The following is a 121,896-nucleotide window of genomic DNA, read 5'->3' on the forward strand; positions in this document are numbered from 1 at the left end:
CAAAATTTTGTAGTTCCAATACACTTTTGGAGAGGTTGAGTGGATGATAACGAAGAAATGATGATACGAAATGATCGGGAAGAAACGATTTTAAACTAATTCGATGCAAAGTTTGCAGTTTTCCCAGAAATCAAAGTACAAAATTTTGTAGTTCCAATACACATTTGGAGAGGTTGAGTGGATGATAACGAAGAAGTGATGATATGAAATGATCGGAAACTAATTCGGTGCAAAGTTTGCAGTTTTCCGAGGAATCGAAGTACAAAATTTTGTAGTTCCAATACACTTTTGTAGAGGTTGAGTGGATGATAACGAAGAAATGATGATACGAAATGATCGGGAAGAAACGGTTTTAAACTAATTCGATGCAAAGTTTGCAGTTTTCCCCGAAATCAAAGTACAAAATTTTGTAGTTCCAATACACAGTTGGAGAGGTTGAGTGGATGATAACGAAGAAGTGATGATACGAAATGTTCAGAAATAAGGGGTTTAAACTAATTCGATGCAAAGTTTGCAGTTTTCCGAGGAATCGAAGTATAAAATTTTGTAGTTCCAATACACTTTTGGAGAGGTTGAGTGGATGATAACGAAGAAGTGATGATACGAAATGATCGGAAAGAAGGGGTTTAAACTAATTCGATGCAAAGTTTGCAGTTTTCCGAGGAATCGAAGTACAAAATTTTGTAGTTCCAATACACTTTTGGAGAGGTTGAGTGGATGATAACGAAGAAATGAAGATACGAAATGATCGGGAAGAAACGATTTTAAACTAATTCGATGCAAAGTTTGCAGTTTTCCCAGAAATCAAAGTACAAAATTTTGTAGTTCCAATACACATTTGGAGAGGTTGAGTGGATGATAACGAAGAAGTGATGATACGAAATGATCGGAAAGAAGGGGTTTAAACTAATTCGATGCAAAGTTTGCAGTTTTCCGAGGAATCGAAGTACAAAATTTTGTAGTTCCAATACACTTTTGGAGAGGTTGAGTGGATGATAACGAAGAAATGATGATACGAAATGATCGGGAAGAAACGATTTTAAACTAATTCGATGCAAAGTTTGCAGTTTTCCCAGAAATCAAAGTACAAAATTTTGTAGTTCCAATACACATTTGGAGAGGTTGAGTGGATGATAACGAAGAAGTGATGATACGAAATGATCGGAAAGAAGGGGTTTAAACTAATTCGATGCAAAGTTTGCAGTTTTCCGAGGAATCGAAGTACAAAATTTTGTAGTTCCAATACACTTTTGGAGAGGTTGAGTGGATGATAACGAAGAAATGATGATACGAAATGATCGGGAAGAAACGATTTTAAACTAATTCGATGCAAAGTTTGCAGTTTTCCCAGAAATCAAAGTACAAAATTTTGTAGTTCCAATACACATTTGGAGAGGTTGAGTGGATGATAACGAAGAAGTGATGATATGAAATGATCGGAAACTAATTCGGTGCAAAGTTTGCAGTTTTCCGAGGAATCGAAGTACAAAATTTTGTAGTTCCAATACACTTTTGTAGAGGTTGAGTGGATGATAACGAAGAAATGATGATACGAAATGATCGGGAAGAAACGGTTTTAAACTAATTCGATGCAAAGTTTGCAGTTTTCCCCGAAATCAAAGTACAAAATTTTGTAGTTCCAATACACAGTTGGAGAGGTTGAGTGGATGATAACGAAGAAGTGATGATACGAAATGTTCAGAAATAAGGGGTTTAAACTAATTCGATGCAAAGTTTGCAGTTTTCCGAGGAATCGAAGTACAAAATTTTGTAGTTCCAATACACATTTGGAGAGGTTGAGTGGATGATAACGAAGAAGTGATGATACGAAATGATCGGAAAGAAGGGGTTTAAACTAATTCGATGCAAAGTTTGCAGTTTTCCGAGAAATCGAAGTACAAAATTTTGTAGTTCCAATACACATTTGGAGAGGTTGAGTGGATGATAACGAAGAAGTGATGATACGAAATGATCGGAAAGAAGGGGTTTAAACTAATTCGAAGTAAAGTTTGCAGTTTTCCGAGGAATCGAAGTACAAAATTTTGTAGTTCCAATACACATTTGGAGAGGTTGAGTGGATGATAACGAAGAAGTGATGATACGAAATGATCGGGAAGAAACGATTTTAAACTAATTCGATGCAAAGTTTGCAGTTTTCCCAGAAATCAAAGTACAAAATTTTGTAGTTCCAATACACATTTGGAGAGGTTGAGTGGATGATAACGAAGAAGTGATGATACGAAATGATCGGAAAGAAGGGGTTTAAACTAATTCGATGCAAAGTTTGCATTTTTCCGAGGAATCGAAGTACAAAATTTTGTTGTTCCAATACACTTTTGGAGAGGTTGAGTGGATGATAACGAAGAAATGATGATACGAAATGATCGGGAAGAAACGATTTTAAACTAATTCGATGCAAAGTTTGCAGTTTTCCCAGAAATCAAAGTACAAAATTTTGTAGTTCCAATACACATTTGGAGAGGTTGAGTGGATGATAACGAAGAAGTGATGATACGAAATGATCGGAAAGAAGGGGTTTAAACCAATTCGATGCAAAGTTTGCAGTTTTCCGAGGAATCGAAGTACAAAATTTTGTAGTTCCAATACACATTTGGAGAGGTTGAGTGGATGATAACGAAGAAGTGATGATACGAAATGATCGGAAAGAAGGGGTTTAAACTAATTCGATGCAAAGTTTGCAGTTTTCCGAGGAATCGAAGTACAAAATTTTGTAGTTCCAATACACATTTGGAGAGGTTGAGTGGATGATAACGAAGAAGTGATGATACGAAATGATCGGGAAGAAACGATTTTAAACTAATTCGATGCAAAGTTTGCAGTTTTCCCAGAAATCAAAGTACAAAATTTTGTAGTTCCTATACACATTTGGAGAGGTTGAGTGGATGATAACGAAGAAGTGATGATACGAAATGATCAGAAATAAGGGGTTTAAACTAATTCGATGCAAAGTTTGCAGTTTTCCGAGGAATCGAAGTACAAAATTTTGTAGTTCCAATACACTTTTGGAGAGGTTGAGTGGATGATAACGAAGAAGTGATGATACGAAATGATCGGAAAGAAGGGGTTTAAACTAATTCGATGCAAAGTTTGCAGTTTTCCGAGGAATCGAAGTACAAAATTTTGTAGTTCCAATACACTTTTGGAGAGGTTGAGTGGATGATAACGAAGAAATGATGATACGAAATGATCGGGAAGAAACGATTTTAAACTAATTCGATGCAAAGTTTGCAGTTTTCCCAGAAATCAAAGTACAAAATTTTGTAGTTCCAATACACATTTGGAGAGGTTGAGTGGATGATAACGAAGAAGTGATGATACGAAATGATCGGAAAGAAGGGGTTTAAACTAATTCGATGCAAAGTTTGCAGTTTTCCGAGGAATCGAAGTACAAAATTTTGTAGTTCCAATACACTTTTGGAGAGGTTGAGTGGATGATAACGAAGAAATGATGATACGAAATGATCGGGAAGAAACGATTTTAAACTAATTCGATGCAAAGTTTGCAGTTTTCCCAGAAATCAAAGTACAAAATTTTGTAGTTCCAATACACATTTGGAGAGGTTGAGTGGATGATAACGAAGAAGTGATGATACGAAATGATCGGAAAGAAGGGGTTTAAACTAATTCGATGCAAAGTTTGCAGTTTTCCGAGGAATCGAAGTACAAAATTTTGTAGTTCCAATACACTTTTGGAGAGGTTGAGTGGATGATAACGAAGAAATGATGATACGAAATGATCGGGAAGAAACGATTTTAAACTAATTCGATGCAAAGTTTGCAGTTTTCCCAGAAATCAAAGTACAAAATTTTGTAGTTCCAATACACATTTGGAGAGGTTGAGTGGATGATAACGAAGAAGTGATGATATGAAATGATCGGAAACTAATTCGGTGCAAAGTTTGCAGTTTTCCGAGGAATCGAAGTACAAAATTTTGTAGTTCCAATACACTTTTGTAGAGGTTGAGTGGATGATAACGAAGAAATGATGATACGAAATGATCGGGAAGAAACGGTTTTAAACTAATTCGATGCAAAGTTTGCAGTTTTCCCCGAAATCAAAGTACAAAATTTTGTAGTTCCAATACACAGTTGGAGAGGTTGAGTGGATGATAACGAAGAAGTGATGATACGAAATGTTCAGAAATAAGGGGTTTAAACTAATTCGATGCAAAGTTTGCAGTTTTCCGAGGAATCGAAGTACAAAATTTTGTAGTTCCAATACACATTTGGAGAGGTTGAGTGGATGATAACGAAGAAGTGATGATACGAAATGATCGGAAAGAAGGGGTTTAAACTAATTCGATGCAAAGTTTGCAGTTTTCCGAGAAATCGAAGTACAAAATTTTGTAGTTCCAATACACATTTGGAGAGGTTGAGTGGATGATAACGAAGAAGTGATGATACGAAATGATCGGAAAGAAGGGGTTTAAACTAATTCGAAGTAAAGTTTGCAGTTTTCCGAGGAATCGAAGTACAAAATTTTGTAGTTCCAATACACATTTGGAGAGGTTGAGTGGATGATAACGAAGAAGTGATGATACGAAATGATCGGGAAGAAACGATTTTAAACTAATTCGATGCAAAGTTTGCAGTTTTCCCAGAAATCAAAGTACAAAATTTTGTAGTTCCAATACACATTTGGAGAGGTTGAGTGGATGATAACGAAGAAGTGATGATACGAAATGATCGGAAAGAAGGGGTTTAAACTAATTCGATGCAAAGTTTGCATTTTTCCGAGGAATCGAAGTACAAAATTTTGTTGTTCCAATACACTTTTGGAGAGGTTGAGTGGATGATAACGAAGAAATGATGATACGAAATGATCGGGAAGAAACGATTTTAAACTAATTCGATGCAAAGTTTGCAGTTTTCCCAGAAATCAAAGTACAAAATTTTGTAGTTCCAATACACATTTGGAGAGGTTGAGTGGATGATAACGAAGAAGTGATGATACGAAATGATCGGAAAGAAGGGGTTTAAACCAATTCGATGCAAAGTTTGCAGTTTTCCGAGGAATCGAAGTACAAAATTTTGTAGTTCCAATACACATTTGGAGAGGTTGAGTGGATGATAACGAAGAAGTGATGATACGAAATGATCGGAAAGAAGGGGTTTAAACTAATTCGATGCAAAGTTTGCAGTTTTCCGAGGAATCGAAGTACAAAATTTTGTAGTTCCAATACACATTTGGAGAGGTTGAGTGGATGATAACGAAGAAGTGATGATACGAAATGATCGGGAAGAAACGATTTTAAACTAATTCGATGCAAAGTTTGCAGTTTTCCCAGAAATCAAAGTACAAAATTTTGTAGTTCCTATACACATTTGGAGAGGTTGAGTGGATGATAACGAAGAAGTGATGATACGAAATGATCAGAAAGAAGGGGTTTAAACTAATTCGATGCAAAGTTTGCAGTTTTCCGAGGAATCGAAGTACAAAATTTTGTAGTTCCAATACACTTTTGTAGAGGTTGAGTGGATGATAACGAAGAAATGATGATACGAAATGATCGGGAAGAAACTGTTTTAAACTAATTCGATGCAAAGTTTGCAGTTTGCCAAGAAATCAAAGTACAAAATTTTGTAGTTCCAATACACTTTTGGAGAGGTTGAGTGGATGATAACGAAGAAGTGATGATACGAAATGGTCGGAAAGAAGGGGTTTAAACTAATTCGATGCAAAGTTTGCAGTTTTCCAAGAATTCATAATTTTTAATAAAATTAAATAAAATTTGGTAGTTCCAACACCTTTGGAGAAACACACATCCATCAAAAAAAAAAAAAAAAAAAAAAAAAAAACTCTTAGCGGAAACACTCTTTAACGATATAGCTGGAACAAAGTGGAGTTGCATACGAACTTTTAAATCGTTTTTATGTAGTAGTGCGGAAAAGAAGTTTAAATGAATAAAAATGATAGTTTAAAACATAAACATAGCTATCACTAGAATAAATTTTTACAAAGAGCGTAGAAAGTTGGCAGCCTTGGAATATTCTGTTGAAATCTGTCTTTGTTGATATCACTTACGATATTCACGCGATGCCATTTTAAAACAACAATAGTTTGTGATTTCTAATGAAATGTCTTCAATACAAATTTAAATGAAAACAAATCTCGTGCTTCTTACCTTCACGACTTCCGGTTAGAAAGCATACGACCAGGGCTAAAGAGAATAGAAGGGCTGGTTCACTCCTTTGAAGTAACTCTTGCCGCGCCAATCCTCCGATTTTCTCTAGTGACGTCACTTTGGCGCAAAGCTCGCACTTTTACTTAAAGAACGGAGCGTTCGGCCTTACTAGCTCTAGCTAATATTGGATCATTTCTTTTTACGAGATATTCTAAGACATTTGTTATTTTCTATAATGACTTTCCTCAGTTTTTGCAGTGAATTTACAAGAATTTAAAACTATTATCGAAATGCCAGTTTGAGCGATTGCAACTTGCAAAAGTTCTGATACGAAAACAAAAGGAAAAATTATAATTTTCCGCTTGTTCCCTAAAGTAAATGGACAACTATGTAAATAATGGATTCCGAAATGACACAGTTAATATAAAACAGCAATACGTTTATTCTGTCGTTAAGAACTTTAATAAAAATTCATTATCTAAATAGAAACCGCCTCGTTACTTCAAAAAGAAAGGTAGGTGAAAAAAATTAGAAAATGGATAAAGTCAAAGAAAATTAAAACGTAAGTAAAAAGTATAAATAAAATATATAGTGTACAGTTGAAATTCTCCTAATTTCATAACTTATTTTTTTAATGTAGTTATTCTAAATATTTACGATTCTTTTAAAAATTATGTTCTCTTGAATTTAAATATCTATAAATTATATCATCGTAAATTTAAATATCTATAAGCAATTGCAAAATTTTTAATGTCATTATGAACCTAAATTATTATTTTGTTTCAGTAATTAGCGTTTAAGGTTGATGTTTCCTAATGATTAAGTATGAACAAATTGCTATTAACGACATATTTTAAAATCAGGGATTCTAAATTTAACTCAACTTATCGTTATAAAAGAATATGTAGATAAAAAAAGTGTCGATATAAGCTTTCATTTTTCTTAATAATTGAAGTTAAAACTGAACTTTTTAAAATAAAGTATTTATGTTGTCATTTTCGCCAACTAGTAAAACATTTTTATAAGTTTAAAATGGTATTTTTTTTAATATAATAAACAAGAAAGTTTTTTTGAACTATGTTTATGCACGAAAATAATGTGTTAATTACGTAAAGTTTGAAAGCTAATAACCAGAAAAAGTCTAACTTATTTTTGCAAAGAGAAAGATGCAAAGTTATCACATCTTTGCTTGCGATCTCCGAGATCTGTGGACACAGTGACGTCATGAGGAGGGAAATCGTAGCTTCAGCTCTAAGAGCGGAGTGAACTAGCCCTTCTATTCTCTTTAGCCCTGGCATACGACAGCTTATTGTGCTAGGGAATAGTGTCAAACAGATAATTTTGTTTTCAATAAAAGAAGCAAATAATATAATTTCTGAGCTCAAATCTGCAGCATTTCACATGAGATTAAGTAATTATGAGTTTAAAGTGAAATTTTGTTTTAGTTATTTATAGATATTTTATTTAAAAAAGCGGCACAAAGAGCTCTCTTTTTTGGCAGTCTTTATTTTGCTTCTTTTCACTTATTTATTTCGATTTGTTCTTGTTGCAAGCAGTGCACCATGCATACCCTACTGTTTATAGTGTTTAGTATTCAGTAAGAGTATTGAGACTAAGTTTATTTTGCAAATAATCCTTTAGAACAGAGAACACACTTAACACAGTGAAAACGCGTTGAGTCGAAGAACCTCAAAATACTTCGGATAAATACACCAGATACGGAAATATGGGCAGTAAAGAGCTTGCAGCGCTCCCTAGTGTTAAATAAGTTAACAAACAAAAACGTTTTATTTACAAGTTATAAATTGATATTTTAAGTGACACGAACTGTCAATACTAAGCCTACTTTGGACAATTCCACTTAATGCAACTCATCCCAACTTCAAAATTAAGTTAAGCTTTTAACTAAGTTAAGTTAATTAAATTAAGTTAGTTAAATTCAAACTTAAGCTAAACTCCAAAATTAGGCTAACTCCCACTGTGTGGGAGCAATGGCTCAGATTAGCTGGCATGATAGCAACACCTCCTAGAAGAATGAAGACCTCTACACGAATAAATTTAGTAGTACAACGTAACAAACATAAACTGCGCAGTGGGGATAAAATACGAAATGTTTCACTACTTGCGGGATACTAAACTGAGTAACGAGAGAAATACGAAAGATGTCACAACCTTCGAACTACTAAAGAATGGGATTTCCCGTTTATGGTAACCTGTGTGGAGGCCTTTTCTTTTCTAGAAGGTGTTGCATGAAGTGTTACTATCACTACGTAACATTAATGCCAACTATTTTGCATAATGAAACATGCACTTGGTTTACTGTAAACTGTTTATAAAGGCACAAAAAAAATGTGATTTTACTTTTTTATGCTATAAGTTTAACTGCTAATGAAAACTCTAATCTGAAAGTTAGAATTTGCGATGTTTAGCTTCTGGGTATCTGGCGAAAATTAAAGGGAAAGAATTAAAAAAAAAATTATTATTTTAGATGTATGAATTTCTATACAGCCACGGTTGTAGTTAACTGTTATACACGCCAAAAGACGATTCTGTCGAGACTTTATGATAGCGTTTTATATATAGAACAAGAAAACGATTGTTTGTTTCAAAGTAAATAAAGCTGGGTTACCACGGGCAACTAAAAATGGAGGAAGTGGTGACTAATAAAATTCAAAATTTTATTGAAATTAGCTACTTTTTCTGGCATATTTTTTAAATTTTTTATTGAAACTCCATACAAAGAATGTTTTTGTTTTAAATATAAATAATTTGAAATGTAAGACGAAAGTTACGACTGATTAATTAAAGAGATAATAAATAAACAAGATGAATTTAGTTTTTAATCTTCACTTTTTATATCGCCTGCGGCATTCCTGAAAATGGATCATCGATTATTCTGATATTAACCATAGTGGTAAATACAAACTTATTAAAATATATTTATATTAATTTTGCAACCAGTTTCTAAATTTTTTCAAGAAACTTATTAACACTGAAATAAAATAAGCAGTTGTACAACCCTCTTATCAAAAATCCCCCCCCCACACCATGTTGAAGAAGAACTAGAAATTTCGTCAAGCATTTGGACGAAGTAACCTTATTGAAAGACTTATTGAAACCCCTATTTGAGTTACATGGAGAGGAAAACCACGAATATCTTACACAAGTAATTCGGCGGCAAGGAGATTCTAACCTATGATTCGTCTTATTTATGTCATATTTTACGTCAGCACAGCGGGTGGTGCGAGCCGGGAGCAGAATTCGTATCAATCAGCCACCGCTGAAATTCGAACCTCGGTTACCTCATTGGGAGGTGAATGCTCTATCCATTCAGCCTCAGCAGCTCCTTTAACTTTTATTTTATTTTATAAGCGTCGTTGAACAGCAGACCCAATTAGGGTTTACGAGTCAATCCAGAAGACAAGGGAACTCCTGGATCAAATATTGGCAGAAACTTGCCTTCATGGAGGACTTTTTGATGGAACTAACCCGCATTTGCGTTACATGGAGAGGAAACCACGAGGACCTCCCACGGTTAGCCTGACGGCAAGGGAACTCTAACCCATGATCTACCACAAAGGAGATTTTACTTCAGCATGATAGTCGGTGCGAGCTGGGAGCTACCGCTGAAATTTGAACCCGGGGCACCTCATTGGGAGGCGAATGCTCTATCCCTTGAGCCATCGCAGCTTCTTTTACTTTCATTAGAATTAACAAATTAATGAGAAAAAAAATCGAGTTTTATTTGCATATCTTTAAATTATTATCAACTAGCCGCCATAGGCGGCCAGCTGTCCGCTACGCTAAAGGTTTTCACAAATAAAGTTAGTAGGAAATCTGAAGATTAGTGGACAATTAAAGTGTTCCTGTCCTGCAATTTTGTCTTCATATCCAGTTCTTCTGCAGATGTGTTATAGCTCTTGAGGATGTTTGAAGATGTAACTTTGCTATGGTAACCTAAGGCCTATGGTAACCAAACCTATAATATAACTATCAGGTAGAGATTTTTTTTTTTTTAAGGGCCTCAGAAATTGTAAAAACATACAAAAGTTGCTTTCGAAATCATCATTGGCCAATAGCTGAAAACCTCTTCTAATCTTCTTTGACGTTTCTCTGATACTTCTTGGGCTCTAGAATTGCTTGTCGAAATTCGGTCATGTTACATCCTTCTTTGACGTTCCACAGACGTTTCTTGGGCCCTTCTTCTTCTTTGAGAATCTCTTAATATCTTTTTCTTTGACAAAATACAAAGTTTTTTGGAAGGCGGTTCTGCCATGTCAGTAATCGGGTTTTTAAGAAGTCAACGAATACTTTAGAACAACAATTACCATGAAAGCAAATCGTGAAACTTCAATATTAAAATCTAAGTGCTTACCTACAAACTGAGACTTTCAGAAAATAACTAATTACATTTTATAAAGACTGTTAAAATAAAGAATAGAAAAACCAAAGAGAGATCCAAGGTAAGTATGACCGTTCCTTCAAAAGCAATTAAATTCCTATTTTATATATTATATAGCTACAACGCTTAAGAAAAAAAAACTATACATGAAAAGAACACGAAAACGAATTAATTTTTTATGGTATCAATTTCTATTTCTATATAGTTTTTTACGGTATCAACTTTTATTTCTATATAATTTTTTATGGTATCAATTTCTATTTCTATATCGCTACAAAAATTATCGTCTTCGCTTAAGAAAAAAAAAATAGAGCATGGAAAGAAGAAGAAAAACTTATTATAACAATTATGAACAGCGACAAATATACGAGTATCAAAGCGAAGCGTTCTATTTACTTATCGAATATGTTGCCACATTTTTAATACAAAAGTTAAACTTTTCTCCACTTTAATAAATGTAAACTAATGCGAACCTTACAATTAAATTATTAATTCCTTCATATATTATTCGTTTAAGTTGTCGAAAATTAATATTTCAATTGTAAGGTTCGCATTAGCATACATTTATAAGAGTGGAGAAAAGTATATGCATTTTTTAATAGTTTTTTGAATATGGCTCTTTGAAGACGAAAAAGCATAGATTTTCTTACAAAATGACTAATAACTAAAAAACTAATCCAAATTTTTGAAAAAGAAAAAAAAATACTTCTTCATTATGTCAAAACACAATTATGTTCAGAGTTTCATGCCTGGGCGAGGCTTCTGGGGCGATATATTGTGATTACAAATACAGATATATTGTGAACACAGCCGCGTTTATTATTATGTATAGATAAACTTAAATTAAAATAGTTTCGCTAACTTAAATTAAGATTTCTAATTGACAATTAAACTTTATAAATTTACGTAAATTTTGTTAATGAATCCTAATTTGTACTTATACTACTACTGCACACACTTTTTTTCTGAAATCTTTAAGCCTTTAAAATTTATTTATTTTTAACAGCGTTTGATTTTAAAGTTTTCGATTTAAGTATCATTGCTAAACAATAGAACGATTGTTACGTGACCTTTAAATTAGTTTAATTTACTTCATAAATTTACGCAAAATTTGTTTAAAAATACTATTGTATACTTATACTAGTATTACTCACACTATTTTTTAATATCGTTTAAACCTTTACAATTTATTTACTTTAAACTGCATTTGATGTAAAAATATTCGATTTATTTATTAAAAAGTGAATCATTCTATTGCTAAGCAATAGAATGATTGTAACTTGTCCTTTATTTTAGTTTAATTTACTTTTTAAATTTATGTAAAATTTGCTTAGTGAGTACTATTGTATACTAATACTATTGTATACTTACACTAGTATTACACACACTACTTTTAAATATCGTTTAAGCCTTCACACTTTATTTATTTTAAACGACATTTGATCTTATATTTTTCGATTTGTTGATTGAAAAGTATCATTGTCAAGCAATAGAATGATTTCTACATGACCTTTAGATTAATTTAATTTACTTTATAAATTTACTTAAAATTTGTTTAAAGAATCCTACTGTATACTTTTACTAATATTACGCACACTATTTTTTTAACGTCGTTTAAACCTTTACACTTTATTTTAAACAACATTTGATCTTAAATTTTGCGACTCATTGATTGAAAGAATTTCTGCTGAACAATGCGTGACTTTTGCATCAGTTTAATTCCATGGCTTCTATTTTAATCATAATTATTCAAGGAAAGGAAGAATTTAATTCTTGTTTCAGGTAAATAGATTAAGTCTTCCTCAAGGTTTTGGGGAATGAGCGGAAGAAAGCTTGGGCGCCATGAAAGAATTCCGGAAGGAAATTAGATTCAGCCGTCAATTCTCAGCGTCGCCGAAACACTGATGTTATTAATCAACTTAAATGAAGGAACATTAATCTAATTAATAGCTAAAAGCCGACTACTGTTTCAAAATGGTGAGAAACAATGAAGGGCTTAAAGGAGATTTCTTTTCTTCTTAAATATAATAAATATGTCACTGTTCGCAAAATTAAAGATACCATTATTAACCCGTTCCGGACTACTAAAGCTAAAACGCAACATTTTGTGGCGTTCTAAAAGAGTTCCTTCATGGAAAAGTGATTGGACATTTATGTACAAAAAGATTTGATATTGTATAGTTAATTTGATTTCATGGGAGTTGCAAAGTAACCAGAGATGCCAACTTTCTAAGTTTAGTACAGTGTTTCCCAAAGTGTGGTACGCGTATCTCCAGGGGTACAGGAACAGTTTAGCGGGGGTACACGTTCCTATGCCAAATATCTTGCAACTAACGAAAATTTCAAAAAGTTTTATTTAAAAATACAGCTAGTCATGAAAATTTACGATTACGTATTTTTCATTGGCTATTTTTGTGCAGAGTTGACAGTTAATAATTAGTGGTGTCAACAGCCAGTTGTGATTTTTAACTTTTGTGTAATTTTTTATAGTAAAAAATACATTCCTTTTTTTTTAGTGGTACACAGCGTTACGAAAAATTTAGAAAGTGTACACAAAAGTCATAAGTTTGGAAAACACTGGTTTAGTGGATAAATTTCTTCTAGTTTCTAGTTAATAAAGGTTAGGTAGCAAAGTTAATTTTGAACCGAATCCAGAAGACAAGGAAACTCCTGGATTAAGTATTGGAAGAAAGTTGTCTTCTTGTAGGACTTTTTGATGGAACTTACTCGCATTTTCGTAACAAGGAGAGGAAAACCACGAAGACGTCCCACGGTTAGCCTGATAGCAAGGAAACTCTAACCCATGATCCGTCTACTAAAAGGAGATTTTACTTCAACACGGTGGCCGGTGCGAGCGAGGAGCAGAATTCGTATCAATCAGTCACCACTGAAATTCGAATTTAGGCCACCTCATTACGAGGCGAATGCTCTTTCCTTTGAGCCATCGCAGCTCCTTTTACTATATCATATAGTTAATTTTAATTTTATGGGAGTTGCAATGTAACCAGAGCTCCCAACTTTCTTCTAGGTAGTAGAGGTCAGGGTAAATTTCTTCTAGGTCGTAGAGGTCAGGTAGAAAAGCTTATGCTTTAATGCTTGATTCTTAGTTAGTGAATTTTTTTTAAAGACATTTTTCACATCTGCATGTGAACTATTTAAAAGTTCATATAATAAGCTACCTTGTTACAGTTTTCTCGGAGTGAGGCTTCTAAAAAGTTAAGATTAAACAATATTCTGAGATCTTAAGATTTTGATTGTTTGTTGTATAAAATGTTTTGTTAATAGTTGACAGCCCTGTGTATGTATCCAGTGCTGCCAACTTTCTTCTCTTTTTGGTAGGTAGGTACATACTTTATTTACGTCACACTAAAGCTGCACAATGGGCTATTGGCGACGGTAGCACCCCTGAGGATGATCCGAAAACATGTCATCGCAATTTTAATCCTCTGCCGAGGAAATGGCTTCCCTGCTTTGGTAGCCCGGCGACCTGCGTGCGAAGTCAAGCACTTTATGGTAACACGAACCGATACCGTGCACCCCCGGTCACTACGCAGGCAGATCAAAGGGGTCACCCAACCGCTTACTGACAGCAGTCAGTGATGCTTGGCTTCGGTGTTCTACTGGGAATAGCCTCTTTACGAACAGACCACTGCAAAACTTGCGCTTTTTGAGAAAATTTCTTGTAGTTGTATATTAGTTTGTGTTTTAATGAACGATTCTCTTTGTATAGTAAATTTGATTGAAGTTTTTTTCCCACATCACTACGTGTAAATGATTCAAAAGTTCATTTGAAAAGCCACTTTGCTCTAGCTCTCTCGTCGTAAGGCTTTTAAAAAGTTAGCAAAATTACCAAAAATTCTAAAAGCTTTAATTTTTAATGCTACATTATTATACGTATATTAATTTTTTTTTAAAATGCATTATAAATATATTACAGAAATTGTATTTAAAAAAATAGTTAGATCGAAAAATTCGAGAAAATCGTCGAGTTTGGAATAAAGGTCATGAAATTTGCGATCGCAATCTCTGGTCAATCTCTGGCAGAAGACACGATTTTCCTATTTCGTTTCCTTTGTATTTCTTGATGTTGTTGTTATCTTATGCTACTTGTCAATACCAGCCTATTTTAAGGCAGAGGGACAAGCTTCTTCTTGTTTTTCAGTGGCGCCATCTATCAGCAGGAATTTGACATCAGCCGCACATTTACGTCGCAGCACGGGCACATTCACAAACCACCTGTCCATCTGTGGATAGTAATTTTGATTTAAGCCAGAGCCCGATCAATTTCTGATCCAGTACCCTCAGAGGTATTGGAAACTTGGAGGACTTTGTGACCCCGACAGATTTAGCGTGCACCAATCACCATTTTATACACGGAGTCTTCAGCCGGCGGGGATGGAACTCAAGTATTTTTTGGTGAATTTGGTAATAGCTAGATTTAGGATTGCCAACTGTTCCTCATCATGCAATAGATTTAGTAGAACGATACAGAATTGAAAACAAGAACTAGCTTTCCGAATATTGTTAATTTAGTCTCCACTTTAGATCTCAAAGTTGGAAGAGTTCATCTAAGAAGAGGGCAGCTTGGAACTTGCTTCTGATGAAGGCCATGGCTCACCCCGGAGCTGGTGCATCATTAACGAAGAAGAAGTCTCAACTTTGAAAGGATTACAGCAACATAATTGGAAACTGTGGAAACTAGAACTAAGTAGCGACGAGTACCCAGCCAACAAGGCCACCTCAGTACTTAAGTGATAGTTGCTGATTCAATGGGGGAAATTAGAATGAAAGAAATGGTTAAATAAGGGGTTAGTTGTAATTAAAAATATGATAAGTGAAAAGAAGAGAAGAAAGAGCAACATAAAAAAATGTAATGGGATTTAAAACAAGTATGGGGGGCCGGGGTAGCCTGGTTGGCAGGGCGCTGGACTCACGCTCTTGAGAACGGGAGTTCGAATCCAGCCAGCTGAAGACTCCCAGCGTAGAAAATGGTGCCTGGTGCACTTTAAATCTATCGGGTCACAAAGTTCTCCGTGTTCCCATAACAAATTATACCTTTGGGGGTACTGGATTGGAGATTGATCGTTCTCTGGTTCAGGTCAAAATTACGATCAGTGGATGAGTGATATATACGTCCGTCCTATAAACGGGTGTAACGTATGGGTGTGGCAGAAGTCGAATTGTTGACCAGATATAGTGCCACTGAAAAACAAGAACAATCGACCTACGACAACAGCAAAACAAACATGGGATTATTATTGGTTAGATTACAAACAATTTTTTTTTATTTATTATTTTTTTAAACACTTACGTGAGTCAGATAAATTGGGATTTCACAGTATTTCATTTCTAAGAGGGCAGACTAGATAACTGGAACAAAGACGCATTTTACATCAATTTTTGAAGTACTGATATGTAGTCGTGGACTAATGACTTAAAGTTAAACTTACTTAAATGGGACAAATGCATTAAAACATACATTTTGGCGCACCCAGAAAGAATTTGTCCTCAAAGAAGAGCAAGTTGGCATCTCAGTAGACTGAATCACGCTTCTATTTATTTATTTATTCATTCATTTATTGATACATATGCACAAGCAGGCTTGTGATCATTACAAAGACGGCTTATAAGCCCTTGACAAATTGAATAACAGATAGATCAACTTAAAGAGGGACGTTTCTGTTAGCTTTTACAGCAATTGTATTCTTTTATTTTCACTGATATACACAGACGATAAACAAAACATTAATTACAAGAGAAAGTCGTTTGGTTGCCTAGCAACCAGTCAGAGTTGCAGTTATTATATTTACAAGAGTTGGCAGACGATTTAAAACAATTATTTAAACGAACTGTCCATTGATGTCGCAACAAGTTCAAAGATATATCAAGAGTTAAGACGGGGTGATGCTAACACGGGACTGCTACATCCACGCTACAGAGCATTTGGCGTAGCAGCGAGATTGAAAATTTCGTCAACAGAAAATTTCTTCCAAAATTAGCTAAATTAATGTTTTAATGCAATATTTTTAGTTTTCTAAATTCGATTTAAAGTTATTTTTCACACCACTACATGTTAATGATACAACTTTTTATACAAGGTATCAATTTCCTTTTTACATTATTTTAAAGTATCTAATTTTACATGACAAAATACAAAACTTGAGTTAAATCGGTTGAACAGATCCTGAGAAATCGGATTTTAAATATACAACTTTTTCAGAATTCGATTTCTCATGTACCGAATTGCGGCTACCTCTTATATTTTGGGGGTCAGAAATCCAAATCTGTTGAATGAAAGATATATTTATTTAGAACTACAGGGATATGAAGCATGCAAAAAATTCATACAAAAAGGACCAGGATCTGACATGAAATTGGACTATATCAAAATAATGATTCCAAATTAAAGTAGGTTAAATACAAATTTGAAAACAAAAACATGTTTTTCTCCTGATAGAGTTGATGCCATCCTGATATTAGTAAAGATGCCCGAAGAACATCACGTTTCTTTAGAAAACACCGTAATCAAATAACGATCATACTTAGTGGAGTATCGATAAGGCAAATACATATCATGTTTAGTCTAAGAGAGAAAGGATTCAAGAACACGATACCAGAAAAATAGAATATTATTCATAAAGTTTAAAAATACAGTACAACCGATTTCATGCCGCTGTTTCTTATTTATTTACTGGTAGATACATTTTCAGGATTGTGAGCTAAATTTCGGCTTTAAAGCCTTTTGTATTTTATTTTATTATTTTACAACCGTCGTTGAACAGCCGACCCAATTTGAGTTTATGACTACCGAATTAACTCCGTAGCGTTGTAATTTTTAACCCAATCAAGTATTTAAAGAAAGTGTACTTCGTGAAGGACAAATTTGATGGAAATAACCCTCATTTGCGTTACAGGGAGAGGTAAATCAGGAAAACTCAAACGGTTAGCCCGACGATGAAGGGACTTTAATACATGATCCATCGAGCACTGAGTCTCCCACAGAGTCTTTTTATAATCGTCGTTGAACAGTCGACCTAATTTTGAGTTTACTATTACCAATGCTCAACTCCGTAGCCTTGTAATTTTGAATCCGCTCCAGAAGACAAGGGAACTCCTGGATTAACACTAGAAAGACGGAAACTTAGTATATACCTATATTGCCCAAAAGCAGTCAAAATGCCTGGATTGTAAAGGAATAAATAATGTGCAAAGAAATTTTAAAATTAATTTTTAATATTTTTTATATTATTTACAGTTATATAACAAGTTATTAGTAAATATTAACAATAAAAAAGTTACCTATATGTTGTACAAAATTCTTAGAAATTGTGTCATCATTGTTTTTCTAATTGAAATTAAAAGCAGTCTTCCTTAGGCAATCTAGTGTTAAGTATTGAAAGAAATTTGCCTTGGAGGAGAACTTTTGTAGGAAATAACTCGCATTTGCGCTATATGGAGTGGAAAACCTCTCACCGTAAGCCTCACGGCAAGGGGACTCTAACCTATGATCTGTCTACCCCTGAAGATATTTGACGTCAACACTGTGGTCGGTGTGAGCCAACCTCCTTAAAGAAAGAAGGTCTCACCACGGATCAATTTAGTAATCCGACGTAACGTACATAAACTGCGCAGTGGATGAAAAATATGAAAGATATCACTACGTTCGGGCTACTAAGCTGTGCAATGATTGTAAATATGAAAGATGTCATCACGTTTGGTTTACTAAAGGATCAAATTTCTTGTTAATGGAAACCTGTGCTGAGGCCTTCTCTTTTCTAGGAGTTATTGTATGATCCGGGAGCGGGATTCGAACTCGGGTCACCTAATTTAGCTGGCGAGTGCTCTAACCTAAAAAGATATGCTACACCATTTTTATGGAATTATTTAAGAGCACTTTTTGTGCAATTAGAATGCGATTTTCAGCCTATAATTTACATGTTTCGTGTTTCTAAGAACACATGCTCCCTAAATTTGTTCGCCTATTATAATCATGTTTCTTTAAAGAAGTTAGAAGTGCTATTTTTCAAACAAATACCTAACATTCAAGTGCATTGCGAAACGCGGAAGATATTTTTTTATTAAAAAGATATGCTGCACCATTTTTATGGAACCAACAAAGAACACTTTTTGTACAGTTGAAATGCGATTTCTGAAAATATGTTTTTCGGCCCCTAATTTACATGTTTCTCAAACATTTTCGGCACAATAATTATGTTTCCTTAATGGAGTTAAAAGTGCAATTATCACGTAAACAGGCCTGCCAACTTCTACACTTTTTGCAAAATGCTTCACAGAGCAGTGAACAATCAAAAACAAAAGCTTTCAGAATTATTGATTACTATGTCAACAGTTTGGAAGCTTTACCGCGTGAAATCTGGAATGACACGGCGTTCCATGTGAAGATTTGAATCATTTACGTGTAGTAGTCAGAGCCTGACAAAGGCAGGGGCATACGAGGCAGTTGTCCCCGGCCCCACATCAAGAGGGGGCCCCCAAATCAAATTAAAAGTCAATTTTAGGTTTCCTTCTTTAATGAACTTTTTTTAAACAAGATATCAGTACAGTGTAACATCCGTCTGCTTTATGTTAGCTTCTTCATTAATCTATCGTATGAACACAAAACATCTATTTTTCGTAAAACCATGGCTTTCTAGTGCGGAATTCAGCTGAATTTTTGCAATTACGATGGCAAAATTTGGCCAACCAAAAGCCTGTATTTTTACATATCGCAAAATGCGATATTTTACAAAAATACACGCTTCTGATTGGCTTAAATGAGCCATCGTAATTGTGAAAATTCGGCTGAATTCCGCACTGGATGAGATGAAAGTGAACATGGTTGGCTTATGGTTGGAATTATGGTTTTCAAAACCGTTATAAGCATTAAGAATGGTTATCAGCGAAGCATTCTTAAATTTGGTTATTTTATTTTGAAATGGACATTTTGATGGAAAATAGTAATAGAATTTTTTTCCTAATTTATTAGGAAATTTGGAAAACTATTTCCTAATTTATTTCCTAATTATTTCCTAATTTATTTCCTAATTATTTCCTAATTTATTTCCTAATTAATAAGGAATTTTTTTAAAAATTAATTTGCTCTTTCGGATTTCAATGGTACTTTACATAAATAATTACATATATAAAAAAAACTGAATGAATTATGAGTTATTCATGGAATATGGATGTAATTACAGTTTTTGAAAATCATTACTTGTTAAAAAGTCGAAGCTCTCGGAATAAATGTGATCTTTTCAGAGAACACCGTGGTTCCACGGAACACTTTTTGCAAACCTCAGCTCTAACGCTCAAAGAATAAAACGTAATAAATTGCGTGTCATCTCCATTCATGACGTAATGAGTGAAAGTGAACTACTTTTCTCACCAAAAAAACGAGTTATCACATTTTTCGCTTTCATTTTGAATAATCACGGATATTTTCTTCGATTTCCTGCTGCGAAAAATTCTACTTATGCCAACAAGATAACAGAAAAAATTCTCACCGGTAAACAGTGCAGAACTTGAGAAGAAAATTACAATAATTTTATCTATCTATAAGATGCGAATGAAACATCATCCTGTAAAAAAATATAAGAAGGAGGCTTAGAAAATAGAAGAAAGAATGGAAGAAGATGTAGCAGAAAAGATAGTTTAATATAACAGTTAAGTTTTTACATAAATAATTACATAAATTTTTACAAAATCCCTCTATTTACGCTTTTACCTCAATTTGCACTTCTGTTTTTGTATTTTGTAATCTGGTAATCTTATTCCGAAAATATTTTATATCATTCTTGAAAATTTTCCTAAATTCATTTGAATTCGTTACTCGCTTTAAAGATTTCGTTTGATGTTTTCTTCTGTTTTTATTAAATTTTATTTTTTGTTTTTTACGTGGCATTTATTACTTAATTTGTTCTATTCTATTTTGTTTTTAAAGAAAAAAAATTTTTTTAGTGTTCCTCACACTATTGTATCGATATATTTTGCGTTGACTATATTGATACAATATTAGAAAGCACTCCTTTTTGCTGATATAATCGTGTGGGCTGATGAAGAGATTACCTTTTTTTTCGAATTTTTCTTCTTTCTTTTTTTTAAATGATTTTCTTCTTCTCTTCTTTCATTATTCAGTAATTTTTTCCATGTTTTCTCTACATTTTCCTTACATTTTGAAACGTGTATTGAAAGAGATTCGTTGTTATGTGTTCGATGATCCTGCAACCAAAACGTTATCAATGATTAAAGTGATACATGGTAGGTGGATAAGGGCCGTTTTTGCGGCTCACCCGTCCAATTCTCAATCGATACTAGGACGTGTCTCGATGAATGGGCTAAACATAAACGAAAAGTGTGCTTATCATGTCAATTCAAATTTCATTCAATTACTACTATATAAAACCTCCTTTGAAGCGTGTATAAGTTTTCAGGTTTGTACATAAGTACAGTCGAAATTCTATTTAACGAACCATTTTGCGAATTTCTCTATTTTGCAATTTTTTTCGAGGAACCAAGAACATTTTGGAAATTTCTTCGTAAATTAACTTCCAAATATTTCTATTTGACGAACTTTGAGGACCTTTGAGATCCACTTTCCCTGTTTACCAAAATATTTCAGAACATTTGAAACTTGTTAACGCATTTTATGGGGGGAAATGACCATGAATTGATTTTCGAAGCCACTTAACTTTTAGAGAAAGCAGTAAAATCCCTTTCCCTTTTTGTTTGCATTTCAAACGAACGAACTAAGACAAAATTAACAGATTTTATCAGCAGCAATTTAACTTAAGAACGCACGAGGTAATGTATGTTAAAAATTACTTTTATAACAAATGCAGCTATAATTTTATACATATTTCTTTCAGTTGAAAATACATGTAGCCTGTAACACTGGATAATGTTGCTCTATTCTTGCATTCCTTGCAGATTTCTTTTATGGTTAAGATTTATAAAGTAAATAGTAGATACTAGTTTATAAGATAAAGATGTATCAATTGCTATTTTAATTATTTCTAGTGTTTATGAATTTAAAACCTGTTTTGTGTTGTTTAAGTATTTCAAAAAGGGATTTTCTATTTAACGAATTTTCTATATAACGAACATATTATCGGGATTTAGCGACTTCGTTAAATAGAGGTCAGACTGTAGTTATAACTTAGAATATTTCCTCCAGTAATTGTGAAAGTTTGCGTCCGATTTAAAACCTTATGAAATCCCACACACATTTTCATTAAAAATGTATTTATTTACCAATTACACATTTTCTATATCTGTCTCTCAAGTTTTTTCGCTATTTTAAAATTCGATTTTCTACATAAAATTTTTTTGTTACTAAAATTATCTTGTAGAGAATGCATGAAAATCCAAGGTCTTGAAATCAATATTATATCATTTATATTAACTGTTTATTTTAGCCATTAAAATTTAAACTTACAAGCCTATACACCAGCACTTTCATTTGGAGACATAGCAATACCATCACATAATTGTAAATTCTCTCATGATCTATGTGTATAGTTATCCTCTTGGTATATACAAATCTGTCATGTAGATGTATGTATGTAAGTTAATCATGCAAAAGAAATAAAAATTCAATAAGAAATAAACGAGCTTGAAAATACGTTGATTTTCTGTTGTGTAATTATAAGAGAAAAAATTAATGAAAAGAATGGAACATGCATGTACTTTTTTTAAACATGTATGATTTTTATTATATCTTTCAAAAAACAAACACAACTATTTATTTTGTTATTACTACATTGTAAATAGTTAAATAACTGTTTATTTAACGGCTATTTTGCTAGTCAATTTATAGAAATATATTTTATTAAATATACACAAAAATTAAATTTATAAAAAATTACATTTATAAAAAATGATTAACTAGTCCTGATTCGAAAATATGTTTATAAACATCTGTTGACATTTAATTGAACATATCTAAACATTAGTTAATAAATTTAAAATCAAAATATACTTACAATGCATTAATAAATAAAAATTAATTTTAAAGAGGCATTAATTTATTAATAAAAAAGTATAATATAATTTATTTATTAATAATATATTAATTAATTAATAAAATACAATTAATTAATTAAATATATTAAATACTATTAATTTATTAATAAAAAATATATAAATTAATTTTAAAAAACCATTTATTTATTAATAAATTAAAGACGTTAGTTAGTTCATTTATTATTGTATTTATTTCCGTTTCCTAAACTAAGCAGTTAAATCTTACAAACCGATAAATATGAAACCTGGCGAAAATTTCTATAAGTTCCTACAATATCCCTGCATTTGGCGATAAAGGATACAGAATTTTAATTTTTCTAGAGTGACTTATTAGAAAAATGATAAACAACTCGTAAATCTAGTAGCATTGTAGGGATAAAATACAAGACCTATAAATCAGAAAAAGAAAAAAAATGAAGCAATATGACTAGAAAAGATTTAGTACCGGGAAGAAGTAGAAAAAAAAAACAGCACTTGATCAGAATACTAATTTTCACTCTAATCCATTTATCCTACCACTTAAGCCTAAGCAAATGATACAAAATGGGTCATGTTTTTTTATCTTATCTTTCACATCATAGCCACCCTCTTGTTAAGTAGCCTTGTTAAACGCAGCCTCTGGAGCGAAGAAAAATGAGTCACTAGGACTATTTTAAGATCATCGATTAATCGGTCGTTTTAATCCTACATCGATTACTAAACTACTGACATTGGAATAGCAAATGAGAAAGAAACTGGGTGAAAGTTTCCATATCGTTGCGTTAACTATCAAATCGATCGTTCATCTGAATCGCTCTTGATTAATTGGTTTTTTTTTCTTTTGTTACTTTATAATAACATTGTTTTTTTTTTGCTTTCTAACCTTATTTTCATTTTTATTCTTCTAAATGCAATTATATATTTTTTTTCTTTCTTTCAATTATTTTTTCTTTTGTTCTATTACACGACTGAACTCACCGTGTAACTTTTTTAAAATCGTTTTCTTCCTATAAAACTTTTATTTCGTCTGCATGATTAACTTACATTATTGCACTGTAATAACAAAACCACTTTTTAATGTAAAATAATAAAAATAATTAAATTATTTTAATAAATAACATAAAATTTTGATGATTTGTGCTTTAATTTTATCAAATTACGTTTTCCTGTTGTAGTTTGTATTAAAGAGAAATTTTCAAAACGGAAAGACTTTTTATAAAACTTTTATCACAATTTAGAAACTTAATAAGCCTTTCCTAACCCTAAAAATCTGTTTAACGTACTGTATATACGTAGTGGTGAGCAAAGTGCTTTTCATATTTTAATTAGTAAAAGCTATATACTTTCTCTAGCACTTATATAAATTATATTTTAAATTAAATAAATTTCTTAATAGATTAAGTTGTTTTTGTTGTTGACGTATGCCTGTTTTAGGCCGAGGGGTGCGATTATTCTTGTTTTCCAGTGGCGCCTTCCTTGGCCAAGAATTCGACTTCTGCCACACCCATACGTCACACCCGTTTATACGGCGGACCCATTCAGACATTCATTCATCCACAGATCGTAATTTTGACCTGAATCAGAGAACGATCGATCTCCAATCCAGTACCCCCAGAGGTATGGATTTGTTATGGGAACATGGAGGACTTTGCGACTCGACAGATTTAACATGCATCAGTCACCATTTACTACACGAGGAGTCTTCGGCATTGGGGTTCGTTCGAACTCTCGGACATGGTCCCTACCGACCAGGCAATTCCAGCGCAATAGATTCAATTCAAAGATGTATTACAAAGACATCTGGGTCATCACTTTAATGGACTATCAATTGCTTACATAACTTTTTCATTGTCGTTAAGATTTGTTTTTTTTTCAATCAAATATAAATAGCGAGTTATATTTTCTCCATTATTTTCAATTTTTTTTGCACCAGCGTAAATGCTAATATTATTCTAACCCCAGTGAATATTTTTAAATTCTAATCTAGTTAAATCTGAATTATTATAATTTCTTATCGATTTCATCATATGTCCCACGTCAAAAATTCCTGCATTCAAAAATCCAGACGAATTAGTTAATGTTGCTTCTCGGCAGTGCACTGAGATTTGAGCTATGTTCTAATCGAGAGTACAAAGATAAATACAATATTAATATTTCACATAGCTGCGAGCTTTAACTTATTATGCAACCTTTACGCCAGGTGATTTTTATCTCGTGGAATTACGTCAAAGACGATGTTCATGATCCACGGATGCTGAATAAACGCATATCCTCTTAACATTTCAGCTATTTCTAAAATACTTTGTTCAGTGATAGTAAACTAAAATATAAGTTTTTGAGACAAGTTTAATTTTTACAATACTTATATTCAAATTCAGGAAAACGATTTCTTACATTGATCTTTTTTGCGTTCTATTTAAAATAATTACGTAAAGGCAAAATTATTTTAACTTTTATTTATTAAAATTAGTTGTGTTTGTAAACCTAACAAGACATAATAAGACTGGCAGTAAAACCATTTCATATCTACAGTCCATGGCCAAATTGTTAGTCGCACTATAACAGGGGTGGCGAACCTTTATACAACAACGTGCCATTTTTTATAAAAAATTGTTTAAGGAAATCACAAACGTGCCGTCAAATAATTTTGACTTCATGATTATTGGGAAAATAGTAATACTAAATACTATCAACTCAAAACTCATTATTTACATTGAAAAAAAATATACATTTTGCAATGTCTCAGTTATAGGCGTAATTCAACTTAAAGCAACATCAGTGGGACTTCTGTTGTTGCAGATTAGATGACAAATAAATTATATTAGGTTGTGAGATATTAGTTTAAGCAGGACTGTTGATTTCTTTTTTGCTAGTAATTTATAGTTAGCTTGTTTTTTATGGTTATTAATTGTATTTTTAGCATTAATTGTTAATTTTTTTATTAATAATTGTTTATTATTTTGTTTGTTTTTTGTGAATTTTAATTTAATTGTTACATGTGCTTCATAGCGTAATGACATTTGTGTAATAACAATTCATAGTGCAATAACAATTGTGATCGGTGGCGTGCCCAAAATATTGTGTCGCGTGCCATAAGTGGCACGCGTGCCATTGGTTCGCCATCCCTGCACTACAAGATTCGATGTAATAATTTGATCTAATTATTACAATATAATAATATAATACCTGATATAATAAGTATTCTATATTTATATAATATATCGTCTAATGTTGTTGTTTCTATTGCTACTTTCCACACTAGCAAGCCTGCTTGCTGAAACCGAGCAAATTTAAGGCAGAAGGTGCGTTTCTTGCTTTTCAGTGGCGCCATCTATGACCAAAAATTCGTCTTCAGCCACACACACGTCACACCCGTTTATAGGGCAGACCCATTCGTACTTCCATTCATTCATCCACAGATCGTAATTTTTGACCTGGATCAGAAAACGATCGATCTCCAATCCAGTATCCCCAGAGGTATTGATTTGTTATGGGAACATGGTGGACTTTGCGACTCGATGGATTTGATGTGCATCAGTCACCATTTACTACACAGGGAGTCTTCGGCCGGTGGGGTACGAACCCACGAACTCATATATATCGTCTAATTTATCCAATCATCAAATTTATATTATACGTCGTCTAATTTAACCAATTGATACCCGAACGTAAACAAGTGCAAACCGGTTTCAGTCGCGTAAAAACTATAAAGCTGTATAGTATCACCTGTTAATTAAGATTTTACATAGAATCCTATTGTGCATCTACTAATTTGGCCAGAGACTGTAGCTTCTCTTCGGGACAAGTTAAGGCTACCAAGGCTGAAAGTTATAATGCTTATAGAAGAATGTTTCAATCATTGTAAAACAACTGTTTATTAAGTTTTTCTTGTCATGGAGTTTTGCTCCTTGCGAAAACAAGCAAGTAAAAAGATGATTTTACTACCAGTTTACTGAAAGCTTTAAAGAATAAAATAGATTAATTCTTTACAGGGTTCCCATGGATCTTAGAAGATTATTGGTGTGGCAGTAAATTTATACTATTCCCTTTTTGAAATGCCTCTTCAACCCATTTATGCTTAGCGTCCTTTCAAAAATATGATTCCTTTATTAAAAAGAAAGCAAGTAATATTAAAAAAAAAAAAAAATAAAAGTCAATTCCTACTTGGATTAATAAAGAAAATTTTTATTTAAATTACATTCTATTAAATAATTAAAAAAATTTCTCCCTTATATAACTAAAATTAATTAATTAAATTTTATTAATGAATTAATATTTGAAAAACCTATATTAACATCAAGTGCCATCCACTATAAGTTCAAAAATGGAGTGGATGAATTAAAAGAATTTTTATTAACGATTTAAAATTTCAACAAGATATATCAGGGCTCGAAAAAACTCAGAAATTTTACCCGTCCCCGTGGACGGCTTGTCCAACCATGTACCCGTCCTCCTTTGAAACTAACTCGTAGCTTCTAAACAAATAAATATATAATTTTCTCTTATTTATTACAAACATTTATATAAATTGCACAATGAATTAGTAGTTACTAAGATTACAAATACTAGGATTGCATTATACAGTAATAAAAGGAATACTAGGTTACTAACAGGAACCTAGTATTTCTTTTATAAAATAATTTAAATGACAAATGTCAAGTTATCTGGAATGTCAATTTATCCGGGGTACTGCGTTTTTTAAATAAATCAAATATGACGTTTGCCAGTTGCACAATCAAGGTAATGATTTACAGAGGTTTCTGCACAGAAATCTGAAAAGGGTTTTCCATTTAGGTGGATATTCATAACTGCGTTTAACGCTTCTTTCTTAAGACTAGTACGCGATTTTTTTTCTTTGTAAATTCATTGTTGAAAAGCCCCTTTCAACCGCTGCAGTACGGGAGACAGAGAAAACATCAATTCCACCATGCGCAGTATGTTGCTGTATTTCTAGATTCGAGGGTTATTTTGGAAGTGAGGCGCTAGACTCTTGTAAGATAACAAAAATTGAAATTGAATCACGAACATTAACGGGAAAATGGCCGTCCGCGCGGACGTTGGATTCGAGAAATTAGTTGTCCGCGGGGTATTTTTGACCGCCGAGGACGGGTGGACGGGCTGTTTTTCGAGCCCTGTATAAATATATATAGGAAGAGAATGCGAACTAATAGTAGGAATTGAAAAATGACATCACAAGTGATTTCTTATCTAAAATAGTTCTGTCTCGCATAATATTTTAATAATATTAATTTCTAGATTCTGATCTGAAATCATTGCACAGTGCTTGCTTAAAGTTAAAGGGGTAACTAAGGAGAGAAATATCCTCTTTGTACATACAAATCTGCCATGTAGGTGTTTTTCATATAAAGAGTGCTTATTGCGGTTAGTCATTGATGTGCTATCGTATCGAATCAATCACAATCATGGCCATGTTATTGCTCAACGCTCTAAGGCCCTGATGGGGCCTTTTACCTTTATCATCTTGATTTTTTTGAAGTCGTGAACTAATTTTCATCATGAGTTTTGAAAGCAGAAAAAAAAATAAAAGGAAAAATAATTATGATAGAGAAAAAAGTCAAATGTAGTGTTGCAAATAAAATTTAATAAATTAAATTATAATGTAAAATTTATAAATTGTAAAAGGTTAAAACTTGTGAAGAATTAATTGAATTTATCCGATAAAATAGCATCGTTAGTGAAAAAATGGACTAGGTATCTGATTTTGAAATCTTCAATTAGTATTAATTTATTTTATAACCGTCGTTGAACAGCAGATCCAATTTTATGGGTTTACGACTACTAATGTTCAACTCCCGTAGCCTGTAATTTTGAACCCAATCCAGAAGACAAGGGAACTCCTGGATCGAGTATTGGGAGAAATTTACCTTCGTGGAGGACTTTTTGATGGAGCTAACCCACATTTGCGTTATATGGAGAGGAAGACCACGAGAAACTTCCCACGGTTAGCCTAACGACAAGGGGACTCTAACCCAAGATCCGTCTACCACTGAGGATTTTTCACGTCAGCACTGCGGTCGGTGCAAGCCGGATGCGGATTTCGTGTCGACTGGGATTCGAACCCGGTTCGCCTCATTGGAAGGCGAAAGCTATATCCCCTGAGCCATCGCGGCTCTCAATTAGCATTACTGTTTTAAAAATATTTTTGTAGTTTGCGCAAAGTTTTTTTTATGCGAAATTGTGTGTTAACCCTTTTGAAGGCCGTGGTAAGTATACTTACCACCACGTTTTACCACTTTTAATTTAGGTTTCCATATTTCAATAACTTCAGCTTTCTTGAAGTGAGTTTGAATAAAATTGGTAACCATTTGTCACTTTTAAAATACGTATAAAAGTTATAAAATACATAATTCCTTTTGAAGTTTGTAGCATTTAAGGAATTTATTTCATACATGAAGAAAAATAAAAGTCAGTATGTTCCTAATAGGTCACGTTAAATATATTTACAACCAAAAAAATGGCATTTTTATAAACTAAATGAGTTTTTTTTTTATATCAATTACTGCTCTTAAAACAATTTCAATTCCAAAAATACTTTAATTTACCTTTACTGGAAATAAAGAGCCTAAATAACTGCCTTGAAAATTTTAAAAAGCAGTAACGAATATAAAACATATATCGATATATTTTAATTTCTATGAAACCGCCACTAAAATTTATTTTCCAAAGTAAGTATATATGCATGAAAATTCCACCTTCTGAGCAACTTAACGATAAAGTGGTACATTAAAATAATTAATATCGTCTAGCATTAACCTAAATTTCACACTTTTCTTAGTAATTTATTTTGGAAGTTTTTTAGTATTTACATTATTGTAATTGCACCAGGCAGGGGATGCATAAGTAATTATAGGTTTGATATATGTGAGGTATATGTATAGTTTGTTTTTAAATGACATTTTGGAGTAAGGACCAAGTAGACATTTTAATTTATTGCATATTTCAGTGACTTTAGCTATTATTTTCTTAACATGATCATTCCAGTAAAAAAAATTTTTTATTGTGAGGTCTAGATAGGTAGCTTTATTAACATTACCCTAGCAACAAAATAACTTGGGCCAATATTCATGAATATTGGTTCAGTAAGGATTCAAAGAGCCTTTATTTTTCCGATATTGGCCCTATATGGAATTGATACGTTCCCCCGATATTTTATATCCATTATTTAGCCAATGTAGGACCTATGTAGACTATTCTAGGACCAATATTAAAAGTCTAGACATCCCAATGTAGGTCTCTCGGTGCAAGTTCTTATAGAACCCAACTGGGGCCAAGGTAAAATTGTTGCTATGATAGTAGTATTTCCAAAGAAAGTTAATGTACTTTTTATAAAACCAACCAATTAATATCCTACAAATATATTTCATAAAAAATTATAATATGCAGTGTTACCGACCAAAAATACAGAAGTTTGTTTATGTTTTGCGTTGCCATTTTCATTTATGAAGATTTGGCAAACCTGTGGGAATCTTGTATTTCGCTTTTATCTTACGAAAAATAATATCGTGAAATGTTGCATTCCAAGGAAGACAATTGAGTTTTGTTCCATACTCCAAATAACTCTACAATCATAGGGCAGTAATCAGTCTTAAATGTGTAATAGTTATTCGATATATTATGATGCATAAACCACTATCATTCAGTCGGTAATGGTGGTTAAAGAACGTAGTGGTTTATGTGATACTAGGAACACAATTTTTGGGTATCACATTTTATAGAAGACAATGATTGGAGTTTGTTCCATAAGCTCAACAACTCTTTCTGAGTCATTTTGAAAAACAGTGATGTACAACAATTATTGGACCACCTAAGACCATCCCTTGCGTGATAGTGGCTTTAGAATATGGTAGTTTAAGTGATACTGGAAAAACTATCTTTGGGTCTTACATTTCATAGTAGATAGTGCTTGGAGTTTGTTCCACATACTTAATAACTCTTCAGGAGTCATTCTGTGGGCAGTAATCAAAGTCTTGAAAGTACAGTAAGTATTCGATCTCTTTTTATATCTAAAACCACTATCATCCACAGGATGGAGACCAATTTTACTGGCGCACATACCAGTTATGAAAATATCTTCCAAATAGAAAAATTCCATTTCCAATGCAGCTTTATACAAACCGGGTACAGCTTCTCCGGAAAATACATATCCCGTTCCCGATAGATATGGTGGATATTCCTTGCCAGAAAACATTTCCTCCGAAACGTACCACTTAGAATTTCGGTCTTTAACTGGCGCAGCACCTTTTATGAGACAGCCCATCAGCATTTTCGGATGTCCCTTAGATTGCAATCTTTCACGAAGATTGGGCAGGTTGACAAACATGTCATCGTCTGTTTTCATAACATACGTGGCATGTGCACAGGTTTGGTTGACCCATTTCAGCAACATCACAGACTTTAAGGTTAGGTTGTTGTAAGTGTCCAAGAAGTCTTCCTGGATGATATCGTTGTGTTCATCGCCCTCCCTGACAACAGCAGCGTTCAAGACATCGTCGTTGGTTCTTCCTAGAAGGAAATATATCTGAATATCGGGCATTGCATGTTGTCCCCATGTTTGTCGAATGGCATCTCTGGCTTTGGAGTTTGGGATAGCCGAGCACACTACAATCACGAGAAAGACACTGCCGTTGCATGGTAGCTCGGGCTGTATGAGACTGGCATTAGTTTCAGGGAGTATGTAACTGGATAATAGTCTGCGTAGAAGAATGGGTGACTGATAATTCCGTGCTGATGCCTCAGAAACTGCTGGAGTGTTATTTCCCACACTGGCTGAACTGTACTGTACTGGCATGTAGCAGTATACCCATATGATGGCGGCAAATGCTATCAGCAGACAAATTCTAACGATAACACTTTGAGTAATCATCCACAAAGTTTCCTATTTCTTTCCTCTGTAACAGAATAAAAAATTATATTTAAATAGCAATTTGAGAAAGCACTATACAGTCGAACCTTGTTAACGCGGGACTATCGTAATTATTTCATGTTAACCGAATTTCGTTTTATCCGATACATCATGAAAAAAATTTATTACGTATTTTTAATACATATTATGTACTAAATTATTGTATGCAAGCAATACTATTATAAACCAAACGAAGTAAAATAAGCTTGAATGGTTTTAACTACTTTATTAAACTATTTTATTTATTTGCCCATCTGCTACTTCTGAACAAGGAAGAAAATAGAAATAGCATTCCTCAAAATGAATGATTGGGATTTCATTCACATGCTTATTATCTGTGATGTGTCCAGTTTCTTTTCATGTTAAGCGATAATCAGATTGAAAATTTCATGTTAAACTTTATTTTATTTTATAACCTTTGTTGAACAGCCGACCCAATTTCAACGATTTACGACTACTTATGTTCAACTCCATAGCCTTGTAATTTTGAACCCAATCCAGAACACAGGGGAGCTCCTGGATCGAGTATTGGAAGATATTTGCCTTCGTGGAGGACTTTTTGATGGATCTAATCCGCATTTGCGTTATAGCTCGTTCACCAGGAGTTGGCACTTGGCTCCGCCTTCATCACGTGGTATGCGACGATACCATTTCGCTATTTTTGGGAGAAGGTTGGGAGCAATCCTGAACAATGTTGCTATTTGGCGATCGTTAAGCAAAAATATTTATTTCGCAAACTTTATGTGCATTTTTTTAACAATAAATATTTCATAAATTTGATGATATTTTGCACCATTTTTTATGATATTTCTTTCTTTTGAGTGAATACTTTGTCCTTTATGAGTCATTTCGCTGGGAGTACAGCAGTTTTTAAATTTAAACTATATTTAATTAGCTTGTGTAACAAAATGTATAATAGTAGATGATAAAGCAAAGTAAGTGACTGAAAAAGAATTCACTTTTCGTGTTTGGCGCAAATTAAGGGTTGTCTCAATTTCAACAACGGAGATGTTTCTCTTCTAACTCCCGCGCTGAAATGAACTCTGCGTCCCAGGAGGTGGAGCCAAGTCTCAACTTCTGGTGAACGAACTATACATGGAGAGGAAGATCACGAGAACCTCCCACGGTTAGCCTGACTGCAAGGGGACTCTAACCCAAGATCCGTCTACCACTGAGTATATTTCACGTCAGCACTGTGGTCGGTGCAAGCCGGATGCGGAATTCGTATCGACTGGGATTCGAACCCGGTTCGCCGCATTGGTAGGCAAACGCTCTATCCCCTGAGCCATCGCGGCTCTCATGTTAAACTTGTAAAATACAACAATAATTGATTGCTGATTCGCGGGACCAAACATGTATTTGGTTTAGTGTCGATATCTCACTTTAAGCAGTTCCGCGTTAATAAGATTCGACTGTATTTCAACTGGAAGCAAATGATACCATAGCTGCATATTCTTCCAGATTTTCCAGAAAATTTTATTTTTATATTTAAAGCGATAAAAAAGCTTACGCCATATTTCATTCTTTAAAAATTTCTGTCTGTGGCAGACCGTGCAAAGTCATAGGGGGGCGAGCCACGTTAGAAGTAAAATTTCGAGCAGTGAGGATTCCGGCACGAGTTGTGATTACCAGGAAAACTAGGTCGCTGCTTTAAAAAATGCTTACTACTTGTATATATGCAAATAGATCGTTGTAAATAATACTTTCAATAAATTTTAATGTATATTTTACTTTTATCATCAATCGCCTCTGATTTAATTTTCTGACTTTATACACTAAGTCACCTAGTCACCCTTTTCTTTCCCACTTTTCATTGAACTTCATGACTTTCAATGCATGAAAAACAGATTCGATGAATTGGTCAATAACTTCAATTTGTCGGCATTCTTGTGATTTCCAAAGTGAAACTATGTGTACGACTACACATAAGTTTTTTTGATTTTTCAATTTTTATTCTATAATTTTTATTCTACAATTTTTATTCTAATTTTATTTTTAGGTCCACTTCGGCCTCTGGCACCCTGACCAACCGACAGGACTAGGACAATTTTTATTTCATTACCATTTGGGAGAATCGTTCTTGCCAAGAGCGAAAGTTAACGCCGTATGCGGTAGTAGTCTAAGTATTTAATAAGATATTTACTTCTAGTTAAATAATTTATGCCCGGTGACATAGTGGTAGCTCTCCGCACATTCGTGTCACAGGTCCTTGGTTCGATCCTTGGGCCGGGCAAGGACTCAGCCTTTCATTCCTTCAATGGGTCGATAAAATGAGCACCAAGCGTGCTTGGGAACTAAACACTGGGGGTTACGCGTTCGGCTGACCACCCAACTGGAACATCTGCTCTTGCGCCCCAGAGCCCAAGGCCAATGAAACTGAGATGGGAATAGTAGGTTTTGGCCCTCTGTGGGCTGTTGTGCCACTGAGTTTAGTTTAGTAAGTAAATTAAAGTATTTTTGGAATTGAAATGGATATAGGAAAAACATTCATTTAGCTCTTTAGATAAAATTAATTTAAATTCTAACGCCTTTTTTTGATGGTAAGTATGTTTATCACCACCCGTAGGGTGCTTAAAAGTAGAAAACTGGCATCTACCTTTTTACATAAATTTTATAAATAATTGAAACTGAAAAAGAAATTTTGTATTTTATAACTTTTTATACGTTTTCTAAAACTGGCATATGGTCATGAATTTTACTCACATGCTATCAGATTTGAAGTTATTAACAAATATAAACAATTAAAAATGGTAAAATAGTTTCCTTTGTACTTCTAAAATTTGTTTTAAGTATACTTATCACGACTTTGGAAAGGGTTAAGTAACTACATTGAACTTTAAATCAGAAAATTTTGTTGTTTTTTTTAAAATAGAGGGAAAATTAAAACACGAATATCTTGTTGTTTTTAAACCTAAATTGAATTATCCGGTTAAATTTAAAAATAATAAAAAGAAACTATTTTTCTATTGTTATTTCGCTACAACTAAAAATTGTTTCTAAATTTCTTTGCGAAGACGGTACAAGTTCATGAAGCAACTATGTTACACTTAAAATTTCAGGAGGTATTATATTTACTAACAAATAAACTACAATGTAGTTAATAGATATAGTTCAAAGTTTATATTTCTTATTTACAAATATTTAATAGAAATATCATTCATTTACCTGAATAAACTCGGTCAATTATTATATTTTTTGAGTTTTTTTTTCTTGCAAAACTTGAAATTTGGGTGGAGATTTACTCTTGTTTCTCTTTTAACCTATTTCTGAAAGAGACGAAAATGAACAACTGTTTCTCAGTATCAGCTCGAGAGATCTCACCGATTCATCGATTATAATGGAAAAAATATGATATATTTCTTGGATTTAAAAAAACATACTAATCAAGGGACCGTTCATATATTACGTAAGCATCTTTCTGGCAATTAAACCCTTCCTTGTGAAAGTAACTAAAGTTAGTTACATCCCCTTATAAGCTTATCTACTTTATGTTTTAGATTTACATCCCCTTATAAGCTTATCTACTTTATGTTTTAGAAAAAGCAATCAGCTTTAAGAAATTCGATAACTATACACAGTTTTATTGTTGTCGTAATCGACGCATGATTTTCAAAAATTTAACTATCCAAAATCATTTATTTATTTTCAAAAAAATAATAATAAATAAATAAATAAACAGTACCAGAACTTTCTTATTTCAAATCTGTGAAGAATAAAGCTATTAATTTTTTTCTTAAAAAAAAGGGGAAAAAAACAGTACCAGAACTGGCTTATTTAAAATCTGTAAAGAATAAAGATATGAAATTTTTTTTAGGAATAAAGAAAATAAAAACAGTACGAGAACTTTCTTATTTAAAATCTGTAAAGAATAAAGATAATTTTAAAAAAAAGAAAAGAAACAAACAAAAACAGTACCAGAACTTCCTTATTTAAAATCTGTAAAGAATAAAGATATTAAATTTTTTTAAAAGAAAAAAAAACAGTACCAGAACTTTCTTATTTGAAATCTGTAAAGAATAAAGATATTAAATTTCAGAACTTGCTTATTTAAAATCTATCAAAAATAAAGATATTCGATTCTTAAAAAAAGAAAAGAAGGAAAAAAACTTATTTAAATTGTTTGCGAGATTTGAGAGTCCATTGCATAGAGATTTGAAAAAATAGTTTACAGGTGATTATAATTTTTTTTTTTTAGAAACATGAAATGTTTATCTACCCACACATCAAATATTTGTTTTTGAATCTAAAGTCAAAGCTTTGCATTTTCTGGTGCAATTTATCACCTGCTTTGCTAAAAATATTGACTACTACAGCAGGGTTCTCACGGTTTGGAAAAAATTTTTTAAGTGGCAGCAAAATTCAGATAAATCTGGATGAGCTACAGTAAATTTTTAATTGAAAGTAAATATATATATATGGGTGCAAAAAATACCTCGGGAATAATTTCGTAATTCTCAAAAGAAAGCGAAATTTAAGCATTTATCAGTAGTCTTGAAAAATCTTAGTTACTACTCATTTATTTTTCCACTACTCATTTATTAGTTACTACTTACTTTCATTACTACTCATTTATTAGTTACTACTCATTCGCGGGAGCCCTGTACATGGATGCCTAAAAATGCATTGAAGGAATGCTTTAATGTAAAAGTATTTGTTTAGGTATATGCCTTTCGGCACTTGCCTATTCATCGTAGTTAATTGCCAGTTGGTAAAGCAAGAAAACATATCTGAATTGGGTATACTATAGCCTACGTCACAGGTTGTGTTATTCCTACTAAATTTAACCCATGAACGGCATTTTCTGCGAGCCTAACTTCAAGCTACAAATAAACAAACGAAGTGTTTGATCGTTTAAATAGCTGCTCGCCAGATTTTATTGCATTATAAAGAAAAGTAATTGATATTCGATTTTTGATTAATAATTGATTTATGTGGATAGTGGCATTTATGTGGATTGTGGCATAGAATTTAGCATTGCGTCATGGTAAATGTTATTCCTACTAAGTGGAAGTAGTTGTGTTTTTTTTTATATTATACCCAATTATACAATTTTAAAATTCGTGAGAACGGAAATTCGAAACCAGACTGCCGAAGACTGTAAAACAGTGATAGTGCAGTAAAATGTGACTGGTTCACTCTAATTTTGTAGGGTCACAAAGTCCTCCATTTTCCCATATATATATATATATATATATATATATATATATATATATATATATATATATATATATATATATGTATTTTAAATTATACCTCTGGGGATACTGAATTGGTGATCGATCGTTCTCTGGTTCAGGCCAAAATTGCAATCTGTGGATGAATGAGTAGGTGCACCCTATAAACGGGTGTAACGTATGAGTGTGGCAGAAGTCGAATTCTTGGCCATAGATGGCGCCACTGAAACACAAGAACAATCACATTCCTTATACCTTAATGGCCGACCACAACACCAACAGTTTACAAAAGAATATCAATGTACAAACAAATAAAATAGGTAAAAAGATAACAAGTATAAAATTAAGAATCTTATATCTTATATCCATCGTTGAACAGCCGACCCAATTTTGGGTTTACGACTACTAATGTTCAACTCCGTGGCCTTTTATTTTTGAGCTAATTCAGAAGACTAGGAAACTCCTGGATCAGTACCCCCAGAGGTATTGATTTGTTATGGGAACATGGAGGACTTTGCAACTCGACAGATTTAACGTGCATCAGTCACCATTTACTACGCAGGGAGTCTTCGGCCGGCTCGGATCGAACCCACGAACTCTTGGACATGGGCCCAGTGCCCTACCAACCAGGCTATCCCTTCCCAAAAATTTAAGAATCTGGGTAAAATGGAAGATTGAAAAAAAACAGTATTAAAATTTTACTAACTGTTGTTAAAAAAAATTAATTAAGCAAGCATTACGAAGTGCGTTAAAATTTTGACCACATAAACTACCACAGTGCTTTCAAAAATAGAAAGTAGTAACTAGACTGTAAGGAGATTTATTTTTTCTTGTTATTAGGTGCGAATTTCATGTAAAAATAAGTCTTTTTTTATGTTTTTTCCCCTGTATATATTCACAACCCTACAATAATGGAAGAGCAGAGATGTCAACTGCTCCGGACACGCCAAAATAATTTAAAAAACGGTAAAGAATTGCAAACTAAATTTTGCAAATGCTTGACTAATTTTGCCTGCTTTCTAGAAAGTTTAAGGTGACACAACTTTAATAAGTTGTGAATTATATAAACCTACGAATAGTTTAGAAATAGTGGTAGATAAAAACCTAATAATTTGAATTTATTTAACCAGGAATTACAATTAATAAGCTACCACTTAAAAATATTTATTCGCTGTCCGGAGTAAGTTGGTATCTCTGGAAGAGATACTTTGAGTTTTCGAATTCTTCGAAATTTCTCAATAAAAAATTAATTCTTAAGGGATTATTTTATAACTTTCAAGATGTTCATGAGATTTTTCATATTAATCAATAAGATTTAAAGTTTTCTGAGGTTTGGGAGACCAGTAATAAATTGCGAAAGAAAAACGTATTTTTTAGCGCCCTATGCCAAAAAATCAAACAATAGGCTTGTAACTTGCATTGATTATTTTAGTTGTTATTTTTTATAACTGCATATAATTTCGTAAACCCAGAGTAAATACTTCTGAAGATATAGTCATTTATATACATTTAAAAAAAAATTTAAACTATGAAGTTTCGAATGCCAAAAAATATTTAGGATGTAACTACATTAAAAATTCATGAAATAGAAAAAGAAATGAATTCAGATAAACCATCAGTAAACTATAAAGTTTCGAATGCTAAAAAAAAATTACGAAGTAACTAGGTTATTAATTTATGGAATAGAAAAAAATTAGTTCAGATAAACCAAGATTAAACTATGAAGTTTCGAATGCTAAAAAAATATTCAGGAAGTAGCTACATTAAAAATTTATAAAATAGAGAAAAATAAATTCAGATAAATCAAAAGTTAACCATGAAGTTTCGAATGCTAAAAAAACAAATTACGAAGTAACTGTGTTATTACTTTATGGAATAGAAAAAAAATGAGTTCAGATAAATGACTATGAAGTTTCGAATGCCAAAAAAATATTTAGAATGCAACTACACTAAAAATTATAAATTTATTAAAAGAAATGAATTCAGATAAACCAAGAGTAAACTATGAAGTTTCGAATGCTAAAAAAGTATTCAGGAAGTAGCAACATTAAAAATTTATAAAACAGAAAAAAATGAATTCAGATAAATCAAAAGTAAACCATGAAGTTACGAATGCTAAAAAAAATTACGAAGTAACTACGTTATTAATTTATGGAATAGAAAAAAATAAGTTCAGATAAACCAAGAGTAAACTATGAAATTTTGAATGCTAAAAAAATATTCAGGAAGTAGCTACATTAAAAATTTATAAAATAGAGAAAAATGAATTCAGATAAATCAAAAGTAAACCATGAAGTTTCGAATGCTAAAAAAATTTACGAAGAAATTACGTTATTAATTTATAGAATAGAAAACAAAATGAGTTCAGATAAACCAAGAGTAAACTATGAAATTTTGAATGCTAAAAAAATATTCAGGAAGTAGCTACATTAAAAATTTATAAAATAGAGAAAAATGAATTCAGATAAATCAAAAGTAAACCATGAAGTTTCGAATGCTAAAATAATTTACGAAGAAATTACGTTATTAATTTATAGAATAGAAAAAAAAATGAGTTCAGATAAACCAAGAGTAAACTATGAAATTTTGAATGCTAAAAAAATATTCAGGAAGTAGCTACATTAAAAATTTATAAAATAGAGAAAAATGAATTCAGATAAATCAAAAGTAAACCATGAAGTTTCGAATGTTAAAAGAATTTACGAAGAAATTACGTTATTAATTTATAGAATAGAAAAAAAATGAGTTCAGATAAACCAAGAGTAAACCATGAAATTTTGAATGCTAAAAAAATATTCAGGAAGTAGCTACATTAAAAATTTATAAAATAGAGAAAAATGAATTCAGATAAATCAAAAGTAAACCATGAAGTTTCGAATGCTAAAAGAATTTACGAAGAAATTACGTTATTAATTTATAGAATAGAAAAAAAAATGAGTTCAGATAAACCAAGAGAAAACTATGAAATTTTGAATGCTAAAAAAATATTCAGGAAGTAGCTACATTAAAAATTTATAAAATAGAGAAAAATGAATTCAGATAAATCAAAAGTAAACCATGAAGTTTCGAATGCTAAAAGAATTTACGAAGAAATTACGTTATTAATTTATAGAATAGAAAAAAAAATGAGTTCAGATAAACCAAGAGAAAACTATGAAATTTTGAATGCTAAAAAAATATTCAGGAAGTAGCTACATTAAAAATTTATAAAATAGAGAAAAATGAATTCAGATAAATCAAAAGTAAACCATGAAGTTTCGAATGCTAAAAAAAATTACGAAGTAACTACGTTATTAATTTATAGAATAGAAAAAAATAAGTTCAGATAAACCAAGAGTAAACTATGAAATTTTGAATGCTAAAAAAATATTCAGGAAGTAGCTACATTAAAAATTTATAAAATAGAGAAAAATGAATTCAGATAAATCAAAAGTAAACCATGAAGTTTCGAATGCTAAAAGAATTTACGAAGAAATTACATTATTAATTTATAGAATAGAAAAAAAAATGAGTTCAGATAAACCAAGAGTAAACTATGAAATTTTGAATGCTAAAAAAATATTCAGGAAGTAGCTACATTAAAAATTTATAAAATAGAGAAAAATGAATTCAGATAAATCAAAAGTAAACCATGAAGTTTCGAATGCTAAAAGAATTTACGAAGAAATTACGTTATTAATTTATAGAATAGAAAAAAAAATGAGTTCAGATAAACCAAGAGTAAACCATGAAATTTTGAATGCTAAAAAAATATTCAGGAAGTAGCTACATTAAAAATTTATAAAATAGAGAAAAATGAATTCAGATAAATCAAAAGTAAACCATGAAGTTTCGAATGCTAAAAGAATTTACGAAGAAATTACGTTATTAATTTATAGAATAGAAAAAAAAATGAGTTCAGATAAACCAAGAGTAAACTATGAAATTTTGAATGCTAAAAAAATATTCAGGAAGTAGCTACATTAAAAATTTATAAAATAGAGAAAAATGAATTCAGATAAATCAAAAGTAAACCATGAAGTTTCGAATGCTAAAAGAATTTACGAAGAAATTACGTTATTAATTTATAGAATAGAAAAAAAAATGAGTTCAGATAAACCAAGAGAAAACTATGAAATTTTGAATGCTAAAAAAATATTCAGGAAGTAGCTACGTTAAAAATTTATAAAATAGAGAAAAATGAATTCAGATAAATCAAAAGTAAACCATGAAGTTTCGAATGCTAAAAGAATTTACGAAGAAATTACGTTATTAATTTATAGAATAGAAAAAAAATGAGTTCAGATAAACCAAGAGTAAACTATGAAATTTTGAATGCTAAAAAAATATTCAGGAAGTAGCTACATTAAAAATTTATAAAATAGAGAAAAATGAATTCAGATAAATCAAAAGTAAACCATGAAGTTTCGAATGCTAAAAGAATTTACGAAGAAATTACGTTATTAATTTATAGAATAGAAAAAAAAATGAGTTCAGATAAACCAAGAGTAAACTATGAAATTTTGAATGCTAAAAAAATATTCAGGAAGTAGCTACATTAAAAATTTATAAAATAGAGAAAAATGAATTCAGATAAATCAAAAGTAAACCATGAAGTTTCGAATACTAAAAAAATTTACGAAGAAATTACGTTATTATTTTATAGAATAGAAAAAAAAAAATGAGTTCAGATAAACCAAGAGTAAACTATGAAATTTTGAATGCTAAAAAAATATTCAGGAAGTAGCTACATTAAAAATTTATAAAATAGAGAAAAATGAATTCAGATAAATCAAAAGTAAACCATGAAGTTTCGAATGCTAAAAGAATTTACGAAGAAATTACGTTATTAATTTATAGAATAGAAAAAAAAATGAGTTCAGATAAGCCAAGAGTAAACTATGAAATTTTGAATGCTAATAAAATATTCAGGAAGTAGCTACATTAAAAATTTATAAAATAGAGAAAAATGAATTCTGATAAATCAAAAGTAAACCATGAAGTTTCGAATGCTAAAATTTTTTTTTTCGAAGTATCAAATTGAATATAAATAATGGCAAGATTAGAGGCTGCTATTAAGATTTGAAGTAATTAGTCCTAATTTGTTTATAATTAGATTTTTGTAAAAACAACTTTCAGCAATTGAAACTTTATACTGTATTCTTGGTTTATCTGGATTCATTATTTTCTATACATTAAATTTTAAATTAGTATTGTACTTGGAAGAAAATTTGTCACGCTATATAGCGTTCTCTTAGTGAAGGCGTGCCGTTTTTTATGTTTTGCATAGTACAATAAAAAAGCTCTTATTTCTAACTACTAAAATTAATGTTATTCAAATATAGTAATCGCAGCGTCCTGCCAAAAAAAAAATTAAAAATATTAGTCAATTTGCTATTACAATAACTAACAACAAGTTTCAAATTAAAAAATTACTGAAATACTTAGTTTTTAGATTTCACTATATTTAAAAAAAGGCGCTATCAGTTTTATTACTAAATATTATTATTTAAAATTGATAATTAAAAGTAGTATTTAGTTTCATTGAAAGATTCGTTAAAAGAGTAATGTTCGCGTATGAGTTGTTATTAAAAGAAAGGAAAAAACACCACACGTCACCTACCACTATTTTATTGTAATCGCAATTAGATGCTGCGACAGCTGTTAATATCCATCTTCATATTTTGTGAAAAGATTGCTCGTAAAAAAAAAAAAAAATTAATAATGGAAATTTTTATACTACCGCTAGAAAAATTTTAATTATTTGTATATAAAATTCCAAATTGCTATTAGGTTATAATAATTTGATAATTTCTAAAAATGCTGGAAAGGAAACTAGCATGTGATGTCACGGAAGTGATAAATCTAGTGGTGGTAGATGAGTTTTCGCAAGGCTACAAAAATCAGTTTAATATGCCTTAGGAACGCTCTATCCCCTGAGCCATCGCGACTCAGGGTACAATTATTTTATTTTATAACCGTCGTTGAACAGCCGACCCAATTTCATGGGTTTACGACTACTTACGTTCAACTCCGTAGCCTTGTAATTTTGAACCAATCCAGAAGACAAGGAAACTCCTGGATCAGTACCCCCAGAGGTATTGATTTGTTGTGGGAACATGGAGGACTTTGAGACTCGACAGATTTAACGTGCATCAGTCACCATTTACTACACGGGTAGTCTTCGGCCGGCGAGGATCGAACCCAGGACCTCTTGGATATGGGCCCAGCGCCCTACCGACCAGGCTATCCCGGCCCTTAGGGTACAATTATTGAACTTTTGGAAGAAAATTTTCTCCAAGTTATTAATTTTTCTCTAATACTTGTTATTCCTTTAAATAAAATTTCCTAGATATTTCGCTCATTATAATGTATTAATTATTTTTTTTCCACCTTTGTTTATATTTTAGAGATGTAGAGATAAAATAGAAAGCGGATCGGCGAGTTATTACAATTATTTGTGATATTAAAGAACAAAACAAAAAAAATTTTATGAGAAAATCTGTAATAGAGTCAAAATTTTTCAACTGTAATTGGAAAGAGATATTATTTTTTGAAAATCCAGTGCATTAAATGAGCTTTTATGTGTTTAGTCAAGTGTTAAATCCATTTAAAAAAAAAACTATTTTCAGTTAGTTATAAAGAATTGAACTTTTTACTCCTATGTATTTAGAAGGGAAAAAAATATGTTTTGAGAATCGCTGAAGAAATTTGAATAAAAATTTAAGGCATTATGTGAAATAGTAAATACTTTTTAGAGAATACATAGAAACTGTAAAATGTTACGAATAAAATATTACAAAAAGAAATTTTAAATTTTTTTTAAAAATATTTTTTTTTTGTATGTAGAGATAAAACATAAACGTCAAATAGGAAATCTATAACAGAATTTAATAACGAAAAATATGATTCAAAAATTTGAAAGAGCAAAAATTATTGAACATTTTTCAGCTCTGTTAGGTTTTTAAGAAAAAAATGACTTTTTACATACTTGCTACAAAGAAATTACAATTTCAGTCTTCAATAATTAAAGTAACGCCCCTTTTTTCGATGTAATTCTCAAATTTCGCGTTACTATGGCAACCAATTATAAAAACGAAATTTCATAATAAATTGTGAATGACAAATATTTTATGATTTTTGTTCTATTAAAGCATCGGACAATTTTTTTTCTTTTTTAAATTCTCTAACCTATTCCTCATTTAACACTGCTCTTATTTTTTCTCTGTGCGGTGTATTCTAATTTTTTTTTATTTCATAATTATTTAGCGAATTTGAAACTAATGTTTGGTGGTTATTTATTATTTTCTCGTTTTGTACAGTGTGCAAAATAAAAGCAAGAACAACTTAATAACTTTTGATCTAAAGATCAGGTTTTAACGCTGTAATATGCGACCGTAATTCGAGGGTCTAACCATACATATACTAATTCATTATTGCAGGCCGCATTTTAGAATAGATATCAGAAATAAAAAAATAATTTTTATTAATAAACATATATCAAAGACAGAAATCAATGTTTGGCGATTTATAAAAAGAATTACACTTAACTTATGAAAAAAGATTCCCTAGTTCAGCGATTCCCAAATGGTGTTCCGCAGAACTCTAGGGTTCCGTGGAAGAGTTAAAGGGATTCTGCGATTCACTTTTAATAACCAGATACGAGCTTTGAAACCTCTGACTACATTTAGATATAACCTATAATTTATTTAGTTTTTCTGTTGTTTTTGTAAAATTATTTCAAGTAATGAAATAGAAATGAATGAATGTATACCAATGAAATAGAAACGGCATTGTTTAAAAGAAAACATAACATTTCGAATAGCAATACATTGAATAATTTATGAAAAAAAAACAAAGATTTATAAAATACTGCATTAATATTCCCAGTCACGCTTTTCAAACCATATAATAATATATTTCATAACTAAATTCCTTAATAGAGAAATATGTTTTCCTAATAACTCTTTTCAACATTTGCAGCAGTTCTTTTGAGATTTTTTCTAGAAGTAAACCATAATTCGGCTTATTTCATTTATTTTCAGCTTATGTATATAATGACGTGAAAAACCGAAATCAAGAGAATGTCGACTTTCACCGGTGAATGTCAGCAACCACATAGCCACTTTGGTGCATGTCCGAAATATTTGTTATATCCGATTTGATATTAATTTACTCTTTGATATTATTATATTTATTCGATATTTTAATATCTGCTGAGTATAGATTAGAACAAACATCACCGTTCGGAGTACCGTGCAAATGTATACCTGGCAGTGGCACTGAGCCTTAAAAAATCATCAGTGTAGGGTATACCGGATAAATGTATAATGGGTAGTAACACTTAACTAGACCTAGTGTTTACTTTGGACCTTTACCAAAGGGAATGATTGTCGACATTCACCAGTGGAAGTCAACAATCACCAATTTCAGTCATTCACAATAGCATTACATCATAGATATCAAAAATAAAGTCATAACTAGACAATATATAGCACAAGGACTGCAGATTTTACAGTCTGACATAAAACCTGTTTTAAGATTATTGAGGATAAATTGGGGAATAAATTCGTTACTCTAATTAAATATTTTAAAAACAGTTTTTAAAATAAAAAACAGTTTTTTATGTTAATAATTTTTTTTTTTTATGTTATAACGTTCACTATTACTTTAAGAAACTTTATCTATAAAGTCGGGGTTCTGCCGAAAGGAGCTTAATTATTTAGGGTTCCGTAGCAAAAAAAATAGTGCGTGGAGTCCCTCCGCGCGGAAGAAGTTTAACTTCTCAACCAGCGACGTTAATTGTAGAAGGATCACTAGTTCTATTGTGGTTGCCTCGTCTCGCCATGGAAAATGTATTTGTATTAATAATGTATGTGAATGCGTCATAATGTAATTTCAGAAGAGAAAACCTAACAATCAATTGATATTCACAGGAGACGTACCTTGACATAACCTTAAATCCGTCGCATTGTCCGTGGGATTGTTTTCACTCATTTTTTACAATTGTTATCCACTAAATTTAAAAATAAAAAATACTACCCAATTAAATTATATGTGTATCAAAACAAACTAAAAAAATATTGAGTATAGTAAAGTGCGGCGTGCTCTCTGCTTTCGCTTATAGCACTGCGTTTCAATAGGTAAGGCATTTAGCCTAATAAGATTTATTTGAGCTCTGCGGCTCTTCTTCAAATTCAACATGCTTCCACCACAAACCACGGACTCACTAAAAAAATATTTATAGAAAAACAATACTTTTATGACTTCTATTATTTTTATGCTAGTGAGAAGCGAAACAATATGGAAATGAATGAGGGAAAACTGGATCCTACCTCGTGATTTCCCGGCTAATAAAAATGTAGAGTTAAACGTTTAACGCAACCTTGTTGGAAGTCGTATAAGAATTAAACTTCAAAAATTGGGAATCGCTGTTCTAGTTTAAAATTTAAAGGAGTTTTAAAGCAAATTTATACCAAACTTTTTCTAAAGGAGCAAATTTATACCAAACTTTTAACGTATTTCAATTTTTAATGTATTAGGACAAACAGAAAGATATTTAGAACCACGCATCTGCGTCTATACATAGAAAAAGTTGATGGTTAATTTTTATTGAGAAAAGGATAATCAATGAAAAGCTAAGAAAACCTCATAAGAGTGAACAGTGTGCATTGCATACACACTAATCACATTACATAGTATTACACACTTTTCAGATAAGTTAACTATGCATAATTTTTATTTTCTATGTTAATTTTTAATGTATTATTACTGTACAAATTAAAAATCTAAATAATGCAGAATCCAAACACAAAACTAGATTAAGAAATCGTATTTATTGCAATAGAAATGTAAAGAATGATAACACAATAAATAAATTTTCAGAAACAGTGCAGAACTAGGCATCACAAATAAGTAAGGAATGGCACGATCACAGATGAATTAAGCATTAAACAGTATCGTGGAATGAAATATCACAAAATTTCATATTCACATAGTAGTACTATTTATATCACACTTTTCAAAAAGAAAGAAATATTCATAAAATTTTTTTTTGTCTGTTCATGTGTATGATTCAAAAGTATTTAATAAAATCAATACACATAAATAATTTATAATCGAAGGCTTGAATTCAAAAAGAGTGCCTTTTTTTCTGAATTCTAACATTCATGCTATCGAATAAGGTTGGAGATTCTTTGGTGTGCAGTTAGCTTGTTCTGTTTTCGAACTTTTCTCACAAAAATTGATTTTTTTTTTTAAGATAAGAATTTAGATCTTTTAGAATTCAGCGCTTACAAATTTTTAAAACCAAAAATCAACCAGGAATTAAAAATTGTAAGCTCCATGAACTTTAATATCATGAAATGTTTGAAGTAAGTACTTAACAAATTTATCACCTGTCTTCAGTTCATTAACTCAATTAAATAAAATTTAAAAAAAAGGCTAATTACTTATATGTTATTTTGATGTAAGATTCAATTTTTTAACCTGATTAATTTTATTTGTCATTTAATAATTATTGAAAATACCTGTAGTAATTATCATTATAAATTGATTTATTACAGATTTATAACACATGAGCATAATTTTTTTTCTGAAATTGCAATAGAATGAATTTTTTTTATGATTAGAAAGACTTTTTTTGTGTGCAAATTTAAGCATTTCACAAAAGAGATTTTCCCTTTTGTAAAAATTCCATTCTTTCAGAGTACAATTTGTCTTGCACAGATTACTGTCTGCATAAAAAATCTTAAATAATTCGCAGAAATAAAGAATTGCATAATTATTAAAACAAATATTTTAAGGTTATGTTAATGTACTAACATACATTTCGTACAAGTTATTAATAACAAATATTTAAAATGCATTTCATTTATGTTAACAGAAACGTATGCCAAAATCATTGTACGGGTACTGTAAGATGCATGACTTTTAATCGATGCAGTAATATGTGATTGTGAAGATGTCATCAGAGAGCTGTTTCTTTTTTTCACAGCTATTTTAGACAATTTAACTCCAAACCTTCAACCTTCGCCGTATTAGAGCTGTACTTAACATGGGCAATTAAAAACGAAAAAAATTACATAAATATTACAATTAAATTAACATGGGAAATTAAAAGCAAAAAGCATGACACAATTAAATTTACACAGTCAACTAAAAGCATATTAACGATAACAACTAAATTTACAAGGGCAATAATAAGGTAAAAAGCATGGTAATTAAATTTACATTATCAGTTAAAAACAAAAAACATGGTAATTAAACATGGAATTAAATTTACAAAGCAAAAAGACATAGGCAAAAAAGTATCGAATTGAGAATATACTAAGCCAATGTATATTTCCAGCTAACTTAATTTAATTTGTTGTTATGAGTTGTAGTTACTAAAATTTATAGGGTTTGGTTTGCAATGGAACAAATTTATAAATCTCTAAACAAATATATATGTTGAATATTGATTCGAACATACTCTAAAACAAAATATTTAACTCTAATCACATATTGCATATCGATAAATTATCATAAAAGGGGAAATTCCATTACGATATGGGTTAAAATAAATTATGGTAATATTCTTATGGAGGCGTTAAAGTAGTTTACGAATAAAATTTGATTTACAAATAGGCGACATAACGGTTTCATGTTTAACAATTGATAGGCATTAGATATGGCATAAAAAAAGCAAACCCCGTTAAAATTATTAGCGAAAAAGTAACTTACTTCAATGAAAGTTCAATTTAAGCATCGATCAAGCTGCGTTCGTAAAAGTTAGAACGCACGAGTTATGAACCGGTATATCGATTAAAATATAAAAATAAATTAAACATGATCCCAACCGAGAGCCGAATACATAAAACGACCGTAATATCAATCACAAATGCAAACAGAGTGTAAAGATAAGAATAAGGACTCACTGATAAATTTTGCAGCCCCAATGATAGGATGGACAATTTTTTGATGTATACTATTAAAGTAAGTAATAAAACAAAACAAAAAAAATTCGTGAAATCAAGAAATTTTAGCTTAAATTAAAAAGCAACAAACAAAGTTCGAGTTAAGAAAGGCTTAATTTTGTATAGCTGATCACCTAACTGGTTGCGTATATCAGTTCCTGTCAATAGTAATAGATAATAAGTTGCAATCTATGAAACAATGAATATTTCTTAAGCCTAAGATAAAAATGAACGCGGAAAAGCAACTCCAACTGCATTGAAAACGAAAATGTTTTATCTGTGAAACGTCTGATATGAAATAAGAGAAGGGTTTTAGACATTAAGAAAAACAATGTCCATTTTATTTAATAAACGGCTTTGATCAGCTAACTCAGATCGGATTTTCAACAATGTTCTATTTCAATGCCTTATGCTTAACAATTATCGAACCCATAAAACAAGGGAGCTCCTGAATCAAGCATTGGGGATAAATTCACTATTTAAGGGAACTCTTTTGTATTTGGAGGAGAAAACGGCGAAAATTTGCCACCAATTTAAACCCTGTTGCAAGAAATATTTGGTCAGAAATATAATCAGTTTTAAAAGAATATTAATAACCAATAGCAAGAATTTTGAAAATAATGGCTAATACAGGATATGTGTTCCGATATGCATGGATAAGTTATTCAATTGATTTCGGAAAAACAACTTAAATTCGTAAAATTATTGCATCTCTATTTTAGAAACGTTTTTCTGCTTTTAAATGCTTTAAAATAATAACGCTTCATATTCTTATTAGATATCATTTCAGAATATTGTCCAACTTAAAGGTTAGTTCAGAAAAAACGCCGACGTCATCAACTCTCAGCTAGATTTTGAAGATTTACGTTCTACGCATGCGCAGAAAAACGCAATACGCCAAGACGTTGATTTCGGTGTTCACTGTTAAACAAGCTTAATGAAACGTATGTCTTATTTTTTGCACCTGTAAAATTAAGTTTTCGTTCTTAAAATTATTTATGCCTGGAATATTACGTACTCTGCATGCTTACATGTAGTTTGGCGCCAATGACACTATCTATTCAATCTATTTAGCACGATTTTTTAAACATTATTTTATAAAGAAAAGCTAAGTAACAGCTAAACAATAAAGAATATAATGTATTTGGAATTGCTATACTATTAACTTCTAAATTAAAATTACTGATATAATAAGAAAAATATTTCAGACGTTGAGTAGCGATTTTTGTATTATACAAAATACTTTGATTAGTTAAGTGAGGATAAGTGACATAAAAAAAAAGTTAACATGGTTTTCGAAATAAAGAAACACATTTAAAAAAAAAGTTTAGAAGCAACCAACAAATTTATCACACATTCTAGAAACAAACATATAATATTCATTTTTTGTTTTCAAGATTACCAAATCAGAAAATGAAGTAAAAATTTAATTTTTTCTATAAGTTGAGTTTGACATAGATTCAAGAATATAAAATTTCACATTTGGAGGCAACTGTGACCTGGGGAAGACATGGATAAAAACACTCCGTTTTCATTCATAAAAACATAAATAATTATACATTTCTATTACATTGGAGTAAAATTAAAATATCAAAATAACCCTAATTGCAAATTAATTTACCAATTGCTAAAAGAACAGTATTTAAACTCAATGTGAATCAGCAATTAGAAAAACATTTGAGTCAGAACAATCTTTGAAACTACAGTTTCAAAAGTAATGTATAATCAGTGAAATTTTACGAATAACAGAAAATGTGTTGATCAAAAATTTTTATTAAATAAAATTACTTAAATCATAAAATAATTCATTGCTAAAAAACCAGTAACACGATATAATATGAGTCAGCAATAAATCATTTAAAAAAAGATATCAAAATCAGGACAATTTTAAAATTGTTTGATAAGTTAAATCAATAAAAGTAATGCATAATCGGTAATCTTTTTCTAATTACAGAAAATGTGTTGACCAACAACTTTTATTAAACAAATCAATCATAAATTGAATCATAAATTGAATTAACTAAATGATTAATGACTATAAGATTAATGACTATTGAATGATAATGAATGATTAATGACTATTTCAATCATAAATTGAATTAACTAAATGATTAATGACTATAAGACCAGTAATACGATGTAGTGTGAATCAGTAATAAATCATTTAAAAATGAAACACTAAAGTCAAGACTATTTTAAAATTGTTTGGTAAGTTAAATCAATAAAAGTAATCTACAATCTGTGATCTTTTCCAAATAACAGAAAATGTATTGATCAACAACTTTTATTAAACAAAATTACTTGAATCATAAATTGAATTAACTAAATGATTAATGACTATAAGACCAGTAATACGATGTAATATGAATCAGCAATAAATAATTTAAAAAAAAAAAAACATTAAAGTCAAGACTATTTTAAAACTGTTCGGTAAGTTAAAGCAATAAAAGTAATGTATAATCGGTGATCTTTTCCCAATAACAGATAACTTATTAGCCAACATATTTTAAAACCTGACAAAAAGTGACGTACTTTGAGATTATATAATTGAAAGAGGGTTATCCTTCAAGAAACATTACGCTAAATTAAGCAACAGTGTGATTCAAAATTTCATCAGAAGGAACGCGATGTTGATGAATTTGGACTTTTAATCGATACGGATTTGAAAACGAACCGCAAACCTTTATCTGCTGAAATCTATATCAGAGGAGATTAAAGACGAAACGCACCTCGTTGCACCTAACGTGATTTTGATGCGGTGAAAGAAAGCGAAGAGATTTCAAGGAAACTTCGCCAAATGTGGTAACATCATTCTTTTTTGCAACCCCTAATCTGAACAATTTTGAACTTCTTTGTCGCTACTATCTATGGGTATACAACAAACCATCTAGTCCTATACCTAGAGATAGTAGATGCCATGAACTTTCTTAAGGATGATTGAATCCTAACTGAAATTAAGTTATCAGCATACTGAAACTGATTATTTATTAGCGAGTCTCTAGAATCTAGATATAAAAAAAATTTCGAAAAAATTCATTTTGAAACTACGAGAATCGTATCGGAGCGTAATCCAATTAATGTTTTGTCTTTTACTTAAAACAAAATTTTCGCAATTCATAACTTTCAAATCACATTGTTACTTAATTCAACAAAAACATAAGTAGGCTTAACACCTACTTCTGAATACACCAGTGATCTCTAGGTTATTGACTAGATCCTGAGATTCAATTTAAAACTATAGTTATTTCATTGTTCTATTACATTAAATCAATATCAAAGAATTTCACATTATCATTGCCAACAATAAAATAGTAGAATTAAAATTCTACTCGAGCAAAATGGCGTCTTTGGAACTAAATATTTAAAAAAAAAATGAAAATATGTCTAAGAATGAAGTTATCTTACTATTTAATTTCTGATAAGATTTTGACACTTAATTTTATCAATAGTTTTTGGTATTCATCGGTTAGCAGCGTGCCAGTCAAAGTTAGGCGACAATTTCAATGTTTTAGTACCAGGAATTCAATGCATCGGCAATGACTGAATATTCATTACGACTTAATGACTTATTGCTAAATTTGACTCCAATTGGCAACTATTTTAGAACAGGAATTCTGGTTTAAAACCAAGCTAACGGATAAGTACCGGGTTTCAAGGGTACGTTAACCAACATCATTTGCTTTCAAATAATTATTCTTTAGTTGAAATGGAGGTAAATTTGTTGGAAGTCAATAGGGTATATTTTAGGAAACATTTAAATATGAGAATTTAGGGTCGAAGCATGTTTGCTTGGCAATTTAAGAATTTCTAATTTAAAGATGCAATCTTAGACACTAGAAATTTCCAGGGACAAAAGAGAAAAAACTGCTAGGAGGAACTATGACTCTGATAGAATTTGGTACAAACAAAGAAATCAAACCTTAGGTTTAAAAAAATATGTAGAAATTGCAAAAATTATTAAATTTCAGATAAAGAACTCCATCTTGAAAATATAAATGTAAGTTAAATTGGCAATATTAAATACTGGTATTTTGGAAGAAAAAAATTATTAAAGAGGAAGAATTGATTAGGAATTTGTGATGGAAGTGTGCTGCACCCTTTTAATTATATGAAAAAAATTGCACACTTCTGCACAAATGCTGTCAGTAATCTTTTGTTCGTTGAGCTTCGTGTAAAAAGTTTTTTTTTTCTTTTGGATTTACAAAAAAAAAATATTGACTACATGAATTGTTATCGCAGAATTTTCAATTCTGAGAAAGGTCACTTAAAGTAGACATAACCCGTAATTAGTATTTACTAATTCAATTAAAGTGAACGCATTCCCGTTATCTTAGCGATTTCAACTTCGACACTAATTGGATTTCTTAATTGATATTTTTTAATTTAATTTTCTATTCTGCATAAATAAAAATTTCCAATAAAAATAAAAAGGAAAAAAAATTAAAACATCCATTTTTATACGAAAAAATTTAAATGATTTGATATAATTAAAAATTTTTTTTAGAAATAAATCGAAACTGTCAAATACAAATAGAAACGAAACATTATTTACAAACATATTGTCTATGACTATAACGTTAGTTTTAGTTTTGCTAACTAAATGTTATTTGCATGTATTGCATCCATAAATAAAATATTATTAACAGGTACAGCCTAGTTAAAAATAAAATGTTGTTTGCATGCACAGTGCCTGCAAAAAAAAAAATTTTCACAAGATCTTTACATCCAAAAAAATAATTTTTTCGTTGCTATGACGAAATTTTTTGAGAGCTAGCTGATCAAACACTGATGAATTTTATAAAAAAAAAATACATCAAAAAATTGTGCAGATAATTTTTAATATTTTGTTGAATTATGTGTCATAATAAGGCTCTTAACGTTGCAAGTTTTCATAAGTCATTTCAAATTTTTTTTAGACTTTAACAAATAAGATTTAGAACACAGTTCTAAATAAGATTTAGAACTGTGTGAACTAATCATTATCTGCAAAAAAATATATATATTTTTCAAAATTTTTTTTAAATCTTTTTCAAAATCTAGTTTTTTAGTGGGCATAATAATTTATTTAAAAACTGTACCTTTAAATAAAACGTTATTAGTATTGAATAAAGGAAATATTAAAACTGCTCTTATGAATGTGGAAACCAATAGGCAACCGTACCTATATGTATATATATATATATATATATATATAACATTTTATTTATTGGAAATGCAGTAGATGTAAATAAAATTTTTAATAATTAGCAAATAAATTAGCCATATTTCCAAGCAGCTATACAGGAAAATCAATAAAAAAAATTAAGCACATTAATTACAAACAAAAATCTCATAGTGATATGTATGACTCATGCAACTAACAAATTCTCAGGTATATTCTTAACAATAGAGAATAACACCCTTAACTACTTATAACAACATAATCCAGTTACATGTATTGCACTGCATCACTATCAACAGCTAACTCTATGCTTTATAATGGGTCTAATAACTTTTTTTCTCCCTTCTCTCTCATAATATAAAGAAAACAATTATGTACATAGGCAGAGAGTGTTTATAAAAAACAGTACATAAAGTATTACTTTAATATTAAGTAAACGTTAAATATACGGCTCCGCCATATAATGGATATCGTAACAATTTTATATTACAATAATGGAAAACAACTGGACATGGTGCTTTGTGTTAAAACAAGAGTTCTTAACATCCTGAAGCCATGGCTCATACTCAAGGCTGTTTTTCGAAGGCATGAAATAATGATTTTTTGCAAATAGTATGCTATTTTCATAACTGATGTGAGTTTGCAACAGTGACTGTTAAAGTCAAGTATAGTCTATCAAGTTTAAGAACATAATATTAATCAGATATGATCAAACCGAATAAGAAACATATAGCTTGCCTAAGGTAAGAACTCCTCCCACCACAAAGTCTGAGGTTGTCTGCTGCTATTGGAAACAAGAATAGCGCATTTTAGGGTGGGTAGCTTCTCCTCACTCTAGGGCTAACACAATAGACCAGAGTAAAAGATTACCCTCCTCTAACCGACCCCAACCAAAACCTGTCCTAAACAGTGGCCTCACATCCTACTTGAAATAGTTATACCTGGTTACCACAGTCACCGCCACGGGTCCAGACAAATGGCTAGGGCAGTTCTTACTTTAGACAAACTATACTTATGCAAAGTAATTTGTTTCCAAGTCTGAGTCGTGGTTCATAGGTTAAGAACTCGTGTGATAAAAGCACAGGATGGCAATTATATAAATTCACTTTGAATAATATAATTATAAAAACTAGATGCACACGTATCAACACACACTCGCTTCAGGACTTGCATTTAGCCGAGGACGGAGATCGAAGCTTTTGCCACATCTTGACCAGCTCTTTCGGGGTCATTCTGTGGGCAGTGATTAGAGATTTAAATACACAGTAATCGTTCTTCCTTTTATAGAACTTAAAACCTTCATGGTTAACGGGATTGAGACCAGCTCTACTGGCACACACGCCAGTTATAAAAATATCTTCCAAATAGAAAAACGGCGTTTCGAGTGCAGTTCGGAAAAGAATGGGGACAGTGTCCCGTGACAGGACATACCCCGTCCCAGAGAGGTAGGAAGGGTATGTCCTGCCAGAGAAAACAACATCTGGGACATACCATTTGGAGTTCCAGTCTTTGACGGGAGTGGCACCTTTAATAAGACAACCAAGCAGCATATTCTGGTGTCCCTTCGCCTTCAAAAGCTTGAAAAGATTGGGCAGGTGGACGAACATGTCATCGTCTGTTTTCATGACGTACTTGGCATGTCCACAGTTCTGATTCACCCACTTTAACAGCATCACAGACTTTAGGGTTAAGTTATTGTAAGTGTCCAGGAAATCCTCCTGTATGATGTCCGAGTATTTGCTGCTCTCGTTGGCGACAGCAGCGTTGAGAGAATCGTTGGAGGACTTTCCCAGAAGGAATAAGACTTGCATATTGCGTTGACTAGCCGCGTATTGACCCCAAGTGTTCCGGATGGAATCTCTGGCGTCGAAGTTTGGAACAGCGGAACAGACCACGACCACGATGAAGATGCTCCCATTGCACTGAGACTTAGGTAGGATGAGACTGGTGTTGTTTTCCGGAACGATGTACCTGTACAAATTACGTTGAGTTATCATCCAGGCCAGATTATCAGGCAGAGGAATGTGAGAGACAGTCTTTATTGGCATGTAAAATAAGCCCCATATGACAAATAGGAAGACTAGCATTAAGCATACTCTGGAAAACTTTCGGCAGTCGTCCACGGTCTTCTCTGTTTCGTCTCTCTGAAAATAAAAAAACAAAATTCAAATTAGCATTTAATATATAAAAAACTAAACTCCCATAAAAAACTAAAATTAATTAAATTTAATTAATGAATTAATACTTGAAAAAACTGTATCAACATCAAGTTTAATTTATTAACGACTGAAAATTTGAATAAGATATATATAGATATGGGTCATTCTCACAAAAACAGTCATTTTCATGTCCCCAGTATATTTTATGTTTGTTTTACAGTTTACGAAAAAAAAAATTCAGGGAAAGTGTCCTTCAGAATGCAAGCTAACAAAAGAATAAAAATAACATTATAAAATTTTATTTTTTATTTATTTTAGGTAATTAAAATATACCAATATGTCATTTCCTCACTTGTCCCCACTGCTGATTTAAAAAAAGAAAAAAAAAATTTCTGAAATAAAATTTTTTTTTTTACAAATTCGTGTTTTTTATTTTAGAATACTGAAGTATAGAATTCAGGAAATCAATTTTAAATTTAATTTCTGATAAAAATATTAACACAGCACTATTTTAAACTTTGTCCCCAGTGTTTCGCGTCATTCCCTCACAACAATGTTCTTATCACCTGCAATCTTCTTAGAATAAAATTATTTTAATAAAAACTTCAGAAGTTAACACCTGGCATCATAGAACAAAATTGCAGTATGTTTCCATCTTCAACTTAAAGAAGCTTTGCTGTGGAATAAATTTGAATGAATCAAACCAGGTAAAATTTTTTACATTCGTCATTCCCTCATGTCATTTTTTAGAGTAAAATAAAATACAACTTCATCGAGAAAGTGGATAATTATATGCTGCTTTCTTGTATGAATATAATTGTATGCGATTGACTTCAGAAATTAATAAGGCCTAACTGTTATTTCTAAATTTTATTGAATTCGTCATTCCCTCACTAGTGTATAAAGTGAGGGAATGACGCTGAAGTGAGGGAATGATTCAAGATGAGTATATTATCAAATTTTTTTTTGTTCAATCGTGCCAGCCAATTTTATTTCCCAAACCTGTAAAAACTATTAAATATATAAGACTAAATTATAATAAATATTAGATATACTTAGTATGTTATAATTTTCAAACTTTAGGTAGATGTAACTTAGATAAAAACATGTATTAAAATAAAATATCATTCCCTCACTATTAGTGTCATTCCCTCACTTTTTAAATAGTAAAAATAATTAATTTACTTATTAATTAATTTGAAAAATAAATTAAAAAATTAATAAATTAATTTATTAAATTAATTAATTTATTTAATTTATTTATTAAATTAATTAATTATTAATTATTATAAATTAATTGTAAATTAATTATTTAAAAAATTTATTAATTTAAATATTAAGTATAATTTATGGGATATATACTTTCTTTATAATGCCATTACATATTTCTATTAATATAAAAAGTTTCAGAGCTTTTTATTCACTTTACTATTTCGGGATTTTATGAACTGAAAAATGACAGTTTTCGTGAGAATGACCCATATATATATATATATATATATATATATATATATATATATATATATATATATAGGGAGAGTGTGAACTAATAGTGGGAATTGGAAAAAAAAGGGGCGTGGTATCAAATAACTATAAAAGTATAAATTTGGTGACGTGGACCAACTTGCTTTCGTTATTGAATATATCGGACACAGCAAATATAAAATAATTAAATGTGACTAATAAACTATTTTTTTGTTCAAATAGAGCTATAAGTTAGAAATTATCACTGATGTTATTTTTAAAATATGTGAAAAACTGAATCACTTATAGTAAAATTTAAAACAATTAGTGGGTTGCGCCCCCTGCTCGCTAACGCTCGCAAACCCCCGAAAATTGCTACGCATTCTTATATGGTTTGCTTCTCTCGCTACTAACTTAGGTACATTGCAAATGCACAAAACTCTTAAGAATTCAAAACAATCATTCAAATCCATATAACAACTTTTTTTTAAAAAAACAATTACATCTTTTTAGTAAATACTAAGTCATTAAAATAATTTTGAATTCAAATAAATGACACGTAATTCGTTAAACCTATTAGAAATGTGCTTTAGTATAAAATCTTAAAGCGTAACAGCACGACTGAGACACATTTTTCAATGAATAACTAATAACAATAATAAAACAAATCAATCCGTGATATAAATCAAAAATCGTCAAATAAATTCGTAACATATAAATTCGTGAGAAAAAAAAGCGCCTTCGACAAAATACTAAAATAGAGATCTATCGACAAAGACCACTCACTTCTGCCTAGCTTAATAGTATGAGATTGCCGCAGCTGATAAGGTGAATTTCGGAAGAGATAACATTTGGCGAGAATGCTCTCTCTGGTTATTTCAGTTTCCGTTTTTAAAAGAGCTATATGTTGAGCCACCTCAGCTAGATTTGGCATGTAACATTTTTAGCGGCAATCATGGGTCGATTTTCCAGCGTTGCCATTCGGGGAGTTGTAATGAGGCTTTTTTTTGTCGCCGTGTAAGAGAAATATATATATAGATGACTAACGCTTAACCCATCAGAAAATTCCATTCCGTTTTTCGCTCATCTCTATTTAATAAATGCATTAATATTTGGAAAAACTGTATTAACATCAAGAGTCCTCCACTATAAGCTTAAAAAAATGTATTTGAAGTGGATGAATAAGAAGTATTTTATTAACGGTCGAAAATTTGAACACGATATATGAGAGTGTGTAAACTAATAGTAGGAATAGAAAAAAAAATAAAAAAAAAGAGTGAAAATGTGATGTTGCTCACTACTTTTTAAAAATGTTATAAACTTCTCGTTACTGCTTCTCTCTATGTGAGCTATAATATAATCTCTTTATACTTTCTTATACTGTTATGTACGGTTTTTTATACTAATATATGAAGATTTATCGTTAATCATCTGAAATGTTTTAATAATAAACAAATTATTATTGTCCATAATGACTAGAGTCTTCATTTTCTAGAATTTTTCCTGCAAAAGGTACAGCTAAAAAGGTTGTGATTTTAACATTATTATCATTATGTTAATTAAATGTATTGAAATTCAAAATTATATATGATTTCACTTTATCGACTACTTCGTAATGGAGTAATTTGATTAAAAAAAATTTACAAATATGAAAAACTGGATAGGAGTTTGTGCATAATTGAAAAATGGAGTTTCAAAACTGCATTTTTAGTATTCAGTGAAAGTGAATATGGTTTTTCTGACAAAATATCGATGGAATAAAAAAGAAACGTTTATATCATGTATTTTTGTTACATGCTTCCAATCATAGTATTTGTATAAACTTTGAACAATGACACTTTGATAAATGAACAAGCATTGGAAGGTGAGCTGTTCATTTTTTGTAATTCCGAAAAAAAATTTATGTACAGGAACGGCCAATCCAAATTTCATCAAAATCAGGTGAAGCAAAATTTCCAAATGATTGAAACGAATAATATAATATATATGAATGAAGCACCTCTCAAGTACTAAAAATAAAATAAAACTCTCACTTCTGACGATTCAGCAATCCTCGAGTTGTATTTCGTTCATTTTGAGAAAAATTTCGTCACGAAATCACGTGACTTGCGACGAAACGCGAACCTTCAAATATATAACGAATGTGTTTCCTCAACTCGAAACCTCTTTGTAGAACATTGTGGAAGATTGTTAACGATAATGACAAAGCTAGAATGAATGTTAACAACTAGAATGACAAAGCTAGAATGAATGTTAACAACTAGACTGACAAAGCTAGAAGGAAGATTAGACAATCGAAAATTCAGTGAACGGCGTAAGCTGATTGGCCTGTAAGATAGCCTCACACCAGGTAGATCCCGGGATCGAATCCAGAATTGGGTATGGGTGTAATTTATTCATCTGTCTTACGTTGTCAGGGCGCCATTGATCTACCTATATGGATTGATCTACCTATATCTACGATAAAGTGATTATTAGAAAGGTGTACTAGTTTACTTCGTTTTTTTTTTCTTTGGTAAGAAATAGAATGCCGTAAAATGTCTTTAATTTTGATAATTTTGATCCTTAATGTCTTTAAATTCACTCAGAGCATATACCAAGAAACGGTTTCATCAAAAACGAAGAAAATTTCGTGATATTTGAGTATCCATTCTTTACTGTACCTAGAACCAGTAAGTGTTTTTTTTCTTCTATTTCCTACCACAAGATGTGATTGGCTGAAATTGGACAAACGATTTTCGAAGTAAAATTGTGCAAAATTACTATGGCAATCGCCTTGATGCAATAACGCGCGAGACCATCAAGGTATCTTGGCGGCAGACATTAGTAGAATAGGATATTGTTGGTACCGCACCAAAACCACGAACATGCCAATTGTCAAAGCAGCAGATACGACAAAACGATTCACGGATACGAAGAAAGGCGTAGTTTCTGTTGGTACAAGACTTCGGTAAAATTATCCACCATTACTAGATTCATCAGTAGACATACTCGTAGACTTTTGTACGCGCAAGAACAAAAGGTGTTTTCTGTGTGCCCCAAGTGTAGTTCACACCAATCAACTCCACACCATTTGCTCTTCTGTTTACAGCTAATTGAATATTATTACTTTTATTGTAATTAAGTAAACTTTAATTAATCATTTAACTATTCTTTTTGCCTTTTGATGCCATGATAAAAAAAAACTTCATTGAAAATATCCAGTGTGATCTTTGTTTTTAAAGGAAACATTTAAAAACAAACTCTAACCAGTTTGGAAATTTACTATTCCTCCGAAAACATGGGTGAGTGGCTAGCGAGATTAAATATTTCCTGCATGATTGTCAGTTAGGATCAAAATATTTACCAACCGCTGAATTGTCGAAAATAAAAAATAACTCACCACCCTCTTTGAAACATGTAACAACACGTCCATTTTAAGATCCAACCATGGAAATTTACCAAAGGATAATTCATATATACAGGGTCTTTATAATTAAAGTTCCATTTTGAAATGGCTATAAAAATAAAACTACCCGACCAAATGTCATCAAACTTGGTAAATGTCTATAAAAGGTCATGGGATTTTAGTTCCCGCAAAAAAAAAAAAAAAAAAAAAAAAAAAAGTAAAAAATTCACCACCAGCGGAGAATGGCACTTAATGCAATAGTGTTAAACAAATGTGAAATATGCAAATTTGGTTTACACGTCATGTGACTTTGCAGTTATAAAAGTGAGGCGCCTTGTCTGAGCTGTCAGTGTTCTGAGTCGACAATGTCTATTACCATGCAAGACCGTGCTTTGCTCGTGAAATGTTACTATGAATGCGACAGCAATGAACGGAGGGCTTTACAAAAGTTCCGTACTGTAAGAGGAAAACGCCGAGGTCCAATGACACCGCAAGGTTTACGGCAAATTTACGGTAAAAGTCGTGTGAAACAAATTTACATATTTCACATTTGTTTAACACTATTGCACACAGCGCCATTCTCCGCTGGTGGTGAATTTTTGAATTTTTTTTTGTTGCGGGAACTAAAATCCCATGACCTCTTATAGACATTTACCAAGTTTGATGACATTTGGTCGGGTAGTTTTATTTTTATAGCCATTTCAAAGTGGAACTTTAATTATAAAGACCCTGTATTTACAAAAATAGAATTAATTCAAGGAGGAAAATTTTAATACAAAACCTTGGTTTGGGCACAACAAAACTGTGAAAAAAGGTGCAGACTGTTAAAATTATGATTTTTAGGCACGCAAACTCTAAAAACAAAATACATACGCGTACTAGAATAAATAATAAATGTGGAGGCTGCAACGAAGCCTTGGCTGAATCACGTTCGTGCATTTATTTAAATACACAGAATGGACAAAGAAAAAAATAAGTCACGATGCGCATTAAAATATGCATTTTTTAAAATAGACGTTAGAAAGTTTAAAAAAATTAGACGTCGGAAATCACACTTTAAAACCAGGGGTCTGTCCAGACATTTTGTGAAAGGTCCGTTTTTCGTTGAATTTGTGCAAATAGGGTCCGTTATTGCAAAAAAAAAAAAAACTTTTTCAAGGAGTTTTTAAATTTTAAAGATATACAAGATTATGCTCAACACTGTACAATTATAATTAAAAAAATTAAATTTTAAAAAATAAACAACAATTGCTGCTTCTAAATTAGAGATGCAACATACAAATATTTGGTATTTAGTCTATACTGCTGAACGCAGAATATTCATTTCGGACGAATAATGAAAGAATCGTCTGCCGAAGACAAAACTTATTTCGTTTACATCCATCTTTCTAATTTTCTGCCCTGGAAAGGGTTTATTCGATTAACAAAATAATAATGAAGATAAACAAATTTGTGAAGGGTCCGATTAAAAGAAAAATCATTTTGTGAAGGGTCCGTTTTTAAGTTAAAATATTTTGTGAAAGGTCCGTTTTTATGAAAAGATATTTTGTGAAGGGTCCGTTAACGGACCCAAATTTCTTCTAAACAGACCCCTGAAAACTGTAAAATTAAAAATTTTTTGGAATGTTTAATTTTTAGTTTCAAAGAGACCAAAACAGAAAGGGTTGTATGTTTTCACTTAAAAGACGTTTTCGAATGTAGGCAGGACCAACTATTCAACATACAGGGTGTCCCAAAAGTCGTGCGAGAAGTAATTTTTACAGGAAACTCTAGTTTTAATTAAAAATTGGGAATTTTTATCGGTATGTACAATTTTGAACTCATAATTACACAATGGCAGGGATAGCCTGGTTGGTAGGGCACTTGGCCCATGCTCAAGAGTTCGTGGGTTCGATGCCCGCCGGCCGAAAACTCCCCGTGTGGTAAATGGTGACTGATGCACGTGATATCTGTCGAGTCGCAAAGTCCTCCATGTTCCCATAACAAATCAATACATCTGGGGGTACTGATCCAAGAGTTTCATTGTCCTCTGGATCGGGTTCAAAATTACAATGCTTCGGAGTTGAACATTACATTTCTACTATCTTTACACTATCTTTTGGGCTACATTATACTATCTTTTGGGCCTAAAAAAGAAAATTTCAAAACGGTTAAAATAAAAATATACGAATTGTTTAAAAAAAAACGAAACAAAACGAAAACAGTCTTACAGCTATTTCGAAATTACACATTAAATTTAATAGTAAATGATAATAAAAATATTTTAAAAGTAATTTAGGTACGTTTTGTTAAAGAAAATGTAAATCTAAACTTTAAAATTACTATTTTTAAAGAAAAACAGACTTATAAAAAAGCAATTTAAAAATTGTTAAAAGAAAAATTAACGAATATTTTTAAAAAAGCAAATGGGAAAACAGCCTTAAAGCATCTTGAAATTATACATTAAAATAAATTGTAAATGATAAAAAAAAATACTATTTTAAAAGCGATTTAAGTACACATTATCAAAGAAAACGTAAATCTAAACGTTAAATTTACTATTTTAATAGTGAAACAACCTAATAAAAAAAGCAATTTTAAAATGAATATAATAAAAATATACGAATATTTTTTAAAAAAGGTACCTCTAAGCTGTGCATTAAAATAAATAGCAAATGATAAAATGAGTGATATTTTAAAAGCATACGTAATTAAAGCTTTTTTAAAGAAAATGTAAATCAAAACATTACACAATTTTTATAGAGAAACAGCATTATAAAAAGGCAATTTCAAAATAGTTAAAATAAAAATAAACGAATATTTTTTACATGGAATGCATTAACCATTACTTGGATTTTTTCCTAGTGATTAACTACTGCAGTGTAAGAAATAACTAAGAAACTTTACACTTCCCAAGTCTCACACAAAAATGAGTTTAAAGCAGTACAGATCTAACTTTAGACAAGTTTCGTATTCAAATTATTTTTGTTTGTGGCAACCTCTTTATTCTAATTTTGTTCTTATTTCCGTTGGAACGTTGCACGAGGAGAGAGTAGAGCTTGCTTCTACTATGCTCAGTTTTCTTTTCTTCGTCTGTGTTTAAAGGAGATAGATGCTAGTCCTAAAACAATTAGTCTTTTATGAAAAATAACACCCTTCTTACGTCTTGGAAACAAGTTCAAAGAGCGTGACTAGTCAGATGTATTTTAGTAACCGCAGAGAACTGAGTTTATTGCAAACTGGTGGAGACAACGCTACTCTTAAAATTTAGCACGAACGAAATTCAAGAAACTGAGCAATTTTCGTTCTGGGAAAAAATTCGAAAGTTTTTTAAGAATAAAAGTATTAAGCTAAAAAATAATATTTTTATTCCTAAAGAATAAAAGTATTAAACAATCTCTTTTTGAAGGAAAAAAAAAAGATATGTTCCCCAAATTGGAAAAACATCGCCAAAATGGGTTAACGGTTTAAATTTTAGATGAATCTATCAGAGAATCATAGTAGAAGCTTATGAGTTGGCAACTATGCGGTATCCATATCCATTGTCATGTCAGATGAAAGTACGCATAAAAATACCATATTTAAATCCGTCTAAATTTTAAAAAATTTCATTTACCACAATTTCTTTAAAAATTAAGAACATATCAACAGCAATCTTTAATTATAAATCTGCATCATACACAAAAAAGCGCGGGGGGGAAAGGAATAAAGATCAATAAGGTGTTTAAAGTTCTTAAAACGAGTTTTTATCTAAAAGACCTTTCACCTGATGAAAATAATAGAAACAAAATTCGCTGAATCAATTCCAGAGTATGGTTTTCAATGCTATCGAAAACTTTACCTCGACTGCAATTTATTTGTATGCATTAAATTAATCAAAATGTAACAGATTACAACACTAAACATGACTACGAAATAATTCTTTAATTACTTCTAATTACTATTTTAATTACTTCAAAAATAAAATGCCTAAGATAATTAAAAATTACACGGAATCGTAGAACAGCTTCCATTGCTTTTGTTTAAACCAGTTAATCCTTCCATTAAACTACATTCGACGACTAGCTTCGCGAATATTATCAGATTTAGCGTCAAAATTGAATATTAAAACCTAGGGATATAACCAGGGTTGGCAAGGTTTAGGACAGAATGGATTAATCCACGGTTTAAACCCTGGATTAAACCATCCAGTCCAAAACCTCTTTGTCCAAAACTGTCTTAAACTGTCCAAAACCCCTTTACTCAAATTATGTCACAATTTTATCTGAACAATATTTAAGAGGTAAAATAAACATAGAACTAATAACATATTGATAATTAAATCTACTACAGAATATTTGTTTTTAAAAGTATAATGTTTTGTTAATATTGTTTGACTCTTCATTTTAAACATTAAACAAAGGAAGATTAATCAGTAATTAAGTTCAATTGGTCCTCGCATTCAATAGTACATAACTGAAGTTTGACCTTGCCATACAGGTTAAGCTATTAGGGTCTAAGTGCTTGGTTAGTAATAAACAGGTTTATTTATCTATAGTAGGTACTATTCAAGAATACTGTTATTTCATTAATGTTCAATTCTTTTATAGTGGTGATTGGTGATACATCACCAGTGTCAGTAACTGAAACTTATGTTATGCCCTTCAAAACTGTTAATACATTTTTCAGTTATTTTGTATTTTCAATTTAAACTAATATATTTAGATTTAAATTTTTTTTTTTTTAATAGATGTCTTTTTTATCATCCTGTGATGCCGAAATTATAACATTTTTTAAAAAAAATCTTGTGAAAAATAAAAGGTTAATTTTTAAACAAATTTAGTATTTCTAAAAAAAAATTATTATTATTTAATTAAAAAATTATTTTTTAATATTGCATAATTTATCCTTATGCAAAAACATTATTTATCAGAATTAAAAGCATATTTATATTTAAAGGATTAGGTATTCACTTTTGTTCAATGAATTATGGAGCTTCAAAAATTATAAACCTTTTCCTATTATATTCTATTTTCTTTTGATAAGTTAAAGTAAATTGTATAAAAAATATCAAATATTTATTGATACATGTAATTATTATGTGTACAATGGTTACACCTATAGAATTTTTACCTTTTTTACCAAAGTTCAAGGTTTTTGACAGTTTTACCCAGTTTAGAACAGTTTTACCCAGTTTAGGACAGTTTTACCCAGTTTAAGACAGTAAAACCCACGTGTCCTGTCCAAAACCAGTTTAGGACGTCTGAAACCCCAACCCTGGATATAACGAATAATGATTTGGCCAAACAGACGAACATTCGGACAAAAAAAAAAAAAAAAAAAAAGGAATAATAAATATAATTTTTTTTTATTTATGAGTAAATTTGTCATTATATATATATATATATATATATATATATATATATATATTGGTATGGAAAGGGAAAAAACTATAATAGTTAACTATTAGAAATATTTAAGATAAATAAAAAACTGACTAAAACAGCTATTTAAAAAAAATAATAAAGTTGTAAAATTGAAAAGAAAAGTAGAAAAAAATCCTCTTGATTTTTAAAACAAACTTCAATCCTAAAAATAATATTTTCGGGGAAATTTTTTTTCAATAAAACGTTAAAAGAGATAGTCTATCAGGAACTCTTTCAAAAACGCTGCACTATCATAAAAACGCCCGTAAAAAAACTACCACAAAAACGGAACAGAAAAAAAAAATTGAAACAAAAATTTTAAAGTTGAAAATCCCAGTCTATTACGCTATTTTTAAGAAAAAGTGAAGAAAAAAGAATAATTCTCGTACAAACCCTCTAATATGCCATAATAAAAAGACAGAAACCAATACAAAATACATAAGACAGAAACCAATACAAAACTCGTTCTTAATTTTTAAACGAAAAATTCTATGCTGAAAATCTCAATCTAACTTCTTCACGTTGTACTTTTAGAAAAAAAAAACAGACGATAAAAGAATAATTTTCATAAGAAAAGCTCTTTAAAACAATTCTGTCATAATAAAAACGTCGATAAAAAGAAAATTTCACAAAAAAGAAAAAGAGGAATAAAAAAAAAAGTTCTTAGTTCTTGAAACATAACTTTAATGTTTAAAATCAGTTTTCTGTGTTACCGGTTATCTATCCTAATGTACACAAGAAAAAAGTAACAGTAAAAGAATTAAGTCTATTAGAAATGCTATGCAAAAACAGCAAACACAAACAAAAGAATTTAATTCTTAAAACAAAAATTGGAGTAAAAAACGACAAAATTGATTTACCTGAATATATTTTTTAAAAATACAGAACGGTTTCGTAAAAAGTAATCTAGTTTTAGTTAATTTGCAAATTTTAGAATATAACAAATATGTATAAAAACAATTTCGAATTACGTATATTTTTATCTTATAACCGTCGTTGAACAGCCGACCCAATTTTTGAGTTTACAACTACTAATGTTCGAATCCGTAACCTTGAACCCAATCCAGAAGACAAGGGATTTCCTGGATCAAGTATTGGGAGAAATTTGCCTTCGTAGTGGAGTTTTTGATGGAACTAACCCGCATTTGCGATACATGGAGAGGGAAACCACGAAAACCTCCCACGATTCGCCTCACGACAAGGGGAGTCTAACCCATGATGCGTCTACCACTGAAGATATTTCTTATGTCAAAACTGTGGTCGGTGCTAGGCAGGTGCGGAATTCGTATCAATCAACCTATAGCTGGGATTCAAACTCGGTTCACCTCATTGGAAGGCGAAAGCTCTATCCCCTGAGTTATCACGGCTCTTGAATTAAAATATTATGCTAGATTATTCTTCATTCAATCAAAAATTCAAATTTAAAAAAAAAAATCGAAAATTCTTTGCCGAATATTCGTCACATCCCTATTAAAAGCTACATCGATTTTCAATGAAAATTAAATGATAATGTAAAATTGAACGCAGAGTGGTCGTTCAATATTTTTTAACTCTTATATTTTTAATATTTTTGTACTCTTCTTACGTCAGAAGAAATATGCAAATGTAAACTTCCTTTAGTCAGGCTTTTTAAACGTGATTTTTTATTTTACAAAATGTAATTATTTGTGTAATTTACAAAGGAATTTTTCTAGATTAAAAGAATATACTGCCCTCAGTAAACATTGTTCATATCCCTCTAATTTTTACAATGTACAAGGGAATTTGAACGAAATACTGAATACGATTCTAATGTAAGCATTATCCAACTATCATCCAACACAGGATCTGAAATCGCTCTTCACAGTTTGAATTCAAATCACAAGATTGAGTTTTCTTCTACTAAAATCCTTCAACACTGCTCTTCACTTTCCGAACTTGATTTTTGGAATATATTCTACAATTGAAAAATTCTAATAATTTAGTTAATCTTCACTTTCCGAACTTGATTTTTGGAATATATTCTACAATTGAAAAATTCTAATAATTTAGTTAATCTTCACTTTCCGAACTTGATTTTTGGAATATATTCTACAATTGAAAAATTCTAATAATTTAGTTAATCTTCACTTTCCGAACTTGATTTTTGGAATATATTCTACAATTGAAAAATTCTAATAATTTAGTTAATCTTCACTTTCCGAACTTGATTTTTGGAATATATTCTACTACTGAAAAATTTTAATAATTTAGTTAATCTTCACTTTCCGAACTTGATTTTTGGAATATATTCTACAATTGAAAAATTTTAATAATTTAGTTAATCTTCACTTTCCGAACTTGATTTTTGGAATATATTCTACAATTGAAAAATTCTAATAATTTAGTTAATCTTCACTTTCCGAACTTGATTTTTGGAATATATTCTACAATTGAAAAATTCTAATAATTTAGTTAATCTTCACTTTCCGAACTTGATTTTTGGAATATATTCTACAATTGAAAAATTCTAATAATTTAGTTAATCTTCACTTTCCGAACTTGATTTTTGGAATATATTCTACTACTGAAAAATTTTAATAATTTAGTTAATCTTCACTTTCCGAACTTGATTTTTGGAATATATTCTACAATTGAAAAATTTTAATAATTTAGTTAATCTTCACTTTCCGAACTTGATTTTTGGAATATATTCTACAATTGAAAAATTCTAATAATTTAGTTAATCTTCACTTTCCGAACTTGATTTTTGGAATATATTCTACAATTGAAAAATTCTAATAATTTAGTTAATCTTCACTTTCCGAACTTGATTTTTGGAATATATTCTACAATTGAAAAATTCTAATAATTTAGTTAATCTTCACTTTCCGAACTTGATTTTTGGAATATATTCTACAATTGAAAAATTCTAATAATTTAGTTAATCTTCACTTTCCGAACTTGATTTTTGGAATATATTCTACAGTTGAAAAATTCTAATAATTTAGTTAATCTTCACTTTCCGAACTTGATTTTTGGAATATATTCTACAATTGAAAAATTCTAATAATTTAGTTAATCTTCACTTTCCGAACTTGATTTTTGGAATATATTCTACAATTGAAAAATTCTAATAATTTAGTTAATCTTCACTTTCCGAACTTGATTTTTGGAATATATTCTACAATTGAAAAATTTTAATAATTTAGTTAATCTTCACTTTCCGAACTTGATTTTTGGAATATATTCTACAATTGAAAAATTTTAATAATTTAGTTAATCTTCACTTTCCGAACTTGATTTTTGGAATATATTCTACAATTGAAAAATTCTAATAATTTAGTTAATCTTCACTTTCCGAACTTGATTTTTGGAATATATTCTACAATTGAAAAAATCTAATAATTTAGTTAATCTTCACTTTCCGAACTTGATTTTTGGAATATATTCTACAATTGAAAAATTCTAATAATTTAGTTAATCTTCACTTTCCGAACTTGATTTTTGGAATATATTCTACAATTGAAAAATTCTAATAATTTAGTTAATCTTCACTTTCCGAACTTGATTTTTGGAATATATTCTACAATTGAAAAATTCTAATAATTTAGTTAATCTTCACTTTCCGAACTTGATTTTTGGAATATATTCTACAATTGAAAAATTTTAATAATTTAGTTAATCTTCACTTTCCGAACTTGATTTTTGGAATATATTCTACAATTGAAAAATTCTAATAATTTAGTTAATCTTCACTTTCCGAACTTGATTTTTGGAATATATTCTACAATTGAAAAATTTTAATAATTTAGTTAATCTTCACTTTCCGAACTTGATTTTTGGAATATATTCTACAATTGAAAAATTTTAATAATTTAGTTAATCTTCACTTTCCGAACTTGATTTTTGGAATATATTCTACAATTGAAAAATTCTAATAATTTAGTTAATCTTCACTTTCCGAACTTGATTTTTGGAATATATTCTACAGTTGAAAAATTCTAATAATTTAGTTAATCTTCACTTTCCGAACTTGATTTTTGGAATATATTCTACAATTGAAAAATTCTAATAATTTAGTTAATCTTCACTTTCCGAACTTGATTTTTGGAATATATTCTACAATTGAAAAATTCTAATAATTTAGTTAATCTTCACTTTCCGAACTTGATTTTTGGAATATATTCTACAATTGAAAAATTCTAATAATTTAGTTAATCTTCACTTTCCGAACTTGATTTTTGGAATATATTCTACAATTGAAAAATTCTAATAATTTAGTTAATCTTCACTTTCCGAACTTGATTTTTGGAATATATTCTACAATTGAAAAATTCTAATAATTTAGTTAATCTTCACTTTCCGAACTTGATTTTTGGAATAGATTCTACAATTGAAAAATTCTAATAATTTAGTTAATCTTCACTTTCCGAACTTGATTTTTGGAATATATTCTACAATTGAAAAATTCTAATAATTTAGTTAATCTTCACTTTCCGAACTTGATTTTTGGAATATATTCTACTACTGAAAAATTTTAATAATTTAGTTAATCTTCACTTTCCGAACTTGATTTTTGGAATATATTCTACAATTGAAAAATTCTAATAATTTAGTTAATCTTCACTTTCCGAACTTGATTTTTGGAATATATTCTACAATTGAAAAATTCTAATAATTTAGTTAATCTTCACTTTCCGAACTTGATTTTTGGAATATATTCTACTACTGAAAAATTTTAATAATTTAGTTAATCTTCACTTTCCGAACTTGATTTTTGGAATATATTCTACAATTGAAAAATTCTAATAATTTAGTTAATCTTCACTTTCCGAACTTGATTTTTGGAATATATTCTACAATTGAAAAATTCTAATAATTTAGTTAATCTTCACTTTCCGAACTTGATTTTTGGAATATATTCTACTACTGAAAAATTTTAATAATTTAGTTAATCTTCACTTTCCGAACTTTATTTTTGGAATATATTCTACAATTGAAAAATTCTAATAATTTAGTTAATCTTCACTTTCCGAACTTGATTTTTGGAATATATTCTACAATTGAAAAATTCTAATAATTTAGTTAATCTTCACTTTCCGAACTTGATTTTTGGAAGATATTCTACAATTGAAAAATTCTAATAATTTCTTAAATCTTCACTTTCCGAACTTGATTCTGGATGATATTCTACTATTGAAAAATTTTAATAATTTAGTTAATCTTCACTTTCCGAACTTGATTTTTTGGAAGATATTCTACAATTGAAAAATTCTAATAATTTAGTTAATGATTTTTAGAGTATTCTATCGCTTCCCAATATTTGGAAGTCTAATCAGTTGCACACTAAGGTTCCCGCCAAATTCCCCATCATACCTGTTTCCTATCTCCTCCATGTTATTTCCTTATTCAAATTAAACCACTTTACACGTGTTTGTCTCTTTAATGCTCTACCTTTATTCAACGTTTAGACACTGAGGAAGATTTTTGTTTATAGAACTGAAACTAGAGTATGCCCATTTATGTATTTTCATTTGTGATTTATTCACGTTGTTTCTTGCCCTGAGCCAACGCAGCTTTTATTTGGTATTATATAACTAATAAGTTAATGCAGTGATACCTCCAATAAAGACTACCTCTATTTATGACCACTTTCCGAAGGTACTGAATTTTTGCCATAGATTTTGTGTTGAAAAAAAACCTTTAGGAGAGACTATTAAAACCTCTCCCGGAGACCAGGCAAACATCTGCACCAAATGCGGAAAAGGTCAAATAAGGAAACACGGAAAAATATAAAACAAAAAATTTAACAGAACAAGTAGATTAAAATGTATTCAAAATATTTTAAGGCTATCATTTAGAGAGCTCTTTTTGACAATATAACCTCATGTTGCAGTAAGAGTGCACTACAGACTTGCTATCAATGATTTACTTTTAAAGCTGAAAGTTAAATTAGAAAAAAAAAGTTCTTTTAGAAGAAGAAAAAAAAGCATCTTAAACAAGCAAACTTCTTCTCATCTTTTAAAGCAAACTAATTTTTATGATATAAAATTAAATGCAAGCTTAAACAAAAAAACATAATCGTTTATTTAGTTAAAATATATTTATCATTCATTATTGGTAAATTTGTTTTTACACATAGTTATATCAGTTGGGATCATTTTTATAGGCGCTCATACTCATAGATCCGTCTTTTCATGATGCCAACAGAAGTGGCATTTCTGCACCAAGAAAACGACACTGACTAAAATTAAAATCGTTTGCGATAAATTATGTACCTTCAATAACAATTTTGAAATGGCAATGGAGGTACCCTCTAGGAACGAGCCACCTCCATCTTTGACCATTTTACTGTGGAACGGAAAGTGGTCGTCCCAAAAGTTTTCACTGTATTACTTTCGTAATATATTAGAACACACATCCCCCACAAAATCCAGAATCATAGCGCAAAACTTAAACAATATTGTGTATGACACCGTGTATTCAAGGTGAGGATATGAATAAGCATTTTGAATAAAATGTCAAAAATAAAAAGGCATTTTTTCAATACTGTGTTTAAAACTTAATACCATGGATAACTGGGATCAGGGATGTAAAAAAACCCGGGTTTTTTCAGAAAAACATAATCCTCTGAGTTTCTTTTCAGGGTTTTTTTTTTTTTTTTTTTTTTTTTGAAGTTTAATTGGGTTTTTTCAAACTTAATTTAATTTTTCATATTTTTTTTCTTTCAATTTTTTATAGTTTTAGAATAAAACTTGTTGCATTAACAAATAATATTATTTTATAAATAATTAAGCCTTTAATAACCATAATTATTAACGCATCTTATTATTAATGTCATTTACATTGATAAATTAGCAACTACAGATTAACAGGGTTCAATTACCTTTGTAGAATAAGTTCTCGTGTTTCAACAACAAGGAATACATCAGAACGAGTATTTCACCAGTTAAAAAGGTGCTATATTTTTAAAATTTTATAGTTGAAATTCTATGTAATACGAAAAACAGGTTGGGTAACTTGTATTTAAAATACAGTTTTACAAATAAATTATTTTCTTATATCATTGATTCTAATAATATTTATAACAGTCTGGGTTCTGGTCATGCAATCTGGCTAGATTTTATAAAAAAATAGCAATTTTATTTCAGTTATTTTAATTTAGACAACTTGTCTTTTCAATAAAATGAAAAGAACTACTTTTGTTTTAATCGTTCGCAATTGGATAGCTGGAAGTTACGACGTCATCGTGGGATTCGTTTATGCCTCGATTCAGAAGCCAATCGGATTCAACACACACGTCTGACATAGCTCGCAGGTATCCAATTAAATCTGCGATACAGAGCGATAATAAACCAAGCCTCGTCATCCCACTAAGCACAAACACGTAATTAGCCCAACCTCGTGATTTAAATTCCATAACTGATCACATGTAATTTAAATTGCGTATTCTTCTTCTTCAGTTATTACAAACTTTTATGAGTTCGACATATAATAGATATTATTTGAGTTTATACAACAAAATTTAATAACGCATTAAATATAAACTTAAAAATACAACGAAATGTTGGATTTCAATTCATATTGAACAAACAGTTAGAATTAATTGTTTGCAATAAGTGCATAATAATTATATTTAGAGATTTTAATGTCTAACTACAGTCAGGATTATTGATTTTGACCATTTCCATACACCTTTGAAGAGTCAATCTCATGTGCCTTGCTCAAAACCAAATTAAAACGTTAAAAAAAAAAATTCTTATTAAAAACAAACATATAAATCTTTTACAAGCAACAGTAGTCTAGTAACAAATAAACTCGAATTAGTTTTTAAAAAATATGTAAACTTTATTACGTTATATTTTTTATTTAATGCTTTATATACTAACAAAAATAAACTATTCAATTCTTTGCCTGTTTTTTCCACCCCATTTCTGCTAATGAGAGAATCAGAAAGCGTGAAATAAAATACGAGATTGTATACAGTGGCTCATTACTTAAAAGCCCAAAACAGTTGCCATGGGCACCATAGAAACCGTGCCAGTATCGTAGATAAAGGGAGCAATTCACAAGGCTACCTGCGAAAAAGAATACCCACTTACATGATCTGCAATTTCAACCCCATCAGAAAGATTACAAAAAATGTTTGCGGGAAATGATTTCACCTTTTACGCACAAGAATTGTATATGAGAAGAAAATCAATAGCATCACGTCTGCATCTTGCTCAACTATCAATTGTTTTTCGCATACGTGATAGCTTACGTTTGTTTGAACTTATGTTACTCGTAGAACTCTTTGGGCATTATAGATAGATTCCGTTGCAACATAGGCTTAACGTGAAAATGAACTGTTTTTTTTTTTCTTAGAAAAAACTATTCCGTTTATTTTAAGTTAATATTTCTTATATTTAACATGGAGCCGTGACGGTTCAGGGGATAGAGCGTTAACCTTTCAATGAGGTGAACCGGGTTCGAATCCCAGCGATGGCTGGTCGATACGACCACAGTGCTGACGTAAAATATCCTCAGAGGATCATGGGTTAGAGTCCCCTTGATGTCAGGATAACCGTGGAAGGTTTACCTCTCCATCTAACGCAAATGCGGGTTAGTTCCATCAAAAAGTCCTCCACAAGGGCAAGTTTCTCCCAATACTTGATCCAGGACCGAGATAGCCTGGTTGGTAGGGCACTGGACCCATGTCCAAGAGGTCGTGGGTTCGATCCCCGTCCGCCGAAGACTCCATGGTGACTGATGCACATTAAATCTGTCGAGTCACAAAGCCCTCCGTGTTCCCTTAACAAATCATACCTTTGGGGTTACTGAACCAGGAATTTCCTTGTCTTCTAGATTGGTTCAAAATTACACGACTACGGAGTTGAATATTAGTAGCCGTAAATCCAAAAATTGGGTCGGTTGTTCAACGACGGTTATAAAATAAAACAAATTTAATATGAAGCGGCAGTGACTCAGGGAATATAATGTTTGCCTCACAATGAGATCCAAATCCCAGCGGTGGCTGGTTGATATGAATTCTGCTATCAGCTCGCACCGAACACAGTGTAACGCAAGATATTTTTTTGCGAAATAGTATGTAGTATTTTTTTGTATTTTTTTTAAGAAATAATATTTAGATTAATAATGTGGAAATAATATTTATTTACGAAAAGTGGTAGATGCCTCCCCTTGCCGTCGGGATAACCGAGGGTGTTTTTTTATGGTTTTCCTCATCATGTAACGCAAATGCGGCTTAGTTCCAACAACAAAATCCTCTATAAAGGCTAGTTCGTCCCAATGCTTGATCCAGGAATTCAAGCATTCGTGCAAAATAGTGGACATTTTAGAACGGAAATAATAATAATAATAATAATAAAAGAAAACTTAGTAAAGATGTTGTATACGCGAAATATCTTTGTACCAAATGTGAATAAAAAATAGTTCTGCTCATATAAGAAAAAAAAAATCTCAAGCCCGATAGAGTGCAGAGGGGGATAAGGGGGCATCGGCCCTACGCATAAAGCCAAAGGGCTACCCAATCGATTGTCCAAAGACACTTAAACTTTAAGAAATATTTTTTACGAAAAGTCTTTTAAAGGTAAATGTCTGGTTCAAGCAAAATATTTTAACTATAAAAGTATGAATTTCAAACAAAATTTATTAGGAAGTAATAAGTCATTAAAACTTAAGTATCCTTTACATTAAAAAAAATTAAGAATATTTTGATTCAAATAATTAATTTTTAACATAGAATCTGCTTGTATTATTTTTATAATTTTATAACCGTCGTTGAACAGCCGACCCAATTTTATGGATTTACGACTACTAATGTTCAACTCCGTAGCCTTGTAAATTTGAACCCAATCCAGAAGACAAGGGAACTCCTGGACCGAGTATTGGGTCAAATTTGCCTTCGTGGAGGACTTTTTTGATAGAGCTAACTCGCGTTTGCCTTACATGGAGAGGAAGACCACGAGAACATCCCATGGTTAGCTTGACGGCAAAGGGACTCTAACCCATGATCCGTCTATCACTGAGGATATTTCACGTTAGCACTGTAGTCGATGCAAGCCGGATGCGGAATTCGTATCTACTGGGATTCGAACCCGGTTCGCCTCATTAGTAGGCGAACGCTCTATCCTCTGAGCCATCGCGGTTCTGCTTGTGTTATTTATAGAAAAGTATTTTTAAAAATAATTGTGTTCTGCCCCCTTTAGAGCGTTACACTCCTCTTTTCAGGGGCACCTAATCGCAGTTGGCCATGGTAGGGCTGCAGGTCTGTCGTAGAGCGAATTTCTCTGCGATGATTTCAGCGAAATTTTCCTCTTTTTTTTTCTAAAATCCGCGAATTTCTCAATATGTTTTGGTTTTTAAAAAAATTGCTTACAATTAGAATTTTTGTTTTCATTTTTTAATTTATTTTTATTTAACAGATTTTTTTTTTTTACTTTCCTAAAGCCTCAAATTAAACATGTAAAATTGACTAGACATTTCCGGGAGTCAATCAACAGCAAAAGAGTAAGAAAATAGTTCAGAGATAAGAGATAATCCCAATCTTGTCAAGTAAAGGCGGCCTTTCTACACTTAGGGAGGGTGACTGACTGATTAGGATTAACTTCCTGAAGTCAGATAACAAAAAATATGGGAATCGCAAAATAAAATAAAAAATTTTATAAATCAAATCGTTGACATAAAAACTGTTATACAGGCTATTGCAAAGGGCAATGAAATTTCTACTGCCTTTGTACGCATCCAGAAAATTTTTCCGGTTTCTGGTGATTGACTTCTTATAGAGGGGCCTCAAGCTTTTTCAAAACATAACGCTATTCAAAAATTGATTAAAGTGCCAATTCGGTGTCTGTTGGTGCCCACAAACAGCGTGGATGCGGAAAGATCGTTTTCAAAGTACTATATAAATGTATTAAGTGATGAACGACGTAACATAAATTAGAATAATTTGACTATGTAGAATACTACAATGTCAAATTATTCTAATTTATTCATTATTCTAATTTATTTATTTTTAATGTCAAATTATTATATTATTCTAATCTATTAATTATTCTAAATTCTGTCCATTTAAATAAAAATATTTATATTGTCTGAAATTAAAATAAATACTTTTGTTGTGTACTTTTTAAGCTTTCGTTTTATTATTTGCACAATTTCTGTCTTTTACATCATTCATATAGTAGTCATTTTTCTGTATTTATAATCTGTGTAATTTTCAAAATATCCCGCGAATTTCAAGTCTTTTTTCCCGCGTCAAACTTGCAGCCCTAGCCATGAGCTGTCTCGACCATAACATGCAATTATCGAACTATTTTTTCCCTTTTCCGAGATAAGCTCATTTTTATATTTTGTTAAGACAGATATAAAGGATTCCAGAATGGAATTTCGATATGGAATGGATTTCGACATGGAATTATCGAACTATTTTTCCCTTTTTCCGAGATTCTCTCATTTCTGTATTTTGTTAAGACAGATATAAAGGATTCCAGAATGGAATTTCAATATGGAATGGATTTCGGCATGGAATTATCGAACTATTTTTCCTTTTTTCCGAGATAAGCTCATTTTTATATTTTGTTAAGATTGATAAAAATGATTCCAGAACACATCAATCTCCCCTTATAGCAAAATAAATAAGAAATTATCGAATATCAGAAGATCAACAAGTTCACAAAATTATAGGATAACAGAATTTACTATTACCTTGTAGGTAGCCATGACGTGAGCAGTAATTTGTAATTAGTGCTAATTCGTAGCAAAATACTATGCAAGTACTAACTTGTGCTCTATTTTTATACTGAAATAGCATTTTTAACAAATCGCATGTCAAAACTTTGAAAAAACAACACACATGTGCACATGTACTGTGCTTATAAATAGCTTCATAATTCATATCTATTCTTGACATATTAACCGCATTTGTTGTTCATAAAGCACTCTACTATCTAATAAACAGTAAAAACACTTATTCTAAATATTCCCAACACTGAATACACAAGAATAAAAAAATATATACATGATACATTTTTTTTCCTTTCAAATACATCATACATTTTCTCGTCATTCATATACGTCTTTTGTGCTCTTTTCTTCACTCTTTCAAGCAAAGCTATTATGCTTGTGTCAAAAAGCAATCCATAACTGTCATCAAGCTACAAATGCTGCTATGGCAATATTGTCAACATAGGGAATAAAATGCTTCTGTTGCTTTGCATTAACTAGCTGATGGAAGATGACAATGAGGACTATACAAAGCTTTTAGTAACTGATACAGTTACGCGAAAATAAAAGCATTATTAAAATACAAATAACTGAACCATAAATTCATTTATTTAGAGCAATTATTATTGATACAGGGAAATGCCAAAGATAATTAAAAATTACACGGAACCTTAGCTTCAAAATCCCAAATTTGAAACCTAAATTAGTGGCCATTGCTTTTGTTTCACGCAAAACGGTTAATTCGTCCGGTAAATTACATTCGACGATTAACTTCACGAATATTGTCGAATTTAGCGTCAAAATTGAATATAACACAATTAACTGAACAATAAATTAAAATACAATCAATCAAAATACAAATGTATTTTAATTAATTCAGTTAATTAAAATACAATTAACTGAATCATAAACTCATTTAATTAGAACAATTATTACTTACACAGTGAAATGTCTAAGCAATTAAAAATTACACGGAATCTTAGCTTCAAAAACCCAAATTTTCATGCCTAAATTAGTGCCCATTGCTTTTGTTTCACGCAAAACAGTTAGTTCGTCCGTTAATCTGCATTCGATGGCTAACTTTGCGAATAATGTCAAATTTAGCGACAAAATTGAATAAAATACAATCAATCGAAATACAAATGTATTTTAATTAATTCAGTTAATTAAAATACAATTCACTGAATCATAAACTCATTTAATTAGAACAATTATTACTTACACAGTGAAATGCCTAAGATAAATTAAAAATTAAACGGAATTTTAGCTTCAAAATCCATATTTCCATGCCTAAATTAGTGTCCATTGCTCTTGTTTCACGCAAAACAGTTAATTCGTCCGATAAATTACATTCGACGATTAATTTTGCGAATAGTCAAATTTGGCGTCAAAATTGAATATTAAAATTTACAACTATTTTCAAAGAAAATTAAAACAGAATGTAGAAGAACGCAGAGAACGTCGTTCAAAATTTTTTAGTGATTTTGTACTCCTCACCTTATGCAAAAAAAAAAAAAAAAAAAAAAAAAAAAAAAACAGCGAATTGTTATCTTCTTTCTATCAGACTTTTTAAACTTCTTTTTTCCTTTTTTTATTTTACAAAATTTAATAATTTTTGTAATTTACAAAGGAATTTTTCTAGATAAAAAGAATTTACTGTCCTCTGTCAACATTGTTCATATCTCTCTAAATGTTAAAATTTTCACAATTTACAAGGGAATTTTAACAGAATAGGGAATATAGTTTCTTACGTAAGCTCGGAATATATGTTGCTCATGAACACACAAGAAAAATCATAGGTTAATATACATTTAAGTGCGTGTGTAAAAATACGTTAGATTCACAATAAATCGATCAAAAAAATTCAACGAATTCGTTCTTATACTGAATCGTATTTATTCATGAAATAAAAAATGATGGCATTGACGAAGGAATAATGTTTAACACTAGATTGCCTAAGGAAGTCATTTTGACTGCTTTTAATTTCAATTAGAAAAACAATGATGTATACAATGACACAATTTCTTAGAATTTTGTGACTTTTTGAACAAAATAAAAACATTTTCATTGTTAATATTTACTAATAACTTGTTACATAACTGTAAATAATATAAAAAATTTTAAAAATTAATTTTAAACAAATTTATTGACGCATTCACAATCTAGACATTTTGACTGCTTTTCGGCAATATAGGTATATACTAATTTTCCGTCTTTCTAGTGTTAATAAAAAAAATTGCGTCATAGTTGAGACCTTACAAAGGTGACAGCAATATGGGTCCCACTGAAAATAGGAATGAGTAATAGGTAAAAGGTTTCTAATTCGCGAAACAAATATGCATCCTTCTTTTAAAAGGCATGAAATTTTTTCTCTTAGCCGATTATAATATTTTACGTGTGAAAACAAGTTCTTCTCTCCAATTTATTTTCTTTACCTAAAGTGACTTATATATTTTGTTTATGACAAGCATCTTCCTCTTCTTTCGTCAAACTGATAAAAACAGACCTCCAAACAGTTGAATGATAGAAAGAAAAAAAAGAAAAAAAAGTAATACAACTCTGTACACATAAAGAATATTTCGATGATTTTATCGATTATTCTACCTAATCTGTTTTATATTTCATCCCAAATTGGATATTAATTTAAAAAAAAAAAAACGATGTGTAAAAAAAATTTCTCTTGATGTGAATACAATTTGAGATTTTTAAAAAATGAAAAAGCTTTACTAAAATAATCATAAAAAACTAGATTTTTTTTTTTCAGATCTAAACTACTTTGTTCAAGGTCAAGCACTCTTGAAACTTATAACTTTTTTTCCTTTTAGTAACATTTTTATGCATTTCAAAAGAAGTAATCTACTGAATAACTAAATACTGCCTTTAAAACAAGCTCCTTTTTTTCTTAAGAAACTCAAGCCAATTAAATTTATATAAATATACATATATTTCGTGTGTGTGTAAGATAGTTTTAAAAGCCAAGCTAAATAAATTTATGTAACGTCAATTTTTTTTTTTTTTTTTTGGTAAGAAACTTTTGAAAATCACACTAAATGAATTAAAGAAATGTTGCATCAGTCTCATTAGGTAAAAAATTTTAAAATTAAGTTAAATGTCAAACTTTGAAAATCCAACCAAATGAATTTTTATAATATTACAATACATTACATATGTATATATCAGGGTTGGCAAGTTTTTGACCCATGACGGTTTTTACCGGTTTATACCATGGTTTTTACCGTCATGTCAAAAACCCCTCTGTCAAAAACTTCAAAAACTGTCAAAAAGCCATAGCTTTGATAAAACTGTATTTTAATTTGAGTTTAACTGCTTATGATTTAAAATTAATTCATTTTTGGGCAATAAAATTAGAAAAAAAAGTTTTTAAAAGATATTTAAGAACAGATTTTTGCATTTTCCCAACATGATTATATCAAATCATACTATTTGAAGTAAAATATTAGGATACTAAACAAAATTTTTAACATTTCCAAGCATCATTTTGTTTGGCATTTTACATTACTGAAGAATGTCAAGTCATTCCTGACTTATAGTTTGTTAGAAGTTACAAGTTTTGTTAAGCTTATTTCTAATATTTAAGAAATGCCAAATTTTAAATTCTTCTTTTTAGTTCTTGAATTTATTAATAGTTCCAAGTTTTTTTGTTTGTTTGTTTATTTCTAACAATTAAGCAGTGCAAAATTTTGAATCCTTTGCAAATCAAGCTATAATGATAAAAGTTAAGTATCACTATTTTCAATAAGTATGTTACAATATTTCTGTATGAATGTATATCCTTCTATAAGAATACGTGTATATAGTTGCAAAATCAATAGCAATCATTTACAACATTCATTTATAAAGTCAATTAAGTGAAAATAATATATTGTCCACTATATGTCATAAATGAAAGAAAACAGTAGTTTTTTTTATGGTTTTTACCGGTAAAACACGGTTTTTACTACTGTCATGTCAAAAACCCAACCCTGGTATATATTACATTATTACATAGTATAAATTACATTAGCTTTTTTTTCTTTTTGTAGAAAATTTTGAAATTAAGCTAAACGTTACAGTTTGGAAATTAAGCTAAATTAATCTAAATAAAATGAGTACATTGGGAAAAAAATTTTTTGAAGATTAAGCTAAATGACAAAACCTATCTTCATTTTCTTATTCATGATAAAGCTTAATTCAATTATGTATCTAATTTTTCAACAGATGAGAAATTTAATAATACATGATTTTGAAATATGTAATATTCTGAAATATGAAATATAAGAAAAACCATAACAAAATTAATTGGATTTGGTATTCATTAGTTAAATTTTGATTTGAAAAAACAAAACTGCACTTAAAGTTCGAATACATATTTAACTATGTACTCAATACAGTTTAGTTGGCTCTTAACTCTTACTACAAAATCTATTTATTGTAAATCTTTAACAATGAAATAATTTTGCCTTACATTTTTACCTTTAAAACCAAATCAGTACCTTAAAGAGTTAAGTAAAAAATTGGGGTGCAATTAAAAATAAAACAGGAAAATTCTATCATATGTTAAAAAGGAAGAAGAAAACTTTAAAATCAGGAAGTCTTTGAGAAAATCAGGAGCAATGGGTGTAATATAGAAAATACTAAGGAGGAATCGCGAACAAAACTATGTAATTTTGACAAAGTGATTATTTTTTTTCACTCATTTCTAACCCATGGTTGGTTGGTTTAGTGATCAATTCCCCTACCATTTTGTTTCTTTTTTTGGATTTGTGTTATTTACCCTGCACTTGATTTGGCAATTTTTAGCTTTTGTACTATTACATACAAACTAACTATACTAAGATTAATATTAGAAAATTATTAACAAGTATGATTTTTTCCATGCATAAAAATACCATAGAAACTACTAAAATCATAATTTTATTACATTGGTTTCAGTAAATTGTTGAAGACTACAACATTTTCTATACTATTAACTGTCATACGGAACCATAGAACCATAATTTACCCACATTCTATAATGGGCAATTTCATGGGTTACTTCTGTCATGTATTGTGGTGTTGCATATCGATTTGCTTTTACTTCCGAGCTTTCTATCAAAAATGTTTTTAATATTTTATATTGATGGTTGAACAGCCAACCCAATTTTGGGTTTACGACGACTAATACTCAACTTCATAGCCTTGTATTTTTTAACCAATCTAGAAGACAAGGAAACTCCTGGTTCAGTATCCCCAGAGGTATTGATTTGTTATGGGAACATGGAGGACTTTGCAACTCGACAGATTTAACCCCCATTAAGATTGAGTTCTAAGTGTGTGAAGATACAATCACTAGATCAAAAGTTATTTAAGGTGTTACGGTTTTGTGTATTATACTAAACAAATTTAATAAGCTTAGTGATTTTAAATTTGTTATAAGCATATAAAATCTTTATAAAATTATTATCTGCAAATTATTATCTATAAAATTATTATATGTGTTGTTCTGATTTAAAATTTCTGTTAAATGGATGAGATGTAGATATGCTGAATTTGAGATTAACTACTATTTTATTAAAACATCAATCTTCTTGTAACTATTGCAGTTAGTTTAAAAGAACAAAAATAATTTTTAAAAAAAGTTTGTGGTTACATCTTGTAACATAAAACTTAAAAGTTATCCTTCTAAATTTAAAAAATTAAATTTAGAAAAACAGGTAAATTATATGAATTTGTTTTAAACCATTGGTTATTGTATAAATACAAGTATGCAGCAAATTCATAACAAAAATTTTGATTTGAAAAGAATATTTCTACTTTAGGATAAACTTTTATAAGTTTTTGGTTACATTTGTCACATTTCAAAGAATTCTTTTATCATAATAATACATACTTTTTTTTAAAAAAAATCTGTCAATATTAACTTAAAAAGAGACCTGCTAATATTATAAAAATAATGCATTAACAAAGCAATTAAAATTAGGTACTATATGAACTGGTATTTGGAAATTCACAGTGAAATTCATAAATTTTTGATTTAAAAAATGTTATTTTCAAGACCATTTACCGAAAAAGATTACAGAGAAATCTGAAGAGTTTTTCTAGTTTAGTTTTCATTGTACTTTCAACTAAGAAATGATGCAGAATACGTCAATTTAATTTGAAGAAAAATAAATCATCTATGCCTTACTTTCTGTGGAATTTCCAAAATACTTACCACAATATCCATCTCAAAATATTGTAGTATAATATTTTCTGGTATATATTCGTGTGTTATATATTTTTACACAAGACAAACAATGTTTTCTTATTGTCAAACTGATACACACTAAATTTCTCGCTACATATTTTTACTTAGACGAATGTTTGCTTCAAACAATAAATAATGATTTCATAAAATAAAAAAAGATGAACTTGTTTTCTAAAATGTACGTCAAGAAAATTTAAGTGAAAAAAAGTTAGCAGAGAAAAACTTTAATCGAAATTATACGTAAAAATTTAGGTTCAATAAAAAATATGGGGAAATTGCTTAAAAGAAAGAAAAAAAAAGAGGAAATCTTTATCACTATAAAGATCTTTTCTTTATAGTAAATTACCGCCGACTCTGAGTAAGGGATAAATTATTTTATTTATTTCGATAAGATAATTACTAACATTCAAATGTAAACATAACTTGAGAACCTATGACATAACTCATTCAAAATACATGGGTGAATAATAATGTATATTAAATTAATTACATTACCTTTGGTGTTCGCATTCTGGGAAGACTTTCACCAGATGAATGTTTTTAAATATATCCAAACGCATGAGTAATACATTAGAAAATTTGCCACAATTATGTTGTATTATAAATCAAAAATAGCAGACGAAACACTCGCTCATAATGAATAAATACATTCATTCCAATCATCCAATAACAATAACATGTTTATATCACGACGAAACCTTATTCATGTTGATATGATACATTCAGCTGCTGAACTGTACTGCTTATGAGTGTTACTCGTGATTTCATTTTGACCAACTTCGGAACTTCGTCCGCTACTCCACTTTTCGTCAATGGACGTTTAAAATGTTGCCACCGTTTGAAAAACAGAGAAAAATAATATGAGGTTAGATCTGTATCTTTTGGCTACCGTGGATTTCTTAATCGATTATTTTGTTTAGGATTGGATAAGTTACAAGCTGTGTGTCGAAAACCTTATACAATTGCTGTCACTCTTATTTTGACTTTTTCAAAATGATTTTCGATTATTGTTTATCTTAGGCAGAAAATTTTGCTATGGCTGAAGAAATCGATCCAGCAATAATCAAGAAAACACAAGAAATTCTAGGAAGTATTATTAAAAAACCGACTTTGACTGAAAAGAACTTAAAAAAACCACCCTTTAGGTTTTTACATGATATCATAACTAACGTTAGTTTCATTAAATATTAAATCGTCCACGTAACTATTTCAAAGTCATATGTTCATTTGTTATTCATGATTTGTTATAATTCTATATTTTAGATTATCAAGACTTCTGGTTTCTTAAAAGGTCTTTATGCATCAACGGAACTACATTCGGAAAATGTGAAGGTCTGAAAATGTTTTTATTTAAGATTAAAACTTTATAAATTTCACTTAGGTGTTTTTTTAGTACGTTTACTTAGATTTTGAATCATGATTTTAACTAAGAAATTTAATAATGATTGCAAACTTAAATAAGAAACATGCTCTTATTAATCTTTATTTGTTTTTTTATTGGTGCCCTTTGTGAACTGTAATTAATTAAAACTTTGTTTTTGGTTATAATGCAGCTCTTTAAATTTTATTATGCATCTATATTTTATAAAAATCTACTATGAGGCAAATAAGGTTATTAACAAAAAATCTAAATTTTCTAATATTACTGTATATTATAAGTTCTTGTAAAATGTATTTTTTCTTTGAATAATTATTGTAAAGCTTTTAAGATATTCTGACTTATTTATTTATTTTTAATGTAGGATAAAGAAAGCAAAGTCCTATTTTTGCAGAAAGCTGTAGATGTTTTAGGTAATCTATTTGTACCTATTTTTTCTATTTTTGTTTAGATCTGTGTGTTTTAAAATATATATTTCAATATGTTCTCTGTATTACTGACTTATTTGGTAACTCAAAGCAGAATTGAGCACAATATAATTGAGTGCAGTTATTAATTATTCTATATTCATAATTTCATGCAGTCATGATTTTTGAATTTTGAAAAAATTACTATTGTAATTAAGATTAAATGTTAATCTTTACTTGCAATTATACTTTATTAACTCTAATTGTGATCTCTATCATAATCTTAAATTATGATTGCTTATAATATGCTTTTAAGCATGATTATATATAATTGTTTGCTAATAATGAATTTCATTTTATCCAACCTTTTTCTTGCGTATAAAGCAGGGTTTGTAATAATTTTTTTTTTTTCTGAAAACAAGCAGCTTATCTATAAACCTGGGATTTATTGGTGTTTTTTAAAACAACCCCAGGTTTTTTGGAGTTTTTCAAAGTTATTTTGAAATTTTGTTCAGAAGTCCTTGATGAGATTGCAAGATTTGTTTTGAACATGAAAGTTAAATGTTGTTACTATGTTAGTCATTATTGTTGGAGCTTTTCAAATTGTCATGCTATTTTTTTCTTCTTAACAACAAACAGATTGTTCTATAATGTTTTAAAATTATTCTATCAAAATATCGCAAAATTATTTTAGTTCTATACTCTATTGAGTACAGATAAAATTTAAATCAACAAAGGATAAGGTATACTTTATGTGCTAGGTTGACTAAAGTTCATAAATGAACATACTACAGTTTCACTTCTATAAACAAGGACCTTCCTCAGTGTCTAATCACTAAATTATGGTAGAAAAGTAAAGAGACAAATACATGCAAAGTAGTTTAACGAGTAGGGACAGAAGAACTAGTTTGAACTAGAAAATAGAAAGGGGATTTGGGGAGAACCCCAAAGTGCAGCAGATTAAAATTAATTAGACTTCCAAATATTCAAAACTGTGGGATGCTAGAAAGATCATTAACTACATTATAATAAATTATTATTATTATAATTTTTTTTTTTTTTTTTTTTTTTTTTTGAAATGTAAAAAGATTTCCAAAAATCTAGTTCAGAAAATGAAGAGCAGGGTTGGATGATTTTAGCAAAGAAAACTTAAACCTGTGATGTGATTTCCAGATATGTAGAGCAATAGAAGATAGGTTAATGTCCTGATTTTGAACATATCTTGCATGCTCTTAAATTCAAAATGTAAGTGTACTTTTAGTTTGTCCAGAGTTTGCAAAACCACATTGACATGAAATTTGCTAAATACCCCAGCTATTATTATCAGCAATAGGGTATTTAAGGTCAGTGAAATTTAGTTTATCTACGGAAGAAAAAGCTACTTTAAACTCAAATTTATTAAAACTTTGGAACTGATTTTTGGATAGTAAGGTATAGCAATCAAATTGTTTAAAGTTTGAATTCGAGAGTTAGGTAGATTGCGAGATTAATTTTCTGTAGGCCAATAATATTGAAGGAAAATCACAGTCAGATAGCTAAAAATTTTGTGTTGTCTCTTTACTTTCTCTACCATCACTTGGTGTTTAGACACCGGAAAAGGTTTTTGTTTACAGAACTGAAACTTTAGTATATCCATTTATTTACTTTAATTTTCTCTCTATTCCCACTGTTATTTGCTTAAGTCAAATCATTTTGTTTGGTTGTCATTACGACTAAATCTACAATTTTATTTATCAAATTCATATTCAACTTATAGTTACTATAAAATAAGTAAAACGTTTTTCGGCAATCGTAATGCTTAGTAATTTTTTGAAAAGTAAGTTCCTAATAACAGTTTTATATTCATTTTTTAATTACCTTTTTTGACTAGACTCAATCTTATATATGGCCTGTTAAAATATTATATAAATAACTTATTTATTGTCTAATAAATGCAAAATTGTTAAGTTACATGCTGTTTATAATATGTTTTTTGTGAAATATTGCATAATAAGTTAATATTACGTATTACTTTATAGTAAACGAATACCACTTTTAGTTTTAATTAGAATAATAATAAAAAAAATTTCTTAGCAGTAGTAGCGATTAAAAAAAATGATAAGAAAACTTTTAAGTAATTATCGAATTGAATTACTCCTTACAGCTCTTGTTACTAATCAGCCTGTAAACTTGAAGCCTTCAAAAGTTGTTGCTGGTCATGATCCTCAAAAAACTAACTTGTTTCTACAAATACTTGGTTCAGCTGTGAAAAATAAGGTTAATTGAGCTTTACACTTTTTTCTTTCTTTCCATTTAATTGTGTGATGATATTTATTTATTTATTTCTGTTTAAAAAAAAAATAAAGTAGTGTTTATCTTTTTAAAAAAAAATGGGATTTTATAACTTGTGCATTATCTTTTAATAAATCATTGGACTGTATTGGCTGTGAACATATTATTTAAAAAAAATTTCTCTAAAAAATAAGGAAATCAAAATGTAAAAAGATTTCAATCTTTTGTAACTTGATTAGTACCTCCACATTTTGGATTTTTAGTGTTTAAATTTCAGTGTTTTAGTTTGAAAAATAATTATAAAAATATTTATGTATTTTATTTGGATTTTTTTATTATTACGATTATTATTTGTTTTAAAAAATTTGGGATGTATTGAACTGTTTATTTATTTATTTTTATTTAAAATAAAAACGTAAAGAAGTATTTAGCTTTTAAAAAAAATAAGATTTTATAACTTGTGCATTATTTTTTAATAAATCATTGGACTATATTTGCTATAAACATGTTATATTCTTAAAAAGAAATAGAAATGTAAAGAGAATATCTGTTGTAACTTGATTAGTACCTCCACATCTTGGATTTTATGTGTTTAAATTTCACTGTTTTAGTTTGAGAAATAATTATAAAAATATTTATGTATTTTCTTTGGAATTTTTATTATTACGATTATTATTCCTTATAAAAAATTAGGGATGTAATGAACTGTTTAAAATTTTAGAGAGAAAGAAACATTTTCTAAGTAATAAAATTGCTGTTTTTTGCATCATAATTTTATCAATGTCAGCTTGAGGAATAACTCAAAGCATTTTCTCTTTTTCACTACAAAAAATGTATTATTTTTAATTGCTATCTGTAGTTTCACTTTTGTTGGATTTAATTACTATGCACTCACTTAATTAATTTGATTAACCAAGTGTTCACATTCAGAATTAACACTAATTTGTGTTGAAATGTCTCCTTAATACATAACTTTTTCTTTAAATCATAAAGGAAATTTATTTATTTTTTATTTTATTTATTCATTTATTTTTTTAGCTGTAAAAAAACAAGAAGAAAGGACATTTTTAGCTATTGCAAAGTTAAAAAAATTATTATGTTTTTTGTTTAGAAATTAATCTTATTTATGTGTTATTTTTTTTATTTTTTTTTTATTTTATTATTATTATTTTTATTTATTTTTTAAATTTACGTTTGTACTTTTTCATGCTTCTTAATCAGCACTAATTCAGATCTTAGGCGATTGTTAATATTCTTGCTCATTTATTTATGTCATTTGAAATATATGATAATCATGATTATTATTGGCTTAATTAGTTGTGAGTGAAACTGTAAATTAGTGTAAAAATATCACTTTTCTATGTAAAATGAAACATAAATTTCATTTGCATTTTTTGGATTGTACTTTGTACTGTAATGTAATTACTTGGTGTTGTGAATTGCTTTTCATTCATGTTGTGCTAAGTATTATTTCATTTGTTTATTTCTTACCCTAGCTTGATAGCAAAGAAGCTGTTGCAAAAGTATTATCAGGGAATAGTCAAAGTTCCCCTACTAAAGCCCCTAAGGAGCGACGAGCATCTGTTGATAAAAGAGTAATTTTATTTGTTATTTCTACAAAAGTTTAATTTTTGTGGTATTATTTTTAAATTTAGATTATTTATCATCACTTTTTAAGAACATCTCTAAAATTGCATCAGTATAAAGAAAATATTTTTGGGAGAAACTAATTATAAATTATTTTTACATTATTTATGGCAATGTCAGCACATATATTAAACATTGAATTATTGATATTGTCTTTTTTTTATCATCAGGTAAATTTTGAAAGTAGAATTTTGCTATGTTCGAAACAGAAAAATCCATTTAATTCTTTCTTTTTCCTGAAATTCTTGCATAATTATAGATTTTGCTTTTTAACTTGATAAAATTCGTAGTTTAGTTCATTTATTAAATGATCATTTTAATAGTTTTTTTGATTTTTAACTTTGTTATTTAAATTTTTTGACTTTATAAAGCTCATTAATTTCTTTTAAATTTAAAGTTCATTAATTTCTTTTCAACTTAAAGTTCATTTATTATTTTTTTGGGCTACTAATTTGTCTTTGTGTTTTAACACAATATTTTAGATTTTGATTGTTTTCTGACCTTTTATTTTGTGCCTACAATTTTTTAAATTTACAATTTTTTAAAAGTTTTAATACTGGATTATTTTATAGAAAATTTCCACTGATTTTACTACATTTAAAATTAATATATAACAAATAATTGAAAAATAACAACTTGAAAATCGTAGGATTAATCGGATCTTCTTTTATAAATATCTTATTGTGAGAATTCATTTCTTCATATAGTAGTTTTAATTAAACTAAGCAACATCAGTACAAAGCTCGTCAAACTATTTATTAGTTGTTACAGTTAATAATTATGGTAATAAGTATAGTATAGTTAGTAGTGATAGTTATAATTATACTAATTATTATATTTCATTTTAATTTTGTAAACATTTACAATTTTTAGTGTTGGAATTCAAAATTGATGTTTAGTGGAGGATAAAACAAGATAGATTAAAATTGAGTGTGTAATGATTATTATAGTAAAATGCATTTAAAACCACAACAAACAAAATTAAATGTCCTCGAAATGAGACTTCTAAAAACTTCTGATAAAGGATATCTTTTGAGCTTTTAAAGCTCAATTTTAGACATTTTTTCACATGACCTCATGATAAGCTTTGTTTACAAATTTCTATTTTTTAATTGCTGGTGTCTAAACATCCTGTTGTGCAGTCTTAGATAAAATGAATAACTTTCTACAAGCACAAAATCTCTGTTAAAAAAAATTTTTTTTGACTGTAACTCTTTCTATATTTTCATCATCACTTAATGTTGATGAAATTTGCTCAAAACTCCCTGATTACAATTTTTTTTTTTAATCTTTTTATTTTTATAAAACTGTATGATGATTACTATACATACCAGCTTATATTTTTTTAAATTTAGCAGTTTTCTGAAGTTTTACCAGTTATTGACTTTATCTTGTTTTGCCTTATTCTTGACTGTCTTTCTATAACTAAATCTTCCAAGTCTCTTTTTTTTAAAAAAAATTTATAATGATTAATACTAAAAAAATTTCCATGGTGACAAACTTTCCGTAAACGGCATGTATTATGCATGTCTTTTACTGTGTGTACTAAAGGTTCTTTCCCCCCCCTCCTTACTGAAGGAGAGATTTATAATATTTTTAACATAAGTAATCATTTGGAAATATTTAGGAATAACATAGACAAGACAACAACTAAATAAATAGTAATGATTTAATTTCACTAATTATTGTAATTTCTTTATTCTGATTTTAAAAAAAAATTTTTACCTTTTTCTCTGAAAAAAGTTTCAGATTTAGCTCATTAAATAAAGTTTAAAAACTCAATTCCCTTGCTTATTTTGCATCTGTATAATACATATTAGGCATGTACCTAATAAAATGGCACTGTTAAAAATAGCCAACAATTTAAATGAGCATGTTCATAAAGTCTATCAATTAACCATAACTAAATTAAAAAAATATCAAGGCTTGGGGGACCTCCAATAGATATAATTTAGAAATACAATTTTTGGAATGCTTATTTATTGTACTGTGTGGGGGAGGTCTGGGTTTATTTGTATTTTTACCAATTCACATAGATAATGAAAGGCCAGAAATTAACTTTAACTATTTATTGAAAAGACAAAACACATATAAAATAAAACAAGAATAAAAAGGAAATACAAGAATTTGGAAGAGGGGGTTTGGGCTGGAATTAAATGTCCATATTTTACGGCAGTTCCTATCAGACTGTCTTAGTTCATCGCCAGAGGCGCCATAGTGGGGGAAAGAGGAGAGTTTGTCACAACTGCTAATAAGTAACATATTATCGTAACAATTTATAATTTTGTTGCATAAAGATTCGCCGTAATTGATCAAGTTGTGAAACAGTGTTTTTTAGTTCTGTCAATGTCTATATTATTTTGCTATTAATTATTTTCTAAGAATGTGTTTTGAATTTACTTGTTTGAAATTTGTAAATTAAAACTAAGTATCTGTAACATATAAATATTAAGTATAAGAATTTATTTCAAGTGATTTAAAATATTTATTTTCATAGTTAGTGAATATGTTATTTTAATTTTTTTTTCTGATATAAGTTTACGAAATTTGATTAATAATTTATTCAATTTCAGAAAGATAAAACAAGTGAAAAGTCCCATTCAAGATCTCTAACGAAAACACTTGATCCTGTAAAAAAAAGCTCTTCATCATCTAGTCAAAATAAAGATGCAACCAAATCTAAAGACAGTGATAAATCCAAAGACAAAAGTCGAGAATCTCGAAAAGACAGAGAAAAATCCAAAGATAGATCAAAGCAAAAAACAGAAGATTCTAAAAGGAGTTCTAAGGATAGAGTTTCTAAAACTAAAGATCCGCCTCCTCCGCCTGAAGAAGAAGAAAACAAGACTGAAAATTTTGCGGTTGCCACTGATCATGAACTAAATAATGTAGAAAACCATGTGCCTGCTTTAGAAACTAATCTTAGTGAACCATCTACTAGTATGATGAATGGAGATGCACACTCAAAAGTAAGTGGTATTTTATTTTAATTGGATCTATTCTGTTTTTTTTAAATGAATAAGATGTAAAGTTAGCATGATTTTTTATATGTATTATTATAACAGTAATTTAAAGGAATGAAAACTACCTTTTAAAGATGCATATAACTACAGGCATCAACGCACCTGGAAAGTAATGGATATCCTTATTATTAAAATTTGTTATTAAGTATCATGATTTTAACTATTCATTTTATTTTTTTAAAATCATGGAAAGTCTTGGATATAGGTCTCTGAAAAATCTCATTTTTAAATGGAATTTACCTCCTTAATTTTCACAGTGTTCCAAATATCTGAATTTGTAACAAAATCCCCACTCACACTTTTTAAAGAATACCATGAGAACATTTTATTAAAATATAAAATTTCCTTATGATGTCCTTTAAAAATTATAGTATTCTTTCAAAAAATGAATGAAAGAACATCATTCTAGAGCAAATTATATTTTAAACTTCCCTGATTTCAGAATTTTTTTTTATTTTATCATTTTAAAATTCTATCTGAAACAGCCATTTATTGGTGCTTTTTTCATTGAGTGTTTTTAAAGGGTGCTTAATTTTCCCTTTTTCAAAATGAGATTTTTCCTTTACCATGTTGATTTTCGCTACGAATTATACATAAAGACGCTGTTCACATTGTTCTATTCAACGTTTTCACAATTAATTCAACCCCAATCGACGTATTTTCCAGTTCGTAGCGTATGAAAACACCATTCGTTTTACATAATTAAAAACTTCATGATTTTTGACACAATTGTCAAAAACAATGCCAAAAGTTTTTTTTTTGACATGACGGCTGAAAGAAGATAAAACTGTCAATTGTCAAAAACTTTTCCATCCAATCCTTCCTAATTATGATATTTTTTAAAATGCTTAAAAATATTTTTGAGTGCTTAAGAGGTGCTTATTTTTTGTTGAATAATTTGGCTATGCACCCTGTGCCACAGCTGTTTGAGAGTGGCCAGCAATGATATCCAGCGGTTAAAGACTGATTCTGCGTGCTTGAGCGGATGAAGGAGAATTATTAAATTTATTGTTGTGTTTTTGTCGGAGAATATAGTAACTTCATTAAGTCATGAAAAATTCTTGGAATAAGTCATGAAAATTCATAGATTTGAATATCTAAAATGTAGCAGATACCGTGTAACTAGCAAACTTTTAAGATTTTTTTACTTTTAAAAAGAATATTAAATTTATAATGTATTTAAAAGAAAAAAATTTACTTTTCACAATTAGTAGTTTTAAGAGTGCTATGGAAAAGAAACTGCTGCTTAATCCTGACTTTATTTACTATTCTGTCTGCTTTAATTATTAAATTTTATTTTACGTATCATTTGTTTTAAAATTGATATAATTCTTAAAGATAATTTAAAGTGGACAAGTTTTTTTAATTCCTGAGAAAAAGAATTGAGGGAAATTTTTAGGGAAGTTCTAAAAAGGATAGGGTGTACTCTATGCAAAAAAAAAAAAAAAAAAAAAAAAAAAACATGAATAAAGCGCAAAAGAAAGTGCAGAAATTTTACTTTAATACAAGGAAGATTTCTTTTTTTTTTCTTTCTTTTTTTTTTTTTTGTAATTTACTTATCTTAATTTGTTTTCTATTTGTAATTATTATATTAAATATTTGTATTTTAATTAAAACGCTGTTTTTCTTTGTATTCCACTTAAACCTTTTTTTTTTTAATGTCAGAAAAAGTACAGGATTTTATATTTTTCTTTAAAAATAATCCTAATTTTTTGCATAAAATATATCTATTTCATATAAAAGTGATGCCTTTTGCCGATTATGTGAATTGTAGCTTCTAATAATAGTCAGAATTATAACATTATTGATATTACTTAGCAATGTTATTTACTGTCGTACGTCTAATTATCTGCAGACTTGAGTAGAGCAGCAACTGTAGATCGGCGGTTTTCAGCATAATCTTAAATTGAACACAATTTTTATTATAAATTAAAATAATAATTGCCAAAAATGTTTATGTTTCAATACCATTCATTTGGATGAAAAAGAAAAGCACTTTTTTAATTCCCTTTTCTCGTCTGCCATTGTGATTGGGTAACTTGTACTTTCCTTATGTTTAACATCACTTTAATGGTGCAATTATAGTTATTCTTCTGGGAACCTTACCCAAATATGAATCATCTCTGGTCTTACTGCTTCAAATTATTTAAAAATAATTAATATCACAATGTTTTTAGTAAATATAATTCTCTGCCATTCAGTATTTTTTGTCTAATGGAACAATTTGCACTACTCTCTATGCTATTTAGCATAATAATTTGCAATGATTATATTATATAAAAAAATCATATATTTTAATATTTATATACAGTAATACCTCGCTACAACAATATTTTGGGGACCAAATAATTATATTGTTGTAGAGGGATATGTTATTATATCGAGAGCCTACATACTTTGGGGACACAATAATTTATTTTTTTTTCAACTTTAATGTTATATATGTATTAACTGTAAATCTATTTATATATTATCTAAAAATTTAATTTGCAGAGTGGTAATTATAAAGGGGATTAATATGAAATCTGATAAGAATGTTACATCTGTGTCTTCTTAAGAGATAAGGGAGGCAATTCTAAGAATGGAAGGTCTTGGGTTGGTCTATGTACATCAAGGATGGGATATTGAAATCTGAATACAAAAGCCATTCACTGTGGTGAAAAGAAATAAGATAAGTACATAATGAGCAGTGAGACTTCTCTTATCAAGAGAGACTGGAAAAAAAATGGCAAAATGTGATAAAATAAGCTTTTTTACTTCATTTGAAAACCAATAATAAGTAAAGAAAATGAGATTGACATTTGATGGAGAAAAAAAAGAGTTTTGCAGGGGTTTATTTCTTCCGAAAATATCGCAATATTGAGAGGTGGATATCATTAATTCATATGCAAGTTCGCCAGGACCACGAAACATTGTAATAGAGGGAGTTATTGTTGTATCGGATGTCGTAGCAGCAAGAGTTCACTGTATTTTAAGCTTAAGTGCATTGTAGAGTCATCAATAGAATGCAATTAATTATAATTTATAGTTAAATGTTATAAGCATTTAAATTAACTTGTGTTTTTCTCTTCTAGGATGACGTTGGGGAATCAGAATTTGTAGATTCTCTTAGTGAAAAGGTGATTAATTAACTATTATTTAACTTGTTAATTTAACTTATACATATTAATATAATTTATACATGTTACATGTAATATATTAAATGTTGACTTATTACATATTAATTATTAAACTATTTAATACTTAAGGTTAATTAGTTCAACTACTGTGGTAGAATCATCAGATTAAGTGTAAACCTAAAGATAATGTTGCTAAAATAATATATGCTTATATTGATGAGCTGTAACCAATTAAATACGGTCATAGAAATTTGATGTTATAGCGTGTTTTTCATTTATTTATTTTTTAACTAAATTATTTTAATGATTGTCAGCCTATTCGAGAAAAAAGTCATCGCTCTCATTCAAGTCGAAGTGCCCGTCCACCATCAGCAAGAAGTAAAAGAACAAAACCCTGTAAGTAGATAATTTTTTTAAAAAATTTAATTTGCTTTTTATCGTTATTTTTATAATTAATTTATATTTTTTCCTAATTAGCTGAAAGCAGTGCTGATACAGAAGGTAAAATTTTAGATTTTGTCTTTGTTAATAAATTAAGAAAAAATCTTTAAATTTATTTTTTTATATAATTTTTTTAATTGCATTTCTATATATAATTAGTTTTGAATAAAAGAAAAGTTGAAAGTGATTTAAATTTAATAGTCCTGAATTTTTAGTCATTATCATTAAATATATTCAAAGAATAATAGTAGCATTTTCATATATTGCTAAAAATTAATGGCTTAACACATTTTCTCCTATACCTTATTTTAATTTTTAAAAAAATCTTGTAATTAGTTTGTTAAAATCGTAAAAGTTATAGAAATATTAATAATTTTAATTTTTCCAATAAATTTTTATAATTTAAATGAGTTTGTAACTCTAAATTTCTTTATGTTATGCACAATTGTTTATATTTAATGCATTGTTTTTTTATTATTTTATTTAATAATGAAAGCAAAAATAATATTTTTATATATATCAGGTATGTGCCTGCTTTAAATATACATTTTCTACGAAACATAGATCTATTATTTAATTTCAAAGTTGTTTTGTTCTTTGTTTTACCCTTATAAAAACTTTAAATTTTTGTGAAATGTTTTGTGAAATGTTGTTATGTGAAATGTTATGTAGCATAAAGTTATATACATTTTGCCTATTCTATTGTATGAGTGTAATGAGACACTTGTTCAATATATGTATAAAATAGTACTGGTGAAATTTTGACTGATTAATTAACTTCCAGATAAAGAGTAGTAAGCAAATAGTGATGAAAAATAGTAATGGGTAGACGATGGATGTTATAAGAATCACAATGACTTGATCACAGGGATTCAATAATAGGAACGTAGTTAGTATTCTAGGGAAGGAAGTTAATTCAGTGGTCAGTATCTATACACTGCAACAAAATTTCAAAGCACTAATGAGATGTTACACTAAACACAAAGTTGTTTCTTACACTAGCCTTTCCAATGGAAACATTCTGATTCTTTTTCAGTGGTGGCCTTCTCAAGAACAGATTTCCATCTTTTCTAGTTATTAGTTTTACGATTATTTTACTGTAGTTTTGGTCTTCCTCTAACTCCATATGGTTTGGCCATAAATGTCCTTTTGGCATTTCTGTTTCCTTCCATTCTAATGAGGAGTCCTGGCTTTTTTAATCTGTAATTTTTTAATTTTTATGACATCTGGTTCTTTGTAACTTGTAACTTTTATACAATTGTGAACTTGTACTTCGATTTAAAATGCCATTATTTTGTGTTTCTTTTAGAATGTTTCGAAGTATTTTCCTTTCAAAAATGGCCAGTATTTCTGTGTCATTATCCATACCTGCCAAGTCTCCTGTTTTTTAACAAAGACTCCTGTATTTTACGATCTCCTGTTTACCCGTATATTCTCAAATTTCTCTGTATTTGTTAAAGAAATTTTTTTAAAAATTGGCGGTAAAATGTCCATTGATGGCAAAAATACTTCTCTTATTCCTCAACAGATGGCGCTATTGCCAGTACTGCAGTTTCTTGAGTGTTTATAGTTTAAGTAATTATAAATAATGTTTTAAAAAAATCTTCTTCAGATTAAGATTTATATGCATATTTTATTCTTCGCCAAATGTAAGTGCTTGTATTATTTCCAATTTTGAGTTTCTCTTTTTGACTTACATGATGATGCATGATGTATCAAAACTTACTCATAGCCTAAAAAGTGCCGCTATGAAAATCTGCGTTGTTTTATTTCTCCAATGTTGGCAGTTATGCATGTCTTCGAAGCACGAGTTAGTATAGGTCGAATTAACCATTTATTCCTACTGATCCGATCTTAAATATTTCCTCAAGCCACTAAACCATCTGTAAAATCAGAGGTGCGAATTAATGTGGTGGAAACATTAATAATTATTAATGTTAATTTCCGATCCTGAGTAGGTAAAGTATTCATTAAGCTAATAAGTTCTAATTTCTGTAAAGGTGTTATATTCGATATAATACAGTCCGATTCACCTCCACTTTGAAAATTCTTTTTCTTGGGCTCTACAGCCTGTGACAGGCCAAGGCCATCCCAATAAGTTTTTGCCATCTTAATCTGTTCTGTGCCATGGCCATCCAGTTAGTTAATCCTATTGTCTTTAGGTCCCTCTCAACTGCGTCCAGCCACCTTGTCAGTGGACGACCCCTTTTTCTGAATACTATTGGCCTTAATAACATGAACTATATCTGGTTGTTTATACTTTTTATATAACTCATGATTGTAAAGGCTGCGCCATTTGTTATTCTCAAAGACTGCACCAAAAATTCTTCTTTCTAAGTATCCCTCTCTCAAAAATCAGCAATTTGTTCTCCTCTTTTTTGTTAAAAGTCCAGCACTCACTACCATATGGGATCACAGGCCGTAGGAGTGTTTTGTATACATAAATTTTTGTCTTTTGTTTAAGAAATTTACTTTTTGGTTGTACTACTTTAGTTAGTTACTTTAGTAAGTTAGTTAGACTTTTAGTTTAGTTAGTAAACATTAAGGCTAAAAGTGATTACATTTATCTTTCTTGGGTTGAAAATGATATGGAATCGTGGCAGGAAATCAATAAAACCAGATTAATAAAAAATATTCAGGCGATGTTATAGATAAAGATATTGCAAGTTATAAATAAAGGAAAATATTTCCAACTGTTGATTTTTTTTCCAGTCCTTAGTGTGTCATCAATAAACCAACCAACTGTATTTATATTTCGAATTTTTTCATTTTATTATAAAAGTTCATTGATTGAAACTTATTTTGACCTTTTCAGGTACTGAACCTTCAAATACCAATCTCTCCAACCAACCTGTTATGATGAATGGCATTGGTAGCTCTGAAAACTTTGAAAATATGTTGTTGCCTAGGTATCTTATCTAATTTCACATAATATACTTGCTAACAGTAAATTTTATTGTAAAATTATCTTGGTGTAAATATGTTTTTTATTATTTTGCAATGTCTGAAGAGGGAAATCAGTCATTTTGATTTGTTTTTAATGCAGTGAACTCTCGCTACGATATTCCAATACAACAGCTTGTTGTATTGGAATATCGTAGTAGCGATATCCAATACAACAACTGAATTAATATCATGCTCCTCTCAATATCACGATATGCTCTGAAGTAAAAAACTATGTAAAATGATTTTTTTTCCAACTGTTAACCTTATTTTCGTCATTTATTATTGGTTTTCAAATAATGTTAAAAAATCGTATTTTATCATCTTTTGCCATTTTTTCAATCTTTTCTGACATGAGAAGACTCCCGGCTGACCACCCCAAGAACTTACATTATTAGAATTGCTTCCCTGTCTCTTAAGAAGTCACAGATGTAACATTCCTACATGATTGAATTTCCTTCTTGTTACAGCTGATCATGAGTCACAAATCATCACATTAACACCTAAAAGAGAATTTTTTCTGTAGAGGGTAGGGGGGAGCACCACTCACAAACAAAAATTGTTTATGTGCTTTTGACTCAATGCATACTTCGTTGGTTGACTTGACAGTCAAAAAAAAATTAATAAACAAAATAAATATCTGATTATTTTCAATAAAAACAGTTTTCAGGTCTTATCTTATTTTCTGAAATTATTTCAATTGTTTTTAATAATTAAGTGCAATTAACTTTCAGCAAATTAATTTTTTGCATAATATATAAATATATTTATAGTTAATACATATATAACATTAAAATTTAAAAAGAAATCTTATGGTATCCCCAAAGTATGTAGGCTCTCGATATAACAATATATCTCTCTTAAAACAATATATTTATTTGGTCCCCAAAATTTTGTTGTATCGAGATTTTACTGTATTAAATAAATAAAAATTTCTTTCAATTTATATGCTGATTTTAAAATTTTAATTCAGTTTTAACTATTTAAAGCTTTAGACCACCTTCAGCCAGGCCTCCATCAGCTAGACCGTCCAGTTCTCGACCTGCTCCTCCTAGAATAAGAGTCCGAAATGTTGTTGAAAGTGAGGAACCGAGGTAATATTTTGTTTTGATTATTTTTTAAAAATGTTGGTTTAGAATTCCTAATTTAATTAATAGTCTTTGTTTTTCTAAAAAAAAGGGGGTAGGAGACAGATTTAATTCATATTTAACATTTGCAGCTGTTATAACTGGTTTGTCATCTATTGCAAAAGTGGTGCATGAAATAAAATATTTTAGTTTGCTACAAAAAACTGATTTGTTTTCTTTTAAAAAGAAAATTCTCTATGTGTGATTTAAAATATTTTTTTTAAAAAAAGTTAAAAGGATTATTGTAGTATGACCAAAAATAGAAAGAAGCGACAAAAGAATGTTTGTATCAATCTCATTGTTTGTATCAATCACAGACTAGTATTATGTTATATATATTTTTTTAACATTATAAACATATATGGGTACAGTCCGCAAAAAAAAAAAGATATCACCCTGAATAACTTTTGTTCTAATGATCGGATTTTCACGATCTAAGTGTCAATCTTAATGGTTCCCGGGGGTGACCTCAAATATGCTAATTAATTAGTGCTAACTATTAATTAAGTTACGAAATCAGACACAAAAACGTACTTTCTCTGAATAAATATGTATTTTTTTTTACATATTTGGATTCCTGACCTTCAAAATAGGGGGGGTAGACAAAATTTCGAAAAAAATGGGTTGTAAATTAGGTGGCAATAAGGATTTATATATCTGGCGATGGTTTGAAAATATGCCAAATTACCTCGCCATAGAAGGGGAAATAATTTATAACAACCATAAAGAAACTGAATGAATGACAAGATGGGAAAAGATAGTGCTTCTCGTTGCTAAGCAACTAAAAGAATTTTTCGCGTTGCTTTCTGGGCTTTTTTTTTTTTTTTTTTTTTTTTTTTTTTTTTTTTTTTAAATCTCCTTTAAAAAGGAAATTTAAATAAATTAATAAATTATTTTTGATTCTCCAAGATTACAGAATCTTTGAATTTTTATCTGACATTATTTATTTTTTTAAAGCTGTTTTAATGTAATTTGTATGACAGTTTTGAATTAAAACCAAATTTTCATAAGTTATCATAAATTTATGAAGAGTTGTAGGGTTAAATGCTTTTGCCCCTCACTTCGAGTTTCTTAGGAAAGGAAGAAAAAAAGCGATCAAGCAAAGGTGGACCTGAAAAAAGATAGCTATTCTGATGCATAATCGCAAAATTTTATAGAAATCACGGTATTTATTTTCGATAAAATTGTAAAACTTAATAAATGTTATATGGCATTTTAAAAGCATTTTGATATATATATATATATATATATATATATATATATATATATATATATATATATATATATATATATATATATATATATATATATATCATAATAAATAAAAACAAAAAAAAACACGAAGAAAATTACGAAAAATAATAAGTTTTATTTATTGCGCATAAGCTGCAAGTAAATAGAACTCATAAAATAAGTAAATAAGTTCAAAATGTAGAAAAAACTTGGGAAAAATTACAGAACAATAAAAAAAGGGGGGAAGAAAAATAATAATAAAAAATAAAACTGCAAGAAACCGGAAAAAAAAAAATTCCGAAAAAAGGAAAAAAATTTCTAAAAATATCCGGAAAATAAAAGATATAATCTTTTCATCAGCTTACACGATTATATCAGCAAAAGAATAGCACTTTCTATTATTGTATCAATATAGCCAAAGTAAAATATATCAATGCAATAGTTTGAGAAGCACTCAAAAAAATTTTACAAAAAAATTACAAATGTAATGGAACACAATAAGTAAAAATATCAAGCGAAATCAGAAAATTAAGTATAAAGAAGAAACAGAATAAAACATGAAACGAAATCTATAAAGCGAGCTGCGAATTCAAATGAACTTATTACATGAACGTGAAATTTTTAAAGAATGATTTAAAATATTTTCGGAAAAGATAGCCACATTACAAAATATGAAACCAAAAGCGGAAATTGAGCTAAAAGCTTAAATAGAGAGGTTTTGTATTAAAGTGCGTTCTTACTGCAGTGTTGTAGTGCGTTTGATTTGTTAGTTACCAAGGATGGGCCCGAAAATGGATGTGAGCAAGGAAATATTTATTATACTGGATAATTTAAAGAAGTTAACAATTAATAAATTTAAAAAATTAATATTTATTTAAGAGAAAAAAATAGAAAGGAGAAAGAAACATGAATTGCCTGTTTCGCACATAATTTTAGCCACAGATTTGCCAGAATAAATCATTAATATTTTTGTTTTTTTATTACGAAATATTAGGAGAAATTTGTATACATAATTTCTTCAAAACGTGTGTTAAAACTATGATTATAAGTTATTTAAGAAGAAAAAAGTCAAATGGAGTAAAAGAACAATTTTTGAGATGATGATTCTAAAAATAGCACGTTTTTCAAATCTTTTTACAATTTTTTATTTTAGTAGTTGTTTAACAAAACAAGGCATATCGAACATTTTCCTGATATAGCAATATTTTTTTGAACTGTGCAAAAGTTGAGAAATCATACAAACAACTTTTAAAGAAAATATTTTCAACTTTTTAAGACAAAAGGGTAACTTAAAAGGGTTAGCGCACAAGATTAACTTTGAATGTTGAATTAAAATTGCATGCCCATAGTTTTTTGTTCATTTAAAAAACAAAACAATCTGTTAAATTTTTCCCCTGTGCGCACATACGCATTTACTTTTCATTACTCGAATAAATAAGAAGCAATAAAAAAAATAAAATTAATAATTTATCTTCATTTTTCGTAAACAATAGTATTTTTAGTAAATAGTCAGCTGTTCTGCTTCGAATGATATTGTGTGTGATCAGTAGAATATTTTTAATTTCTTAACAAGATTTAATTCTCAGATAGCTGGCAATAATTCTAAGTTTTCTTTCAATAAGAACTTAGCAATAATTTAAAAAGTAATTTCATTTTAAAGAAAAACATAAATTAAAGTACTTAAATGATTGATTAGTATATTATTGGAAAAAAATATACATAATAGAATTTAAAAAAAATTGCATTAAAATTCAATAAAAAAGTTAGAAATATAATTCTGCGAAACACGCACAGACAGGTAATTTACAAATTTATTTTAAGATTAAGGCGATATATAAGATGTAAAGAAGTTTTAAAAAACTCTACTCTAAACTCAGCTGCACGACAGCCCATGGAGGGCCAAGGCCTACTGTGCCCACCTCAGTTTTCTGGACCTAGGGCTCTGGGGTGCAGGAGCAGATGTTCCGGTCAGGTGGTCAGCCGAACGCGGAACCCCCAGTGTTTAGTTCCCAATCATGCTTGGTATTTATTTATCGACCCACTGAAGGGATGAAGGGGCTGAGTCAGCCTTGCCCGGCCCGAGGAACGACAGCGCGAAGCGCTACCGCTCAGCCACCGGGCGAAGTTTTAAGATGATTAAAAATGTTGACTACGCATTCGTATTAATATTTATAAAATATATATTCAAGAAATTGATAAATATATTATTCCAAATCTATGCATACGTATGTATATTATTGAAATTGTATCAGTTATTGAAAAAGAAAATCAAAAATTAAAAAATAATCACATTAAGTAAGCACAATCTGGTGCATAATCATATTCTATCAGATGCACGCCTTTATAAAACTAGACATTCGTTGAATAAAGTGTTTTTTATTCAAAATGTTTTATTCATAATTTCTTTACTGAATTACAAATAAATTATTAAATGACTAAAAAGAAACATCGTATTTTATAGTTTGAAAGAAATAAAAATAAAAAGATTAGCAAACGATTATTAGCGAAAAAAATATGAATGAAATTTTACACTACGCGCGCGAAGTCAAGTTCCTCGCAAGTTTATCACATTTTAATATTAATCGCCCTATTTAATCATTTTTTTATTGTCGCCAAATTATTTTTTTAAAAATAATTAATTTTAATTTTTTCAGATTCTAATAAATAAAAACAGTTGAAACTTTAGATTTTTCTATTGAAAAATATGTAGATTATTATGGTATAAAAAAATTCATACCTTATAATTCAATATTTTTTCATCCTCACTTTAATTAAATAATAAAAAATAATAAATAAATATTAAAAATTATTTTTTTCATGAAATTATCTTTGGGTAAATGAGTTTTATGAGTGGGTGCAATTTTTTTTTGAATTGCTCCATTAGTTTTGAAAATATGACTGAAAACGCAAAAAGCGAAATTAACATTAAGGGGTACGAACTTTGGATCGCTCTCCTGACCAAACTATGGGGACCGCATTTCCCAGATTGCGGCTACCCCCTATATTTTGAAGGTCAGGAATCCAAATATGTAAAAAAAAATACATGTTTATTCAGAGAAAGTACGTTTTTGTGTCTGATTTCGTAACTTAATTAATAATTAGCACTAATTAATTAGCATATTTGAGGTCACCCCCGGGAACCATTAAGATTGACACTTAGATCGTGAAAATCCGATCATTAGAACAAAAGTTATTCAGGGTGATATCTTTTTTTTTTTGCTGACTGTACATACTATCAAAGGTTTATTTATGAGAAACTAGCTGTACCCTGCGTGCGTTGCAACGCTTTCAATTTGAATTTGAATTTTGTATTTAAGTGTGTAAATGACATTTGCGATTATGATTTGAAATGCAAATTTTATTTAATGGTGAAAAAAAGCAGTTAATTCTCTAGGATATCATTAGTGCATTTTCAAACAGACATGTATGGTGATGCACACGGAGCATGAAACATATTTTGGACAATGATCTGAAATAAGACTGGATCTATGGTGACATCAAGAATTTCTGCTGATATCTGATCAGTTTTAGAAGGTGGTTTTTTTTCAATAAGCCAAATTAGAATGTGTGCCTGAGGCAATCCTCGTTTTTGCCATTCAATAGAGTACACCCAACACCGTGTCTCTCTAAAAACATGACGCTTCACAATGAAATCAAGTAAAGATTATCATTTTTGTTTGAACACACGTGCTGTAATATCATGACGATCCGATGATGATTGTCCTGGTAACAAAATATCTCTAATTTCAACCCAAGCAGAATTGCACGTAAATGTAATAAATAAATCTAGGAGCCCATATGCGAGAACATATGTCATTGCATCCTGTGAGTATTCATACATGTGCCTTGGAGTCCAAGGCACATGTATGAATACTCAGACATGTATGAATACTACATTTGCAGGGAGTCCAAGTTTTTCTCCCTGCAAATGTAGTCGGCAATATAATCATTTTCCCCACATCATTAGGATTAACGTTACCATCATTAATTATTGCATCCCGTAAATGAATGCATTCTTCTGAACGTAATTTGGTTTGATTTAATTTAATATACAGTAGGCGTTCAGTTTCAATTTTCGCATACATATCGACAATGTATTGATGAACTAATTGTCGACATTTTAAAGTATGATTATCAGCGTTTTGGCAATCATTAATCTATATGCATAAAAACTTATTGCACTTGCTTTCTTATTGGTTTTCTCGCCTGTTTGCGGACTTCTTAATTTTATGTTAAAATAATATCCCTCCTCTCCTCACCAAAATAAAATAGGATATTGCAATGCATCATATGATCGATACGTTTCTGAGAACTCTTTGAACGTCACGATTTCTGCGATGAAAAACTGTATCGCGGGAGGTAAATTCTTCGCCAACTATAACAATAGCCACTTCATCCAATGTTGGCGCATTGTATTTTTCTTTGTGGTGGCCTACAGGTGTTTTTTCAGCTCTAATAACAACTTTGTAAATATCGGATGACATTTAGTCTAGGGCAATTGTGAACAGCCTAATTAACTGATTATGTTGATCGAAAAATTTTTGTAATACGGTAACAATTTTTCGTTTAGTGCCATTGTTTACCTGACAACGTTGATTGACTTGATCATTTGTGTTATCCATGAAATAAATTTGTAGAAATTTATGATCTGCGTTAGGCATTGAAAGAAGTGATCCTTGCACGATGATAAATTTGGCCTTGCACTTTGAATATTGGGATGTAATTCTCGTTCAGGATACGTGTAGCACCGAATAAAGTCATTTAGAAACACGAATTGTACCGGCGTATATGCGCCAAAAAATGTTTCGATTGGTTTGTTTGACCTGATACGAAGGTTGATAATGTCTCGGCAGGCGACGTAAAATCTTGTAGTTTCTGTATGCTTCTAGAACAGCAAATTTCAGCTGTTTCATTTTTAAATTTGAGAGCATTACAAAACATACATAATTGATATATTTCTCCGATGATGACACTTGGGGGAAGACTATAGTTTGTTGTCGGATCATAGTGAAATGCACTGAAATTCAAATCAGAGTATTGGCAGCGTCTGAATAGCGAAATGCGTTCTCGGTCGGTTTTCATTCTTGCTTCCCGTTGCTTTGATGTTTCCGACGAACGGGCTTGTGTAGTTCGTAGTTGATTTGTTGACAGTCTTCTTTCCTGTTGCTCAGACGTTTCTAAGGAACGGGCAAAAGCATTCTGTTCTCGATTAGTTTCAAGTCTTTTTCCCGTTGCTCCGATGTTTCTGAAACACGGGTAGTTCTCTTTTTGCGCGCTTGAGATGTCGACCGACTAAGAGCGATTTGCTTAGGCGGCATATTTTTGCAAATATTCTTTCTGACAACGAAAAAGAAATGTAAAAGTTGGCAGTGGTCGCAAATTTGCTAAATCGAAATATCACATACATATTTTAAATAATAAAAAGAGCAATAAAAATGAGATGAATAAGAAATATGAAAATTATAAGATTTAAAACAAAAATCTATTTTATAAATGAAAGAAATAAAATGGATGAATTCGAAAACTTTGCATAAATAAACAAACAAACTAATAGTTTTCAAATGACAACTGTCACAGCACTGAAATCTTCGAAAAGTATATTTAATTTTGCTAACCTAAAATTACGTACTAAATATAAATATTTCTGAAAACGTGCAATTTGAATGAAATTTGCTTTTGTCTTTATATTTATTAAACAGTTTTCACAGTACTGAATCCGTGATATGACCAACAATTAAGAAATCTATTCTCGTTGATTTTACTTGCTTGTGCTCACCTGACATAAAGAAAAGCGCGAATTAAAAATTAAAGTATATGCAATTTACTTTAATTTACTTTTCTAAATGAATAGAGTTATAAGATAGAAAATATCACTGTTGTTATCTTCAAGATATTTGAAAATTGAATCGTTTATAGCAAAATTTAAAACAATGGCTAGCTTTTAACCAATCAGAAAATTCCATTTCGACTTTCACTGATATCGCTGGAACGGTTTATCGCACGGGATAAAAAGTATCCTATGTCCTTCTCCTGGCTCTAAACTACCTCCCTGCCAATTTTCAGCTAAATCGGTTCAGCCGTTCTTGAGTTATAAGTGAAGTAACTAACACGACTTTCTTTTATATATATAGATTTGGGATCCATTAACAGATCTTTCACAAAATAATTTTCTCTAAAAATGGATATCAGTAAAAATTCTTCCCTTTAAAAAATTAACCCTTCACAAACTTGTAATTATCAAACTTATAATTATTAATCTTCATAATTAACTATTTGTAAATGGATTTAAATGACTTTATGACTGATTATTTTGCCTTAAACAATGCATTAAATCTGCTCTTTTGTAGAGGAGTTTTTTTTAATTATTTTTATGTTTTTTTTAATTATTTTTAAATGAATTTGCGCATGTGATCGATGTACATAAATTCATTAAATATATGCATTGCAGAATTATTTAGTTTTAATGAAATTTTACGATTTTAATTAATCAGGCACAAGTGTAAAGGTAAATTTAATAATAAGGGTAAATTTGAATCCAAATAAAAATATCAAATATAGTACTGTAGCAGTTAGTCTTTATTTTTAAAAATATTAAAAGATTTTTTTTATTTTATTTTTTTACTTTTTCTGTTATAGTTTTATTGGGCAAAGCATAATAATTCTATATTCGCTTACCAGGCATTGCTGTCTGTCCAGACATTTTGTGAAAGGTCCTGTTTTTGTGAAATTGTGAAAAAATTACTCACATTCTTTCAACCAGGGTCCGGATATTGCAAAAAACTTTTTCAAGGGGGTTTTAAATTGTAAATAGATACAAGATTATGCTCAACACTGTAAAATTATAATGAAAAATTTTAATTTTCTAAAATGAACAGCAGTTGCTGCTTCTAAATTAGAGATGCAACATACAAATATTTGGTACTTAGCCTATACTGATGAACGCAGAATATTTATTTCAGACGAATAATGGAAGAATCGTCTGCCGAAAACGAAACTTAATTCGTTTACATCCATCTTTCTTGTTTTCTGCCCTGGGAAGGATTTATTCAATTAATAAAACAATGATGAAGATAAACCAATTTGTGAAGGGTCCGATTAAAAGAAAAATCATTTTGTGAGGATCCGTTTTTAAGTTAAAATATTTTGTGAAGCGTCCGTTTTTATGAAAAGATATTTTGTGAAGTGTCCGTTAGCAGACCCAAATTCTAAACAGATCTCTGCTTACAATTAAAATCCTAAAACATCTTAAAAGACAAATATTAATATTTTTCACAAAAAAGGGACCCACAGTTTGACAAAAACAGTGCTTTTTACTAAAAATCTGATCAGACTTATAATTTGTCTTTGTTACTTTTTCTCACTACATTTTGATACAGAAGTTTTAAGTTTGTTTAAACTATAAATTATAATACTACACTTTAATCTTTTAAATTTTAAATTACATTTGTGAAATATTGTAGAGTACTTACTTTAACATTGTTACTTTGTTGAAAGAATATCCAGTCATTACAATAACATATTTTTGTGTTTCTCAAGCTGTTATAATATTTTTAAAAAATGATTAAAGGTGTGAAAAAATTATTAAAAAAATGATTACTTTTTTCCCTAAACTGAAGTAAACATATCAAAAAATAAGGTTTTTTAAAAAAAGTAAATCCTTATGAAGTATTTTTTGGAAACACAATTTTAACATATTTAAGTATCTCTGTTTTATTTTTAGTGGATTAGTCAAATTTTATTCTCCCTTTTTTGTGTGTTATGTGTACTGAACCATAAAAGAATCTTTCGTACAAATTCATTTTCATAGTAAAAACCAAATTTGCAAAAGATGTCCAATAACTGCTATTTACAAATTTATGCTATCTTTATTTTATCTTTGCATTATTTTAAGAAAAAATTTGAAGTTATTTTTGTTTCTTTTTCAATTTTAAGTGTGCTTAAAAATGCTATTTTGCTATTAATGTTTATTTTAAAAAAAATTATTTTTATTAAAAAACTAAACCGAAAAATTTTTTTATTCTTATTCTTTTAATGATTTGATTGATTTTTTTTTTTTTTTTTTTTTACATAAATTGTCTGATCTAAATGTTGAAAATTTGCAATTTTTTGTTTAGTTATTTGTGTGCTGGTTTTAAAGCTTGTATCCACAATACTTGTCATTGTAGAAATGATTTTTACTTTCAGAACAGTACATTTTAATGGCAATATTTTGTATCAGAACTAAATCTTATTCCATTTTTATTTATAATGTTAAATATTCTTTAAAAATATGTATCCATGTATTTATTTACTGTGTTTCAGTAAAAGTATTTGTTATATATTTCAGCCTCCGTCCAGCTACAGCAAAACCTGTTGAAAATGTAATTTTAGACCAAGGTCAACAGTCAGATGAAGATGAAGATAATTTTATTGTTATGGAAACAGAGCCTCAAGAACTTTTAGAAGTACAGGTACAGTCATTCTCGATATTCAATTTCCATTTGGAAAATTTGAGGAAAACCCTCATAAAGTTAAAGAAAGATAGGGTACCCACGACTCAGGGAGAACGGGGGTTAACCTGGAATTGTCAAGGAATTTTAATTTAACTCCAAAAATCAGGGAGAGTTGCAATTTTTTACAAAAACCTGCAATATTCCTTTATCATACCTAGAAAATAACCAGTCTTAAAATTGTCAGTAACAGTAATCAGTTATTGAGATTTGAATTAAATAATTCTAACATCTATTTCAATTATTTGTTTTAAAAAATTTCACATTTCAGTCAAGCTGTAATGTTCCCGTCCTCATTAAATAATATTTTTTTACCTGGAAAATCTGAAATTTGCGAAACTTTACCGAGAATCTGATTCTGATGCAGAATGTATTGGATTTTTGCTTGTGTATTGTCATTCACCTAAACATAGCTTAGCTAGAAGATTAAAAGATAATATTATTTCTTTCAAATTGTCTTTTTAAGTCTTTCTCTTTCAAATTTTATATTTAGGCATCCCGTTTTCCTTTGTTATTTTATGTTTTGTATATTTTGCAATATTTACTGGGAAACCAGATGTATTTTTGTAATAGATGTCCTCCTGGATTTTTTTAAAGTTGAGGAATCCTGTTACAAGCTGATTTCACAACTTTTAGTTCTGAAAATTTTCTAAAAGTTTTCGTCTTATATTCAGAAATATACAGTAGTATTAAATGGTGAAGAATTACAAATGCTCAGATTAAGATAAGCTTTCTTGGTAATTTTTTTTTCCGCATACATTTTATTTTATTTTATAACCGTCGTTGAACAGCCGACCCAATTTCATGGGTTTACAACTACTAATGTTCAACTCCGTAGCCTTGTAATTTTGAACCAATCCAGAAGACAAGGAAACTCCTGGATCCCCCAGAGGTATTGATTTGTTATGGGAACATGGAGGACTTTGAGACCTGACAGATTTAACGTGCATCAGTCACCATTTACTACACGGGGAGTCTTCGGCCGGCGAGCATCGAACCCACGACCTCTTGGATATGGGCCCAGCACCCTACCGACCAGGCTATCCCGGCCTTTCCGCATACATTTAATGTTATTAAAATCTCAGTTATGTGAATAAAAATAGAATTTTTTCAGAAATCTGTATTCGCAAAATTACATGATATTTTTAACAGCTGAGTTGTATTTGATTAGTACCAGTCATAAACTATCTCTCAATAACTGATGATATCTTATTTTTCTTCTTCTTAGACATCCAATACTACATCAGCTGTTACACCAGATGAAGATAAAGGTATGTACAAATATATTTCTGTACATTAGCAAACAGTCCTTTATATCTTATTTGTTTTATTGATTACCCTTTACTGCTCTTTTATTTTTAATTGGTAAGTGTTGAAAAAAACATGAAAATTTTTTGTACCCAAAAAATAAACTGACCACCCTGAATAACTTTTGCTCTACTGATCGAATCTTCACTTTCTAGAACTAAATCTTAATGGTTCGGGGTGGGTGACCTCAAACATTTTTAGCGAATTGAAATATTTTTGTGTGTAATTATAAAGTCCATTTATCCAAAGATAATTTTATGCAATTAATAATAATAAGTAAATATTTATTATTTCATTTAATGGTCGAAAACAATGTTAAATTGTAAGGTAAACAAATTTTTGCTGAAATTCAATTTCTCAGGAACTATTCAACCGATTTTGCTTAAATTTTGTTATTTGCCATACAAAATTATGTTCTTTAAAATGATGCAAAAAAAATAAATTATACCTCACAATTCACGATATTTTCAACCTTTAATAAATAAAATAATAAATGTTTATTAAAGTTATTTTTTGCATGGACTTATCTTTGTATAAACGAATTTTATAATTGCGTGCAAAAATGTCTCAGCAGATAGCGAATTATGCAAAAAGTAAAATTAGCATTAAGGGGTCCACACTTTGTAGGTCTCTCCTAACCAAACCTTTGGGACCATAGCTCACAGATTGCGGCTACCCCCTACGTTTTAGGGGTCAGAAATCCGAACCTGTTGAAAAAAAGGTATGTTCTGAAAAAGTATGTTTTTGTGTCTGAATATGTAACTTAAATTATAGTCTGCACTAAATAATTAGCATATTTGAAGTTACCCCCTCAAACCAGTAAGATTGAGTCATAGAACCTGATGATCCGATCATTGGATGAAAAGTTATTCAGGGTGGTCCGTAATACGAACTTAATTTAATTAAGTGATTTAATAAAAGAAATAAGTATCTAGTGGTTGTAACTTCTTTTCAACATCATAACAAGCAAAATTTATTGGTTGTAGACTCATTCTAATATCATAACAATCAAAATTTGATGGAAATAGGCTCATTTCAACACTGTAATAGTCAAAACTTGGTGATTTAAGACTATTTACATTGTCATAATTGTCCAAATTTGATGAATGTGCGTTTATTTCAACGTTGTGATAGTAAAAAATTTTGTGGATGTAGACTTATTTACACCAGTCAAAATTTGATGGGCGTAGACTCATTTAAACATCATAACTGTTCAAATTTGATTGGTGTAAACTCATTCTAATATCATTTCAATGTTATAATAGTCAAAGTTTGATAGGTAGGCCCATTTCAATCGTGTATCTGTCAAAATGTGATGGGTACTGACTAATTTGAACATCATGAAAAAGTCAAAGTGTAATTTTACTTCAGTATTGTAACATTCAATATTACTTTTTTTTTTAACTTAATGAGCTGAATGTATGTCATTATAGGAAGCCTAGTGAAAAAGTTACTGGAAACCAAGAAAGACTTGGAAGGGGGTAGTCAACACACACCAACTAAAAAAGTTGACATTGTAAGTTTTGTATCTTTAGCAACTCTACTCAAATCTATAAAAATTATAACTCAGATTTTTCTTTTCTGTCTTTTGAAAGAGAAATTAATTTTGTTTCTGTGGCTATATAAATTAGGTATACAGTAGCAAAGCTGCCATACTATACCGTCAATTAGAAAGTTTTAATGTGTTGTAGTAAAGTAATAATTTTGCGCATCATTCACACTTTGCGCTTGAATTCACACTATTTAAAAGTACAATTCGCTTTACTTATTAAGGCAGTTTAAAAATTACACATCGTGTTACTGTTCTCATGAGAATTAAAATTGCACATCGCCCATTAGCATTCACATGTAATTTAAAAGCCTCACATCGAGATTCATATTGACGAAATTTAAAAATCATGCAACGAGATTTATATTCTCACAATTTTAAAAAAAAATATACAAAATCTTGCATTGATATATTTTATTAAAACGATAATAATATTCTGCTGGTATATTCTTGATAACATACACTTTTTTCTTGTGCAAATTTCTGGTACTTTTAAAAATTTTCAAAAATGGGTTCTTCACATAACATTTCATATTTCTATTTTCAACTTCTTTGGCAGTGCCATACTAAGCTGTCATCTTTGTTTGGCACTCGTATAGTTTATTATGAAAGCCTTATTAAATAATTTCATTAACTTTTTGCTTATGGCCTCTGATAGAACTTGCAGGGTTGCCACTCCACAGGGAAAACTTGGTAAATACAGAGAATTTAAAAATCATCTAATGTAACAGGAAAAATGCAGCAAGTTTTGAATTTTTCCCTCAAACAGGGAATTTGTCTTTTAAAAAATACAGATCTCTCAAAGTGTAATCTATGGGATATATAAAGATGATAGTTCAGCTATATTAAATTATTTAATTTAGAATAACATTATTTGTTTTTTGTTGAGTTGTTCCGTATTTCTTCAAGTTTTTTCAGCAACTAAAACTGGCATTGTTATCGTAGTAACAGAGTTGCTATAGGCAACTAAAATGTGACTATTTGCAACTATTTTTGGCCTGAGGTGACTATGGCAACTTTTTTTTGCCTAAAAAAACAGCTATTTTCAGGAAAATGAGACTATTGGGATACTTTTCTGTGCTCCTAGCGATGTTTTTTTTTAGCATAAATTGGGTTGACAACCTGCAGCCTGCGGAGGCTTTTGAACGCAATGAAATTTTTTTTCTTAAAAAATAAAAAAACATTTAATTACACATTGATGGTTTTTTTTTTAGCATAAATTGGGTTGACAACCTGCAGCCTGCGGAAGCTTTTGAACGCAATGAAAATTTTTTTCTTAAAAAATAAAAAAAAATTTAATTACACTTTTTAATAATAAAAAATCATTTTTTAATGCGCTCAATTTGCACAGATTATATTGTAAGTCTTTTTTGTTTCTTCATCACCTTTTCAACGGTTATTGCTACGAAATTCTGCATGATTTCAAAAAACCCAATTTTTAGTATATTATGATGCGTGAATTTCGAGTTTGAGTATTAACTTTTCACAATATGTGTATATATATATATCTGCTAAATCAATTATTGATAAAAGGGAAAATTTTTAGAAAAATTATGTTTGTTTTTTTTAATGAAAAAGTATTTTTTTTAATGAATTCTAGTAATTAAAAATATTTAATTTTCTGCAAATATACTAATTTTTTGATGTAAAAATTTAAGGCTAGAATACTAACGTTTATATGAAAATGATCATATTTACTACCAACTTGACTAAATGGATCATGGTATATGACAATTAAGCCATTTAATAAAATTTTAGTCATATTGAAAACTTTTTGTTATCATTTAGGCAACTACTTTCATAGTTTCTGGCAACTATTTTCGTGCTTTTAGCTACTAAAAGCAACCCTGAGTAAAGCACACAAGAGCACAGTGAATGTGTGTTTCCTCATAATATATCGTGTATAATATGTGCAGGACAAGCACAGGGAATTTTTTTTAGATATGTGTGGCAACCCTGACCTATTCTAGAACATCAGTTTATACCAGCTGTAAGCAAAAGGTTAAGATATTTTACAATATTTACATTTAGTACGGAATTATTTTTATTTATGCTTTGTGTATTTGTGAGCAGGATAGATCCCAAATGTCCGATGTGACCAGGGCCCATGAACGGGATTCTGCATCGAAGGAGCTTGGACAATTACGCAGCTTCGTCCAGTCGTTGAGCAAAACTGCAGTGCCTTTGGGCCGTATGCTGGACTTCTTGCAGGAAGATCTAGACTCTATGAAAATGGAACTCAAAATGTGGAGAGAAGAGCATGAGCAAAATCTGGTAGCTCTTCACAAGGAACAGAAGTGAGTGAGAATATTATCTTCATCAGGGGTCCAAATACACTCCTGGTTTCAATGACACCCACAGATAGCACTCTGGAGGCACGATTTTTAAGGCGTCACTCTCACTACTGGTGAAAAGCTGGAGGTCATGAGTTTAATCCTGGCTGGTGTCGAAACAGCTAGCGTGTATGCACAAAATATGCATAGGGTATCTGTGCTCCTGGAAAGTCATGGATTTCGGTATTGAACAAAATTTGTCATGATTTTAAATGTTTTCTAAAAAAAAATCATGGTGGGTCATGGGTTTAGGTCACCTAAAAAAACTCATATTCAAAGTGGAATTTACCCTAATTTCACAGTGTTCCGATGCTCTAAATATCTAAATTAGTAGCAAAATCCCCACTCATAGTCATATTCTGTTAAAATGTAAAATGTTTTTATCCTGTTCTTTAAAAATTATGGTGTTCTTTCAAAAAACGAAAGACGGAACATCATTTCTAGAGCGAATTATCTTTTAAACTTCTGTGATTTCAGAATTTTTTTACACATATCTGACAGTATTTAGTTATTTGCTTTTATGTTTTTTTCCAGCTATTTTATTGCTTCAACTCTTTCCTTACTCTGTTTTTTAAGTTTAAAGTCAACAACTATGAAGATGCAGAGTATATCAGTTTTGGTTATGCCTATCATTTCAATTAATAATATTATAATGCTTTTTTTAATTTATTGTATTTTTGCGGAGAAACTAGTAATTTCGGTAAGTCATGAAAAACTCTTGGAATTATTCATGAAATGTCATGGATTTGAAAATCTAAAATGTAGCTGATACCCTGTATGCACATTAAATTGGTCGTAGCTAAAAATCCTCTTCTTAGTGGTAGTATGGAAATTTAGAAAGAAGGGTACCATCTCAGGTACTGTCTTAGTAGTCCTCTTGAGTGGGGTGAAAAAAATTGGTCTTTCAACATTTTTGAAAAAAAAAAAAATTTCGACTCTGTTGACACATGCAATAGTTTCGTAATATATATTATATTTATGAATCAGGCATTACTGTATATTTAATAAAATGCATGCCACCCTGTATAAAAATCATGGAAATTCGATAAAACGAGTTTGGAAATTTCTTTTCCGAGTGTTTGTGCCCACCTGTCATAACATCCAACCATTCTTATTAACTCGAATGTATCATACCAGTTAAAAAGAATGGTTGGATGTTCTGTCTTTTGATCATTAGTTACAGTGGCGTAGCGAGGGGTGGGCAAGGGGGGGCATCATGCCCCGGGCGCTACTCACAAAGGGGCGCCAAATGGTCCGCAAAACAAAAAATTGCTGGATAATTTTTTTTTATTATAATTGATTTCTGTAAAATATATTTTAAATTAGTGCCAGTGTAATATAATAAATGTTAATTCATAAATATTATTCATAATATTTAATTCATATTAAATATTATATTAAATTCATATTCATATTAAATATATTTCAATATTTAATTCACGTCCTTGTCATCGCGCTCTGCTTAGGATAAAAATTAAATGTTATTAAATATTAAATGTTATATATAAGTTTAATGTTAGCATAAATTATATTGTATATTTCACTATGTTACTACCTTTCAAGTTCAAGGCATTCTTGGTAAGTAATAAATCAAATAAGATTACTTAATACATCTACTCGACGATTCTATTATTAAGAGAATAGAGTATGAAAAAATTTGTTAACAGAAAAACTTGTTGTTCTCATATTTGTCACCACAGATTCAAAATGAATTCATTCATCTTCCGGCATCTACAGTTCGAAATCAACTAATAAACGATATCAAAAGAAATAAATATTATGGACTTTTGTTTGATTCAACTCCTGATATCTCTCATCGAGAACAAATGTCCCAAGTCGCTAGGTATGTAGATGCTGATTTTATCAATAAAAAAGTTTCCATCAAAGAATCTTTTTTGAGTTTTATTGAAATACATGCTAAAGATGCAGCCTCGATCGAAAATACAATTTTAGAGAAATTAAATTTCGATGAAATTTCATTAACAAACTGCAGATCACAATGCTACGATAATGCTGCCGTGATGGCAGGTCACACATCTGAAACGCGATGGAGCGCCGGAATACAAGCGGTTATCGTTATCATCTATGGGCTAGAGAATATAAAAGAACTAATAGAAAAATTAGCAGAGCACACTACCACTACAAGTGACAACAGAAGTGAAGCTACAATTCTGTTGCAAAATATACTAACCTTTAGTTTTATAACTTTAGTTCATTTCTGGTATGAAATCTTAAGAAGGATTGATCATGTGCAGCTCAGATTACAAGATCCTAGAATGAATTTTAGAGAAGTGTTCCATGATCTTGAATCATTAGCGACTGAACTAACCGAAATCTGAAACAAGCTCTGTAAAGAGGCAACAGAAAAAGCAGAGTCTCTTTGTGAAAAATGGGATATGGATACAACAATACGTGCCTGGAGAATTGGCTATGGTGGTCTTTCCGCAGAAAGTGAAATTTCTCGCATTATGAAAAGCACTCTTGATCGTCTCCAACAAGAAATGTGTTCACGATTAAGTGACCTTAATTTCAAATTTGAATTTCTACTAGACGTTGAAAATTTATTAAACAAGCATAATGTTGATAACGACCTTGAAAAAAATTGTAAAAATCGGGGTGAATTTTATAATAGAGATTTCAATGTAATAGAACTTTTTATCAAAATATGTGACAGCAAAATGTTACTCCGCAGGAGAAAAGAAATTAAACCTAAAACTCCATTAGAATTTTTTACTTTTATAATCAATCTCGAATGGAGAAGATGTTTTTCCAAATCTGAGAGCGGCATTTCAAATATTCCTGATTAGCTCAGTATCAATTGCTAATTGCGAACGTTCATTCAGCAAATTAAAATTAATTTTGACAGATCGCCTAAGTGACCTAGCAATTTTAAGTGGGGAAAGAGAAAAATTTTAAATGATCAATTTTGATGATATTATTGATACATTTGCTTCATCAAAAGCACGGAAAATTTAGACATAGTAATTAGTTTTATTAATGTATTATAATTATATGATTATTAAATATATGTATCTCCTTAGAGATAATAAATATTTACTTTTTTATTGGTTTAAAACTGCGTGTTTTTAAAATATTTCTTTATAAATATGTAAAATAAGTAATAGTTATCTTTTGAACTAATTCTAGATGATCATATACATTTCAAAATCTAGTCTTGTTCTCTCAACTACATTTTTTGTCTCAAGATGCCTAGATTGAGTCTATGACTTTATTTATTTTACTTTATTTATTTATTAATTTGCGAGTATATTTTGCATACAATATTATATGGTTTTCGAATAGGGGGGGGGCGCTAAAAGGGTATTGTGCCCCGGGCGCGAGTTAAGCTCGCTACGCCACTGATTAGTTATTAATTTTATTTAATAATAAAAAGAGGAAATTATGCAAATTATAAAGTTATAACTATATTACTTTATAACTAGTTATATTTGTTAGATTTTGATTGCATTTTTGTTTCCTACTCTCTCTGTTATTAATTTCTAATCCTCAATGACTATGCTTTTTGTCAATAAGGACAGTCACTATCAAACAAACTTTATATTAGATTACAATTTTCGAAAATTAAACAAAGTGACAATGAATGTATATAATTCGTTCACCAGGAGTTGGCACTTGGCTCCACCTCCTCGGACGCAGAATTCTTTTCAGCGCGGGAGTAAGAAGAGAAAACTCTCCACCCTAGAAATTGAGACAACTATTAATGCGTGCCAACACAAACAGTGATTTCTTTCTCAGTCACTTACTTCGCCTTATCTATAATTATACATTTCGTTTCTCTAGCTAATTAAATATATTTTAAACTTAAAAACTGCTGTTTTCCCAGCAAAATGTCTCAAAAAGGGCAAACTATTCACTCAAAAGAGAGAAATACCATCAAAAATGGTGCAAAATATCAAATTTATGAAATATTCGATGTTAAAAAAATGCGGATAAAGTTTGCAAAATAATTATTTTTGCCATACGATCTCCAAATAGCAACCTTGTTCAAGATTGCTCACAACCTTCTCCCAAAAATAGCGAAATAGCATCGTCGCATTCCATGTGCAGACTTGCCAACTCTCCTGCTTTTGCCTCAAATCTTCGCCCTCGGGCCTTCAAGGTGTTTTCTCCTGCTTTTTTCTATTTAGTGCAAGATAGAGGAAAACAACAACAATTTGTGCAATTTCCTTCCCAACTTGTGCTTCAGATCATGCTGGGCATTTATTTAGAAAAATTTTGCCCCATAGCAACATCACTAAAAGTTATGGTGAGTGTGAACCAAAACAGCAACAATAACCAATGAAATGGCAAAATCGGAGATATTTTGGACGCCATTAGGCAAAATGTTTTTTCACTTTCTATAGATGCCAGGGTTTTTTTTTTTAAATAATGCTAAATCAGCAACATCTGCAGTTTTAAAACAGTAGCAGTTTAAAAAAAATTAAGAAATACATTTATAAAGTATTGTATTCATTATTGACATATTTTGTTAGTTTTGAACTTCTTCCTAAATTTGAAAAAATCAAAAGATATGTTTTAATATAATTCTATAGAACCTTATATTTTATAGTAAGAACACGTATCTTTATTAGTCAGTGTCAGAATCTTACTGTGGTCTATTTTATGTAATGTAAATAATATATTTTGAAATAAACTTCTTGTAGGAAGTGTGAATCAGGTTTAATTTTCAATATTGCGCTATGTCGTGATACAGAAAGAATCTCCTGCTTTTTTATTTTCTAAGGTTGGCAGGTCTGCATGTGATGCAGACAGAGCCAAGTGCCAACTCCTGGTGAACGAGCTATACATAATATTGTTGTCTTATTTGTGCATAAATTCAAAAATTATATTTTGGGCAATTTTCCATTTTTTAAAAAAAAAATATTACTTAACATATATTTTTTTCTAGTGCTACAGAAACTTTATTAGAGCCATTGCGTGCCCAGTTAGATGATCTGGATCAGGTTGTTCAAAATCAACTCGATGCTAACAGTGCCCTGAAAGCGTCTATAGCTCGCAACGATGAGAGGATAAATCGGATGCTGTCCTCTGTCAATCACAAGTCTTGATAGTGCAGGAAGTGATGAGAAAAAATATCTACTTATATAATCTATACATACATACCCTTTGGCTGGTCTATTTATGTGTACTTAAAAACTAAGAATGTCACTTGTAAAATAAGTTGAACATTCAAATATGCAATGTATTAAGCAATAATTTCAAGCTAAACTTAACATTGTTGTATTATCTATGTATAAAAATTGTGAAAATCACATATGTTTATAGTAGCATCACATTTGCTTTACATTGTTTCATTGCACAATTGTTGGTATTGGTCTGTGTATATATTAGCTAAGGGATGCCAGCCACTGAAGATTTAAACCATGGTAATTTAGCAATATTACTGTTATCCTGTGTCAAGGAGCACAACTGTTTGGGGGGAGCAGCGAGCAGTTTTTAAGCCATCCTAATTAGATACTTTTGAATTATTAAGTATTATTTTTGGGGGGAAAATTTCTGTGCTCTAACCATAATAAGTATAGTATTTGACATTTAAGCGAATCCAAAGAAAATTAACAAACAAAAACATTGTTATAATTTAATTTTGCTTTTTATAATATAAAGAAAAAATTCCAATTTATTTTTACTTTTTACAGCTTACTAGCAACTAATATTTTTAAAATATAAAGAAATGCTTTGATTGTAAGCTTTAAGTTCACATTTTTATTGCGATTGAGTGTTTATCAATTATATTTTTTAAAAAATTATTTTAACTGAAATGTTTTACTATGTAACAAGTAGTATTCTTTTATGGTTAAGCTTTTAATTTTATAAAAAAGCCAAAAATATATTAATTATGCGAATTTCTGTAAATTAGGGTACTAAGTGACACCCTTATTGTGTTTTTTATTGGAAGAAGGTTCAAGTGCCTTTAACAACAGTCTAATTTTGTCTTCTAATGCTAAAAATGAGTGACGCTAACAGTTCAAACTATTGTATATTTTTACCGTTTGAAGATGAGAGGTGAAATGAAAGCCATATTCTTTGTTTCTGTCTATCTGAATGCCTAAAAAAAAAGATAATAGATTGATATTTATCAACTCTGTGCGAGTATGTGTAAAACTCACTGCCTGCATAATGCAATCCAAAATAATTCAAATTTCTTTTTTTTATTAAAAAGAAATTTCTGTTATTGATAATTGTATTTTATTGGATGATTCATACACCCTTCTCGAACAGCACAATAGACTAGATAGAAATTGTCGAGCAATATTTATGATGAAGGACTAAAGATACCTGTTTCCTAAAGAGATACACCCAAACAAACTTTTTCTTTTATTATTATAGTTTGGCAACTGTGATTTTTAAAGCAAATTTAGTTAACATTTCATTATTCAGTTACGTTATTTTTTTTTGGGGGGGGGGGAGGAAAATGTGGATATACAGTTGTACTTCCTTTGACAAACTATATAATTATATAGAAATCTATACTATCAAAACAAAATTATATGTTTATAAAATATATTTATTATAGTTTGTGAAACTTAAAAATGAATTTGACTGACTGTATATACCT

General features: G+C 29.9%; 3 protein-coding genes across 6 annotated transcripts; 1 reads left to right on the plus strand and 2 right to left on the minus strand.

The window, feature by feature from the left end:
- Positions 1 to 29,472: 29,472 nt before the first annotated feature.
- Positions 29,473 to 48,813, minus strand: LOC147809614 (beta-1,3-galactosyltransferase 1-like). 3 transcript variants are annotated; one of them, XM_087164423.1, is made up of 2 exons: positions 48,543 to 48,813; positions 29,473 to 31,457 (listed from the first exon to the last, which is right to left on the minus strand). In XM_087164423.1, the coding sequence occupies exon 2, from the start codon at positions 31,430 to 31,432 to the stop codon at positions 30,437 to 30,439; it is 996 nt and encodes a 331-aa protein (XP_087020549.1). In that variant the 5' UTR covers positions 31,433 to 31,457; positions 48,543 to 48,813; the 3' UTR covers positions 29,473 to 30,436. The 3 variants fall into 3 exon arrangements, with proteins under 3 accessions (XP_087020549.1, XP_087020551.1, XP_087020550.1); XM_087164425.1 differs by lacking the exon at positions 48,543 to 48,813 and adding an exon at positions 48,349 to 48,513; XM_087164424.1 differs by lacking the exon at positions 48,543 to 48,813 and adding an exon at positions 34,637 to 34,770.
- A 5,010-nt stretch (positions 48,814 to 53,823) lies between these two features.
- On the minus strand, positions 53,824 to 84,871 carry LOC107449783 (beta-1,3-galactosyltransferase 1). Its single transcript, XM_021144816.4, has 2 exons — positions 84,547 to 84,871; positions 53,824 to 55,886 (listed from the first exon to the last, which is right to left on the minus strand). Exons 1-2 carry the CDS (start codon positions 84,559 to 84,561, stop codon positions 54,903 to 54,905), a joined length of 999 nt encoding a protein of 332 aa, XP_021000475.3. The 5' UTR covers positions 84,562 to 84,871; the 3' UTR covers positions 53,824 to 54,902.
- A 98-nt stretch (positions 84,872 to 84,969) lies between these two features.
- LOC107448165 (TRAF3-interacting protein 1) lies at positions 84,970 to 121,270 on the plus strand. 2 transcript variants are annotated; one of them, XM_043044106.3, is made up of 16 exons: positions 84,980 to 85,221; positions 85,315 to 85,383; positions 85,794 to 85,842; positions 87,980 to 88,092; positions 89,604 to 89,702; positions 92,328 to 92,723; positions 95,852 to 95,896; positions 96,211 to 96,292; positions 96,374 to 96,397; positions 99,153 to 99,246; positions 100,270 to 100,374; positions 109,967 to 110,090; positions 111,358 to 111,400; positions 112,871 to 112,953; positions 115,060 to 115,283; positions 120,229 to 121,270. In XM_043044106.3, exons 1-16 carry the CDS (start codon positions 85,087 to 85,089, stop codon positions 120,386 to 120,388), a joined length of 1,845 nt encoding a protein of 614 aa, XP_042900040.1. In that variant the 5' UTR covers positions 84,980 to 85,086; the 3' UTR covers positions 120,389 to 121,270. The 2 variants fall into 2 exon arrangements, with proteins under 2 accessions (XP_042900041.1, XP_042900040.1); XM_043044107.3 differs by lacking the exon at positions 96,374 to 96,397 and having other exon boundaries at positions 84,970 to 85,221.
- The last annotated feature ends 626 nt before the right edge of the window (positions 121,271 to 121,896 follow it).

Source organism: Parasteatoda tepidariorum, chromosome 5 (genome assembly GCF_982258835.1).
Source record: "Parasteatoda tepidariorum strain Cologne lab strain chromosome 5, Ptep-v5.0, whole genome shotgun sequence".
Classification (NCBI taxonomy): domain Eukaryota; kingdom Metazoa; phylum Arthropoda; class Arachnida; order Araneae; family Theridiidae; genus Parasteatoda; species Parasteatoda tepidariorum.

Bases quoted from the DNA above. Each gene is read 5' to 3' on its own strand.
- LOC147809614 (XM_087164423.1), bottom strand. From the start codon at position 31,432: ATGATTACTCAAAGTGTTATCGTTAGAATTTGTCTGCTGATAGCATTT.
- LOC107448165 (XM_043044106.3), top strand. From the start codon at position 85,087: ATGGCTGAAGAAATCGATCCAGCAATAATCAAGAAAACACAAGAAATT. The intron at 85,222-85,314 runs GTTAGTTTCATT...TCTATATTTTAG, and splicing joins TACATGATATCATAACTAAC to ATTATCAAGACTTCTGGTTT. The intron at 96,293-96,373 runs GTAAGTAGATAA...TTTCCTAATTAG, and splicing joins AAGTAAAAGAACAAAACCCT to CTGAAAGCAGTGCTGATACA.